Below are 121,896 nucleotides of genomic sequence, written 5' to 3' on the forward strand. Positions count from 1 at the left end.
TGTTGATAAATGGCTTTTGCTTTGCATAGTAGAGCTTCAAGTTGCACTTACGGATGTAGCACTGAAGTATATTTACTGACATTGTCATGGCCCTGTGTTTCAAGTTCTTTTTCTTTGTGTAGCAGTGTCTGGGTGGGCGTGGACATCGGTGACGCACCTGTCATGCATTGTAATCATCAGCCTTTTTAGGGGGCACCATGACAGTGTGTGGGCGTCGTAATATTCACTCGTTTTTGCTCCGTGTTTGCCGCCGTTCTGACCACTGTCCAAATTTCGGCTCAATACGATTATACCACACGGACCGTTTGTCGTGTCTCCCTGCGTTATCTGTTTTTGATTCTCTCTGGTTGTGAGTTCCTTAAATTTCGTATGTCTCGCCATCACATGCTCTGCCATTTAAATAAAATTGTTCGGACCTCTGACCTGGAGTCTATTTTCTGGGATCTGCCCTCACGGCATTGCCGATCGTGACAGAATATTCCGACCAGAAATGGATCCCACAAACTCAGACTTTTTTCGCCACGCGTTGGCAAGTCTGGGACATTTGGTAGGAAGACACGAGACATCGTTACACAAGCTCAGGGAGGCAATTACGTCGTTAACGACCCATCTCAGTACACTGAGTTCTCGGGTTGATCAGGTGTGTGCACTTGGATTACCTCCGGTTCTGGCAAAAGCACCCGCCACCAACACGGTGGCCGCGGTGCCACCCGCCAGGTAAGCTTGTCTCCCAAATCCACCTCGTTATGCTGGGGAGCTCGGCGGCTGCGGTCAATTTATTTTTCAATGTACCCTAGTATTTGACCAACAACCGCTCACGTATGCCCAGGATAAGACGAAGGTGGCTTTTATAATGAGTCTACTTACGGGTCAGGCGGCATCGTGGGCGATGGCGGTCAGCAGCGCCAACCCAGCGTTACGTTCCTCCTTCCCGGCATTGGAATCTGAACTGAGGAGAGTTTTTGATCACCCCGTCAAGGGCAAGGAAGCCGGTAGCCGGTTGTTGGACCATTCCCAGGGGGACTTGTCAGTAGCCGAATACTCCATTTCGTTCCGCATCCTGGCAGCCGATGCAACTCGGCGGGGGGCGACTGGCGGAGACGGAACGTCGGAGACGCATGAGAGCGGGGGCGTGTCTGTGCTGCGGCTGACCAGGACACAAGGTATCCACCTGCATGGCGAGACCTTCACGGGGAAGTGACGCTACGCGTTCCAAGCAGAGCGGCCAGGTGGTGGTGACAGCACCTTCTGCCTCCGAAAGGAACGTCTCATCGTGTGAGTATTTTGATGAAGACTTGGTACCCGGTGAATTGAGAAATGGATCGAACAAGAGACTACAATTACCGGGCGAAGTATCGGGATTTGGCGGGAGTGTGAAGGTTTCCGCGTTAATTGACTCCGGAGCTGATGAGTGTTTTGTGGACTCCTGTGTGATAGAGACTCTAAATTATCCACCGTACAGACTTAGCAAACCGAGAAAAGTTCTTGATTTGGATGGGCGTCTCCTGGCGGTTACAACACACATTATGGCTCCACTGTGTTTCAAGCTCTCGGGTAACCACATCGAATCGCGGCCATTTATTGTAATGCCCTGTAAATCTGCTCCAGTTGTGCTGGGATTAACGTGGTTAAAACTTCATAATCCAGATATTAATTGGGATCAACTACAGATTGTGAATTGGAGCCTATTTTGTCATTCTTATTGTCTGCAGTCTGCCATGTTGACTACCACCCCCCGTGTTCAAGACAAGCACATCGATTTGGCTAAAGTACCGGCTGAGTACCATGATTTGCAACTCGTGTTCAGTAAGGATCGCGCCCAGTCTTTGCCTCCGCATCGTCCATACGACTGTTCCGTAGAGTTGATTCCCGAGGCTCCACTACCATGTGCGAGGCTGTATCAGATTTCCAAGCCTGAGCAAGAGGCATTAAAGAATTATATTTCCACTTCGCTAGCTGCTGGGTTGATTCGTCCCTCATCGTCGCCAGTGGGTGCCGGATTTTTTTTATTGATAAAAAGGACGGACCCTGCGACCCTGTGTCAATTTCCGGGGTCTTAACGACATCACAATAAAAAAATAAGTATTCTCTCCCGCTGTTGGACTCAGCGTTTGCCCTTTTGCAGTCTGCAAAGGTGTTCACAAAATGAGATCTGCGAAATGCCTATTACCTGGTGAGGATGAAGGAGGGAGATGAGTGGAAGACTGCGTTCAATACTCCATTAGGTCATTTTGAGTACTTAGTCATGCCTTTTGGACTCACGAATGCACCCGCTGTGTTTCAGTGTCTTATTAATTATGTGCTCCGGGACATGATAAATGTATTCTGTTTTGTGTACTTGGACGACATCTTAATCTTTTCCCGTGATCTACGTGAACATCGCCAACATGTCCGCATGGTGTTGCAAGCGCTTGATGGAAAACCGTCTTTACGTCAAGGCTGAGAAGTGTGAGTTCCATGCGGAGTCGGTACAGTTTCTGGGGTTCATTGTGGAGAAGGGCCAGCTTCGGGCCGATCTAGCCAAGATCCAGGCTGTGGTTGATTGGCCAACTCCAACTTCTAGGAAGCAGTTGCAGAGGTTTTTGGGTTTTTTATAGGTGATTTATACGAGATTACAGCCTTAAAGTGGGACCTCTGACTAGACTGACTTCCAATAAAATACCATTTGTATGGACCCCTCAGGCAGAAGTGACTTTTGATCATATTAAACAATTGTTTGTGAAGGCTCCGGTGTTACATCATCGTCCAGAGGTGTTGAAGTGGGGACACACTTCGAGAGTCGCTTGCCATCCTGGGGTCAGTCGGACACTTTTCCTCATTTCCCAATGGTTCTGGTGGCAGGGACTACGCAGGGACGTTAAAGAATATGTTGCGGCATGCTCAGTGTGTGCCCGTAGCAAGATGTCCCATCGTCCTCCAGCTGGTCTTCTTCGTCCAGTGCCCATTCCTTCCCGCCCCTGGTCCAACGTCGCCTTGGACTTCTTCACGGGCCTTCCGCTGTCTGGAGGGAACTCAGTCATTCTGAGTGTTGTCGACAGATTTTCCAAGATGGCCCATTTCGTTGCTCTGCCGAAGCTGCCGTCCTCCTTTGAGACTGCTAATCTCCTTGTCGACCATGTCTTCCGAGTTCATGGTATTCCTGCTGATCTGGTGTCTGACAGGGGGCCGCAGTTCGTCTCTCGGGTCTGGAGGTTGTTCTGCAAAGCGCTGGGGGCGTCCTCCAGTCGTTCATCCGGTTTCCACCCGCAGACCAACGGCCAGGCTGAGAGGGCGAATCAAGATGTGGAGGCTGCTCTTCGCTGTGTTTGCCATCAGCACCCCTCCTCGTGGTCTTCTCACCTGCCTTGGGTGGAATATGCGCATAACACCCTCGTTTGCTCTGCAACTGGACGGTCGCCTTTCATGACTGCATACGGTTACCAGCCGCCGTTGTTCCCTTCTCAGGAGAGGGAGGTGGTCATCCCATCTGTACAGGTCCATCTCCGAAGGGCTCATCGGGTGTGGCGGGATGCAAGGGCGGCCTTGTCCCGTACTGAGGCTCGCAACAGGCAGTTAGCTGATCGTCATCGGATGTCAGCTCCTCCCTACCGTCCTGGTGAGAAGGTCTGGTTGTCCACATGAGATTTGCATTTGGCCAGGGGTTCTAAAAAACTGGGTCCTCGGTATATTGGTCCTTTCGAAATTGACTCTGTTGTCAACCCGGTGGCAGTTAAACTTCGGCTCCCTCCCACCATGAAAGTTCACCCGGTATTCCATGTCTCCTTGCTCAAACCGGTTTCCTCCAGCCTCCTGTGTCCTCCAGTGGTGCTTCCTCCTCCTCCTCCGCGGATGGTTGATGGTGAGCCAGTGTACACGGTGGGTGAACTATTGGATTCCAGAAGAAGGGGCAGGGGTGTGCAGTATTTGGTCGACTGGGAGGGTTACGGCCCTGAGGAGCGTTCCTGGGTTCCCCGCTCTTGGATCCTAGATCCGTCCCTTCTCCGGGCCTTCCACTCTCTCCACCCGCAGAAGCCGGGTGGTCCGCCAGGAGGCATCCTTTGAGGGGGGGATACTGTCATGGCCCTGTGTTTCAAGTTGTATTTCTTTGTGTTGCAGTGTCTGGGTGGGCGTGGACATCGGTGACGCACCTGTCATGCATTGTAACCATCAGCCTTTTTTAGGGGGCACCGCGTCAGAATATTCACTCGTTTTTGCCCCGTGTTTGCCACCGTTCTGACCGCTGTCCAAATTTAGGCTGATACGATTATACCACACGGACCGTTTGTCGTGTCTCCCTGCATTATCTGTTTTTGATTCTCTCTGGTTGGGAGTTCCTTAAGTTTCGTATGTCTCGCCATCACATGCTCTGCCATTTAAGTAAAATTGTTTGGACCTCTGACCTGGAGTCTATTTTTTGGGATCTGCCCTTACGGCATTGCCGATCGTGACAGACATTGGTTTTCTGAAGTCTTCCTGAGCCCTTGTGGTGATCTCCTTTACACATTGATGTCAGTTTTTGATGCAGTGCCGCCTGAGGGATCGAAGGTCACGGGCATTCAATGTTGGTTTTCGGCCTTGCCGCTTACATGCAGTGATTTCTCCATAGTCTCTGAACCTTTTGATGATATTATGGAGCGTAGATGATGAAATCCCCAAATTCCTTGCAATTGTACGTTGAGGAACACTGTCCTTAAACTGTTGGACTATTTTCTCACATACTTGTCCACAAAGAGGTGAACCTTGCCCCAGCTTTGCTTATGAATGACTGAGCAATTCAGGGAAGCTCATTCTATACCCAATCATGGCACCCACCTGTTCCCAATTAGCCTGTTCACCTGTGGGATGTTCCAAACAGGTGTTTGATGAGCATTCCTCAACTTTCTCAGTGTTTTTTGCCACCTGTCCCAGCTTTTTTGGAATGTGTTGCAGCCATAAAATTCTAAGTCAATGATTATTTGCTAAAAACAATAATGTTTGAACATAAAATATCTTGTTTTTGTAGTGTATTCATTTAAATATAGGTTGTACATGATTTGCAAATCATTGTATTCTGTTTTTATTTATGTTTGACACAACGTCCCAACTACATTGGAATTGGGATTGTACAAATGACGGTCCTACATTTCAGGTGATTCCTCGAGCACCTTCCCTTCGGCCCCAAGCCAAGTTACATCATCCCCGACCCACTGTAGATTTTTTTCAAGCAGTTCCAAACTGCTACACTTTAGTTCCCAGGCCAAACATCTACGCGGGGAATAGATCCTCATACGATTACAAGTAATGACTCTACATTTCAGGTAGTTCAACATTCTTATCTGCATTTGTCATGGTTGTCGTGATGGGAGGACATCTTTCTAATTCAAAGGGATCTATCAATTATACTTCATGGTTGCATACATGAACTCCATAAGTGTGTAAATGAATGTCTGGTGGTGACTGTAAATTAAATAACCAGCCTAAGCAAAGCAGTGTTATCAGTGCCAAGCGCGTCTTCATTTCAGAAAAATAACAAAAAGAAACAGCAATATTGAATGTAGCCCGTGTCTGTATTATCACCAGTTGAGCATTGGTCTGTTTTTGGGGCCCCGGGAGTCAGCCAGAGGCCGGACAAACTGGGTTCCCCACTATCGATCACCACCGTGAGTGGAAAAGTCTTGTCCTTTTTTCCTACTTCTTCTGACAGTCTTTGATCCAGTGTCCATCCAATGTCACTTCTTTCCACATTGGAAGCATCTTCACCCCCTCTGCGTATCCGCCCTCAACCTCCTCAAATCTGGTGCAGCGATGCTTGCTGTCGTCGAGAGCATTCCGCAAGGCCAGGCGGTGAGGGAGGGAGGCAGCTGCTCTTGTGAGTTGCGGCAGCAGGAGAGGAGGGGACGACAGAAGCGCTGTGTGTGAAGGGCCGTGCTGTGGGTCACAGGAGATGGTTGTGTTGTTGGTCTTCTTCCAGATTGCACTCTTCTAGATCTTTTTGTTGGATCTCTCTCGCCCAACACCTATAAGAATAGACACAAAGGAATGAACACGCTTGTTTCTTTTTGCTCATGAGGAGAACATGTGGGAGATTGTTCAGTTACATTCTCCTATCACGCTCTAAACAATCTCCCCCGTTGCTCCTGTATTTATTTCAAATATGTATTTGAAATAAATACCAATGGGTATCTAAGTTACAAGACATCATACTAAGGGGAGGGAGTCAAGGTGAAGATATGAGATGAACACCTGGCTATGTGTCCTTGGTCAAGGTGCCCTTTCCTGTTGATTCCTGCTGAGTCATTTTCTTGAGGGCGAGACATCTTCCTCTCCCCCATGGTCAGCAAGCAACCATCAAAATCGTCCACAATACCAATGCAAGCCAGCAAATAAATGATAACTTTGTCAAATTTATTTAACACTTTTCTAAAAGAGTGATTGATTTCTGGAGGCCACTGTGGAACCCACCCAGCTCATGACCATAACCTGACATCCTCCCCTTGGCCAACTCGGACAGATTAGACCACAGGCAATACACAGTTATCAGTAACTTGCTTACAGGTAGTTTTTGATAGAAAGCTTTACTTTAACCTGGACATTAACATTTAACTTTAAGGATTTGAACCTTACCAATGGAATCTGGGGAGCACAGTTACCAATACCACTTAATACAAAGACAAGAGTGTTTAAAATGCAGTACACCAAATGAAATGGTCCAGTTTTCAAGGAATTAAAATTGTCTTTACCGTAATTCTTTGTTTGGAGGACAATGGGACCGTTTGGATGCTGAAGTGATAGCCAACATCCAGAGCCCCTTAACGCCCCCCATCCTTAATTATTTGGGTGGAGGCAGGACCCGTGCGTTGGTCCTGGATGATCCATCACTCCCGGGGTCCCCTGGATCGGCAATCAATCTTAGGATCCCACTTCTGACACAAGGTTTTTTGGAGGGAAATTAAATCAGGAAACAATCTTGTCTTTTGTAATTTGAATAATATCTTTGCAAGCGAGCGATAGTCCAGAGAGGTTACAGTTGCTTTGCGTCTCTGCCCGTCCATCTCTGAAGAGCACGGAAGAGCAACACAGTTAAACTAAAATTGGAGGGAGATGAGGGAACAAGAAAGAAAGACCTATTCACATTTTATCTTGTCCTTGAGAGAAAAGGGAGGTTCGTACAACCACCGAGACAGGATGACACAAGGGAAGAAACATTGAAATTACTAGGTACATTTGAAAAGGTCACACAAGAACAAAGAACTGTTGAAGTAAGAAGAAACAAAATCAGTAAAACTATGGAGAGGATTGACTATATTTTGTCATAACAGGACAACACCCCACCCAGCCGAGAGGCGACACAAGCCAGCACAGAGAATGAGTGTGTCGTGTGAGTTAACTTGTTTTGTGAATGGCCTGGCTGTGCTGTTCTCCTACTACAACTTTAACCTCAGTATCAGCTCGGTGCAACTTGCATGCTGGAATTCAGCCATAGGTAAGAATTATTCCATATACACTGTAATTTCTCGAGTGACCATCGCCATGCACATGTGCACAATAGTCACATTGCAGGTCCTGCAATGTACCGGGGGTATATCACCTTCAAAATGTCTTTTTAGTACTGCTTTTTTTTTTATCCCTGAGTGGCTGTGACTGATAACGAACAATTCTCCAAATGAGAGGCAAAACGTGCTTGCTTTGTTTGACCTCCCAGTTGTAGTTTACTGTAAAACTTGACACATGAACAAAGATTTAAACAACAAATGTCAGATACCTTAATACTAACATACAGTAATCCAAATCTAACGGAAATTAACACGAATTTTACGGAACTAATTATAAACCCAAACAGAGCAGCGCAGAGTGTGATATACTTATCTTCCTGTATGATAATTGATAACAATTCATGAGGACCCAGGAAACACTTGCACGTGTGCAAATAATGTATTGCTCTTCAGAATGGAACAAATGCATCTCCCAACAGATTACATTAGTGGTGGAAGGGGTTAGGCTACGGCTATTTTGACGTGAGCTGGACACAACAACGTGTGTCGCGTTAACTAATGCATATTATGTTAAAACATCAGAATCAGAATCAGAATCATCTTTATTTGCCAAGTATGTCCAAAACACACAAGGAATTTGTCTCCGGTAGTTGGAGCCGCTCTAGTACAACAGACAGTCAATTTACAGAACACTTTGGAGACATAAAGACATTGACAAAAAACAATTGTGCAAAAAGATGCAGAGTCCTCTAGCACTTAGAATGACTAATATTGCAATAGTCCGGTGCAATGACCATTGTGCAAAGGGCGCTGAGACTTCAAGGAGTGTATGTGTTTTAAAGTGACGAGTCGTGCGATCATCTGGGACAATGTTGGTTGTGCAAATGTTACAGATACTCCTCAATCAGTGTGCAAATGGAGCAGATGCTACTCTGGCATGAGTGGCCAGTATATGCAAATAGTGCAGCATGGCGAGACAACTACAGTGAGTGCACGAGTAATACATAATTGGCCCCACAGAAATGTGACAACGAACTCAAGTCAAAAAATTTCCAGCTTGTTGGAATGGAATTATAGGTTAGGTGTTTAAGAAGTTGATCGCAAGAGGGAAGAAGCTGTTGGAATGTCTACTAGTTCTAGTTTGCGTTGATCGGTAGCGCCTACCTGAGGGAAGGAGCTGGAAGAGCCGGTGACCGGGGTGCAGACGGTCCGAGAGGATTTTGCACGCCCTTGTCTTAGTTCTGGCAGCGTGCAAGTCCTCACTGGTGGGTAGGGGGGTACCGACAATCCTTTCAGCAGTTTTGATTGTCCGTTGCAGTCGGGGTTTGTCCTTTTTTGTAGCAGCACCAAACCAGACTGTGATGGAAGAACACAGGACCGATTCGATGACCGCTGTGTAGAACTGTCTCAGCAGCTCCGGTGGCAGGCCGTGCTTTCTCAGAAGCCGCAGGAAGTACATCCTCTGCTGGGCCTTTTTGAGGACGGAGTTGATGTTGTTCGCCCACTTCAGGTCCTGAGAGATTGTAATTCCCAGGAACTTGAAGGTCTCGACGGTTGACACAAGGCAGCTGGACAACGTGAGGGGCAGCTGTGGCGAAGGATGCCTCCTGAAGTCCACGATCATCTCTACCGTCTTGAGCGTGTTCAGCTCCAGGTTGTGTCGCCCGCACCACAGCTCCAGCCGCTCCGCTTCCTGTCGATATGCAGACTCGTCACTGTCCTTGATGAGGCCGATGACAGTGGTGTCATCTGCAAACCTCAGGAGCTTGACAGTCGGGTTCACTGAGGTGCAGTCGTTCGTGTAGAGAGAGAAGAGCAGCGGAGAGAGGACACAACCTTGGCCACACAATATGTAAATGTATACTAACCAATTGCAAAAAGATAATTCAGAAGTGTTAGGAATGTGCTAATCACTTTACAGTACGTATTACTGTATAACTGGGCCGGTAAAAAAAATATATATTTCGTAATCTTTATACAGATTGATTGAAAACAGATTCTCATTTGCAATACCAACCTAGCTGCACACAGCAGAGTAAAACAAAGCAAAATAAAAGAAGAAAAGTAAGATTAAAAATGTATTTTTAACTTTAATCTGGCAGGATGATTAACCTGCTCAATACCACAGTACATTTAAACACAGTTACACTTTTGTATACCTCTGTGCTTAAGTGAGCAGTTTATTTTCTACTGAAGCAATTACAAAATGCCAAAACAATAAATATGAGGGGAAAAGAGAAATTTGTTCTGGTTTTCACATGTATATTTTCTTTTTTCCCGTATTTTTTTCAAAATACAGTGGGAGCAAAAAGTAAATGAACCCTGAGGAAAATGTGGTCTGATCTTGATCTAAATCCCAAGAATAATAAAGAAGCTTGGTGATTTCAAGTGGGACTTTGTGTGATTTTACGCACAGAGACAAACACATACGTTGTGGTTCTTGTTTTTTTTTTCCAGTTTCCAGTTGTTAAAGTCACTAGTGTTAAGCTTGTCTAACAATGTTAGACTTTCAATGAAAAAAAGGTTGAAAAGGAACCTTCTTTCTTTTGTGTTTATTATTGATGATGATGATGATGGTGGTGGTTACCATAACAATAATAATATGTTATAAAAATACAATTATTATCAGCAATGATAATAACAATGTGATAAAAATAACCACAACACATTCACAACTACGGGCAATTTAGAGTCTTCAATTAAACTACCCTGCATGTATTTGGGAGGAAACCGGAGTGCCCGGAGAAAACCCACCCAGGCACGGGGAGAACATGCAAACTCCACACAGGCGGGGCCGGGGATTGAACCCGGGACCTCAGAACTGTGAGGCAGCTGTGCTAATCAGTCGTCCACCGTAACGCCTATTCATTCATTATTGTAAAAAAAAATGACAGTATATTAATGGCAGCCGTGATCATGTAAAGTAGTCTAAATTTCTCCACTATGTTGCTGTAATCAGTAATCTTACAAAATACAGTATTTTACTGGAGATTGATTTACAGTGTTATGATGGATTAATTTACAATATTTTGCAGGCTCACTGCTGCCAGTACAATGTAATTTTTACAATAAGAAGTTTTACAGTGCAGACGTGTGCCCTTTATAGTTCATAGTGATTGTTTCTTGGTTCTAATTGCTTTGTGACAGATTGATGGTAAATTTGTGCTGGGATTTTCAACAAAGTGCACGAAAGATCCCACTCAAATATAGAATTGAGGCACACAGTAGTTCTGCCTCGTGCATCGGTGCGATATCACAATTTTAACATTTACAGTACTTACTGTAGCGCCGTGAGAAGTGGACGCAGACTTCATGGCTTGCTTAGCAACATGTTGTACATGCGATAATTACGTGTCAATCGTAATGTTAAACTTTTTGTGGTGTTTCCCCGTAATTATAGTTGTCAGGGTTTTACTCACGTTTTTCATTTTTGTTGTGTTGTTGTACTTAATGTAGTGTGTAATTCGTGCGCATGAGTTGCTGATGCTGCTGTCTAACAACAGCACTGTGTAGTAACTGTATGGAGGGGGGCTACGGAGTTAAGGGGACACTGCCCCCGACCCCAGCCCCAGAACCGCCACTGCTCTAGGCTCATGGCAAGACTCCCGGGGCCGGGCCCTCTTTTGGCCGGCTTGCTGCGGAGGTGGTCGCGGGGGGGCTTGTGTGGGGTCGGTTTGCCATGGCCCCCATCTTTGTTCCTCCTGTAAGTCGTCTCCACCTGTCTTCTTCTCTACCAGGTGTGGGTCATCAACTCACAGGTTGCAGGGAGTTGCTCTCTGGCAGGGATGCTGGCTGGATCCTGTGGTTAGTCCCGTTGGTGGGTGAAGGCCTCTTGCGTGGCTGGGATGGTGGCAGCGGTGGGGTCCCTGCGTCCTACTCCTGGGCGATGCTTCATTGGGGCCGGCATGGGTGTTCTCCTGTCTGCTCACCCTTCTGTGGAGAATGGATGAGGTTGAATCCACCCTTCTTTGTTGTGCCAGCCCAGCACCTCCAGCACAATTCTGATGACTCACATGCATGTGAGACAGTGTTGATTCACTCGCATGTCTTCGTAAACACACACCCAGGGGATTTGTTTGCTTGGTGTGCGGCCACTCCCGAATCACAATAAACTACCATTATGACTTTGTGAACTTCCTGCATGGACTGTCCTCTCACTTGCACTCAATTTGTACAGCTGTTTAGGAACTGTAAAGCCACTCCCACCACTAATAGCACTGCCTGACTCACGACCCCTGCCCTTTCCTGTCCCATCCTGTCCAATTTCCTTCTCGTTGCATCGCTTCCTCAGTGGGTGTAACACCACTTTAGAACACGATTCCCATGCAACATTTTGGTAGTCATGTACGGTTTCATTCAGTTCTCTCTTTTCTCTCTGTCTGTCCCCTTTCAAACCTTATTCCGTCAGACAGCATTTTGCAATAAATATTCATCAAGAGAAAAATAACCACAGATGGAGTATATCAAACTCCCCTGTTGCACAGAAAAATTGTACAGGTATAAAAAGGTATACAGATCCTTCATTCAGGTTTAAAAAAAATAATAATAAATAAATAAATAAAAAGAGCGAGAGAGAGAGAGAGAGAGAAATACAGGAGTAACCTTTACTACTGTGATTGAAAGGCAAAAAGCTTTGATTAAGAACTGATTTGCTAATGAGCTCAAACATACAAGCTCCACTTTGAAATTCAGAGGAGGTAATGTCATGATTTGGGCTTTCATGACTTCTTCGATGAAGTAACAATTCCTGCTTTCACTGCACCCTATTTCATTCAGTTGTTGTTTTTCGAGGGGGCTTACTCCATTCAGTCGCTTTGACAGGTAAAATGAATGCTCTATAGTAGTTCTCAAACTTGTTATACTAAGTACCACCGACATAAATAGTCAGCTCTTCAAGTACTACCATAGTGACCAACAGTAAAATACAATAGTAGTAGGACCACAGTCAGTGTTCATCAAATACAAGGCACAACTTTTATTCCTCAACAGTAGATTTAATATTCTGGTTAGCCACTGTAACATTATGCACAGTTTGAACATTTACACGGTGCTTAAATATAGGAAAATGATAACTGTACCTAAATAATGATTCAATAAAAATGCATTCAACATAAAATTTAAATAACATTTGAACTGTAATACATGTTTAAAAACAAACTTTGTAATTGGAAAGTTAAATACAACTGAACTGTGCATAGCAAAGGTATTTGTGAAGGGACAAACTTCAGGTGTACACAAAAAAAAAAAACGTGTGTTGCTTAAACCATCCATCCATTTTCTGAGCCGCTTCTCCTCACTAGGGTCGCGGGCGTGCTGGAGCCTATCCCAGCTGTCATTGGGTAGGAGGCAGGGTACACCCTGAACAGGTTGCCAGCCAATCGCAGGGCACACAAAAACAAACATTGCTTAAACCAATGCAATAAAATATAGAAATACTCATACTTCTTCTTTTCCTTTTGGCTTGTCCCTTTAGGGGTCGCCACAGCGCATCATCCTTTTCCATGTAAGCCTATCTCCTGCATCCTCCTCTCGAAACACCAACTGCCCTCATGTCTTCTCTCACGACATCCATCAACCTTCTCTTTGGTCTTCCTGTCGCTCTCTTGCCGGGCAGCTCCATCCTCATCATCCTTCTTCAGATATACTCACTATTTCTCCTCTGGACGTGTCCAAACCATCGAAGTCTGCTCTCTCTAACTGTCTCCAAAACATCGAACCTTGGCTGTCCCTCTGATGAGCTCATTTCTAATTTTATCCAACCTGGTCACTCCGAGAGCAAACCTCAACATTTTCATTTCCGCCACCTCCAACTCTGCTTCCTGTTGTCTCTTCAGTGCCACTGTCTCTAATCCGTACATCATGGCTGGCCTCACCACTGTTTTATAAACTTTGCTCTTCATCCGAGCAGAGACTCTTCTGTCACATAACACACCTGACACCTTCCTCCACCCGTTCCAACCTGCTTGAACCCGTTTCTTCACTTCCTGACCACACTCACCATTCCTCTGGACGGCTGACCCCAAGTATTTAAAGTCCTCCACCCTTGCTATCTCTTCTCCCTGCAGCCTCACTCTTACCCCATCACCCCTCTCATTCATGCACATATATTCTGTCTTACTTCGGCTAACCTTCATTTCCTCTGTACTTTTCCATCAACATCCTCAAGGCAAATAATGCATCTGTGGTACTCTTTCTAGGCATGAAACCATACTGTTGCTCGCAAATACTCACTTCTGTCCTGAGTCTAGCCTCCACTACTCTTTCCCATAACTTCCTTGTGTGGCTCATCAACTTTATTCCTCTATAGTTGCCACAGCTATGCACATCCCCTTCTTCTTAAAAATGCGCACTAGTACACTTTTCCTCCATTCCTCAGGCATGTTCTTACGCGCTAGAATTCTATTGAACAAGCTGGTCAAAAGCTCCACAGCCACCGCTCCTAGATGCTTCCATATCTCCACAGGAATGTCATCTTACACACCACCATCATATGCTGTCTAGCCACACTCTCCCCTACCACTACGTTACAGTCTGTAACCTACTTCAGATTACATCGTCTGCACAAGATGTAATCATCATGTCAACCAACTCCCGAGATTTTCCTGTCATAGTCCCAACATTCAAAGTCCCCACATTCAGTTCTAGGCTCTTTGCTTTCATCTTGTCTTGCTGCCGAAAAACCCGCTTTCCACCTCTTCTTCTTCTTCGACTTCGCCCCACAGTAGCTGAATTTCCACCGGCCCCCTGCAGGATGACGGCGCCGGTGGCGGACGTTGTTAACCCGGGCCACGACCGATCCGGTACGTAATTCTTTGGATGAACGCTTATACGCTTGTTTGGCAAAGTTTTAAGCCTTTGTATTGTTTCAGTAGAAAAGAACTGTGCCCAGTAGAGCACCAAAGTATACTGAGTCATTTGGTATCAAGTCTACGTGTATTTAAATGCATTGTCGTACTGAGCAGGTAATAATCTAGCCAGACATGAAGTTAAAATAAAATTTAAAAAAAGCCGTGATACTGTAAAGTTATTAGTACATTCGAAACACCATTCATTTGTTTTTAATCAATCTGTTAATTTACATATATGTTTAAGATAATATGTATGAGTATTTCGAATGCAGCCCTATGGGGGGCAGAAGCCAGTGCCTTAGGGGCAGGGTTTAAATTATTTTACCATGGTGTAAATGGGAAGAGAAATGAAGTCGGGGTTATTTTAAAAGAAGAGTTGGCTAAGAATGTCTTGGAGGTGAAAAGATTATCAGATCGAGTGATGAGGCTGAAACTTGAAATTGAGGGTGTTATGTATAATGTGATTAGTGGCTACGCCCCACAGGTAGGATGTGACCTAGAGGTGAAAGAGAAATTCTGGAAGGAGCTAGATTAAGTAGTTCTGAGCATCACAGACAGAGAGAGAGTCGTGATTGGTGCAGATTGTAATGGATGGTGAAGGAAATGGGGGTGATGAAGAAATGATGGGTAAGGATGGCATCCAGGAAAGGAACTTGGAGGGACAGATGGTGGTAGACTTTGGAAAAAGGAGGGAAATGGCTGTAGTGAACACTTTTTTCCAGTAGAGGCAGGAACATACGGTGACCTACAAGAGCGAAGGTAGAAGCATGCAGGTGGATTACATCTTGTGCAGATGATGCAATCTGAAAGAGGTTACCGACTGTAAGGTAGTGGTAGGGGAGAGTGTGGTTAGACAGCATAGGATGGTGGTGTGTAAGATGACTCTGGTGGTGGGGTGGAATATTAAGAAGACAGAGGCAGAGCAGAGAACTGTGTGGTGGAAGTTGAGACAGAACGAGTGTTGTGCAGCTTTTCGGGAAGAGGTGAGATAGGCTCTCGGTGGACAGGAGGAGCTTCCAGAAGACTGGACCACTACAGCCAAGGTGATCAGAGAGGCAGGCAAGAGAGTACTTGGTGTATCTTCTGGCAGGAAAGGAGTGAAGGAGACTTGGTGGTGGAACCTCACAATACAGGTAATCATACAATGAAAAAGGTTAGCTAAGAAGAAGTGGGACACTGAGAGGACCGAGGAGAGGCGAAAGGAATACATTGAGATGCGACATAGGGAAAAGGTTGATGTGGCAAAGGCCAAACAAGAGGCATATGATGACATGTATGGCAGGTTGGACAGAAAGAATACTTTGAGGAGTTGGTGAATGAGGGAAATGAGAGAGAAAGAAGAGTAGAAGAGGCAAGTGTGGTGGACCAGGAAGTGGCAATGAATAGTAAGGGAGAATTTAGAAAGGTATTAAAGAGGATGAAAAATGGAAAGGCAGTTGGTCCTGATGACATTCCTGTGGAGATATGGAAGCATCTAGGAGAGGTGGCTGTGGAGTTTTGGACCAGCTTGTTCAACAGAATTGTAGATGCCTGAGGAATGGAGGAAAAGTGTACTGGTGCGCATTTTTAAGAAGAAGGGTGATGTGCAGAGCTGTGGGAACTATAGAGGAATAAAGTTGATGAGCCACACAATGACGTTATGGGAAAGAGTAGTGGAGGCTACACTCAGGACACAAGTGAGTATTTGCGAGCAACAGTATGGTTTCATGCCTAGAAAGAGTACCACAGATGCATTATTTGCCTTGAGGATGTTGATGGAAAAGTACAGAGAAGGTCAGAAGGAGCTACATTGTGTCTTTGTAGATCTAGAGAAAGCCTATGACAGAGTACCAAGAGACGAACTGTGGTACTGCATGCGGAAGTCTGGAGGGGCAGAGAAATATGTTAGAATAATACAGGACATGTACGAGGGCAGCAGAACAGTGGTGAGGTATCTTGAAGGTGTGACAGAGGAATTTAAGGTGGAGGTGGGACTGCATCAGGGATCAGCCCTGAGCCCCTTCCTGTTTGCAATGGTGATGGATAGGCTGACAGATGAGGTTAGACTGGAATCCCCATGGACCATGATGTTTGCAGATGACATTGTGATCTGCAGTGAAAGCAGGGAGCAGGTGGAGGAACAGTTAGAAAGATGGAGGCATGCACTGGAAAGCAGAGGAATGAAGATTAGCCAAAGTAAGAAAGAATATATGTGCATGAATGAGAGGGGTGGTGGGGGAAGAGTGAGGCAAGAGGGAAAAGAGATAGCAAGGGTGGAGCACTTTAAATACTTGGGGTCAACCGTCCAAGGGCAATGGTAAGTGTGGTCAGGAAATGGAGAAACGGGTCCAAGCAGGTTGGAACGGGTGGAGGAAGGTGTCAGGTGTGTTATGTGACAGAAGAGTCTCTGCTAGGATGAAGGGCAAAGTTTATCAGACAGTGGTGAGGCCAGCTATGATGTACGGATTAGAGACAGTGGCACTGAAGAGACAACAGAAAGCAGAGCTGGAGGTGGCGGAAATTAAGATGTTGAGGTAGTGAGCAGGTTGGATAGGATTAGAAATGAGCTCATCAGAGGGACAGCCAAGGAAGGTCAGATGTTTTGGAGACAAAGTTAGAGAGAGTAGACTTCGATGGTTTGGACACGTCCAGAGGAGAAATGGTGAGTATATTGGTAGAAGGATGATGAGGATGGAGCTGCCAGGCAAGAGAGCTAGAGGAAGACCAAAGAGAAGGTTGATGGATGTCGTGACGGAAGACATGAGGGCAGTTGGTGTTCGAGAGGAGGATGCAGGAGATAGGCTTACACGGAAAAGCATGACGCGCTGTGGCGACCCCTAAAGGGACAAGCCGAAAGAAATAGAAGAAGACATTGAGCGCAACTGTAGTTGCATGTAAAAGTGTGGAAATGTCGAAACTGCGCAATTTTAAAAAAAGATATACTTGACCACATATCACACATTGTTTGCCATTTTTAGTCTCCATGTGTAAAAATCTAAATTTTAAATATTACAAAAACTATTTTTACGCTTTGGCGTCATGTGTCGGCATTGCAGTTCGCTGCATGTACTTCCGGGTTAGACTGCCATGGCTGCGCCCTTCGACTGCTAGCTAAACGTCTCGTCCTCCCTCAACAGTTTTGAGCGCAGAAATGACGTTGAAAGATTTTACCAAGTGGAACAGAATTGTGTCTACGGTGTACGCAATGGGTGTGTGGACTATGATCGGCTCCTTTGCGTACTTTCATTACACTGGTCGTTTCAAAAACAGCACAGGTAAGAAGAGGTTGCTGCTTTTCCTGAAAGAATCAGAGATTACGAGTGTCATATGGTGTAAAATCAGTCAAATGTGGTAGCAAAATGGGATCGAGAAGGAATAGGAAGGCATTTGTGTAAGACTGAAGAATATTAAAAAGTCTAAAGGGTAGGTAGTGGGCTGGGGAGAGAAGAAGCAATGTCAACAAGGTTAAAGGTTGGGACTGTGGGAGAGATTAGGGAAAATAGGGGTTAGGGATGTTAGTTTAGAAGGGCTACTGGGAATGGGAGGTACAGTTAAGATATTAATAGGATTTTTAAGAGACTCAGGGCTTTCTGAAATGATTTAGGAATATAATTTAAAAAATGTAGTATGGATTAAAAGGTCCATCTGATCTAAACATTGGAACAGAAGGGGTTATGCACCAGTAAAATGGCTGCCAACCGCAGTTTAAAGAAAAGAACAGGAACGCTCTCAATGTCTGCTGGTGTAATTTTACGATGTATTCGTTTTGACGAATTGTTAAATTTAGTGGCAAAATCGACATTATTTTGGGGGGGAGTGTTATCTAAAACAAATGTCTGAGGTTCATTTAAGTAGTGACTGTAGTTCTGTCAGCCTCATTTCCACCTGCTAAAGTTCTCTCCTTTGCCCCATCAGACTCAACTCAAAATGAAGAAGAAAAAACAGAAAAGCCGAAGGATCGAAATGAAGTTCTCCACCAGACTGCTCACACAAAAACGATGATCCTCTACAAAAAAGACTTTGTTCCGTACACAACAAGGATCTACAATTTCTTTCAGTCATTCACTGGTGGTCCTGGGACTGGAGACAGTTGAAATTCAAATGGACACTGTAGACTTGTATGGAAGACATGCTTATAATGCCGTGTGAATTAATACATTTGTGTGAGGATGAAATGAAATCAACTGTGGTACATCCTCTAAAAGTACAAGAAGGATACCATCTGCTATTGTACTGAAAATTACATTTGTACTGATGATAAAAGTTCAGTTCTACGGTCAGTACGTGGTGTACAATGTTCTCAGTCATATTCTTCTCCCACACAGACATCAGTCGTTGATCCCCTCATGTCATTTAATGTTACCTTTGAAAACACACATTTTCCTTGACTTCCCTGCACCGTCCTGCGCCCTACCCCGCGTTGGGTGCTGTGTAAACCAAGTGCAGTTTGTGTACATTAACTGCCACATGTGCCTGTGTGGGTTTTCTCCCACATCCCAAAAACATGCATGAATTGGAGACTCTAAATTGCCCGTAGGCATGACTGTGAGTGCGAATGGTTGTTAGTGTCTATGTGCCCTGCGATTGGCTGGCAACCAGTTCAGGGTGTACCCCGCCTCCTGCCCGATGACAGCTGGGATAGGCTCCAGCACGCCCGCGACCCTAGTGAGGACAAGCGGCTCAGAAAATGGATGGATGGATGCTCCAGCCACACACTCAGTCCAGCGGCCAGTGGATGTCATGGAAAATGAAGTGCAATTATGTTGCGGTGCTTCCGGGGCCACTGGGAGCAATTTCGAGTTCTGTGTGTTGCCCAAGGACACTTAGATGACTGATAGTCGTCAGAGCTGGGATTCGAGCTGGCGACATTGCGGTTTCCTTTTAAATTTAGATGTCTTCCTGTTCACACAAAAGATAAGCAGGCTTTTTATGCATTTTGTTCCCTTACTGTGCCAAATGTGAACCGAACTAGGTACGTACGTACGGAACTGCAACGAACTGTTACACTCCTAGCAATTATACATTCACTATGTTTTCAGTTTCACTGTTATAACAGGCCATACGGAAAGTGTTTGAACATTTATTCGATATCCAGTGTGCACTAGTAGAATGACTTGTCTTACTAGTAATGTTTTTTCCCCCACGTCAGTACCAATACAGTACTTTGCTGTGCTGTAATGTGAGTGAAACTCCAGAAGAGGCCACTTGAGGGGGACAAGGGTTCTTACAGTTTATGCCATAGATATGAACCATAGGTAGATCCGACACGCTCTTCGTTGCGTGTCGACGCAAAAGCTACTGGGGGCAAAGTGTCGGCGTGTTCCATGTCTGTGGACTGCACGAAAACCAAAATGACCAAGGATGTCTGCACACTCATGTACTACATAGATGCACACAACGCCGTACAATCACAAGTGGAAAACTGTGAGGCTCACCCCCCCCCCCCCCCCCCGCTTCCAAATGTTATATTTTGATAACACACACTTTGAGGTTGACCAAAAATGTAAACCTCATGAAAATTTGTTGAGAAATTAGCAAGTTATGACTTACTTTTAATACTATGACTTACTTTTAATACACATGCATTGCCTTTGATGGGAACATTGCCCCAACCAATGTGGCCCCCACGGAGGCACGTCGCTGAGCCTGACGTCGACAGCGTGCTCGTGAATCTAGTCTTCTCTATATCTGTGCTTCACGACACTGTGTGGGTACGTGCGTGGTACACGAGTATAGGTGTCATTGTACAGAGAAACATTGCAAAAAGAATGAAGGTGATCATTCAAAGAGTGACGAGGGCGTCTGTCGCAGGTAAACAGTTATTTTGATTTGAAAAACTGTGCTATGTGTTTGGGATCTGTCGACCAATTCATTGGCGTCTTGATTAAACTAGCTAGCTTAGCATTAGCACGACTTCACAGGAGGCTACTTTACTAAAAAAACAAAGACAATGTTAACAAATTAAAGTTAGGTTAGTTAGGTTTTAGGACACAACAATTATAATACCACTAGTGCAGAGCTATTATATCGTTTGGAAACGGCTGCCTCCACTTTATGCTTACTCATCCTCACACGTGCGCAGCCGCTGCACTTGAGCGACTCACAACTTTTTTTCTCTCATTCCCCCCCCCCTGCAGTGGGAGACGATCAGATATGTTCAATTGGACGGGGATTGTGTGTGCTGCTTGGTATGTCTGTGGACGACACCCACACAGATGCCGATTACATGTAAGTTCATGAGGGACCCCGAATAAAGACGGATCTTACAATGAAATACCTTTTTTTTTTTTTTTTGCATTTTTTTTTTTAGACATTTTATTTTTAAGAACAATCCTTTCCCATCAAGTGAGCAAATTTGTTTTCTGATTGCAATTAAACGCTGTAACATTGAGGGCAAACCCAGTGATGATTACATCATATTGTAATAGCTGAGCTCCTTTGAGTGTGGGCCTGTTGGTTGGCAGTTGTGACATCAGCTTCAACGTTGGCTCGAGACAGGATGCCTGGGCGTGTCATTCATTCACACACACACACACACACACATACATATATATATATATATATAAATATAAAGGACTTCAATGACACATGTAATAAAAGCGACCAGTTTAATTAAAGAAAATCTGAAACTTTAAAATTCAAAAAATTCAAACACAAATCCTTTTATTAGGGAAAACAAATTTAAAATTAATGTTCTGTACGTGTGCATATTTGGCAATGTTCAGACCTAAATCACATTCAAACTCATGTTTTACTACTGCTGCTAATACTATGACTACTACTATTACCACTTGACTGCATCAAAGGTATTTAACTCTTGAAATCAGATGGTAACATATTTTCCATGGATGACTCCACTGGTCCAGTGGTCTCCTTTCAAGCTAGGTAGATATATTATTTTCTTGATCAGATTCGGTTGTGGCGCAAAAAGAATTTTCTACGTTTTTCTTCTTGCCTGCAGAGTACGCAAAGTCTTGAACCTGCGGTTGTTTGAGGATGAAAATGGTCGGCCATGGAGCAAAAGTGTCATGGATCGGGACTATGAAGTGCTGTGTGTGAGCCAGTTCACACTACAGTGTATACTGAAGGGTAACAAGCCGGACTACCACTTGGCTATGCCTGCGGAATTGGCCCAACCTTTTTATGGCAGCATCCTGGAGAACATGAGGAGTGCCTACAAGCCTGAGCTTGTTAAAGGTGGGTCAACTAATGACACCTTCATATGGTATGTTCTGCTGCAGTTTGACATTACATAATATTTGGTAAAAGATGATTTGTGCCTGAAAATTTACAAGTGCACTCAGTGGGCAAAAAATTTGGTACTAATTATTATTACTAATTAGCTTGTTAGGTAAGCCTCACAAGGCTCTGACGTCCAATGTATTATTTGTGAAGCTTTTTAAAAAAAAATTTTTTTTTATTTTTTTTTTAAGTTGGCCCTCAGCGTTTTGGCTGCATGTTACCATAATGCATACAATGAACAATCGTTGTGGCGGCGAGCTTGATTTCATCTTTTTGACTGGAGGCTGGCCTGACTGCAGGAAAAAACGCCAGGAGTAAATAAAGAGGCAAATCACAACTGTGTAGTTCTTTGCAGTTTGCAACCATGACTGACCTATGGTGAACCAGAAAAATGGAGCCTTGTTCTTGAAAATTCACTGTATTGACGGGGATTTTTTAATGAAACGTCAATGCTTGCAGCCTGATGTTTTTGTATCCGCTTCCATTGAGTTGCACTTCATTACAGCACGTTTTAATAGCATATTTATTCAGTTAGCCTTTGGTAAATATGAAATTCTTAGGTAAAATGTTTTTTTAATTATGAATAATTTATTCTCATTTTAAATTACATTTTTCACTGAAAGCTGTTCACCCTATCGGTTCAAAAGCAGTGCAATATAAATACAGATGTTTCCCTAATGAGGAATAATCACGATTAATAAGCGTGTTACAATATTGATAAAAATAACCGACTTATCATTTTGTCATCATCGTTGAGAAACAGTCCTCAACGGTAGGGAGGGTGGGGATTCTCAGCAAACATTTTCCGATCGAAATATGATACTCAATGGGGGGGATCATAACTTTTATGAACAGAATTTCTAGGCGCAGCCGAGGTGTAGAGGGGGTCCGGTTTGGTGGCCTCAGTATTGTATCTCTGCTTTTTGGAGATGATGTGGTTTTGTTGGCTTAATCAAGCCGTGATCTCCAACTCTCACTGGAGCGGTTCGTAGCCGAGTGTGAACCGGCTGGGATGAGAATCAGCACCTCCAAATCTGAGACCATGGTCCTCAGTCGGAAAAGGGTGGCGTACCCTCTCCTGGTCGGGGATGATATCCTGCCCCAAGTGGAAGAGTTCAAGTTTCTTGGGGTCTTGTTCACAAGTGAGGGAAGAATGCAACGAGAGATCAACAGGCGGATCGGTGCAGCATCTGCAGTGATGCAGACTTTGTATCGATCCGTTGTGGTAAAGAAGGAGCTACGCCTAAAGGCGAAGCTCTCAATTTATCATTCGATCTACGTTCCTACCCTCACCTATGGTCACGAGCTGTGGGCCGACATCGAGAGGAGCCACATAAGGTGGCTGGGGCGTCTGATTCGGATGCCTCCCAGGCGAGGTGTTCCGGGCACGACCCAGGACACGCTGGAGAGACTACGTCTCTCGGCTGGCCTGTGAACGCCACGGGATCCCCCCGGAAGAGCTGGATGAAGTGGCTGGGGAGAGGGAAGTCTTGGCGTCCCTGCTAAAGCTACTGCCCCCACGACCCGACCTTGTATAAGCGGTAGAAAATGAATGGAAGGATACACACACACAGAGCGCTGTTGCTTGAAGGTGCGTTAAACTTGCTTTGCCCTTAATCTGGAGAACATTGATTCTTAGTGTGGCACAGTGCGCCACAGTGCTATTAATCAACAACCTCGTTTAGAATTTGCGTAAAACAAGCTGCGGGGAAAAAAACTCAACTTAGATCAATACTGGGTTGTCCTGCAACTTAAAGCAGTTTTGGGTGCTGCAAAGTGGTTTGCTAAGCGCTGTTATGGTGACACTGAACTGGGTCTGAACACCAGGGAGCAGAACACCTCGGCCTAGCTGGGTAGGAGTGAGCACTTCTAATTAGCCTCAGAGAGGAAATATGATTATGCAGCATTCTCCTAGCATGGACCAAATCCTTAGTGTGCACATAGGGTCATTAATCTCGCTGACCCAGTGGAAGAACATGTAGGCTATTGTCACACTCTGAAGATCACTTTATCCTTATTTGTCCCAAAATGCCTGTGGGCTCCACCTAATCATACAGTAGATTTTGTAACACGCTATCTTTCTGGTATCTCGAAGTTTGAACTCCCTGAAAGCTGTCCAATTTGGACCTCAACCAAAATGTTACTGAAAAAGGAGTTTTCTTTTAATAGTTGACGAAATAAAATTTTGACCGGCGTCATGGAAGGGATTGTGGTCAAACAATAGCATTGTACTTCCATGGAGTGTCATTTCTGCCATATTATCATTATTTGTAAGATTTAAAATTGGTAGTTGTGATCTTAAATATGCAAAGTATTAACAACATTTTAGAGGACACCAACATGCATTGCTTACATATTTGCCTTGTGTTTTAGATGGAAAGTTTGGGGCCTTTATGCAGGTACACATTCAAAATGATGGTCCTGTTACCATTGAGCTGACATCACCTTCTGTTCCTTCGGATCCCCGACAGGTACTGAATGTTTTAATATACATATTTACCTTTTTTTTTTTTTTTTTTTTTTTTTTTTTTTTTTTTTTGGGGGGGGGGGGGGGGCGGCGGGCTGACAAAACACCTGACAAAGGTGCAGTTATCTGCTCGACTAATAAGTCAGTTGTCGTGCTCATCATCATCTTCATACCTCAGTATGAACCACTAGATGGTGCTAGATACGTGTTTTTTGTTGTTGTTTTTTTTTTTTTTTTTTTGGTGCAGCCAAAGTTCCTGCTCATGTTAATACGCAAAATTGCCGCCAAAGCCCTGCGCAACAATTGCAGCAGTGGTCTGAAATTGCACTTGGCCATGCTTCACCCATTTCATGCATCTTTTAATGCCTAAATTTGTAACTCCCAGCAGCAGACGAAGTGACATGGAAAACAATGAAGTGGAAATAAATTTCCATTTCCTTGTGTTCTTTAAATCTGTCCCTCAATATCACATTACACCTGAGATTATGCCGTTCTTCATATATTCTGGTCACTACTAAAGAATCCACCCAGTGTCCTTGTTGCTTTACACAGCGGACTTTGGCTGCCTTCCCCGTAGTGGGTTCAGCTTGCTGGCCCAAAAGAAGGGATGTTAAAAAGTCCTCAGAATTTTAAGCTTGTCTGTTGGGATGTTTAGCTATGGGCAATGAGGAACTGAAGCCAAGGCTCAACATTCGGGATAAAGGGCCAACCAATAGGGCAAGTTTGGCAGAGAGTGCCCAATGACCAACATAGTTTGTGCCGTTCTTTCCATGAGTCTGGGATTTTGTATCTCAAGAAGCCATCCAACAAGTAAAAATGCCTTTTTTTATGATACTGAGCAGTGGGACGAGAGGAGAGAAATATTTGTTTTGACTGTAATGTTGTTTGGCGTGTGTGTGTATGTTATGGTAGAATATTGAGCACAATTATTATCATGTATGATGGTGGCAGAGTTGATTAAAAATGATGAAAAAACAAACAGATTTTATCACATTTAATTGATTTATTTTCACATTTGTTTAAATTCAAATGAATTGCCTTATATCTAAATGTGTATTAAAACACATTTTAAAATAGACTTCCGGTTATTCCAGTCGTTCACATACCAGTAGAAATTAATAATACAAGCAAAACATCGTGATGATGAAAATATCCTCCTCACAGACATTGTCAATACTGGGTGGGGTATGTTATTTTGAACTGGCAACTACTATGAATAGGAAATACCATATTGGGGGGGGGGGGGGGGGGATATTTAAATATGCCTGAGAATATTCTCATTCATTCAGGTCATTTATAGATTTAAATAAGATTTTCCTGAATTGGAATTAGGGATTAAGTAATTTTTTGGCTTGATTTAAATAATGATTTGGGGGGGGGGGGGTTGTCAGGTAGTGATTTAGATTGTGATTTAAATGAAACAGCCTTGAATGGTGGTACCACATAATATTCCTGTTTTCTGACAGTAAGTTTGCTTTCATGTGGAATGTTAATGGAGTCAAACCTACAAATAACTGTCTCTTTCAATAACCTAACATTTTATGCAATAGCTTACCAGCCTTTTTCACTTCACGGATAGCATACTTTTGTCTTTACTGTTTTGAGGAGAGCAAATGGCACAGCTTTCCTTAGGAGTGTGTGTGTGTGTCTAAACTGCAAGGTGTCCCAGTCACAACAATGCTCTCTGCCACACCAATGCGCACTCCATTGTTGTGATCTTTCGACAATCAAGAATAGCTCAAGAGGAGAAAGAAATAGAAGCTGTCCTGTACTCTCAAAATAACTGATGAATACCGTTTTCTGCAGTTTATAAATATCCACATGCACTCTATGGTTCATTTTCATATAATTTGACCAATAACGGAAAATATATTTTAAAAAAAATATATATAATTCAGCTATTTTTTTAATGCCACCTTGATTTTTATATGAATATCTCCCATGCTGAAACAGCCGCACTGAAATATTTTCAAAATGTTATTGATGATTTCAATTCTTAGGCATTCATAGTAAAGGCACTCCTTATTGAGAGAGAAAACGGTGGTAGCCGATTGAGATTCTTCTTTTTATAACAGTAAAGACAAAAGTGGATAACAGTAAAGACACAAACTTACAAAAAATCGTTTGAGTTGCACAATTTACATGCATTGCCCTTAAAACTATGTGGATAAGAAGTGCTTAAATAATCCTAACTACTCCTTAACCCATTACACTCTTGTCTTTATGCACACGTAATAACCGTAAAGACATGCAATACTTTAGACAGTTTAAATTCATACATATTCATGCATATCTCATAAATAACACCATAACTTGCGATCTGCTATTGCATGAATGCAAAATGGCTGTCTCATTCTGGCACTTAAGCTCACAGATTCCTCTGGTGTATTGGAACAACATAATGAGGATCTGGGTGGCCCCACACCCAGCAACAAATAACTTACGACTATGCGAATTTCTTGAGTATCCCCTCACTCACACTCTGGTCCTATGGACGTTATAATTTACATAGCCACTCCCACCACACTACAGTCGTACAGGCGGGTTCACGACCCTTGTCCTGCATGCGTCCCCTCCTGTCCTTGTCCTGTTTTATCTTGTCCTTTTCTTCCCTCACATGGTGTAGCAACACTGCCCCATAAAACACTCATATCTAATGTGTCATTGTTCTAGGTATATAATGATTTACTTTCCGCAACTTGTTTATAGCTAGTGCTTTGTCTTTTTTTTCCTCACTCCCCTTTAGAAACCTTGTTCTGTTTGACTGATCGACTTCGATTCTCAATAAATATCCATCAAAATACTAAGAAACCACAGCAGCAGCTTAAAAAGTCCACTGTGACACAGTAAAACTGTTCTGGCATGAAATGGTACAGGTCCTCCTTTCTGCTTCACCTCACAGCCGAACAGGACAAAAAAAAAAAAATGATTCGCATCTTCAGAAAACATGTTGCAACTCATGAAACTTCATTTCGGACACCTAATGGTGAAGAAATTTTTGGATTGAAAGTTTGAAAAATATTGCTTTAGAATACCTTTTTCTTCTTAGAAACAATTATGACCTTATGATGGTTAACTGCCAGTAATTCAATACTCATATCGGTGAAATTAATAGATTTTTCATGAGGAAATTCAGTGGCCCATGTCTTTACCGTTATTGATCAAATTATATGAATTTGACCAACCTACACAATTGCAGGTGTCATTAGCTCATTTAGAATAATAATTGATTAAAGATGCTTTACACAAGTAGACTTGACTATTGTAATGGTCTTCTGACTGGACTCCCCCAAAAGAGCATTAAATAGCTGCAGCTCATTCATATTACTCCAATTCTAAAGTCTTTACACTGGCTTCCAGTCATCTTTAGAATAGATTTGATAGTTCTGCTACTGGTCTATAAATCACTAAACAGTTTGGGTCCTGAATACATGAAATACATGCTAATGGGATATAAACCCAGTAGAGCTCTGAGATCGACAGACTCAGGTCAAATAGTGGAGCACAGAGTCCAAAGCAAACACGGTCAAGCAGCATTTAGCTATTATGCTGCACACAAATGCAATAAGTTGCCAACACAAGACGTCAGCCCCAAGTGTGCATGTTTTTAAGTCGAGGTTAAAAACCCTTCTTTTTTCCCATGCATTTCCACTTTTAAACATGTCTTGCACTGTATGCTGTTTTAGTTCTATTATAATACTTTTTTATCTTTTTAAAAATGTTTATAAGCTCTATTTTTCTTTGTTTTTTAAAATGCTTTTAATCATGGAAAGCACATTGTTACCTTGTGTAGGAAATGCGCTACATAAATAAATTCGCTTTGCTTTGAATGTAGCCTCACGTCACGCCTCCCTCCCCCATCGCGTCTCTGACTAAAGCCACGCTCCACACTAACAGAAATGTGCACAAGACATGCGTTGTTTTGTCTCGAGAACTGTCCACTCAGCAAGTAATTGTTTAATATCTTGAAAACACATTTTGATACAACTAATACATTTTTAATGGCTGGCCTGCTCTTCATTTTAGTAGTACTCTATTGAAAACAACGAGATGCATCACTTCTTCTTCCTCTTTGTGAGAAAAATTTGTGTAATGTACTGTGTTTTGTAGCACTTACCAGACACACTCTTTAGTTTAAAGTATAAAAAACATATTTCATGGTAATTGTTTACACATGCGAGAGACTTGAATCATAAAAGCAATAGAATTCTGTGTTATTTGTTTCTGTATGTTCGGTAGTGCTCTTTGGATAGTCCTGTTGCATGAGGTCATGCCCAAGCTCTTTCTAAACATCTTAGATTTTTAACTGTTGGTATTATTTTGACAGATATTGCAATTAGTTTCCTTTACAATCCCACACGGTAGTGGGATTGAGAAAACCTTGCTTTTGAAAAACTGCTTGAAAATACTCTGGATGATTGTTTTATTTCATTACACTGTAGGTTTTAAAAAAGCGTGGATTATAACCTGAATGATTAATCAACTAAGCGTGCCTATTTTTACTATTTTTTTCCTCAGTCGTCTAAGCAAGAGAAGCAGCAGCCAAGGAAAGAAAAGGGACGATCCAAGGGCCCCTCCGAGTCAAGCAAGGAGAAGAGTGCCCTACGTTCCCGACAGGACACTAATCCGAGTAGTGGGGCAGAGGGTGACGTGTCTTCAGAAAGAGAGCCCTAGATCTCCAGACTGAGCGAGTATACATGTCAATGTATAGTTAAGTCCCAAAGAAGGAAAATGACAAGGTCTTTAAATTATTCTTGCCTTTATCAATTATGTGTTTAATTGAAAGTTCTGGCAGCTAATAGTGTTAGTTATTATACGCATGGCAGTGTGAAACACGTTTTCTTTAGTTGTTTGCTTCTGAGTCTCAAATTCAAAAGCATAGTATAGTGGAGTGCAGTTTCCATCAGACGGCAACAATCTCGTCGTCATGCTATACTCTTAAAATTGACATCCACTTATTATTTTACGAAAAAGAACACAACAGACATTAATTATTACAGTAGACGCGAGTCAAAAAGTCTTTTGCCTAAAAAAATGCAACTGCTTGACAATTAGTCAATTGGCGCACAGCATTCACACTGTATATTTACATTTGGCAACCCAATTAAATGGGATCTTGCTTTAAGTGTTTTTCAATCTGTCGCACTATATGCAAATGTATGTTTCAAACAGTGCATAACAATTTACCCGGAACTTTGTGCATTTTGTCCAACATTTATGTACATCTATGCTTAGTAACCACAGAGATGTATGACCTGATTAAAATTTAAGATTGTTTAATGGCCAGCTCTACATATAGACAGGTATGTTTTGCTGCGGTCACATTTGTTGTTCCTATTTTAAGCTTTTGCTGCTGTGAGATAAAATAAATAAATAAATTATCTCTTTGAAAAAACTCTATCATCAGACCATCACGCTCATCAGGTTTTCAGTGTGTATCCATGCACACTCATTAAAAACATGGCCACAGGATCTACCAAAATATTAAGTTGGAATGACATGAAACTATGAGTGAAAATTAATATCTTGTCTTGGTTGATTCTTATTAGACACACGTCTTAGAACTAACAGAAGTTAAATAATCAGCTGAGTCATTAAAACAATGACAATTTATATTTGATGTCCAGTGGTACCTTGACTTACGAACTGAATTTGTTCCAAGCTTGTATATCAAATTACTATTCCTACTAAAATGAATTGAAAGGACAGATCCAGCCCCCAAACAAATTTTTTTGTTGCTTAAGGAAAAACAACGATCGATGAAAAATAAAGGAATATAAAGAAATAAACTGGCTTTATTTGTAATTACTGTACATTGGCACAAGCCGAGTCACAACAGTAACCGTAGCGTAGTGTGTTTGTGTGTGCCTTTAAGAAGTAGGGGCTTAATATTTGATGTTATGAACATGACCAGTTCATCTTCATGTTGTTGTGTAAATGTGAGTTGTGGCTAACTGGAGCTCTGAATATTATCATTTTGTTTTTGTGTTTCTGGTTCAATTTGGTGGCGCGAATGAAAAAAAATGACAGAGGCAGAAAACCACCACGTCTTAAGTGCTGGGTTTTCACAAATGATAGTTGTTTATTCAAGCTGTAATTTATTAAACCCGTTTGTGCGGTGAATATTTGGTCATACATGAACTAGAAAAAAAAAGAGACCACACATTACCTAGCTTTACGAGTTGAGTTGAGCGAGAATGTTGTGAAAAAGTATTGGGCTCCTTCTCAAATACTTTTTTTTGCATAGTTTTCTCACTTTAAGATCATCAAACAAATGTAAGTATCAGCCAAAGAAAAAATGCTATTTTTAAATGGTAATTTTATTTATTAAGGAAAACTATTCACTATAACGATTTAAAGTTACCTGGACCTGTGTGGAAAAAGTAATGGCCCTTTAAACCTAATTAACTGGTTGTGCTGCCCTCAGCAGCAACTGAAATCAAGTGTTTCTATAACTTGCAAAACCAAAAGCACCAATGGAGGGTTTTGCTTTTAAGATCATGCCACAGCATTTCAAGCGGATTCAAGTCCGGACTTTGACTAGGCTACTACAAACCCCCCCCCCACAGGGCAAGTAGTGTTGAATATTTTTTTTCCCCCCTTAATAAGTAGCATCACAATTTAAAAACTTTGTTTACTTGGCTTATCTGATATTTACATTTGTTTGATGATTGTAAACAAAGGGGGTAAACTATGCAAAAAGTAAGAATTTGAGAAGAGGGCTGGTACTTTTTCACGGCACTGTATATGAAGGTTGTCCATCTACAGCTGTGCACATCAAGTGGTGACAGGCTACAATCGGGTCTATAAATATTGGGACATAGACACATTTCTCATCTTTTTGGCTCTCACCACCACAATGTGTTTGAAATTAAATGAACAAGATGTGCTTTAACTGCAGAATTTCTGCTTTATGTTTTATCTTATCGTTTGAGGGTATTTAAACCCAAATCGGGTGAACAGTATAGGAATTACAACGGTATGTATTTATGCCTCCCATTTTTTTAAGGGAACAAAAGTAAACGGGACAAATTAACACTCAGGAATGAAAACTTTCACTTTTCAATACTTTGATGGAAATCTATTGCAGTCAATTACAGCCTGATGTCTGAACCGCATAGACATCACCAGATGCTGAAATTCATTCCTGGTGATTCTGCCAGGCCTCTACTGGAACTGTTTTCTGTTCCTGCTTGTTCTTGGCATTTTCCCTTCAGTTTTGTCTTCAGCAAGTGAAAGGCATGCTCGGTCGGATTCAGGTCAGGTGATTGACTTGGCCATTATGTGCCATTCCACTTCTTTGCGTTTTAAAAACAAAAAAACAAAAAAAAACTGAAGCGCCATCCAATGAGTTCTGAAGTTTTTGGCTGAATATGGTCAGGTAATATTGTTGGGAACACTTGAATTCATCCGGTGGCTTTTGTCAGCAGTCATATCATCAAGAAATACAAGTGAACCAGTTCCACTGGCAGCCATACATGCCCACATCATGTTTCACTGATGAGGTGGTATGTTTTGGATCATGAACAGTTCTTTGCCTTCTCCATACTCTGGTACAAGTTGATATTTGTCTCCTCTGTTCATAGGATATTGTTCCAGAACTGTAAAGGCTTTTTTAGATATTGTTTGGCAAGCCCTAATCTGGCCTACCTGTTTTTGAGGCTCACCAATTGTACCCTCTGTATTCACTCAGATGATTTCTTTTCTTGATTGTCTTTGACACACATATACCTACCTCCTGGAGAGTGTTCTTGAACTTTCCAACTATTGCGAAGGGGGTTTCCTTCATCAGGTAACAAATATGGTATAGCGTGTCACAGTGCAGATGGACAATGACCTGAAGCATACTTGAAAGCAGACAGTTTGTTAAGGCAAAGAAGTGGAATGGTATGCAATGGCTTAAGTCAATCACCTGACTTGAATCTGATTGATCGTGCATTTCACTTGAAGACCAAATTAAAGGGAAAATGCCACAAGAATAAGCAGCAAATGAAGACAGGTGAGGAAGAGGCCGAGCAGAGCATCACCAGGGATGAAATCCAGCATCTGGTGATGGCTATGCGTTCCAGACTTTAGGCTGTAATTGACTGCGAAGGATTTGTAACCCAGTATTAAAAAGTGGAGGAAGTTTTATTTATGATAACTCTCTCTGTCCTTTTAAAACGTGGGAGGCACACGTGCAAACTGTTGTCATTCTGACACTGCTCATCTGATTTGGATGTTTAAAAAAAAAAAATTAAAATCTTAATTGCATTGACCCCAGACAAATTACAAATTGACAAATTGTTTTTTTTTGCCTATGACCACAGTGTTATTTACCTTTTATCGTTTATGTGCATGCACACACACAGCTGAATTTTAGCTAGTGGTCTCTCTCTAGCTCTATCCCTTACTGTCACTTAACCTTAAATTGTCCACACACACTGCTATATACGTCAGTAACAATTATTCAAATTTAAATCTGGTGTTTTAACCATTTATGGAAAAAGGGTGGATAGATGAAATGTTATCACAGTTGACCAGTAAACGGTACAGAATTTAATCCCAATTAGGTGATTAGTATGTATATGTCTATTCCTACTTATTTGCTGGATAACATCTTAATTTATTCCCCTTGTTCATATTCTGTGGGTGAGAGGTGAGGAAGGAGTGGTAATTGTAAGTAGTATTTTATTTTTTTTGTTCACAAACAGACAAGTTGGAGGAGAAGAGTCTGGTCGGTATTGAGTCATCTCCCTCTGTGTCCCTTCTGCCACTGCTGGCACGAGTGGTGCAGCCCTTCTCCCTGTGTGAACTCTGTGGCAGGCACGCACATAAAGCGATACGCCATCAAACTGGCACTGTAGCCTCACTCAAACAGCAGCCTCCTTCCTGCCCCCGTGCACGTCCCAAACGTTCACCACCCGCTGTCTGTTCTATTATTTGTCTCAACTGCTTTGTACCGTATTTAGCTCCTTGTAGATACTGACACATACTGCTATGTGGAAGAACCTTTGATCGTCAGACTTTAAAAGCAGGGCGCCCTGTAATTTTCAAGTGCATCTTCAGTTTATATGTGCCCCAAGACATGGAGCATTCACTTACATAAGGCCTTTTTGTCTGACAGCAGGCAAGAGAGAGTTGGGGGGGGGGGTAAAGAAGACAACGAAATCTCTTGGTGTGCAAGCAGGCGAGTGCACATGAAGCACTTGTTTAAATGCCTGCCCTGTGGAAGGAGTGTTAACATTCAGAATTTTACAGAATTCAGACTTTGGAACTTTTTATCCTTAACTACAAAGGAAGACTGTCTTTCTGAGGTTTGCGTTTCAGAACTTAATCATGAGCATTGTGAGCTTTCGTTGGCAGTTGTCTAATTATTTTCTTGAATCTGCATTACTGTATGCAATGTTTTAATTTGGATAAATCAGATGCAGCTTTCCTTCCCGTACAATTCTTATGTTCCATGTTGATTTTCCCGACTCATTGGAATTTACTGTTGATTTTTTTAGGGAACACCAACACTTGTTAGTTATGATAACAATGGGGATTTTATTAAACAACAAAATATTTTTGTTTAAAACAAAAACCAAATACGTTGTATAGAACGACTAAAGAAAAGCTAGAAAAACATTGATATTATTTAAAATGTTATGTTATTTCAACCAAAAAAAAAACATATTTACTGTTATTTATTTATTTATATATTTTATTTTAACCTCTCCTGTTCAGGTGCTTAGCCTTGCAGAATGGTGGATCTGTATGCATTTTGTGCTGGAACAGTTTTGCTGTTTGAAATACTCCCTCTGCTTATTTTTTATTTTTAATGTTTTAATAATTCTGATGTTTAGTGAAAATGCAGCCGGACAGAAAAGGATTGTAGGGGACGGACAGAGCGAACAAGGGGAATAGGGTGCGAACCACAGCAGAACAATAGTTAAACAGTCTAGATATTTGAGGCCCCCCACACACACACACCGCCCCCGGAGAGCATGGGGGCCCCAGCCACCAACAGGGTCCAACGCAGGAGCCAGCCCCCACCCGAAAACGGTCATAGCCCGCCAAAAGCGAGTTCTTGTTAAGTGGCTGTCGTGATAAAGGACGGGGTGAGGGCACCAAGAGAGGGTGGAGGAAGACAGACCCACAAGAGGGGTGAGGGTGGCAGAACCACATCTCGCCGGCCCGACAACCGAAGTGGGGGGGTTGGGTGCATGCCCCGAGAGGCAAGCCAAGAGAAATGTGAATACCCACCACCCACCCTATTGCTGTGATTACCAGGTCCCCGACTGGCAACCCTTATCCCTGTATCGTGATCGCGTGTGGTGGGGTGTAGTGCATTAAAATTGGGGAGACTAGTGAGGCGAGACGGTCACAGGGCAATGATGACCCGTAAGCATCACCCCCACCCAGGCCAACCAGCTCCCCAAAGGATGTGCGAATGTATGTGGTGCATTAAAAATCTGCGGGGGAAAGGCATGGTGGGCCAGAGAGCAGGCCAACGCGCTGGAGCACCTGACGGAGTGTCGTCTCCAGCCCGACACTGCCCTCCCCCCACAGACGGGTGTATGATGCATTAAAACTGGAGGACCGGTAGGGCAGAGAAGAGGGGGCCACCAGACCGGAAACCAGCAAAGATGTGCCAGTACCTGGCCGGCGCCCGCCCCATTATGCCTCGTACCAGTCCCCCAGGGGATCCTGACCGTATGAGTACTAAAAATGTGTGTGAAGTAAGAGGCTAGACTCCTGCGGGTCCAGCCCCCCCACCGGCTGGAAGACCACAGAGAAAAGGGGGGCCAGAAGCAAATCAACAACAGCATGGCTTCAAAAGAAATAAATGTGTTCTGGAGTGGCTTAGTCAAAGTCCTGACCAAGAGCGAGTCTTGGTTGAGTACTTTGGGTGGGCTGAGCGCAATTACCTAATTTTGGACAGTACCCTTCTAAAATTTGATCGAACCTTTTGACCTTGAAAGACCATTTGGTGGCTGACCTAAAACTGGGTTAGCCTTGCCACTTATAGATAATAATTTATAGTAGTAGCAGCAGCAGCAGTAGCAGTATCATCACTGGTGGTGTAGTGGTACAATTGCCTGACTTCAGTGCAGGCAGAGTGGGTTCAGCTCCCAGTCAGTGACGGTGTGAATGCGAGTGCAAATGGTTGTCCGTGTCTGTGTGTACCCTATGACTGACTGGTGACCAGTTCAGGGTGTTGTCCATCTTTTGCCTGAAGTCGGCTGAGATAGGCTACAGCACCCCGCGATCCTGAACAGGATAAGCAGTATTGAGGATGGAGGGAGGGAGGGATTATTATTACTATTTATCTATTTATTCAATACATTATAAAAGTCTTGTTTATTGTCAGAAAAGCACAGACCTTTTGTCACAGTATGAAAACAATATGAGTATCTCAGAGGAAAGGAATATTAAAAACATCTTGGCTGGTCTCTAGCTCTATTAAAGAAAGAAAGAAGTTGTTTATAAGGTCACCTTTTGATTTGAGTAACAGATAACACTATTGGAAATGTAGTGCTGTGAAAAGGTATTGGCCCCCTTGTCAAATTCTTATTTTATTCTTCTATTTTTGGATAGTTTCCCCACTTTAATGTTTTAAGATCAGCGAACAAATTTAAATATCAGACAAATATAATCATGTGAACTTAAAGTCCTGTTTTTAAATGTTGATTTCATTCATTAAGGAAAAACAACTATTCAAAGTTACCTGGCCCTGTGTGGAAAAAAAATGATGACCTCCCTTTTGTTAAATCAAAAATTAATTGTGGTTTATCACAATTTTCGGTAAATTTCCACTGATCACACCCAGGCCTGATTACTTCCAGACCTGTTCAATCAACAAATAACTTAAAACATAATCTGTCCAGAGAAAATCAAGTCGGATAAACTGTCTAAAAAAGCTGCTACAAAATTACACGATCCAAAGAAATTCCGGAACACTTGAGAAATAATGTAAATCTATCAGTCTGGAAAGGGTTACAAAAGCCATTTCTAAAGCTTTAGGATTCCAGCGAACCATAGGGAGAGCCATTATCATCACATGAAGAAAACCTTTGAGCAGTGGTGAACCTTCACAGGAATGGCCGGCCTACAAAGATTACCCGAGGAGAACAGCAATGACTCATCTAGGAGGCCACCAAGGAGCTCAAGACAACTTCTAAAGAAGCGCAGGCCTCGCTTGCCTCAGTTAAGGTAATTTCCAGCCATCCATCCATTTTCCGTACGTGACCCTCATGACACAACAATCAGGAAGAGACTGGGCAAAAATGGCACCCATGGCAGAGTTCCAAGGCAAAAACCACTGCTGACCAAAAAGAACAAAGGCTTGTCTTTTGCAATAAAAACATCTGAATGATTCCCAAGACTATTGGAAGAATATTATATGGACTGACGAGATGAAAGATGAGCTTTTTGGAAGGTGTGTGTCTCGTTACATCTGGCGTAAATGTAGCACAGCATTTCAGAAAAAGAGACATCAACATAACAAACACGTGTTCGTCTCGCAAGATGGTCTTCGACACGGAGGCAAGCAATCGGGAAAAGAGGCAAAAGCGACCGAGGTATTTTACAAATCTGAGGATGAATACAGCCACTTCGCGCTTCCCGTTTTGTGGCTTCGGTGCTTTGCGGGTTTTATTCGGCCGAATCCTACTTCGCGGTTTTTCACCTTTCGCGGGGGGTTCTGGTCCCCATTAACCGTGAAAAACGAGGGAACACTGTACCATTATTTTTAAACCAAGAAACAGTTACCTTTATCTTCCAAGACATCCTCTCCAAATAACTCCAAACCTCTATAGAGGTTTTTGTGTATACGCTACAACGTAGCAGTTGTTATGGCAAAAGCAAACATTTAAATGGCAACACAGAGAAGCTCAAATCTGATGGGACAAAATAAAAAATGACATCTGTACATGACTGGAAGCAGCCAAGACATACGCTATAAAATAAAGACAAAAGACTGTTGGAAATTAATGGTTATAACATATTATCATTGTTTTATTATATTTTGTTATAATAATCAATAATAATAATTGAACTTGTAATTGTAGGACAGTACTTTTGGTCATGTTTTTGCCATCAAAGAGAGTTCTGAAGGTCCTCACTCCACACCACTGCACAACATGGATCATTGTCCTTACAGCATCATCACCTCGATCATCTGCATTGTCCCCATTTTACCTATTGAACCTTTTTTTTTTTTTTTTATGTCAGCGTGCTATTTCGACATGCCCAACTCCACCATAGATACTCCTCCCCCATTTTCATTTTCAAATGATGCTCAGCTGAGCTTTCCTTGTGCTGTGGTGGAGCAGAGGAGTTGCTCTTGCCGGGACGTGAGAACTGTCGGAATGCGAAGACGTGACCTAAATATATTTGGTCGGGATCTATGCTTTGTGTACCACTTTGCATTTAGTTGGAAATTGATATTTTCCACTGTGGTCACTGTGCTGTGATGTTAATGCCATGCATGCCTATGTGAGGCAAAACAAAAAAAATGACATTGTGGCCAGGGGCGTTGCTTCGTTTGATCGCTGGAGGGGGCTTAGCTCCTACCAACAATTGGTGTAGACAGGGTGGGGGATTGGAGGGTTGCTGATCGAAGTCGCACATGGTGGGGAGAAGGGGGGGGGGGGGGGGGGATTGGTTGGGGTTTCTGATGAAAAAATTTCCAACCATCCATCCAATTTCCGTGCTGCTTATCCTCACTAGGGTCACAGGAGTGCCGGAGCCCATCCCGGATAACTCTGGCCGAAAGGCGGGGTGCACCCTTAACTGGTTGCCAGCCAATCGCAGGGCACACCTAGATAAACAACCACTCACATTCACACATTCACACCAATGGACAATTCAGAGTCTTCTGGTAACCCTACCATGCATGTTTTTAGAATGTGGGAGGAAACCGGAGTATCTGGAGAAAACCCAGGCAGGCACGGGGAGAACATGCATGCCTCCACACAGGGGAAGCCGGATTTGAACCCGGGTCCTCAGAACTGTTAGGCATAAGAGCTAACCAGTCAGTCAGCGTGCCGCGCTGGAAATGTTTTGTCCCTGAAAAAGGGTATTGTGCGGGAGATACATTTAGTTGTACAATATATTGTATGGTTGGTATGTTTCGTTGACGGGGGTGGAATTTTTGGGAGATACTAAATCATTTCGGGGGCTTTGACACAAAGGGACAATCCCAATTCTATTACCCCCTTAGCCCTTCAAACGAAGGGGTAAATGGACCGAGGAATTGGGACGACACATCGTCACACCTCACCCCCTGCTGGCTGTGTCACAGGCATATGCGACAATTGTTTACATTTGTAAGATGCCGTCTTGTTACTATTGATGTTACTATGATTATAAATGGCTTGTTTTTTTTATTATTTAAATGTCTGTTTGTGGAGTTTCTAAAGGTGACTGGTCTTTTAAAATTGTTTGTTTACAGGGTGCATTCATTTCTGTATTTCATCTTTATCTACTTTAAAAAAAATAAAAATTAAAAAAAATTTCTAGAAGGAACATATTTTAACAAACTATCTTTATGGCCTAACATCACCCGGTAAATAACACCAACAACAACAACCATCACAAACCACATAACCAAACATTTGTAAACACACACACACACACACACACATACACACCCACCCACACACACACACAAAAGAAAATATCTTAAATAGAATAGAATACAAAAGAACCTTATTGTCACTGTCACAGGAACAATGAATATCAGTCAGGCATCTCACAATTTGCAGCGTTGAGGTAAAACAGAACCACGCAATTGTCAAAGACACACACTTATTTACAGAACTTTTAGTTAGACATTTGGGAAAAAGTCCTTATTATGATATTGTAGTAGTGTGATTATTTACACGTAGGTATTGCAGATTTTTTGTTTGAACATTTTTTAAATGCGTATCCAACCATTTTCAATACCGCTTATCCTGTTCAGGGTGGCTGAAGCCTATCCCAGCTGACTTTGGGCGAAAGGCGGACTACACCCTGAACTGGTCACCAGTCAGTCGCAGGGCATATATAGACACAGACAACCATTCGCACTCACATTCACACTGAACCCACACTGCCTGCACCAAAGTCAGACGAATGTACCACTACACCATCAGTGACTTTAAAATATGTACAGTCCCATCCAGTCCTTTGTTTTTGTTGTATTTGGGTTTCAGATCAAAAGATGAATTTGAGACAAACAAAGTTCAGAATTCCAGCTTTTATTTCGTGGAATTTGCATCTAGATGTGTTAACTCAGGACAGAGCACCTTTTGTTTGAGGCCACCCACTTTTCAAGTGAGTAAAAGTATTGGGGCGGCACGGTGGCCGACTGGTTAGAGCGTCAGCCTCACAGTTCTGAGGTGCGGGGTTCAATCCCCGTCCCCGCCTGTGTGGAGTTTGCATGTTCTCCCCGTGCCTGCGTGGGTTTTCTCCGGGCACTGCGGTTTCCTCCCACATCCCAAAAACATGCATAAATTGGAGACTCTAAATTGCCCGTAGGCATGACTGTGAGTGCGAATGGTTGTTTGTTTCTATGTGCCCTGCGATTGGCTGGCAACCAGTTCAGGGTGTACCCCGCCTCCTGCCCGATGACAGCTGGGGTCGGCTCCAGTACGCCCGCGACCCTAGTGAGGAGAAGCGGATCAGAAAATAGATGGATGGATGGATAAAAGTATTGGAATATGTGACTGTTTCTAGTTGATCAGGTGTTGCCTTTGAGATTGATTGCCTAAACATTAGATAGTGCTTGTTTTTGGCTTTGGGTGCCACCTGTGAAAACTGCATTCGCTGTTAAGCAAACATGAAGACCAGAGAACTGTCTATGGGAGAAAAGCAAACCATTTTGAAGCTGAGAGAAGAGGGGAAAATCGATCAGAGCTATTGCACAAACATTGGGCATAGCCAATACAACAATTTGGAATGTCCTGAAAAAGAAAGAAACTACTGGTGGACACAGCAACAGACATCGAACAGGTCGGCCACGGGTATCAACAGGAGTTGATGACAGAAACATTGTGAGAGCTGTGAAGAAACATCCAAAGACAACAGTCAATGACATCACTGCCGGCCTCCACAGGGCACGGATGAAGGTATCACAATCCAAGGTATCACAAAACCTCGAGAAAGAATATACAGGCCAAACCGCAAGATGAAAACAGCTCATCAGCAAAAGGAATCAGAAGGTCCGATTGGATTTTGCAAAGAAGGACTGAGATGAGCCACAAAGGTTTTGGAAGAAAGTTTTAAAAACTGATGAGACCAAGATTAACCTCTACCAAAGTGATGGAAAGGCCAAAGTATTAAGAAAGAAAGGATCTGCTTATGATCCAAAACACACAAGCTCATCTGTGAAGCACAGTCAAAGCAATGTCATGGCTTGGCCTTGCATGGCTGCTTCTGGAACAGGCTCGCTTGTCTTTACTGATGATGCAACTCAAGGTGGTACCAGCAGAATGAATTCTGAAATATGAAAAGAGAACGTCACAGTATACTCAGAAGTGACATTATTAACGACGCTACATTAGCTATGTAGCTTCTTAATGTGACTTAGCTGTCTAATAATTCTTCTACTCGTTCATAAAATTCAGTACATTGTAGTGAAGTGCATTTGCTGTGAATTTGTTTCCGTAGTCTTATGGTAGACTAGCGATACGTGAGCTTGTCATGAGCCTTTAAACCAACATGGATTATATTTACATTGCTAAAAACATGAGTGACATTAGTATGAATATCAATAATTATCCTCACATATTTATGTACTTCCTTTTCCATTCCGCCATCTTATAAGCAAGCTCTTCGCCGGTCAGCGGGGGTGGAGTCCCATACCCTTCGCTTTCTAGTGAGCTCCCTGACCATACTTGGTTTCAAGGTTTAATCAGTAATCAGGCCTTCGTCTTAGCCCTTCCCTTAAGAAATGGGATACACCAATGTTGTCGTGCACACGCAAAACCAAGGGCTAAAACAAAGGGGAAGGGCTAAGGGATAGAATTGGGATTGGCCCTAAAACTTCGCCCAAACCACATACAACCAAATCATTTCAGGGGAGTGGGGGCGTAACAACGTTTTAGGGTGGCTTCAGGCCCCCGAAAATAGCCCTTGCTACACCACTGGTGTGGCCTTGGCTTTATTGAAGCACAATAATGAACATTTAGTCACAGGTAACAGTGGCTGCAAAGTTATGTTGTAAAAGGTCAACCCTCCTTTGCAATGCTGTGGGTTCCAAACCATAACAGCATCGACGTTCTAAGCTGCAGGAAAAGTGAAAGGGCATATGAGACTGTATAAGGGACGGTTGAGCAAGTTCCAAGCCTTCTCCTTCACCTGGAGCTACACTTCTTTCTGGTTTGTCTTCTCTTTTACTTATCTTACATCTTGTGAGAGAGAGACTCATTTTCCAAGCCCACTGGCTGTGGAAAAACAATTTAACTGGATTTAATTTGTTGCCACTCCCTCCTCCTCTCTCCATCCCCTACATTGTTGTCTTTATCTGTGCCTCAGAGTTTTCATCCAAGAGAATTCCTCTTGTTTCAGTACTTCCGTGATCAGTTTGAGTTAACTGGGGTTCAGCCTGGGGTTCATGGCAGCTTTAAGGCCTCCAGTCATGTTTAGATTATCACTGGGGTTCATTTGTTGTCTGTGTTTCTTTTTAAGTTGCTTTTGTGACACAGTTGATATTTTTGCTATGTGAAAATCTCACATGTCTTACTTTCGTGACCCATCTTCTTTGTCACATATTGCTCCTGATCTGCACACCGTTGTGGTTTAGGAGTTAAAAAATGCTACAGAAAGCAGTTGCCTGGAGCCCTGATCACTTTTTCCACTTGCTGGGAAGTTTCCATTGCTATTTATATGAAACCTCAAACTTAACAATCAAGAAGCCCACTTGGCTAGAGAATATAAATTTTCCCAAGGATCACTGAACTCAAAACACTGCAAAACAGTAATGGCATAGCAGAATAATCTGTGGGCCATCTCTCTTTTGTATGCAGACCAAAGCAATTATGTAAAACCCCAATTCCAATGAAATTGGGACCTTGTGTTAAACATAAATAAAAACAGAAAGACAGAGAGGTTTTGGAGAAACATATGCTGCCATCCAAGCAATGTCTTTTTCATGGACGCTCTTGCTTATTTCAGCAAGACAATGCCAAATCACATTCTGCGAGTGTTACAACAGCGTGGCTTCATAGTTAAAGAGTGCGGGTACTAGACTGGCCTGCCTGCAGTCCAGACCTGTCTCCCATTGAAAATGTATGGCGCATTCTGAAGCGTAAAATACGACAACAGAGACCCCAGACTGTTGAACAGCTGAAGCTGTACATCAAGCAAGAATGGGAAAGAATTCCACCTACAAAGCTTCAACAATTGGTGTCCTCAGTTCCCAAATGTTTATTGAATGTATTTAAAAGAAAAGTTGATGTAACACAGTGGTAAACATGAACCTGTCCCAGCTTTTTTGGAACATGTTGCAGCAATAAATTCTAAGTTAATGATTATTTGAGGCGGTCACGGTGGGCGACTGGTTAGAGCGTCAGCCTCACAGTTCTGAGGACCCGCGTTCAATACCCGGCCCCGCCTGTGTGGAGTTTGCATGTTCTCCCCGTGCCTGCGTGGGTTTTCTCCGGGCACTCCGGTTTCCTCCCACATCCCAAAAACATGCATTAATTGGAGACTCTAAATTGCCCGTAGGTGTGAATGTGAGTGCGAATGGTTGTTTGTTTATATGTGCCCTGCGATTGGCTGGTAACCAGTTCAAGGTGTACCCCACCTCCTGCCCGATGGCAGCTGGGATAGGCTCCAGCACGCCCGCGACCCTAGTGAGGAGAAGCTGCTCAGAACATGGATGGATGGATGATTATTTGCTAAAAACAATAAAGTTTATCAGTTTGAACGTTAAATATCTTGTCTTTGTAACACAATGCCCCAACTTCATTGGAATTGGGGTTGTATACAAAGGAAATCAATCCGCATGACCCAACTATTATTGTGTGGAAAATACTGCCTGGAGCTTGAGTGTTTCATGGCAGTAAACATTCTACCCTATTTGTGGTCAAAAATGTCCATAAACACACTCCTAAACCTTGTGGACAGCCTTCACAGAAGAGTTGAAGCAGTTACAACTGCAAAGAGTGGACTGATGTCATATTAATATATAATATAATATATAATACAACCCTACGGATTAAGAATGGGATGTCACTTTAATTGATATGCGAGTCAAGGCATGTGAGGAAATATTTTTGACCAAAACGTGATGATTTTACTGCGTATGACACCATCCATCTGCGATTTACATAGGTTGTAAATAATAGAATGTCATCCGATTTAAAATATGAAATAAAATTTGAATTCATTTTTGTATAATTAAAAAAAAAAATATATATATATATATAACTAATAGATACATGTCTACTATCAATGTATAAATATACAATGTATTGTTTTTCCCGATATGCATATTAGATTCGATACAACTTTATTGACATTACTGTGAACTGTTGATTAACAGACGGCTGGTCTGTGGTAAATCCCCGTCAAGCATGTCGTTGTGGCGGTTGGTGACATACAAACCTCTGCCAAATGCCTCCAATGTTAAAGTGTTTGTGTTGTTGTTGACGAAGTGAGCACGGCTTAAAATGAAGCGTGTTTGCTCGCGTGCGCGTCCGGTGCACGCGCAACATTCGCGCGCTCAATCGTCCCGCCGTTCGTGCTACCTGACTCCAACCGCATTGGATGGAACGTTACGCCAAGAAGTAGTCCGACCGCTCGTGTCTTTGGTTGTTTTGCCGCTGAGCAGCCCTCACAACACAACGTTCACTTTCCCCCAAATTATCCCCTTCGCCCCACTATCAGTTCCATCGGGAAAGTGGATGGGGGAGCTCGCTGTTTTTCTCCAAGTGGGGCCACGCATGGATGTCGCAACCGAAGATGTAACGTCTCTGTCGGGTATCCGACTCCGGAATCGTCCGGCGCAAGTGATGCCCAAGCGGAAGAAGGCGAAAGCGAGGCGGAAAAGGCGCAAAGAGTTGGTTGTAATACAGATATGCTTGTTCGGCGCTTTGCTTCTCATCGTCAAGGGATTGTCCTCCTTAGCTGACGGCTCAGGTGAGGATGCATGGAAATATTTTTTTTCATTTTTTTATTTATTTATTTTAAATTTTTTTTTTTTTTTTTTTTTTTTTTTTTTTATTAGTAGTGTGAGAGAACTGACTTAGCGTCATGGCGTGTTAAAGTAGGTTTGGACCCTTCGAACAACAGTAATTAACAAATTGTACTCGTTACAGATGGTTTGTAAAGCGGTTAAGAAAATAGATGGATGCATAATAATAATAATCCATTTAAACTGGCTTGTACTGTATATCACGTCATATGTGGATTTTATTATGAAAAGCACTATGTACAACAATCGTTTTGTATGAGATTTAAATAAAGCTCGAGAGGTTGATTAAACTTGAGTGGGCTTAGGCCCTTATTATTATTATTAGTATTTTTTTTTTTTTTACTAAAAATACATGGGCAAAATCCGTTCCTAGTAGTCTTTCAACAAATACAGGTTGAGATGCTCATGGCTGTATTACTATTTAATACGTAGGCCACTGCAGTGTTTCTCTCAGGGAACACCACCAAGCGAAAAAACATAAAAACATCACAAATAGTATGAACACTGAAATCGTGATTTTGTCTCCATTTACTCACGAATTGACTTACAAAGTGTGAAATCTGGGCCTGTTTAATTGAACACAAAGATGAAATACTTGCAGGTGTTAAGTTGTTGCAGCTGAACGTTGCATTTGAATAACAGTATATATGGCGAAGCGTGGCAAATTGAAAAGCCATTGCCCACATCAGCCTCACGGAGACATCAAGCTATCAAAGAATAAAACAGCAAAGAACTCTACTGACACACAGGAAGGAAGCAACCCTAAAAGGCATGATGACTTAGGCATGCGTCCTATTGCATGTGACCAAGCGCCTTATTGTGGCACAAGCATAATACTGCACATCAAATGAGGACATATATACAGTGTCTCTCAACAGCTGGAAGCCATGACTTATTCTGTTGTATGAATAGCAACAGGTGGGTACACAGGTTTTTCTTGGTACCTTCTTCCATCTAATGGAAGCACCTTTCATTGCTCTGCCTGCCACTATACATCGCTGGCATAGATAAGCAAAGATATACAGTATTTGTATGTAGTAAAAAAAAATGTAGTCAGCGCATTCCATGTGTGTGCACAGCAAGAAAACCAAAATACCAACAATGCCGGTACACTGTGCTGCATACTGTTGCATAAAACGGCGTATAATTACGACAAGGGAACAGGGAGTCCCTTTCACATGGAAAAATATTTTAAATATATATATATATATATATATATATATTATTAATGCAGCCCTATGGGGGGCACAAGTCAGTGCAAACTGTAGGCCGGTCCCAAGCCCATATAAATGCAGAGGGTTGCGTCAGGAAGGGCATCCGGCTTAAAACCTTGCCAAACAAATATGAGCGTTCATCCAAAGAATTCCATACCGGATCGGTCGTGGCCCGGGTTAACAATGTCCGCCACCGGCGCCGTCAACCTGCGGGGCGCCGTTGGAAATTCAGCTACTGTGGGTCGAAGTCAAAGAAGAAGAAGAGGTGGAAAGCGGGTTCTTTGGCAGAAAGAGAAGAGGAAAACACAGAGCCAAGAACTGAATGTGGGGACTTTGAATGTTGGGACTATGACAGGAAAATCTCGGGAGTTGGTTGACATGATGATTAGGAGAAAGGTTGATATATTGTGTGTCCAGGAGACCAGGTGGAAAGGCAGTAAGGCTAGAAGTTTAGGGGCAGGGTTTAAATTATTTTACTATGGTGTAGATGGGAAGAGAAATGTAGTCGGGGTTACTTTAAAAGAAGAGTTGGCTAAGAATGTCTTGGAGGTGAAAAGCGTATCAGATCGAGTGATGAGGCTGAAATTTGAAATTAAGGGTGTTATGTGTAATGTGATTAGTGGCTATGCCCCACAGGTAGGATGTGACCTAGAGGTGAAAGAGAAATTCTGGAAGGAGCTAGACGAAGTAGCTCTGAGCGTCCCAGACAGAGAGAGAGTCTTAATTGGTGCAGATTGTAATGGACATGTTGGTGAAGGTAATAGGGGTGATGAAGAAGTGATGGGTAAGTACGGCATCCAGGAAAGGAACTTGGAGGGACAGATGGTGGTAGACTTTGCAACAAGGATGCAAATGGCTGTAGTGAACACTTTTTTCCAGAAGAGGCACGAACATAGGGTGACCTACAAGAGCGGAGGTAGAAGCACACAGGTGGATTACATCTTGTGCAGACGATGTAATCTGAAGGAGGTTATCAACTGTAAGTAGTGGTAGGGGAGAGTGTGGCTAGACAGCATAGGATGGTGGTGTGTAAGATGACTCTGGTGGTGGGGAGGAAAATTAGGAAGAGAAAGGCAGAGAAGAGAACCATGTGGTGGAAGCTGAGACAGGATGAGTGTTGTGCAGCTTTTCTGTAAGAGGTGATACAGGCTCTCGGTGGACGGGAGGAGCTTCCAGAAGACTGGACCACTGCAGCCAAGGTGATCTGCAGCCAAGGTGATCTTCTGGCAGGAAAGGAGAGAAGGAGACTTGGTGATGGAACCTCACAGTACAGGAAATCATACAAGGAAAAAGGTTAGCTAAGAAGAAGTGGGACACTGAGAGGACCGAGGAGAGGCGAAAGGAATACATTGAGATGCGACACAGGGCAAAGGTATAGGTGGCAACGGCAAAACAAGAGGCATATGATGACATGTATGGCAGGTTCGACACTAAAGAAGGAGAAAATGATCTATACAGGCTGGCCAGACAGAGGGATAGAGATGGGAAGGATGTGCAGCAGGTTAGGGTGATTCAGGATAGAGATGGAAATATGTTGACTGGTGCCAGCAGTGTGCTAGCTAGATGGAAAGAATACTTCGAGGAGTTGATGAATGAGGAAAATGATAGCGAAGGGAGAGTAGAAGAGGCAAGTGTGGTGGACCAGGAAGTGGCAATGATTAGTAAGGGGGAAGTTAGAAAGGCATTAAAGAGAATGAAAAATAGAAAGACAGTTGGTCCTGATGACATTCCTGTGGAGGTATGGAAGAATCTAGGAGAGGTGGCTGTGGAGTTTTTGACCAGATTGTTCAATAGAATTTTAGCGGGTGAGAAGATGCCTGAGGAATGGAGGAAAAGCGTAATGGTGCCCATTTTTAAGAACAAAGGTGATGTGCAGAGCTGTGGCAACTATCGAGGAATAAAGTTGATGAGCCACACAATGAAGTTATGGGAAAGCGTAGTGGAGGCTAGACTCAGGACAGAAGTGAGTATTTGCGAGCAACAGTATGGTTTCATGCCTAGAAAGAGTACCACAGATGCATTATTTACCTTGAGGATGTTGATGGAAAAGTACAGAGAAGGTCAGAAGGAGCTACATTGTGTCTTTGTAGATCTAGAGAAAGCCTATGACAGAGTACCCAGAGAGGAACTGTGGTACTGCATGTGGAAGTCTGGAGTGGCAGAGAAGTATGTTAGAATAATACAGGACATGTACGAGGGCGGCAGAACAGCGGTGAGGTGTTCTGTAGGTGTGACAGACGAATTTAAGGTGGAGGTGGGACTGCATCAGGGATCAGCCCTGAGCCCCTTCATGTTTGCAGTGGTGATGGGTAGGCTGACAAATGAGGTTAGACTCAAATCCCCGTGGACCATGATGTTTGCAGATGACATTGTGATCTGCAGTGAAAGAAGGGAGCAGCTGGAGGAACAGTTAGAAAGATGGAGGCATGCATTGGAAAGAAGAGGAATGAAGATTAGCCGAAGTAAAACAGAATATATGTGCATGAATGAGAGGGGTGGTGGGGGAAGAATGAGGCTACAGGGAGAAGAGATAGCAAGGGTGGAGGACTTTAAATACTTGGGGTCAACCGTCCAGAGCAATGGTGAGTGTGGTCAGGAAGTGAAGAAACGGGTCCAAGCAGGTTGGAACGGGTGGAGGAAGGTGTCAGGTGTGTTATGTGACAGAAGAGTCTCTGCTTGGATGAATGGAAAACTTTATAAAACGGTGGTGAGGCCAGCCATGATGTATGGATTAGAGACAGTGGCACTGAAGAGACAACAGAAAGCAGAGCTGGAGGTGGCGGAAATTAAGATGTTGAGGTTCGCTCTTGGAGTGACCAGGTTGGATAAAATTAGAAATGAGCTCATCATCATTTTGTTTTTTGATAGTGTACGCTTTGGCGTTGACAAAACAGTAACCCTCATGAAAATCGATTAAGGAATAAGGACGTTGCGTCTTAATTTCAGTGTTCTTGCGTTTGCCTTCTATGGGAATGTCGACCTTCCCAACATAGCCGCTATATTGGCATGTTGGTTAGCTGGGCAGCTTTATTGTGCTAGCGTATCTACCCATTCATATCTATGCCTCACCAGACCAAGCGCAAGTTTTGCAGCAAAGCTAACTTTTACGTCCAAGCAGATTTTTTGTTGCTACGTGTTGCTGACGGAAATGGGTAAGACCGTGGCTAAGACAGTTACCGACGAGCTAGCACCTTCACGGAAACTGCACATCGGTTATTTGTCTTTTGGGGAAAACTCAGAGAAACGGAAAACTGCAGAAAGTCTCAAAAGTCCGCTGTTTCCTGCCACGAAAGGCAGACGGGAAAGCAGACAATGAGTTTGTCTCGCTGACACGGCAGGTGATTGAACTACTGCAACAACAGGACGTTTTTACAACACGACTTCAGCAACAGCAGGAAAACTTGAAAAGCTTTGTCACAATAATCATTGACACAACAACAACAACAGCAGCAATGCAACAGACTGGATGCACTTTCACCGGAGTTACAAGAGGTAAATGGAAGCTTTCTATATGTCTGTCTATCTAACAGTCACAAATCTGAAAGTCCACTTGAGCTGTTTGCCATTTACCCACAAGGGAAGGAAAACGTGCAAAAATATATATATTGTTTTGTAAGTTAAACGTATAAACATGTGTCTCATGAATGGGTTTACTGTATGTTGTGATGCATCTAATCTAACCTTAGAACCAGTATTATACACTGCACTTATTGGTCTTCAAATTCTGTGGACTGTTATATAGTAACTGTATTTCATGTGTGGATGGTTGTTTATCTGTTAGTAAGTTAATAATTCTGAAATGTAATGTAATGTAAATTAAGACATCTTTTAGTTTTTATGACACAAAACTTATCGCAAACTTTTTTTTTATCTCACACTTTACAAACACCCCAAAAAAAAAAAAAAATTTAAACTAATACTGAAATTAATACAAACTAAACAAAATGAAGCTTTTTTTGAAAATAATAAAAAACATTGAAAATTAACAAACCTGCTCTAAAAACTATTTAAAAATAACCGAATGTGAAAAATAAAAATGTCAGACTGTAATGGAAAATCCAAAACTATTACAACCCTGTTCCTGTGTGGAGTTTACCTGTTCTATACAATGTGTGCTCATAATAATGAGTTTAAATCCGCAGTACTGTACTGTGGTTGAATCGATAGGCGCATTGTTACTTTAGCAGTACAGTCGATGGATTTTCTTTCTATTATGACTTCATAGCTCATCTTTTCAGAGTATCAACCTAGACTATATGTTTTGGGCTTCTGCATTATGTTTTAGCATCAAATACGTGGAATCTAGGCAGGAGACATTTGCTGAAAGCCTCAAACTTATGTAACTGCTACTGGTCAATGTTTCTCTCCCTTTCTCGACATTGATTTTATTTCAATGCTGCATTGATGTTTATGTCATACCATTAATCTAACTAAAGCAACTACAGTATATGCAATCAAATGAGCCAGTGATGATAAATAATTGAAGACGTGTGCACCACTTGACGTGCTCATTTGCCTCCCTTTCATTTGTTTATATGGCACAATACCATAGGGCTATTGAGTCAGTGTAAGCAAGAATAATAATTTATCACTTGAATTAAAAAAGTTGAGAAGGGCTAATGTTTTTGGTATCAGCGGTAGTAGCAATTTTGGGTGTGTGCCTCAGACCTGGTTTATTTTAGCTTATTTAAGATGTCATTTACTTGTCTCAAGAATGGAATATTAGCTTTTGCATTTGAAAAATTAAACTTGCAATTTATGTCTTATCCTTGTAATCATGCGTCTCAGGGCAGAAGATTCACCTTCAATTTTAGTAGTTAACCACTGTCAATTTGTGATTCTACACACACATGCACGCATATGTGCACACATGCACAAAGTTCAGATTGGATGGGAATTACAAAGTAATTTATGATATGATATTGGGATGCTGCGATTGGCTGGCAACCAGTTCAGGGTGTACCCCGCCTCTTGTCCGCTGGGATAGGCTCCAGCCCACCCGCGGCCCGAGTGAGGATAAGCGGAATGGAAGAGGAATGAATGAATAATATTTAGAATATTTATTTTAGCATGTTTTTGGGATGTGGGAGGAAACCGGAGTGCCCGGAGAAAACCCACGCAGGCACGGGGAGAACATGCAAACTCCACATAGTCGGGGCTGGGGATTGAACCCGGGTCCTCAGAACTGTGAGGCTGACACTCTTACCAGTCGGCCACCGAGCCTATTGTGTTCTTGTTAACTCTTAATTAGTTAGCTGGAAGATCAATTCAAATTGATTATTTATGATGTGCTTAATAAAGCTCTGCCTAATTGAGTTTGATGTTGCGGAACATGAAGGAGGGCACTCAACGCCTCCTCACAGGGGTCCATTAATCATTTCTACACTCATTTATCCATGTGCAGGTTAGCAAAATAGGGCGGGAGGCAGTGGAGGGGCAAACAGTTCAGCACTGGCACACACAATTCTCTTCCACTGCTGCTGTGTGATTTAGTGATCGCTAGGCCAGGTAAGATGCTGTAGCGGCATGTCAACCAGAACAGCCCCCTAACATCCAGACCCCTCAAGAACTCCGGGTAGATCTCCCTGCCACTGAGGAGCTTTTTAGCAAACTCAGTAACCTCAACCCCAGAGATAGGACAGCCCTCCTCGTGATCTCTAGACTCTGTTTCCTCATGGGAAGGGGTGTCAGTGGAATTGAGGAGGTCTTCGAAATATTCTGCCCATCGACTCACAACGTCCTGAGTTGAGGTCAGCGACGCCCCATCCACACTATAATACAGTGTTGATGGTGCACTAATTCCCCTTCCTGAGACGCGGGATGGTGGACCAGAATTTCGTCAAAGCCGTTCCACAAGTCATTCTCCATGGTCTCACCAAACTCCTCCCACACCCAAGTTTTTGCCGCAGCAATCACCAAAGCTGCGTTCAGCTTGGCTCGCCGGTACCCATCAGCTGCCTCCAGAGTCCCATAAGCCAAAAAGGTCCGATAGGACTCTTTCATCTTGACTGCATCCCTTACTGCTGGTGTCCACCAACGGGTTTGGGGATTGCTGCCACAACAGCACTGATTTCCGACTTGAACTGACGGCTACAGTTCCAGTCGGCCGCCTCAACAATGGAGGTGCGGAATATGGCTGCACGATATTTTGTTTGAGCATCGTCATCGCAATGTACATTTGTGCAAAAGTCACATCACAGGGTCTGCTGCGATGTTGGTGTACTGTAATATACAGTGAATCAACTTTAATACTAAGTCACCAGCAGAGGGACCTGTTTGGACATGCTCAAAAGATTAAAATATTTTACATCTGATGGATTTCCTATTTTACGCTTCAGAATTAACGAGGCAGGCAAGTGACAGCTGCTTGAGTGCGTGAGATGCGTTCAGGGACACTTGAAAAATTGATTACTAGGAAAATTATTATTTGTATCAGAATGCTGTAGTTAAAACACTGCATGATCACACTGTGATAATATGGATTTATCACAATTGTTACACAGTGTGTAATTCAATTATCAACACAATTATTACACAGTGTGTAATTCCATCGAGAAATTATTTTGTTTATATAGTCAGCCAGAGCTACGAGGAATGCAAAGTTATCAATGTCCTTTCCCCATCGTTCATGTCATACTGTGTTGCATGTTTTTGCACATTAAGGACAAAAGTCCTGTTTTTGTTTAAATTCCTCTTTTTAAAAAACACGATTCAAAGCAACAAGTTTTTCCTCATGTTTTTTAAATTGTAGGGTGAAAGCTGCAGCTGGCTACTCGTGTGGACTAAATGGGTGGCAACAATGGGCAAATGAAATACCAGTATTTTGTGTGCAACATACTGTACTGAAAAAAAAAAATAGAACTATCAACTAGTTTGTTTTTAGACCGGTGAACTTAGTTTTGAAATATGAACGATGAATTGAACTGGTTAATTTTTGGAATGATGAATTGAACTTTGAACTAATTTGTGTAGAAAATGAACTTTCCAAACACTGATCCTGTATTATTTCACACCACAATTATTATCGCAAGTTTAAAAAATTCACAATGTCATTTTATTCCAATATCGTGCAGCCCTAGTGCAGAACACGGTCAACTCAGACTCAATGTCCCCTGCCTCACCAGAGACATGGGAGAAGTTCTGCCAGAGGTGATAGTTGAAGCTCCTTCTGACAGGAGACTGCCAGACGTTCCCAGCCAGGTCGGACCAGCATCTTCCACCACCATTGGATCCAACACACCACCAGGTGGTGATAGGTTGATCGCTCCGCCCCTCTCTTGACCGGAGTGTCTAAGACATGTGGCAGAAAGTCCGATGACACAACCACAAAGCCGATCATCGAACTGCGGCCAAGGGTGTCCTGATGCCAAGTGCACATGTGGCACCCTAATGTCTGAACATGATGTTTGTTATGGACAATCCATGACAAGCACAGAAGTGCAATAAGAGAACACCACTCGGGTTCTGGTCGGGGAGGCTGTTCATCCCAAACACACCTTTCCAGGTCTCACTGTCATTGCCCACGTGAGTGTTAAAAGTCCCCCAGCAGAACGAGGGAGTCCCCAGCGGGAGCACTATCCAGCACCCCCTCCAAGAACTCCAAAAAGGGGGGTTTGTTGCCAAGGCACAAACAACAGTCAGGACCCGCCCCCACCCAACAGAAGGTGGAGGGAGGCTACACTCCTCTCTACCAGGGTGAACACCAACGTACAAGGCACCAAGCCGAGGGGGCAATAATTATGGCCACACCTGTTCGCCACTGTCTCAACGTTTTTCATCACATCCAATCCACCAATTTTCCATCCCGCTTATCTTCACTAGGGTCGCGGGTGTGCTGGAGCCTATCCCAGCTAACTCTGGGCGAGAGGCAGGGTACAGCCTGAACTGGAAATGGAGAGGTTATTATATACATATTCAGAGGTTGAAATTGTCCAGTTTCCCTGCCCTTCCCTCTCCTCTCTCCTTTACACACTGGCTAATTTAACTGCTTATAACTTTATTGATTCCTTAGTTATATCGTGATCCATTTTTTTCAGCTGAGTTACATTACATTTTATTGTTGAAAGGCCACACAACGCAAAAACACACAAAGCACATGCAAACAAAGAAAAGGGCACTGTGGGCATCAAGTGAGAAGGGGCAGGGGCTCAGGCATCCCCCCACTACCCCCCCATCGCGGACCCCCCACCCCCACCCCACCCCATTCCCCTGCATGTCCCTGAAGTCCAGCAGCACAGCCAATTGTGTATAAGAAAAAGGAAAGTTTGAATCCATCTCTGTCCCCAATGGAAAGTTATAGTGTCCCACAGGGCAGCAACTGATTGATGTACAGCAGTCAGCCTTGACTTTTGCTTTGCTCGGAAAACTGCTATCCATCCATCCATCCATTTTCTACCGCTTATCCGGGTCGGGTCGCGGGGGCAGTAGCTTTAGCAGGGGCGCCCAGACTTCCCTCTCCCCAGCCACTTCATCCAGCTCTTCCGGAGGGATCCCGAGGCGTTCCCAGGCCAGCCGAAGGACGTAGTCCCTCCAGCGTGTCCTGGGCGTGTCCTGCTATCATATTGTAATATTTAATTGTATGTATTGAATATGTATTTATAATATTCCAGTTATTATGAAAGGATATAATTCAGCCAACTATCATTTTTTATTCATAAACACAATGTTGAAGATTCTAAAATGAGTCTACTGCTGAAGAGAGGGACTAGATGTTTTACTGTAATCCATATTGTCCAGGTTCCAACTACAGTACCAATCACCAAGGGAGATGGGAGGGAAGGAGGCTACTGCAGACAGTGGACAACAGCAGCACAGTGGAAATGGAGATAGAAAAGAATTGCACTTCTCCAGGTAAGAGGGTTAAAAGACTACAAGATAGAAGTCTTCCTCACATCTCGAAGAGGGAGGAGATGGAGGCAAGCAAATGCTCATCATACATACTCTAAACCTCAACCTCATCTGCTCCTACTGTAGTTACCATTGTGAAGTTACCCGCATTGGGGTGTTATTTGATCTTTCATGAGCACAGTCAGTATGTATGCAGTGACATTGCGGCTTCCACAACAGTTTTTCTGCTTCGTCTTTTTGATCGTAATTGTTAACTTTCTCTCGCTCTCTTGCTCTCTCGCATGCCACCTTTTCTCTCTCTCTCTCTCTCTGTCTCTTGCAAACCTTTGCACTGACCTTCCTCTGTCGCCTCGTGTTTTCCCTCATTTTGCCCAAATCTCGGAAAATATAATTTGGTGGCCCTTTTATCTTCAACAGCTAACTTTGGTTTCAGGCAAGTGTGGGAATTTAGGGCCATATCCTCGCATGTGCTTAAGACAGTAACGGCGCGCAGCTACACACTTTTCTTGCGACGCAGATTGTCTCATCCACTTGCTGTAAATCTGTCATTTTAAGTACCTTTGTGCCAGATATGCAATCTGGGTGGAACAACTTGAAAATGTGCTAATTTCCTGTGAAATCTGGCAATCCATTGATTTAAGCAGTTCCTCCTTTGCACTCCAGAGGCTGTAATAAAGCCAGTGCCCCTTGAAGGTGAAACGTCATATTGCACTTGAGGTGCGTCGCCACGTTGTAAGCGACTTCCAGAAAGCTATCAAATGTATGTAGAGCATATAGGTGCAACCATTAATAGATGAGTCAACAACTAATTGATAAATAAAATAATCTACAACTACTTTGATAATCGATGAATCATTTACTGTCTGTCCAACTGTCCGAATCCTCTGATTTCAGCCTCTCAGCAGTAAATGTTCTCTGATTTCTGTAGTTCTCTGTGAAGGCAGATTGATTATCAGTGTTCAATGTTTTTGCTTGGTTTCTGACATGCCACAAACCAAACCAGTAACTGAATCATTTCAATTTATGGAAAAAAAAAGAATAGTCTGTTTTCATCTATTGGGAAAATAAGCATTATTTGCAGCCGTAGTATGAATAACCTGTAATTGACGTAGTTGAACCTGAAGCCCAGAAATGTACCTGTGTATGAAACCAGTAGCCCTTCACATTAATCAGGATTGCTTCCTGATTAAATTTTTAATCGTTAAACAATACCAAATAAAAAGCAACAATCACTAGTAGAGAGACTGACCCCGTAAAGTATTTAGCTGATCAACAAGATGCTGTGAGTCAGCTATTTTAGCTGTAATATTTATTGGCAAAGAATATCGGCGCCTGGTGACTTTTTATCACCTACAAGTGCGAAGAGTGATTCTGCTTTAACCCTTGTGTTGTCTTTCGGGCCAAAAGTGACCCTCTGCCATGTTTAGCTGTAGAAATAATAACTGAAACTATCTTTTTCCAACTTGAAATTGTATGACTTTTCCTAAAGGGACTCCATCATTAGAAAAAGTGATACTTTGTTTTTGTTTATGTTTCCATGTGGGCTGTACACCACTAGGGTACAAAGGTTGTCTTATGGGTCATTTTTGACCCATGAATTTCAAAAGCATTTAAACACCAGACAAAAAAGTTCAAAGGCCAAACACAAAACCTCCCTCTAATACACACACACACACACACACGAGCACACATCAAAAGAAACTGGATTGATGTATGAATTGACTGAATCTGCAACTAACCCTCACATCACACAAGCTCCCAAACAAACAAACAAACAAAAAAAAATCTCAAACATAATAAAAACAAATTCAGTATAGAGGATATAAAGGTATCCTGAATCAAAGGACCCCTAGTTGGGTCCTTGTTGAAGCCATGAGTAGACGTTTCACTGTCTGGATGAGATATTTTCAGGAGGTTAGGAGGAACAAGAGAATGAAGATGGATCTGAAGAGGAATATGGGGAGGAATACAACCCAGAGGATGATGCATCTTCAGATGAAGAAGAAGAGGAAATCCCTCAAGCTGACGGAGAGACAGTTTTGTCAAAGAACAGCAAAATTGCACGGTCCTCATCAAATTCAGACAGCAACCAGGGAAGAACAGCAGCAGCAAACATCATAAGGATGACTCCAGGGCCAACAAGGTATTCAGTTGCCCATGTCCAGGACGTTTCATCCACCTTTCTCCTGTTCATCACACCAGCCATTGAAAAAAATAATCCTGGAGAATACAAATTTGGAGGGTTTCCGGAAATATGGAGAAAACTGGAAAAATATGGATGAGATTGACCTGCGTGGCTACATAGGGCTTTTGATATTAGCAGGTGTATATAGGTCCCACGGCAAGGCTTTCTCTCTGGAATGCAGAGAGTGGAAGGGCAATTTTCCGTGCCACAATGCCGCTGAAAATCTTTCACACTTTGACAACCCTGAGTCAAGACCAGCGAGGTGTGTGACGGACAAACTGGCAGCCATCAGAGAGGTCTGGGACAAGTGGGTTGAGCGTCTCCCATACCTCTACAAAATCTGGGCCTGAAGTCACAGTAGACGAGCAGTTGGTTCAATTCAAAGGTATTTTTTATTTTCATACATGCAATGTTACTTACCTGAAATATTTTTTATTTTATTGTGAGGTAACATCCTTGATTCATGCAGTTTTCCGTGACACTCGCACTCAGTGAGTTTATTTATTTATTTATTTATTTTTTAAATCAACAGGTCGCTGTCCTTTCCAGCAGTATATGCCAAGCAAACCAGCAATATATTATTTTGAGGCTTTGAGGGGAGTAAACAGAATGTTAAGATCACACAAGGGTTAAAGATGGTGTCACTGGTTGCCATTAAAAGACAAGCCTTTTGGAGTTTTTTGAAAGTGCAGAGCACCCACTGATACAGCAACTACATTTATTGTGGTGCAGTGGTCAATTAGAATTTTTTTTTTGGGCTTCAGTGCCGGTCGACAAATACTGTATGTCTATGTTAATGTTACACGCCTGGTCCCTGGCGTAAGTTTGGACTTACTTTAGATATTTCTTTAAAAAAATCTCAGACCATTCTTTAACAGGCGGCACGGTGGACGACTGGTTAGAGCGTCAGTCTCACAGTTCTGAGGACCCGGGTTCAATCCCCGCCCCCGCCTGTGTGGAGTTTGCATGTTCTCCCCGTGCCTGCGTGGGTTTTCTCCGGGCACTCCGGTTTCCTCCCACATCCCAAAAACATGCATTAATTGGAGACTCTAAATTGCCCGTAGGTGTGACTGTGAGTGCGAATGGTTGTTTGTTTGTATGTGCCCTGCGATTGGCTGGCAACCACTTCAGGGTGTACACCCCGCCTCCTGCCCGATGACAGCTGGGATAGGCTCCAGCACGTCTGCGACCCTAGTGAGGAGAAGCGGCTCAGAAAATGGATGGATGGATATTCTTTAACAATTACTGTAGTTCCAATTAGAAGCACTATTTTGCCTTTAAAAATGTGATAGCGTGTGACACAGCAAGTGGCCACCCTCTTTGTGGAAATTTCAAAAAGGCATGGAATGAACACTTCAAATGCCTCTAGAATCCTTCATAAGAAATAAATACAGGAAAAAAATCTAGATGACTAAATGTTGGATTTATCTTGCCCAACATTATAAAAAATAGACACAAAAGGAATGAAGACACTGGTTTCTTTTTCTCATGAGGAGGGCGCATGGGAGATTGTTCAGATTACAGCCTCTCAACACGCTCTAAACAATCGCTCCCGTCGCTCCTGCATTTATTTGAAAATAGGGAGGTTTCTAAGTTTACAAGACACAACACACGAAGGGGAGGGTTTCAAAGTGAAAACATGGCACCAACACCTGCCACGTCCCGGCCACGTCCTTCTCTCAGGTGATTCCTGCTGAGTCATCTTCTTGAAGGCGAGACATCTTTCTTTCTAAAAATTGTCCATAATACTAATGCAAGCTAAGCAAATAAATGATAACCTCTACAATATATCCAACACTAAAGTACATGACTTATTCTACTGCCCATGCTGCTATTCTCATGGATAATGATCCATTTGCGCCATTTATTTTTAGGGCAAGTGAAGCTATTTGAAACGTCACAGTAATTTTGATGTACTGACTTGGAGAATCCCTCGGAATTTCGGTCGACTGGTGGATATTTTTCAGTGAATTTGTCAGCCAATCGAAGAAGAGGTTCCCTGAGTAGCAAACGAAACAAAAGGGTTTCGGAGATATGTTGAGAAAAAATTAAGTTGTACTATTTCCTGTACTGTTTTACTCTAACTTGAAGTCATTTTTTAAACCAGATTTTCTATAGGCAATATAAAAAAAAAAAAGTTCCCCAAAAAGGCTTTTTTTTTTCGGAAACAAAAAACTCACAAACCATCATCCGATTGTCAAAATTCCTGGTGAGTTGTACTCAGGTTGAAGTGGCCATTGTAACCAGACTCAGCATTTTGAGGGACTGTCAGTTTTAGGAAATTTTGTCACGTTGCTACATCTACTGAACATGCATTCTGAACATCACCAATGTCTGTTGCTATTTTTAGAGGTGGATGGAATGAATTGCAGTTGAGGCATAATTTATGTGTACAAGGCATGATGGAGAGAGATAACTGTGACGCTGACATTTGTATATTTTACCTTCAGCAGAGGATGAAAAAATAGCCACCATCAACCTCCTCCAGACTCCCAAGGTCATCTTTAAAAGAAAGAGGGGCCAAAGTTCAACTTAATTCCTCCTCTTACATCTCTGCTAAATTTAAAGCACATGCAGCAGCTCTGGTGACTTCCTGCCCTTAACTACCTACCCTCTTGAGAAATTCAGGATATTTTTATTTCTACCCTGTTGCTTTTGTTCTTGTCAAATAAAATGTGCCAATGCAGTGTATTTCTGAGTCATGCTTCACCTTCCATTTCCCCCCCCCCTAAATTAGGGATGTCTAAACGTAATCCAATGTAATTGCTGTAAAGGCCTTTTTACACCACACTTAGCGGAGCGCAGTGCGCCGTCGACGAAGACATTCATTGTGAATGTGATGCGACGGCACGGCTCGAATTGAAAAATGTTCAATTTGGGAGCAGCATCGAATGTGATATCAGACGGCACATCCAATAGGAGAGGGGTTGGCAGAGTGATTTCACAGTTCTCTCAGCAGAAGATTCTGGTGGACGTGGACAGGAAATAGCAAGGAAAAAATCGAGGAAGTAAGAATAAATGCAGTGTATATATATACATACATATATATATATATATATATATATATATATATATATATATATATTAGCATATCTGCCTCACAGTTCTGAGGACCGGGGTTCAAATCCCGGCCCGCCTCCCACATCCCCAAAAAACATGCATGGTAGGTTGATTGAAGACTCTAAATTGCCCGTAGGTGTGAATGTGAGTGCGAATGGTTGTTTGTTTCTATCTGCCCTGTGATTGGCTGGCGACCAGTTCAGGGTGTACCCTGCCTCCCGCCCAGTGTCAGCTGGGATAGGCTCCAGCACGCCTGCGACCCCAGTACCTAGTATATAGACAGAGCTGCCAACCTATAGAAATTGACTTCCAGAAAAATCTGTTCAAATTTGTCTGAATTTCCGTATTTTCAAAATTTGGTCAAGAACATTACTGTTGGACAGTTATTGTGGTATATTTGGTAAAAGGATAAAAATAATTCTGCATACTGTTCAATTCCACAACATAATCATTACTGTATAATCATAATCATTAATAAATTATATAAATTATACATATATATATATATATATATATATATATGTATAGGGAGCGGGTGGGAATGGAAAGTGTGTGGGTATGGAAAGTGAAAGTGTTCAGACCGCCTTAAATTTTTCACTTTTTTATGTTGCAGCCATTTGCTAAAATCAATTAAGTAAATTTTTTTCCACATTAATGTAGACACAGCACCCCATATTGACAGAAGAAAAAACGGAATTTCTGAAATTTCTGCAGATTTATTAAAAACGAGAAACGGAAATATCACACAGCCTTGACCAATGGATATGCTTATTTTCCTTACCGGTGAAATATGAAATAAATAGCTATGTAAAAAGTGTTCCTATTTTTGAATCTTCCCAGTGAAATGATTAATGAAAAAAAAAATGGGATCAAATGAGGAATTTGAGCATGTTCCCTCAAGGGGAACCGTCTTTCCCTTTTATCTTAACCCAACAGAGCATCATCCTCTTCCGTCTCTCCCGCTCCTCTGCATGTTCTACTCTTAACTCCAGCGCTATCTGCAGGTCTTTCCTCTGCACCCATGAATCTCCTCTTTGGTCTTCCTTTGTGCCTCCTACTCGGCGGCTCCATTTCCAGCAACCTACCAATATATCCACTTTCCCTCCTCTGCACAAATCCATACCACCTCAATTTGGTCTCTAGCATATGTCTCCCAACCTTCCAGTCTGTGCTATTCCTCTGATGAGCTCATTCCTGATCCTGTCCATTCTCGTCACACCCAAAGACAAGCTCAGCATCTTCACCGCTACCACTTCCAACTCTGTCTCCTATTTTCTGGTCACTGCTCTCGTCTCCTAACCGTACAACATAGCTTGGTCTCACTACTTTCCGATAAACCTTTCCTTTCCCTTTAACTGGTGTTCTTCTATTATAGATCACTCCTGACAGTTTTCTGCACCCGCTGCATCCTGCCTAATCTCTTCTTCATCTCTCCTCCACACACCCCATTCCTCTGATCAGTTGATCCCAAGTAGCCCTACTTGAACTGCACTTTCTCCACCTCTCCTCCGTGTAACCTTACCATTCGGCTTCATTCACATACATACTCTGTCTTGCTGTAACTGACCTTCATTCCTTGTCCCTCTAGTGCATACGTCCACCTCTTCAGCTTCTCTTCCACCCGCTCCCTACCCGCAACATCATTGTCCAAGGGGACTGTTCTCAGCTGTCAATCTGTCCATCACCATCACCAAACAAGAAGGGGCTCAGAGCAGATCCTTGATGCAGTCCCACCTCTTACTTGATGTAATCTGTCACTCCAGCAGCATACTTCACCACTGTGAACTCCTCGACGAGTCTAATGTACATCTGCTACTCATACAATGCAACAGCTCCTCCTTTGGCACCCACTCAAAGGCTTTTTCTCAATCCACGAAGACAAAATAGAGCTCCTTCTGACACTCCCTGTACTTCTCCAGCAGCATTCTCAGGGCAAATATGGTATCTGTGATTCTTGTTCTAGGCATGAAACCATACTGTTACTCACAGTTACTTACTTCTTGTCTCAACCTGGCTTTCACTACTCTTTACCAAGTTGTCATTGTATGGCTCATCAACTTAATTCCTCTGTAGTTGCTGCAACTCTGCACACCACCCTTGTCATTGAAAAAAGAAAAATGGCACCAGCTCACTCTTTCGCCATTCCTCAGGCGCCTTCCCTAAGATGCTGTTGAACAATCTTGTCAAAAAATCCACTGCCATCCCCTGTGGCGCTGCCACATTTCCACCTGCCATCAGGACCAACAGCTTTTCCACAATTCATCCTCTAAATCATCCCTTTCCCCACTTCATCCTTTCTAATCTGGCCGACCACCTGTTTCACTGGTTCCACCTGCTTTTTCTTTCATTTTTTTAAATTCGCCAACTCTTCAAAATACTCCTTCCATCTACTCAACACCCTTTTCTCAATTATCTGTACACATAAATCTCAGCCTTTAATCACCCTAACCTTCTGCAAATCCTTTCCAGCTCAAATCCCTTGGCCATACCAATCTGTACAACTCCTTTTGTCCTTCCTTTGTGTACAACCTCGCGTACAACTCATCATACTATGGGTTTATTAGCTGGCTCACACTTGAGCAAGCATTCTACCTAATGCAATACACACAAATTAAAATTCCTCTCAGATGCTGTATTTCCTCTCCCTTTTTAAATCACGACTTGAAGTAAAATTTACATTTTCAGAAAAATACCTCAAAGAAGACATGAAGATCAGTAGCGGTCGAAAATAAGATTCTAACATTTGTTGGTTACAATATGCTAAAATAACACGCCAGGGGAAAAAATGACACTTTCAGATCATTGAGGGAACCCTTTTCATTTCAATTGGGAAATTAAGGTGTGTTTGGGGGAATTGTGTTACCATGGTTACACAAAATATTCACATCGTATCTTTTGATATGCCATTTGAGGGGGTTGTTTCAAAGCTGTGGTTTGGGTCAGTGCAATGAACAGCGACAGAATGATAAAGAATAAAATATATATTACGTATGAGGAGTAATATTTTGGCTGCTTTGGTAAACAAAGCACTACCTGTGCGTCTTAGCAGCAGTTAGAGGTAGGCTGCAGATGCAGATCCGGAGAAGTTTTAATATAGCCTTGTGGACTGGAATTCCACCATAGATGACAGTTGTCTTCTCCTTGATTTGCACACCTCCTGCTTCTTACAGGACTTGGAGGGTTCTACAACCCCAATTCCAATGAAGTTGGGACGTTGTGTTAAACATAAATATAAACAGAATACAATGATTTGCAAATCATGTTCAGCCTATATTTAATTGAAAACACTACAAAGATATTTAATGTTCAAACTGATAAACTTGATTGTTTTTAGCAAATAATCATTAACTTAGTATTTTATGGCTGCAACACGTTCCAAAAAAGCTGGGACAGGGTCATGTTTACCACTGTGTTACATCACCTTTTCTTTTAACAACATTCAATAAACATTAGGGAACTGAGGACACTAATTGTTAAAGCTTTGTAGGTGGGATTCTTTCCCGTTCTTGCTTGATGTACAGCTTCAGCTGTTCAACAGTCTAGGGTCTTCGTTGTCATATTTTACGCTTCATAATGCGCCACACATTTTCAATGGGAGACACGTCTGGACTGCAGGCAGGCCAGTCTAGACCTGCACTCTTTAACTATGAAGCCACGCTGTTGTAACACTCGCAGAATGTGGTTTGGCATTGTCTTGCTGAAATAAGCAGGGGCGTACATGAAAAAGACATTGCTTGAATGGCAGCATATGTTTCTCCAAAGCCTGTATGTACCTCCATCCATCCATCCATCCATCCATCCATCCATTTTCTGAGCCGCTTCTCCTCACTAGGGTCGCGGGCGTGCTGGAGCCTATCCCAGCTGTCATCGGGCAGGAGGCAGGGTACACCCTGAACTGGTTGCCAGCCAATCGCAAACAAACAACCATTCGCACTCACAGTCACACCTACGGGCAATTTAGAGTCTCCAATTTATGCATGTTTTTGGGATGTGGGAGGAAACTGGAGTGCCCGGAGAAAACCCACGCAGGCACGGGGAGAACATGCAAACTCCACACAGGCGGGGTCGGGGATTGACTGTGAGGCTGACGGTGTAACCAGTTGTCCACCGTGCCGCCCCTGTATGTACCTTTCAGCATTAATGGTGCCTTCGCAGATGTGTAAGTTTCCCATGACATTGGCACTAACACAGCCCCATACCATCACAGATGCTGGCTTTTGAACTTTGCGTCCATAACAGTCCGGATGGTTCTTTTCTTCTTTGGCCCGGAGGACACGACGTCCGCAATTTCCAAAAACAATTTGAAATGTGGACTCGTCGGACCACAGAACACTTTTCCACTTTGCATCGGTCCATCTTAGATGAGCTCGGGCCCAGAGAAGCCGGCGGCGTTTCTGGGTATTGTTGATAAATGGCTTTTGTTTTGCATAGTAGAGTTTCAAGTTGCACTTATGGATGTAGCGCCGAACTGTATTTACTGACATTGGTTTTCTGAAATGTTCCTGAGCCCGAGCATTGATGTCGGTTTTTGATGCAGTGCCACCTGAGGGATCGAAGGTCATGGGCATTCAATGTTGTTTTTCGGCCTTGCCGCTTACATGCAGTGATTTCTCTGGATTCTCTGAAACTATTGTTGATATAATGGACCGTAGATGATGAAATCCCTAAATTCCTTGCAATTGTACGTTGAGGAACACTGTCCTTAAACTGGTCGACTATTTTCTCACGCACTTGTTCACAAAGAGGTGAACCTCGCCCCATTTCTGCTTGTGAATGACTGAGCAATTCAGGGAAGCCTTTTATACCCAATCATGGCACACACCTGTTCCCAATTAGCCTGTTCACCTGTGGGATGTTCCAAACAGGTGTTTGATGAGCATTCCTCAACTTTCTGTCTTTTTTGCCACCTGTCCCAGCTTTTTTGGAACGTGTTACAGCCATAAAATTCTCAGTGAATGATTATTTGCTAAAACCAATCAAGTTCATCAGTTTGAACATTAAATATCTTGTCTTTGCAGTGTATTTCATTAAATATAGGTTGAACATGATTTGCAAATCATTGTATTCTGTTTTTATTTATGTTTAACACAACGTCCCAACTTCATTGGAATTGGGGTTGTATATAACCTGGAACATACTAAGTACTTTTGATTGATATGCTTGACTTTGTCTACTCTTGGATATTAAATAAAACACAAGATTAGCTATACTTAATTAATAGGTGTCTGTTTCACCTAGTTATTAATTGTATTCACATCAAAAGTTCAACAAAGAAAAAAGTATAAATAGAAATTTAGGTAACCTTTCTGTTGAGTTGTGAAGGTCTACAGTATCAGAATGGCAAGGCAAGACTTTATGTGTGTGTGCATGTGAATCCATATTTTTAGGTCTATGTATACTATTTGTTTGGGTATGGTGTGTGCATGTAACGGACCGTGCAAAGGAAAAGCAGGAGTCCTTAAATGTCACATTACTCAGCACGGTAACTACAGTCGCGACATGCGATGTGTCAACCTGCATCATCATCGCCCACTGAGCATGTGCAGAACAGCCCCCCAGCCCTCCTCGTGCACTCAGATTATGCATGAGATGTACACGGGATGCGCTTGTTCAGATTCCCTTGGGTGGACAATGCAACTTTTTTGGTATACTGAGCACCAGCATCCCTTGAGTTGTTTCTGTTATTGTTCTCATTCTTTGCTATTATTGGCCTGAAATTATTAAAACATTGGCAGCTTCAGTCAATGGATAACCTTGACTTCTGGTTTTAGAACTGCCAAGTTCTATTACTTCCCCTCCGGTGTTAGTCTCATTACTGCGGCTAAAGTTATTTTTTAGGAACTTGAGGTTAAGAAACAGGGGAAAAAGAAAAATGTAACAAATACTTTAGTTCCTTGAGATAGAATTTTTGTCTGTTGTGTGTATTTTCATCACTTCCACCTGGATAGTTTCCAAATGATGGCAGTTTATAAAACAGCAGAGGGAGCTGCACAATGTTCGCTTGCTCTATTGTGGATTCAGTGCACTGCAGATTTTCTTCATAATCAAATTGCACGTAGTTCGCGATGTTGTGGGATTTTCAGTGTATGCTGTAATTCTTTTTTTCCCGGTAAAATAAAAGCTTCTTAGCCTAAAACATTAAAATATTAAAACTGTCACAAAAAAATAAAACACATATTATGGGGAATAAAATGTAAATCCATGTATGTTTAAGAATTCAAAAAAGGTGATTATATACAGGTAAAGTGTTTATTCGAGTATGATAGAGTTTAATAGGAGTGTGGGGAATAATAATAATCTGGGTAGGTTCATACATCTTTAAAATATGTATAAATACCGTAATTTTACCGACGCTACATGGGGATGTCGTCATCAAAACATGGCGGGTTGCTATCAGAGTATTTCCCAGCATGCCAACATCGTTGTAAAGATGTTAAAATGCTGTTTAATGTCAGTTAGTTCACTAATCCCCTAAATAGTTAATAATGTGAATGTTATTAGACCTATTTTATGTTTATCCCCCCTCTGCATCTTGTTGCATGTTAACACTTTTTTTATTATTATTCTGGAACCAGAAGTGAATGTATCATCCCGACAGATGACGAGTATTCATTATATTGTGCAAGTTGGCTCACATGTTAGTACTCACGTGGGAGAGGTAACCCCCCCCCCCCCCCCCCCAACTTAAAATCACGTCAAAACTAAACTCTAGAGTGTATCGCAGGTACAGTTTTTAAATACAGGGGAACCTCAATAGAACGGACTAATGGGGGACGTCAGACATAGCCGATTGTCTGTTACATTGAATCACTTTTTTTTTTTTGAGGCCATATGCACCCATATTACTGTACAGTACAAAATTATTGTTTTGTAGGTTTTGTTCATGGTCTAAAATGCACAGTACAGTACAACGTTATTATAAATAAATATAAAAAGAGCTTGAAAATGTTTGAAAGTTTCACACTTACCATGCCGGTGTGCTTGGTCATGGTAACATTGTTGACGTACAGTGATCCGCGAGGAATTAGTGTGCATCCTAGTTCCAAATCTGTTACCAAAGGTCAACGGCTTGACAAAAAAAAAATATATATATATTCCTGTACCAAAAATAGCATGTTCCAGACTCCAAAGGCTTGTGTTTTGTACTCCTCAGAGTTAACGCCGTAACCATGCCGCTCACACTCTGCTCTATGTACAATACTCATGTTTTGGCACATCTTTTTCTGACAGAATAAGTAAGGAAGCAATCTTGTCTTTGTGGGTTTTTATTACAAGGAAAAAAGAAAGGTCTTTGCAAAGAGAGGAAAAGGTACAAGTCTTACGAGTTGTCACCCCTTACTGAAGCCCAGACAAAAACACCTTTGTTATATTGAGGTGAGAGAGACAGAGAAGGAAAGTAAACAGTTATCTTTGTCCAGCTGCTACTCAACTTATCTTATCTTAATCGAAAAACAGCTAGTAGTCACAACATGGCTGGGAACAACTTGGACGCACAGCATGGCCGGAAAACAGCTAGTAGTCACAACATGGAACAATAAAGCATGTGAAGGTTGTATAAACTAATAGAAGTAATATTTGGTAGATATGAAACATACATTTTCCAACTCAGCTCCCCTCTTTTGATCATATCACACAATCTACTATTAATCACATAGAAAAGGAAAATTACTAAACATTATTACATCCTAAGTACATTAACACTAAGTAATCAAAACATTAAAAGTTAATCAAACTAAATATTGCTCAACACTAAGTAATTAAAAACATTAAAAGTTAATAAAACTAACATAACACCATAATATGTCTTAACAAAACAACTCTACTGTCATCCAGAAATTCACACCTCAGGTTGAAGAAAATCCTTCATAATCGGGTTGTAAATCAGTCATGCATCAAAGTTAGACTGAGGAATATGCATCATGGTCATCATTTAAGTCCTTGTTTTCATCCAAACATTCGGATTGAGGGAATCGGTCAGGAAAACATTCATCAGAGACTGAATAGTGAAATAGTAAATACTGGATATGACGCCTGTATCACCAGCATTTTCAGGAATGTATGTGCAACAGGTTTGGTTCAAGAGAGTACAAACACCACCCTGAGAAGCCTGTTTCCTGAAATTGATTAGTCGATAATGTGCAATACCTGAACGATTTGTATGCCCATCGGCAGATCTGGCTTTGGTAGACCTGGATGGATCCGGTCCAATGGAGTGCCTGCAAAGAAAATCTCAAAAAGGGATACATACCTCCTCATATATCCTTGACCTAATATAATTGACTTTCCAGGATTTATTTGCAGGTGGTAGCTATCATGTGTTCTGAAGTCAAATTGAAATCTGTCAGAAAGCTGTTGTCAGAGAAAAGCTTTCGAAGAATTGTAATAAAATTCTTAAAATAATTTTAGTCAATTGTGCTACCACCACTTACTTCAATTCTTACTTTAACGTCTACCATATCTACAGTATTTTGTAAGCGCATTGATCATTATTTAATTATATACATTATCAGTATAGCAGTGGCACGGTGGACGACTGGTTAGAGCGTCAGCCTCACAGTTCTGAGGACCCGGGTTCCATCCCCGGCCCCGACTGTGTGGAGTTTGCATGTTCTCCCCGTGCCTGCGTGGGTTTTCTCCGGGCACTCCGGTTTCCTCCCACATCCCAAAAACATGCATTAATTGGAGACTCTAAATTGCCCGCAGGTGTGAATGTGAGTGCGAATGGTTGTTCGTTTGTATGTGCCCTGCGATTGGCTGGCAACCAGTTCAGGGTGTACCCCGCCTCCTGCCCGATGATAGCTGGGATAGGCTCCAGCACACCCGTGACTCGAGTGAGGAGAAGCGGCTCAGAAAATGGATGGATGGATCAGTATAGCAACAATATGGCCGACCCATTATCTATTATCAGCATTATACTAATATAACATTTGTATATTAACATTATCTTTGAGACTGATAATCAAAACATTACTAAATGTAAATACTAACATAAAAAATGGACCACAGGTGTCAAACTGGTCATCCCATTTTTTTATGTGGCCCGCGAAAGCAAATCAAAATTGGTAATTGTGTTCTGGTGTAATACCATTGAGATATTTGCAAGCATTTTTTTGTTATCAATCCCCCTTTGAAAAGAAATGTAATAGTTGAAAAACATGTTTTTATATGGTCCTTATTTCAGAACTGGTTATAATGTGTTGTGTATACTGTATGCAATTACAGTCTATGAGGTAACCTTTCATTTATATGGGTTCACAGTCGTAGTGGCCCGTCGAGGCAAGTCATGGCTACAATGTGGCCCGTGACAAAAATGAGTTTGACACCCCTGCTCTAAACACTTTACAAAAATTTGGGTTGAATTAAAGCTCCAGCTAGATACTTTTCCTTTCCCCTGAAAGCCCGTGTCTGTGTCAACACGAGATCATGTAAATAACGAGTGAAGGGATTTGAGTAGTCTGGCAATCGAAGGACTTTCTTCCGTTGGATAAAATCTGCCAGCATTTTTTTGTCCAACGGATGCCAATGACACAGTCAGTTAAGCATAATTACTGATCCAGGACCTGCAATAATCTTTCATCCATCCATCCATTTTCTGAGCCGCTTCTCCTCACGAGAGTCGCGCTCATGCTGGAGCCTATCATCGGGCAGGAGGCGGGGTACACCCTGAGGCGGGGTACACCCTGAACTGGTTGCCAGCCAATCGCAGGGCACATACAAACAAACAACCATTCACACTCACATTCACACCTACGGGCAATTTAGAGTTGTCAATTAACCTACCACGCATGTTTTTGGGATGTGGGGAAACCGGAGTGCCCGGAGAAAACCCACGCAGGCATGGGGAGAACATGCAAACTCCACACAGTCTGGGCCGGGGATTGAACCCCAGTCCTCAGAACTGTGAGGCAGACGCTCTAACCAGTCGTGGCGCCCAGATAATCACCAATATACAAAATAATAATTAAAAGTAAATCAAAATCATAACGCACACACACACATACACAAACACAAAAAAATTCCCTTAAACAGCCTTCCACCAACCAGCCAATATTTTACGATATCCATGCACATTACTATATATATATATATATAAAATAATAATAATAATTTCTTGAAGGGGCTTAAATAATACAGTTTAAAGACGCTATATGCGAAATAATCACGAAAGCCTAACATATTATATCATGAATATGTGGGGCCAGGACCAGTTCTGATAGGGCCACCACAATTTGGGTCCACTCAAAAAGGACCCTGTACATGTATTAGATGTATTGCTTTGTGGGGGTGTTGCAATTGACGGATCAAAGATGAGTCAATAGTTTTTTTCTCCGCTTAAAGAACAGAAAATAAAAAACAACTTAGCATGAGCATTTTCATTCCGAACCTGCAGCCGGCTGTCATGCCCCATTCGAAGCACAGTCCCTTGATGAATGTTTCCTTGACTTTGACACCTGAGGGCTAAATTAAAGAGCTAGTCATTTATATATTTGTTACCCTCTCTCTCTCTCTCTCTCTGTCACTCACACACACACTCACACACATACAGGCACACACACACACGCACATAGGCCTCCGTCACAAATAATCACAAACAGTTAACCCCATAATCATTTCACAATGCCCGTATCAAATCCACCTTTCAACGCTTGCTCAATTTAACAACCACCCAAAAGTATTATATCATCAGTGAGAATGGAGCGGGGCATGAGTTTGCATGCATGCAGTGTCTCTCTCCTGCTCAGCCATATACTATACGAGTTTATTTTGACGCATCTTCTCCTCGGCCTCTCATCAAAACATACTCTATGAAGCCTTGCCTGGTGTTATGTAAGACGTCCAGGTCCCAACTTCAAAGAGATGAATTCATCACAGATGTTGAAAAAAGTGATGTTGAAAACAGTTAAGAGTAGGAGAACAAAATGTGGTGCTTCTGTTAATTCTCATTTTCATATTCATTGGACAAGCCACTGCAATACGCATAGCTTTTTTGTTTAAAGTACACAGCCAAAAGGACACCATATTATCGAGCAAAATAGCATCACTGACAGCAAGACCGCCAGCAAAAAGAAAGCAGCATTTCAAAGAAAATACCAACTGGCTGATTTACTAAACTTTTGTGCATGCAAAAACGAGTACAAACTCATGCCAGCTCATGCAAACAGACGTGGAAGCTGAGCTACAAACCGCACGACCCATGATTGTGTCTGCCAAAGAGGCAAATTTGCCACAATGTTCATTTTGCGCTTTCTGTGAGGAGAATATGCAAATAAATGTAGACAAGACCATCCCACAAATAAGAGGGGCCTTCCATTGGTCCATCTTCAATATACAGTGGTTACGCAAAGTATTCAGACCCCCTTACATTTTTCAGTCTTTGTTGTATTGCAGCCATTTGCTAAAATCATTTAAGTTCATTTCCCCCTCATTAATGAACACACAGCACCCCATATTGACAGAAATAAAATGGAATTGTTGAAATATTTGCATATTTACTAAAAAAGAAAAATGGAAATATCCCAGTGCCATAAGTATTCAGACCCTTTGCTCAGTATTTAGTAGAAGCACCCTTTTGAGCTAATACAGCCATGAGTCTTTTGGGGAATGATGCAACAAGTTTTTCACACCTGGATTTGGGGATCCTCTGCCATTCCTCCTTGCAGATCCTCTCCAGTTCTGTCAGGATGGATGGAGAACGTTGGTGGGCAGCCATTTTCAGGTCTCTCCAGAGATGCTCAATTGGGGTTAAGTCAGGGCTCTGGCTGGGCCATTCAAGAACAGTCATGGAATTGTTCTGAAGCCACTCCTTTGTTATTTTAGCTGTGTGCTTCGGGTCATTGTCTTGTTGGAAGGTGAACCTTCGGCCCAGTCTGAGGTCCTGAGCACTCTGGAGAAGGTTTTCGTCCAAGATATCCCTTTACTTGGCCGGATTCATCTTTCCTTCGATTGCAACCAGTCTTCCTGTCCCTGCAGCTAAAAAACACCCCCACAGCATGATGCTGCCACCACCATGCGTCACTGTTGGGACTATTGGACAGGTGATGAGCAGTGCCTGGTTTTCTCCACACATACCACTTAGGATTAAGGCTAAACAGTTCTACCTTGGTCTCATCAGACCAGAGAATCTTATTTCTCATAATCTTGGAGTCCTTTAGGTGTTTGTTTTTTTAGCAAACTCCATGCAGGCTTTTATGTGTCTTGTACTGAGGAGAGGCTTCAGTCGGCCCACTCTGCCATAAAGCCCCAACTGGTGGAGGGCTGCAGTGATGGTTGACTTTCTAGAACTTTCTCCCATCTCCCGACTGCATCGCTGGAGCTGAGCCATAGTGATCTTTGGGTTCTTCTTTACCTCTCTCACCAAGGCTCTTCTCCCCCGATTTCTCAGTTTGGCCTGTCGGCCAACTCCAAGAAGGGTTCTGGTCGTCCCAAACATCTTCCATTTAAGGATTATGGAGGCCACTGTGCTCTTAGGAACCTTAAGTGCAACTGAATTATTTTTTGTAACCTTGGCCAGATCTGTGCCTTGCCACAATTATGTCTCTGAGCTCTTCAGGCAGTTCCTTTGACCTCATGATTCTCATTTGTTCTTACATGCACTGTGAGCTGTAAGGTCTTATATAGACAGGTGTGTGGCTTTCCTAATAAATTCCAATCAGTATAATCAAACACAGCTGGACTCCAATGAAGATGTAAAACCATCCCTAGGATGATCACAAGAAATGGACAGCACCCGAGTTAAATATATGAGTGTCACAGCAAAGGGTCTGAATACTTATGGCTGTGTGATATTTCAATTTGTCTTTTTTAATTAATCTGCAAAAATTTCAACAATTATGTTTTTTTTCTGTCAATATGGTGTGCTGTGTGTACATTAATGAGGAGATGAACTTAAATGATTTTAGCAAATGGCTGCATTATAACAAAGAGTGACAATTTTAAGGGGGTCTGAATACTTTCTTTACTCACTGTAGCCAGTGGACTGAACTGATGAGAATATAGTCTGGAAGCGAGCCCACCCCTTGCCTGCGCTGTCCCCTGAAACTCCCACTAGTTTCACAGTGTTCAGTGTGTGTGTTGAAAGAGTGGCAACATGAAGTATCCAGTGAAAGTAAAGGGGTGCAGTGAAGTTGCTTCCGAAGAGATTGAATAATTTTACAGTATATGTGCTAAGATCACAGACATAATAGCTGAAGGGGATGCTGTAGCCTCCACATCCACTGAGACAGCAATACTCCAGAAACAGCAGGTTGAAGGTGAAGACAGCAGAAGCAGCAGCGAGAGAAGCAGCCAGGGTCGCAGGGTTTTGACAAGGAAGCTGCTTGACAGAGTGAGCGGGAAAGCGTAGTACAACCAGTAAGTTGGTAGTAACGTTAGGATAATACTAGGACTTTGAGGTGATGTAGATAATGTTATGCCTAGATCAGACTATAGGATTGTAGCCCTGATATTTATTTTCTATCGCGGGCAATTTCTCAGATCGGGCCCGATATAGTTTGTTGGGAACGACAAAACTTATTGTATTGTGACATAATACACGACCAACGATTTGGCCCTACGGCATCAAAATGAAAAGTCTAGTATGTTTGATTTTTTTTGTAATGTCTTCTGTGTAGTGTTACATATCAACGACAACTGTCCAACAGCGCACATTAAGGTCGACCTGCGCATCGCCTCCCGTGTCTCAACACACTTGGTAGCCGTTTTCAAAAAATTTCACGCGCACAAACCAGTTTACCGAAGCTTTAGAGCATGATACGACAGAGCGTTGGCATGTTTACATACAAACCTTAGTGCTAGTGCTGGCTTGCTAGGCTACATAACGTTTTGTTCCCTGCTTGAGAGTGTATGAAAAGTAGGTGAACATACCTCAATCCCTTCTTGAATGGACAGCCCACAACTCTCCCGAGCATGTTTGTTTTCCTTTTTGTTCTTTTTTCCCCCCAATATTCCCGCGACAATCAATTGTTTGACAATAACCTATTGTTGCCATGATAACGGTTGTATCTGGTTGCGGTGAAAGGTGACACGTTTTCTTGTCAGGCCTCCCAGCAGTGTTTGATTTGACAAGATAAAGCCCAGTGATCGTAAAAGACGGGATACGGCGGTATCGCAATACACGTCGTGTAGTGTTGCCACTGTCTGACCAAAATATGGCAAGATTTTATGGCATTACCCTGACATAGTGCAATCGTGAAAGACCAAATTTGAATAAACACTAAAAACCATCAGTGCAAAAGTGAAGGCAACCGTTTACCTTGTTACCTGTCTCAATGTTGGCATAGACGTGTTTTATTGTTTCCTCACCCAATTGACTGAGAGTTGACGTCACTGAAGCTCCGCACGGTGTTGGCTGAGGCTAGGAGCGCGTCAGACGTTACACATCGTGAAAGCCTCCTTTGCACAATGTAATCTTATTCCAAGTGTTGCAATGAGGCGACTGGTCATTAATTTTAACAAAGTTAAGACGCAAGCCCGTCATCGTTCGTGTTCTTCTTTGTTGTTTTATGCCACTTCTTCTTCGCGGCTGGAGGACTAGGCATCCAAACTGGGAACAGAATTTTTTAAGTTTGAACGGTTCCTGGAGAACCGGAATGTTAGTCTCGGTTCCAATCGGTTCTCGTTTCTCGATGCCCAACCGTACCGTCAAGGCTGAGAAGTGTTGGATGAGAAGCAAGTGTCTACTTTCACCTCCATCATATTCATTCATTCATTTTCCGAACCGCCTATCCTCACTAGTGAGTGAGCGGGAAAGGGTAGTACTAGGGTCACGGGCGTGCTGGAGCCTATCTCAGTTGACTCTGGGCAAGAGGCGGGGTACACCCTGAACTGGTCGCCAGCCAGTCGTAGGGCACATATAAACAAACAACCATTCACACCCACATTCACACCGACGGACAATTTAGAGTCTTCAATGAACCCACCATGCATGTTTTTGGGATGTGGGAGGAAACTGGAGTACCACGAGAAAACCCACGCAGGCATGGGGAGAAGATGCAAACTCCACACAGGCAAGGCCAGATTTGAACCCGGGTCCTTAGAACTGTGAGGTAGATGCTCTAACCAGTCGCCCAACGTGCCCCCCCCCCCATCATAGTATTTTAGAGGTCTATGTTAAAGTTGTGTTTAACTGCTTCTTAGTAGTTCGAATTTGTAGCAAACATCTGTGTGGTTAAACATGTTTTAAAAAGTCCTAAAGTTAAATAACATATTTTAAAACTATATATAAAAGTTTACCTATTTAAACATTACTAAAGTAAAAAGTATAAAAGTATTGTCAAAAGGTATAACCACATTGAATAAGCGGAATACTGTGTCAAATGTTTTTAGAAAATACTTGTTTTCCATGAGTTCAGAAAGCAGTCCTGTGTTTAGAGTAATACAAATGCATGTAATAGATTTTTAAAAGGTGTACCTTTTAACATTAAGAATTAGAATTATGCTGCAATGCCAGAAAAATTCAGTAAATACATGAGATAATAATTTAAAAAAAGGCTAAAAGAATCAATCGATCCATTTAGCTTGTAATACCATATTCTGAAGTCGGTAGGTATTTTCTTTCCACAGTGGTTATTTGATAGACTTCAAAAGGAATGCCATCAACTCGTGGGTAAGTTGGAGCCTATCCCATCTGACTTCGAGTGAGAGGTGGGGTACACCCAGGACTAGTCGCCAGCCAATTGCAGGACACATATAGACAAACAATTGCGTTTACATCTAAGGACAATTTAGAGACTTAACATTCATGTGTGTGAGGAACCCGGAGAAACGCCACAGAAGCACGGGGAGGAGAACATGCAAACACTAGACCGAAACTCAGTAGCATGGATTTGATACCCCAACCTCAGAACTGTGAGGCGGATGTGATAACTACACATCCACACATTCCAAAGTGATTATAACCTGTAAATTTCATATCATCCTGAAGGCAATTCTTTTCATGACTTGAGTCAGATTTGAGTCATGAATTTGATTACTTTAGACTCGACTTGACAATATGTTAAAAGACTTGCAACTCGACTTGGTCTTGAGCATCAATCATTCGTGACTTCACTTGGACTTGAACCCATTGACTTGAAGATACTTGCTACTTTGACCAAAGCACTGAGAAACCAACACTTTGTAGCTTTCTCTTTCTATAGCTATACGTGCAATTTACTGTTTTACTACAGAACAATATGATTAGTTGAAGGTCTTAATAATTATTAAGTGGAAGCATCACACACCTTTATTGCTAATGTGGAGATAGTTTTTATCATCAATTAACAGTTAACGCACTGTTGGGCACAGTCTGGTAGAGGAACTGACCAACAGGTCATTCTTTCACACACTACCTAAAGTAATGGTTTAATTGAAAAAACAAAACAAAACAAAAAAAAAAACAGTACAACATAAATCAACAATAAATGTGACAGCTACTGTAAATAAGGTATACATACACAGAAACGACAACATTTAAATTAACAATAAGGACGTTAATTATATATTAAAAAAAAACACATTACATTGTGGGAATTGTGTGGCTTTCTGTCATTTATGCTCGCTTTCGCATCTGCAGCTAGAAGGAAAAGAAACTATGTAGGAGTTCTATAATTATTTTTTTTATTGTTACTTGGCTGTTTCTAAACTCGTGTTGCCTTTAAGAGTATCCTTGCCTATTTGGACTCAAGCAAATAAATCACTATTAGTAGGCAGTAATTTGTAATGTTGGGTAGAACAGCAGCATTTTTTAAAGTTATAGCTAATATGCTACTAATAAAAATATGACACTAAATTCTGTTAAATTAGTGAACAGACAATTTCTCAATGGACAGTTTTGTTGTTGTGAGAATGGCATGATTATTGCTGCAGTAATAATAGCGTTTTGGAGGTACTGTACACGAATGTAAACATTGGATGGACAGGGATAGAAGGGCACGGTAATATCTGATGTGAAGATGTCTTTTTCACAAAATCCTATGGGGAAACGGACAGAAACTACTAAAACCTATTGAGAAGGACTGCGAACAAGAAAAAGAGAGCTTTTTTAGTATTCCTGCACCTCTTTGCCCCACCTGTACCGTTAACTTTCCTGCAAAATCGTGAGCTTTTCCACAATACCGTGAGTGTACCGTGAGATTAATACCGTGATATACTGAACATTTGAGTGCACTTGACCGAACAGGGCAAGCTCAAGTTTGCCACGGACAAGCAAAAAATATAAAAAGTTAACTTTGAGTCCTGCATAGCAGTATGACAGAAAATAAAAGGGACTACAGTACCTGTGGCACTGATAGTGTGTACAGTGATGTGCTTCAAGTTTGTGTCCTGAAGTCACCTTGTCAGTGAGCTACCTGGCAGTGTTGCTATCCTTGCACTGCAGTTATAATGCAGCAGTGAAGGCTTTGAGGAAGATCGGGTGAGGAAGCGGAGATAAGACCCAAATGGTAGAATACATCAGCTTGCCTGACGAGTTTTTATTTCTGAACATGTTCAGCAGAGCAGAAAGGCAAAGCAAATGTGCCACAGAGCACTAGGACTGGGAAAACAAGTCAAACTTAAGTCATGCTGCATTTCCAGTCAGAGCCCCTTGGTGCCAAGCAGTGGCTCCTTCAAAATTCCCTGGCAAATTAGACTGGCAAGAGATGATGCTGTCAGGCAAGCGACAGAGTCAAGCAGACTGAGGCAAAATGTATTCCACAGCAAGCTAAGTCCTCATTGTTGATTACTGCATGTACTGACTGTGATGTAGCGAGGAACAACAGAGACTAAGGCAATTGGAGATGGATTATTTTTTGGGGGGAAGTTGAGTTCAATTTCACTGATCACACCCAAGCCTAATTACTTCCAGACCCGTTCAATCAAGAAATCCTTTAATTTGAACCTGTCTGAAAATGTAAAGTCAGCCAAAAGATCTCAAAAAGTTGCAACAAAATGCCATGATCCAAAGAAAGTCAAGAACAGATGAGAAATGAAGTAATTGACATCCGTCAGTCTGGAAAGGGTAACAAAGCCATTTCTAAAGCTTTAGCACTGCAGTGAACTACAGTGAGAGCCATTATCCACAAACTGAGAAAACATGGAACAATGGTGAACCGTCCTGGAGTGGCCAGTCTACAAAAATTGCCCCAACAGCACAGCGATTACTTTTTCAGAAGGGCACAAAGGAACCCAGGACGACATCAAAACAACTGCTGGGCCCTCCTGCCTCAGTTAAGATCATTATTCGTGACTCAACAATAAGGAAGAGACTGGGAAAAATTACCCAGAGTTCCAAGGCAAAACCCACTGGTGACCTCAAAGAACATAAAGACTCGTCTTACTTTTGTAAAAAGAAAAAAAAACTAGGGTGAGACACATTAATTAATCGTGATTAATTAATTGCAAATTAATTTGTAAAAAAAAAAAAAATGCATTTCAATCTCTTATTGTGTTCCAAACAACACAGAACCTTTGTCAGTGCACGAATTCCCGGTACACCAATGACACTGACACACACGTCAAAGAGGCGGGGTACACCCTGAACTGGTTGCCAGCCAATCGCAAGGCACATACAAACAAACAACCATTCACACTCACATTCACACTTACGGGCAATTTAGAGTCTTCAATCAACCTACCACAGATGTTTTTGGGATGTGGGAGGAAACCACAGTACCCGGAGAAAACCCACGCAGGCACGGGGAGAACATGCAAACTCCACACAGGCGAGGCCAGATTTGAACTCAGGTCCTCAGAACGGTGAGGCAGATGAGGTAACCAGTCGGCCGCCGTATTTTCACTTCATTGAGTGAAATAAGTATTTAATCCCCTACCAAAACAATAAAGAATTCTCGCTCCCACACACTAGTCCTCTCACTTTAAGAAAGTACTCCTTATCTAAACTCGTTAGCTGTATGAAAGACACCTACAGCGGCTGAAATAAGTATTTAACATGTCACAATTTTTCTCACTAAATACATTTCCAAATGTGCTATTGACATGAAATGTTCACCTGATGTTGGGAACAACCCAAGTAATCCATGCATACAAACAAAGTAGAACAAATATGATCAGAAATTGTGTGTAGTAATGTGAAATGTATTGAACACATGAAGAAAGAGAGGTGCAAAAAGGCATGGAAAGCCAAGACAACACCTAAAATCTATCAATAATCAAACAGCAATTCAGCCACTTGTCAATGCAAATGAATATCAGCTGGATGAGTCCTAATTGATGGCCTACAAAAAGGTCTCATTTCCAAGGTATGAATCAAGACACATCTCATGATGGGTAAGAGCAGAGAGCTGTCTCAAGACCATCGCAAAATAATTGTTGCAAAACATAATGATAGCATTGGTTACATGTGCATATATCAGCTTCTGAATGCTCCAGTGAGCACGGTTGGGGCCAAAGCCAATCATACCATCATGGATTTGCCTCGATCAGGTTGTCCTTGCAAGATTTCTGACAGAGGAGTGCAAACAATAATCAGAAGAGTTGTCCAGGAGCCAAGGGCCACCCGTGGATAGCTTCAAAAAGACCTGGAATTAGCAGGTACTGTTATCACAGGGAAAATGGTGAGTAATGTACTCCGTCGCCATGTCCTTTATGCACGCTCACCACGCAAGACCCCATTGCTGAAAAAAAAGCATGTCAATGCTCATTTAACGTTTGCTGAAAAACATTTGGACAAGGCAGTTAAATATTGGGAGAATATCATCTGGTCTGATGAGAGCAAAATTGAACTGTTTGAATGCCATAATGCATACCACGTTTGATGGTGAAGTGGCACAGCACATCACCCTCAAAACACCACACCAACAATGAAGTTCGGAGGTGGGAACATGATGGCGTGGATCTGCTTTTCAACAAATGGTACTGGTCAACTTCACATTATTGAAGGAAGTATGAATGGGCAAATGTACCAAGGCATTCTTGAAAAAAATCTGCTACCATCTACGAGGATGATGAAATTGAAACGAGGGTGGACATTTCAGCAGGATAATGATCTTTGGAACTCTCAATTGGTTTCAAAGAAAAAAATATATATAAAGCTGCTAGAATGTCCAACCGAGTTACCTGACTTGAATCCAATCGAAAATCTATGGAAATAATTGAAACTCAAGGTCCATAAAAGTAGCCCATGGAACCTTCAAGATTTGAAGGCTGCTTGTGTGGAGGAATGGGCCAAAATCACACCAGAGCAGTGCATGCGACGTGTTTCTCCATAGAGGAGGCGTCTTGAAGCCGTCATTGCAAACAAAGGCTTTTGTACAAAGTATTAAAAAAATTCCAGTTGGCGTGTTCAACACTTTTTCCCTGTGTCGTTTCACATTATTACACACAACTTAATTTCTGATCTTATTTTTTCTACTTTCTTTGTATGTATGAGTTACTTGGGTTGTTCCCAACATCTGGAGAAATGTTCATGTCAATAGCACCTTTGTAAATATATTTAGTGAGAAAAATGCTGGCGTGTTATTTCAGCCGTTGTATCTCAATTTGTTATATTTATAAAGACACCTTTCCACAGAATCAATCAATTAGACGCCAACCTCTCCATCATGGGCAAGACCAAAGGACTTTCTAAGGACATCAGGGGCAAGATTGTAGACCTGCACAAGGGTGGAGTGGGCTACAAGACCACTGGCAAGAGGCTTGGTGAAAAGGAGACCACTGTTAGTGCAATAATTAGAAAATGGAATAAATGAATTGACACCATTTTACATGCACAAAGACTGACAGAAGTGTCCTGTAATTGCTGTGTCCACACCCCGGAAGCTGAGGACCCCACCCAATCAATCGAGGGGCGGAATCGGGGACAGGGGTCCATCCGAGAGCAGCCCGATGGACGGGACACGTCACACACCCAGGGACCCAGGGCGGTCGGCCGGCCCCACCGAGGTGCCCTGACAACTGTCCACCCGGTGGGTGCCGCAAGGACCCAATGCCACCCACCCAGCCAACCACCCCCGCCCCACCACACCGCCCCACAGGCCGCGCTTAAAAACTCCACTGTGACATAGTAAAACTGTTCCGGCATGAAGGGATACAGATCCTCCATTCTGCTTGACCTAACAGCCGAACAGGACAAAAAAAAAAAAAAAAAAAAAAAAGTGAGAAAATGGAATAAACATAAATGAAACGAATGAATGTCAATCTCCCTCAGTCTGGGGCTCCTCGCAAGATTTCGCCTTGTAGGTTATAAATGACCACGAGAAAGGTTAGGCATCAGCCCAGAACTACAGTGGAGGAGTTTGTTAATGATCTCAAGGCAGCTGGGACCACAGTCACCAAGAAAAACATTGATAACACACTATACCGTAATGGATTAAAATGCTGCAGGGCTGTCAGGTCATCCTGCTCAAGAAGCCACATGTACAGGCCCCTCCGAAGTTTGCCAATGAACAACTGAATGATTCAGAGAATGATTGGGAGAGATGTGAACAAAATCAAGCTGTTTGGAATCAATTTGTCTCGCCGTGTTTCAAGGAAGAGGAATTCCTCCAGAGATGTGTGCAAACATGGTGATCAAACATGGTGCCAAGTAATGTTTTGATCGGGGTCAAATATTTATTTCCCTCAATGAATTGCAAAATAATTAGAATCTTTTGTTTAATGTGATTTTCTTGATTTTCTTTTTAATATTCTGTCTCTCTCTGCTAAATATGGCTACCATTAAAATTATTCATGAACTGTTGAATTCAAACATATTTCTGTATCTACTGTACACAGCAATGTACTGTACATGGTGAACATGTGTTTCTTATTTAGAACTAGGTTTTGTGAAACGGGACCTTTTAGTTGTTGATGTGTAGAAAACACCTTGTTTATATGAAGGTTCAGCGGGTTTCTTGTGGGTGTGTTGTTATGTATTCCAGTTGCACGTGTAGCCTACTTACCTCTCATGGGTACATGGACTTGGAGCAGTAATTAGCAACATTTCTTTTCCCCCTGCAGACTCTTTGAAGAATTTAAGACACAGTCAGTGTCACTTGCCTTTCATGAGTCATCACTTTTTGTCAGTTCTTTCTAGGTTGTTGCCTTCACTGGAAGTCAGTGGTCCCATACCCTTATGTGAATATGTACCTTAAAACCTGCCATGAAAACACGTTTTCCCCATCATCCACTAGCCCAGCATTTTGGCTTCGTTGGGACTGAGCTAATCAATACCAGCTTGTGACTGTAACTATTAATTACACCCAGCTGTGACTCTGAGCAGCCCATCTGCTTTGTAACCTCTGTGGTCTTTTTACAGGGAGGGGGCATTGAATTAATTGCTTAAAATATTGTAGCAGTGGAAACAAGTGAAGAGGAGGGCTGTAGCCACTTGAACATAGTAAGATTCTTGTTAGCAAAAATAGCTCAGCAGTGTTTAAATAGGAAAGTGGAAGAATCAGTGAAAAAGTTGTCTACAATTGTAAGGATACGTATTTTCTCAAGGACGTTGTCATTACATTTTTATAGACTATACACTGTACGAAGCTAAAATCAAAAATACATTTCTAAAATTTCCTCCCAAAAGTTTCAAAAAATACCAAGAGGTCATGATGGATAAAAGAATGAAAATACTATCTGTCATGAACGGAACAGAGGCTAGGACCCAAAAATGCAAGACTCCAAAACAAATGGACAGTTTCCAAAAAGAGAGGTTTAATAGACGGGCATAGGTCGGTACACGGGCAGGCAATCCAAGAAGGGCAACAGTATCCAAGAACATGAGGCAAAGAGGCAAGGTCGATAATCGGAACAGGGTCAAAGTCTTACTGTGAGTCTGTGACAAGGAATGCTGGAACGTGACGACAAGGTACAACGAACTGGCAACGAGTGGGAATGAGACACGAGGTTAAATACAATTGGTAATTAGGTATGAACGAGGCACAGGTGGTGAAGATGCTCACAGGAGCAGGTGTGTGAGAAACGAGAGAGGAAGACAAAACCTGGCACACACGCACACACACACACACACACACACACACACACACATGACAGTACCCCCCCCTTAACGGCCGGCCCCAGACGGCCCTGGGGCCCCTGGATGCGCAACGTGGAAGTCCCGAATGAGCGAATCATCCATGATAAACGCAGACGGTACCCATGAACGTTCCTCAGGCCCATAGCCCTCCCAGTCCACCAGATATTGAAACCCCCTCCCCCTCCGACGAGACGACAACAGCCGCTTCACAGCGAAGACAGGGTCCCCATCCACAAACCGGGGGGGAGGAGGGGGCCTGGAAGGCGGGACCAGAGGGGACTCCCGGGCTGGTTTGAGTAGGCTGACATGAAAAGCAGGGTGGACCCGCATCGACCTTGGGAGCCTCAGCTTCACGGTGACAGGGTTGATGATCTTTGTGATGGGGAAGGGCCCAACGAACCTGGGAGCGAGCTTCTTGGACTCCACCCGGAGTGGAATATGTTTGGTCGAGAGCCAAACTCGCTGACCCACTTTGTAGTTCGGGGCCGGTGTCCTCCGACGGTCAGCAGCGGCTTTGTAGGACCGTCCCTGGCGCAGCAGCATCTGTCGGGCTCGCTCCCAGGTCCTCCTGCAGCGTCTCACCAAGGTTAATGCCGCTGGAACTGTGGACTCAGGGGCTATGGCAGGAAACAGAGATGGTTGGTAACCATGCACAACGTGAAAAGGCGATAGACCAGTGGATGCAGAGGGGAGGGAATTGTGGGAGAATTCGACCCAAACCAATTTCTGAGACCAGGATCGCGGATCCTGTGAAGAGAGACATCGGAGCCCCGTCTCCAGGTCCTGGTTCAGCCTCTCGGTTTGGCCGTTGGTTTCAGGATGAAACCCAGATCACAGACTGACGGTAGCACCTATGAGATTGCAAAACTCCTTCCAAAATTGCGAAATGAATTGGGGACCCCTATCAGACACCACATTCTTGGGGAAACCATGGAACTTAAAAACCTGATTAATCATCAGCTCGGCAGTGTCTTTAGCTGAGGGGAGTTTTGGAAGTGCAATGAAGTGTACCATTTTAGAGAACCTGTCAACAACTGTAAGAATGCGAAACTCAATCGCGTAATCTGACACCCTGCGCATACCTTGTCGTAAGGTGACAAGGGAGCGAGCTGCCTCACGATCAGGAGTGGAAAATTGAAAAATTTGCTCCATAGTCTTTACGAAAAAAGCCCATGAATGACACGTGGCGGAATTGCGGCTCCATTCAGCAGTAGCCCACGCCTCCGCACGACCAGTCAGGTGGGAAATGACGAAAGCGATCTTTGCCCGCTCGGTGGGGAAGGCAGCTGCCTGGAGCTCAAAGTGGAGTTCGCACTGCGTGATGAACGGCTTAATGTTCCCAGAATTTCCCGAGAACCTCTCCGGTCGAGAGAGCTGTGGGCAGACAGCAGCGGAGGTGGCAGGTGGCTGCATGTTGACTGTTTCACATGGAAATACCGTGGCGGTATTGGGTGTGGTGCCAACTGGTTCCTTTTCTTGGATAATTTTCATAAGAAGTTCAAACTGTGAGGCCACCTGTCTCATCATATTGTCCTGATGCCTTGACAGTCCCTCTAGATGAAGGTGGAGGGCAGCAAGCTGCTCATCCTGCTTCGAGAGGCGTTGACCCTGCGCTTGAAGGGCTTTGCGCACCGGGTCTGAGTCTGCTGGGTCCATGTTATGGCCAGTTCCTTCTGTCATGAACGGAACAGAGGCTAGGACCCAAAAATGCAAGACTCCAAAACAAATGGACAGTTTCCAAAAAGAGAGGTTTAATAGACGGGCATAGGTCGGTACACGGGCAGGCAATCCAAGAAGGGCAACAGTATCCAAGAACATGAGGCAAAGAGGCAAGGTCGATAATCGGAACAGGGTCAAAGTCTTACTGTGAGTCTGTGACAAGGAATGCTGGAACGTGACGACAAGGTACAACGAACTGGCAACGAGTGGACATGAGACACGAGGTTAAATACAATTGGTAATTAGGTATGAACAAGGCACAGGTGGTGAAGATGCTCACAGGAGCAGGTGTGTGAGAAACGAGAGAGGAAGACAAAACCTGGCACACACGCACACACACACACACACACACACATGACAACTATCTGTCAAAGTGTATCTGATTTGAGGAAATGTTGTGTATTCAAGGTAAAATATGAAAATGTAAATTTCATCCTTGTCGTGTGACGATTTTACTAGATTTTGTCCCTTCAGTCAAGAACAAATTCTGGATCGTGAATGGCAGTGCCGCTGTGTGAGAAAAAGCACAACTGAGCATTCCGCATGGATTCTGTGACTGTTCGTGAACTGAAGCGTAGTGCATGAAACAAAGCAATATTTGTCTGAAATATTTATTGGTAAACCGATTTGTTCGTTAACAGGGACGTTCGTGAACTGAGATTTAGCTTCACTTGGATTCAGGGATTATTATTTTGATGTGATTGGGAAAAAGAGGACGGCAATATGCAAGGTTTGACTATGACATCTAAGATCCATATTTCACTGGCCTGGAGATTTGTTAGCTGTCTAATGGTGATGGAGTCTCCGCTGGTTGCGGAGACGTCTCCCCAAAGGTAATGTTCCCTGGAGTTTCCCGGAGACTAGCTGAGTTGCCAGGCAGATGTGCAAATGTGGAGTCCTTTTGGAGACTCTTCCATGTACTCACTATAGAGGAAAACCTTAAAGGGAACCCCGACTATAATTACAACTATGTCTTAAAATACAACCACTGACCTCTACTTTTGAAATACAGTGTTACATATTTATAAATTATTCTTCATCCATCCATCCATTTTCTGAGCCGCTTCTCCTCACGGGGGTCGCGGGCGTGCTGGAGCCTATCCCAGCTATCATCGGGCAGGAGGCGGGGTACACCCTGAACTGGTTGCCAGCCAATCGCAGTAAATTATTCTTTTAAATTATAAAATTAGTTTTTGTTTACACTGTAATTTGATACATGGTAGCCACCATGTTTTTGCATGTGCAATATATTCTGGGATTGTGGTTGGGTTTGTATTTGCCACCGTATATTGTTGCCCTCTCTTATATTAGTTAAACGTTTAAAAATCAAAACAAGTGCTGCCCTCTGCCGAGCTGAAGTTGAACAGTTAGGTTAAAGTTTTGATGTTAGTTTTCCCTGCCATTTATCTTCCATACATGGCATTGTATGTTCCTCTCAAACAATTACATTTTAGTTTCATCTATCCACAGAATATTTTGTTAGTAGTACTGTGGAATATCCAAGTGCTTTTAGCTAACTTCAAACGTGCAGCAATGTTTTTTTTAGGCAGCAAGGGCTTCCTCCTTGGTGTTCTCCCATGAACCCCATTATTGTTTAATGTTTGACGTTTGGTAAATTTGTCAACAGAGATGTTGGCATGTGCTAGTGATTTCTGTAAGTCTTCAGCTGACACTCTAGTGGTTTTGTTTTGTGTTGTTTTTTTTTTTAACCTTTTTGAGCATTCTGCACTGTGCTCTTACAGTCATCTTTACTGCTTGGAAGAGAAGCAACAGTGCTGAACTTCCTCCGCTTATAGAAAATATGTCTAACCGTGGACTGATGAACATCCAAAACTTGATGAACGACAGTTTTATACAAGTAAATGTGTGCGATTGTAAGCGTCTTTCGAGTGTCTAGAAAAGCGCTATATAAGTGTAATGCATTATGATAATAATAATAATTATTATTATTATTAAACAATTCTTAGTCCTAGACCTGAGTGCTCTTTTGAGCAAGGAACGGTATACATCAGGCAATGCTTTTTGACAGGAGTCAATTCTAAACTGGTGTGTGATTGGACTCCAAGTTGGCACAGACCTGACTCTGATTCGCTCTTGGAGAATGCGTAGGTTCACTCAAATGTTCCTCGTTATTTTCAATAAAAATATGAAAGCAAATAATTGTTTGTGTGCTATTAGTTGAAGCAGACTGTTTATTCTTGTGATTATCATCAGAACACATTTTATGACCGATTTATGCAGAAATGTAAGACATTTCTCAGAATCTTAGTAGCAGTTGTGACTAGCTTTCACTATATCACAAAGTTCACAGTACATTTTGTTCAGTTAGTTTTTGAAATGTAACTTTAAATGATGCAGTGCAATCTTTTCAGTTGTTCTTTTAACTTTAATAAGGTGTAAATATAATTTTTTGGAGTGGAATGGTGGCGGACTGGTTAGCATGACCACCTCATAATTCAGAGGTCGTAGGTTTGTTTCTGGGCTCTGGCTTTCCTGTGTGAAGTTTTCATGTTCTCCCCTAGCTTGCGTGGGTTTTGTCTCCGTTTCCCTCCCACATTCTAAAAACATTCATGGTTGGTTAATTGAGGACTCTAAATTGTCTTCAACTGGGAATGTCAGCATAAATGCTTGTTTGTCTATATTTGACTAGACGTGCCCTGCAATTGGCTGGCGTCCAGTCCAGGGTGTAACTGCCTCGCTCCCAGTCAGCTGGGATAGGCTCTAGCACACCCGTGACTCTACAGGATAAGCAATATAGGGAATTGATGGATAAAAATACTTTTTTTGCGTTATGATCAGTGAAGAAAGTTTGCAACTGCAACATGTTGTGACCGAGCAAGATTGTATTACTTCACATGACTTGCTTAAGCCAACTAATGACTTGACATGACAGAAATTTGGTGAGGAGTCGACTTTAGTTGCTTGATTTTTGCCACGGTAACCTGGGACTTGCTTGAAACTTAAAACAACTTGAAAATTATAGGATGAGACTAATTACAAACCCCAATTCCAGTGAAGTTGGGATGTTGTGTAAAAGGTAAATAAAAACAGAATACAATGATTTGCAAATAATTTTCAACCTCTATCCAATTGAATACACTGCAAAGACAGCCTATTTCATGTTCAAACTGATACATACGTACGTAATTTATTTAACAAATAATTTTGTCGAAGGCGAACGCCTGTGTTCACTTCCAGTTTAGTTCGATATACTTTTGTTAGAATCAAACAAATTTTGTCTCGAAAGGGCACCACGTCTCTTTTTTATGTGTAAAATTTAGAAAAAGTGACAGAAATCCTCTTATCAGTCTCATAATCTGAAGGTTGCTACACTAAGGAAATCGAAATTCTAGATTATAGAGGTCTCATTGTTAAACTCAAAACAACACGGAGTGGAATATTATAGAATATTTCATGAAATCTACGATGGATCTACAGGGAGACACACAGAGGCGTCTAACTACAAAAAAGAAACACGAATAATGGGGAAAGAAAGAAAAATAGGCGAACGAAAAGGGAAATAGGACATCGTGTGTTGCTGGGCTAAAATTGAAAATGTGATCGTTTAATGCAAACAGAGCGAGAGACGGCGAAGGTTTTTTTTTTTTTGTGAAGCTAGTTTTCCCCCCAAATTATTAGGCACTAATTTTGTACATGGTGGCAATGATTGTTGTGTCCTACTCACAACCGTAGATCCGTGGGTCTTTGTGGTTGTCTGTCTCCTCGCAGCTAAGAAGAAAAACAAAGCAGGTTTGATTGAAGAAGAAGATGCACAAAAATAAAAGAAAAACAGACAAAAAAAAAGGAAAATTGTTGTCCCATCGGGGTGCGCTCGTAACTTTCCTATCGATTAAACTTGTGGTGGGCCCGTTCTTGCTCTCAACTGCGTGCATGACCGGTACGGAATGCTGGTCGTTGCTTGCTGAGGCTCCGCCAACAGATAACAGCTGGGAAAAAAAACGATCGAAGCCGCCATCAGGTTCCGGTGGTCACTTGCGCACGTGGTGGCGGGAGGACAAAGGAAAAGGAAAGGGGAGGGAGTTGGCCGAAGCCACACTGCAGCTGAAGAGCTGTGAGCAAGACACAAGAGAGCAAGACCCAAGAGAGAGAGAAGAGGCGGGAGTCAAAGGTTAAATACCCAGGAGGTGTATCTAAGAGACGGGGGAGACTGTAGAAGACCACGCCCATTGACTTGAATTTTAGTCTACAATTTAGCCATAAAAATGGTATAAAAAATCTTATATTAATATAAAATACTCCCAACTTTGTACTCTTACTCATAGATCAAGCACATAGAATGATTGTTGAAACTAAAGTTTTGGCAGATCAACTGCTTATTGTTCAATCCAACATTTTGTACTGTTTGGCTTAAAATCAAGACGAACAGTTCTCAAAATCTCGCAGCTGGACCTGCAAAGCCGACACAATCACACAGACATCAAGGCATACATTTGGAATATTTGTGCAGCGTTCGTGAACTATCAAAACAGACATTCATCTTCAGTTAAAGAAACCTCAAATGAGTCCCCACACAGTAACTCTCAAATGCCAGCAGATGTCGTCCGCATTCCAGCAATGTTCCCAGTGGTTGAGAGAGTCCAACCTTTTGGTCATTCTGTCACTTTAAAAGAAGGAAAAGTGTCTTTGATGTCTGGCATCCAGATTTCGAGGGGAACTGTTAATTAGCTTAAGAGCCGAGTGAGATACGCCAGTGAAGAGAGATACGCAATGAATGGGTGTTCTGCTCCTTCAAGAAAGTGCCGCCATTCCTCCAATGCCATCTTCACCGCTAAGAGTTCCTTGTCTCCGATTCCATAATTCCTCTCCACCTCAGACAGTCTGTGAGAAATGAAGGAATGTACCTTACCATCCTCTGGGTATCGCTGGGACAGCACCGCGCCAACTCCTCCCTCCGATGCATCAATCTCAATACATTTTCGATGTGGGTCTGGGTGGACCAGGACAGGAGCAGAGGAATACAGTCTCTTTAGTTGACAAAAAGATAGGTCAGCCCCGTCTGACCAACGGAAATGTGTCAAGGTAGATGTGAGAGCGGTGAGGGGGGCTGCAACTCGATTGTAGTTTCGAATGAAATTGGCAAAGCCGTTGCAGCTCCTTTCGTGTCGAAGGTTTTGGCCCTTCAGTGACCTACCTTGGCTGGGGCCATCTCGAGCTGCCCCTCAGCGATGACGTAGCCCAGGCAGGTGGTCCTTGGAACATGGAACTCACATTTTTCCACCTTCACAAAGAGCTTGTTCTCGAAGTCTCTGGAGAACCTGGTGAACATGTTGTTCGTGATCTGCGCTGGAACTGGAGAAGATCAAGATGTCGTCAATGTACACAAACACAAATTTGCCAATCATGTCACGCAAAACGTCATTGACCAGGACTTGGAAGATAACAGGAGCGTTGGTCAAGCCGAAAGGCATGACGAGGTATTCGTAGTGCCCTCTATGAGTGTTGAACGTCGTCTTCCACTCGTCCCCCTCTCGAATGCGGACAAGATCGTATGCCTGGCGCAGGTCAAGTTTGTAAAAGATTGTTGCTCCGTGAAGGGGGGAAGAGACTAAATCAATCAGGGGCGTGGGGTACCTGATCTTTTTGTTAAGACCACGATAATCAACACACTTTGTCCACGAAGAAAAAACCTGCTCCCACCGGTGAACAGTAAGTCCAAATTATACCTGCCGCCAGCGACTCGCTGATATAAGTTTCCTTGGCCTCCCCCTCAGGATGTGAGATGTTAACGAGCCAGCTGCTGGGAAGTGGTGCACCGCGCTGGAGCTCTACAGCACAATCGTATCGTCTGTGTGTGGGCAGAGCTGTGGCCTGGTGTTTACTGAATACTTGAGCTAAGTTTTGATAAATTACAGGGACACAAGACAAATCAGGCTCCTCACTTTGACTTTATCATTAGGAGGCCCCGCAGCAGTCAACAAGCAGTTCGCATGGCAAAAATTGCTCCAGGAGGTTATTTTAGGGACTGTCCAGTCGATGTTGGGATTGTGGGTCTTCAGCCAATGGAAGACAAGAACAATCTGAACTTGCAGTCAATCAAAAACAAAAACTAAACATTTCTTGATGGTTACCAAAGAGTTTAAGAGGAACAGGGACGGTCGTTTCTTTGACACGAGAAATCAGCTGCCCATTGAGAGCAGTGGCCTTCTTTGGAGCGGTTAGAGTTTACAGATTAATTCCCAATTGAGTCACCAGTCAGCGTTCAGATTCTCATCTGCTCCAGAATAAAAAAAATACACTCCCAGCATGCTCCCCTGAACATCAATGGTGCTGTGGCGGAGAGGGTGCGCAGCACCAAGGTCCTGGGAATGCACATCACTGAGGACCTCTCCTGGACCACCAACACCTCATCACTGGCCAAGAAAGCTCACCAGCGCCTCTACTTCCTGCGCAAGCTGAGAAGAGCCAGAGCCCGACCCCCATCGTGTCCTTGTTCTACAGAGGGACCATAGAGAGCATTTTGACCAACTGCATCACTGTGTGGTACGGAGCCTGCACCGCATCCTGCCGCAATACTCTCCATCGCATAGTGAGGGCAGCTGAGAAGATCATCGGAACCTCTCTTCCCTCCCTGCAGGACATTTACAGCACCGCCTCACCCGCAAAGCCGCCCTTATAGCGGTAGATGCCACCCATCCGTCACACAGCCTCTTCAGTCTGCTGCCATTAGGCAGGAGACTGCGGAGTCTGCGGGGCAGGACTACCTGACTCAAAGACAGTTTTATTCATCAGGCTGTCAGGAATCTGAACTCTCTGCTCGCTCTGCCCCCTCTCCCACTTCAGTCCTCTGCAAACCTGAACTCTGAACTCTGATGCCCCTGAAACATGTAGATGCACACACACTCACACACACACAATACACGCACACACTCACACCAGACTCAGGGTCACACCAGCCACTTTTGCAGCATTGAGGTTTTGTCATCTAATTTATAAATGTGTTATTTGCCTTGGTTCTCTGACCTTGACGATGTTACACACATCACCTGACCTTTGATATTTGCACATTCAATTGATACTTTTTATACTGCATATACAAGAGTTTATTTAGCTTTTATATTGATGTTATTATGTGTCTGTCTTTCGGACCCTTGAGTAACGTAATTTCAACCTCTGTATGTGTTACGCATATTGAAGAATTGACAATAAAAGTACCTTGTACTTTGTACCTTGTATCATCTGTGACATCTGTCAAATCCGGGCTGGTACCCAATTTAACTAGATTTATGTCACGCCACTGCTCTAGGGTCTTGCTAGTGGCTTATATAAGACTGAACTCCTGGTTAAAGTGGGAGGAGATAGCTATCGGGGTGGCTTGATGTTTGATGGGGACAGGTGAATCTTTTCCAACAATACGATTTAATCAAGGGCCTGGTACTGCATGGCCTTCAAAAGGGGAGCTGGGGAGGTAGTCAAAAAGGAATACAGAGGATCACACATCATGCAACCTTTTTAATCTAAAAGTCCTGTCAGTCACCTAGCTATGTTTTTCGTCACGCTCTGTCCTTCTGCCAAGTTTCCTCTAAATCTCTACATCTTTTACACACTGCTCTAGTTCTATTATTAGCTCGATGCATTTTTTTTCACTTTGCATATAATTTTGAACTCTATCCCTCTTTTGATCCCCAAAATATCTCACTCGATGTTAGAAAATACAATATGTTGGTGTCCTAATTATCTTGTGGCTTTTCAAGGAAGCATATCCATTCAGTGAGAAGGTTACCTTAAATTTTTGACCACTCTGCCTGGCATTACAAAATATGACCCACCCTTTTGTGACGTGTAGTACAAAAAGGTAAAAAAAAAAACACCACACATTCTCTTTAACTCTGCTGGTTTCTTTCTCTTGCAGCTCTGCACGAGTTCCCCACAGACCTGTTCACAAACAAAGAGAGAACTGAAGGAGCAGTGGCCTTGCATGTCTTGTGTGTAAGTTATCCATACAGCTGTATAATTCAAGAGTGTGCTTTTATTAATTTTAGAGCCCCAGTACGTTTACATTTCACAGAGTAAACCAGTTGATATTCTATCCATCCATCCATTTTCTGAGCCGCTTCTCCTCACTAGGGTCGCGGGCGTGCTGGAGCCTATCCCAGCTATCATCGGGCAGGAAGCGGGGTACACCCTGAACTGGTTGCCAGCCAATCACAGGGCACATACAAACAAACAACTAGTCACACTCACATTCACACCTACGGGCAATTTAGAGTCTCCAATTCATGCATGTTTTTGGGATGTGGGAGGAAACCGGAGTGCCCGGAGAACACCCACCCAGGCACGGGGAGAACACGCAAACTCCACACAGGCGGGGCCGGGGATTTAACCCCAGTCCTCAGAACAGTGAGGCTGACGCTCTAACCAGTCGTCCACCATGCCGCCAGTTGATATTCTAGACCTTTGGAATTTTGGACTTTTGGACTCCTTGGCGGAGTCCAACTCTCACGGGAAACAAATCGGACTTACTGCTGGCAATGCGGACCAAACACGCAGATTGGTCCCTGACACCTGTCGTACAGGGACCAATCAGCCCGTATCAAGGATTCCGGTACCCCATAGTCCCGGAGCACCCCCCGCAGCACTCCCAAAGCAGATGGTCGAACACCTGCTCCAAGTCCACAAAACACATATAGACTGTTTGGGCGAACCACCATGGACCCTCCAAAACCCTGCGGAGGGTGTAGAGCTGCTCCACTGTTCCACGGCCAGGACGAAAACCACTCTGCTCCTCCTGAGTCTGAGATTCAACTTCCTGACGGACCCTCCTCACCAGCACCCCTGAATGGACCTTACCAGGGAGGGTGAGGAGTGTGGTCCCCCTACAGTTGGAACACAACCTCTGGTCCCCCCTTCTTAAAAAGGGGGACCACCACCCCGGTCTGCCAATCCAGAGAGACTGATGTCCACACGATGTTGCAGAGACGTGTCAACCAGGACAGACCCACAACATCCAGAGCCTTTAGGAACTCAGGGCCAATCTCGTCCACCCATGAGGCCTTGCCACTGAGGAGCTTTTTAACCACCTCGGTGACCTCAACCCCAGAGATAGAAGAACCCACCTCAGAGTCCCCAGACTCTGCTTCCTCATCGGAAGGCATCGTTGGAATTAAGGAGGTCTTCGAAGTATTCCACTCACCGTCTCACAACATCCCAAGTTGAGGTCAGCAGCTCCCCATCCCCACTACACACAGTGTTGACGGAGCACTGCTTCCCCCTCCTGAGAGGCCGGATGGTGGACCAGAATTTCCTCAAAGTCGTTCTCCATGTCCTCACCGAACTCCTCCCACACCCGAGTTTTTGCCTTTGTTCTACTTGGCCAGCCGGTATCCTTCAGTCCCACAGAGCAAAAAGTCCCAATAGGACTATTTCAGCTTGACAGAATCCCTTACTGCTGGTGTCCACCAACCGGTTTGGGGATTTCCGCCACGACAGGCACCGACAACTTTACGGCCATAGCTCCGGTCAGCTGCCTCAACAATGGAGGCATGGATCATGGTCCACTCGGACTCAATGTCCCCCACTTCCACCGGGACGTGCGGGAAGTTCTGTCGGAGGTGAGAGTTGCATCTCCTTCTGACAGGGGACTCTGCCAGACGTTCCCAACAGACCCTCACAATATGTTTGGGTATTCCAGGTCGGGGCGGCATGGTGGATGACTGGTTAGGACATCTGCTTCACAGTTCTGAGAACCGGGATTCAAATCCCGGCCCCGCCTGTGTGGAGTTTGCATGTTCTCCCCGAGCCTGCGTGGGTTTTCTCCCGGTACTCCGGTTTGTTCCCACATCCCAAAAACATGCATGGTATGTTAATTGAAGACTCTAAATAGCCTGTAAGTGTGAATGTGAGTGGAAATGGTTGTTTGTTTATATGTGCCCTGCGATTGGCTGGCGACCGGTTCACGGTGTACCCCGCCTCTTGCCCGAAGAGAGCTGGGATAGGCTCCAGCATGCCTGCGACCCTAGTGAAGAATAAGCGGTACAGAAAATGGATAGGTGGATATTCCAGGTCGGACCGGCATCTTCCCCTACCATCGAAGCCAACTCACCGCCAGGAGTTGATCATTTGACAGCTCCGCCCCTCTCTTCACTTGAGCATTCAAGACATCCTATGACACCACCACAAAGTCAATCATTGAACTGCAGCCTCGGGTGTCCTGGTACCAAGTGCACATGTGGACACCCTTCTGTCTGAAGATGGTGTTCGTTATAGACACTCCATGATGAGCACAGAAGTCTCATAACAGACCACCACTCGAGTTCTGGTCGGGGGGGTTCTGGTCCTCCCGATCATGCCTCTCCAGGTCGCACTCTCACTCAAAAAGACTCAGAAAGGGTGGGTACTCTGAACTGCTGTTTGGTGCATATGCACAAACAACCGTCAGGACATGTCCCCCCACCCGAAGGTGGAGGGAGGCTACCCTGTAGTCCACAGGGGTAAACCTCTATGTACACTTTGGGTGCAATAAGTTGGGTGCAATAAGTATGCCCACACCTGCTCAGCACCTCTCACTGTGGGCAACTCCAGAGTGGAAAAGAGTCCAACCCCTTTCAAGAGGACTGGTACCGGAGCTCAAGCTATGTGTGGAGGTGAGCCCAACTTCAACCCCAATTCCAAAGAAGTTGGGACATTGTGTTAAACATAAATAAAAACAGAATACAATGATTTTCAAATCATGTTCAACCTATATTTAATTGAATACACTACAAAGACAATATATTTAATGTTCAAACTGATAAACCTTATTGTTTTTAGCAAATAATCATTAACTTAGAATTTAATGGCTGAAACAGGTTCCAAAAAAGCTGGGACAGGGTCATGTTTACCACTGTGTTACATCACCTTTTCTTTTAACAACATTCAATAAACGTTTGGGAACTGAGGACACTAATTGTCGAAGCTTTGTAGGTGGAATTCTTTCCTATTCTTGCTCGATGTACAGCTTTAGCTGTTCAACAGTCGCCGTTGTCGTATTTTACGTTTCATAATGCGCCACACATTTTCAATGGGAGACAGGTCTGGACTGCAGGCAGGCCAGTCTAGTACCCACACTCTTTTGCTACGAAGCCACGCTATTGTAACATGTGCAGAATGTGGTTTGGCACTGTCTTGCGGAAATAAGCAGGGGCGTCCATGAAAAAGACATTGCTTGGATGGCAGCGTAATGTTTCTCCAAAACCTGTATGTACCTTTCAGCATTAATGCTGCCCTCACAGATGTGTAAGTTACCCATGCCATTGGCACTAAAACAGCCTCATACCATCACAGATGCTGGCTTTTGAACTTTGCGTCCATAACAGTTCGGATGGTTCTTTTCCTCTTTGGTCCGGATTTCCAAAATTTCCAAAAACAATTTGAAATATGGACTCGTCGGACCACAGAACACTTTTCCACTTTGCATCAGTCCATCTTAGATGAGCTCGGGCCCAGAGAAGCCGGCGGCGTTTCTGGGTGTTGTTGATTAATGGCTTTTGCTTTGCATACTAGAGTTTCAAGTTGCACTTATGGATTCTGCGCCGAACTGCGTTCCTGAGCCCCTGTGGTGATATCCTTTACACATTGTTGTCGGTTTTTGATGCAGTGTCGCTTGAGGGATCGAAGGTCGCGGTCATTCAATGTTGGTTTTCGGCCTTGCCGCTTACATGCAGTGATTTCTCCAGATTCACTAAAACCTTTGATGATATTATGGACCGTAGATGATGAAATCCCTAAATTCCTTGCAATTGTACGTTGGGGAACATTGTCCTTAAACTGTTCGACTAATTTTCTCACGCACTCGTTCACAAAGAGGTGAAACTCGCCCCATCTTTGCTTGTGAATGACTGAGCAATTCAGGGAAGCTCCTTTTATACCCAATCATGGCACCCACCTGTTCCCAATTAGCCTGTTCACCTGTGGGATGTTCCAAACAGGTGTTTGATGAGCATTCCTCAACTTTCTCAGTCTTTTTTTGCCACCTGTCCCAGCCTCTTTGGAATGTGTTGCAGCCATAAAATTCTAAGTTAATGATTATTTGCTAAAAACAATAAGGTTTATCAGTTTGAACATTAAATATATTGTCTTTGTAGTGTATTCAATTAAATATAGGTTGAATATGATTTGCAAATCATTGTATTCTGTTTACATTTATGTTTAACACAACTTCCCAACTTCATTGGAATTGGGGTTGTATATCAAGCCGCAACTTCTCAATCTCGCTCACCAGCTCGGGTGTGAGGTAGACATAGAAGTGACATTCCACCTCCCTTGATTGGACCCCCAATGTGACCGCCTTCGGCCACAACCCAGCTCACTACGCACCTGACCCCATTGGTCCCTCCCACAGGTGGTGAGCTCATGGGAAGGAGGACCCACATTGCCTCTTCAAGCATTGCCTGGCCAGGCCCCATAGGTGAAGGCCCGGCCACCAGGCATGCCTTCGAGCCCCACCTACAGGCCTGGCTCCAGAGGGGGTCCCCGGTGACCCGCGTCCGGGGAAAGGAAACTGAGGTCCATGTATGTTCATCATCAATAGGGGTCATTTGAGCTGTGCTTTGTTTGGTCCCTCACCTACTGTAAGTCCTGTTTGCCATGGGTGACCCTACCAGGGGTGTAAAACCCCAGACAATTTAGCTCCTAGGATCATTGGGACAGACAAACCCATCCTCTAGGTGATGGCTCAGGGAGGGGTAGGCTGTGATGGTTATTGTTATTCAATGGTTACGTGGACCAAAGAAAAAACACGGGGTTGAAGAAAAATATCATGAAATGACTGCAAAAATTGTGATTGTGCCAAAATCTCTGGACTTAGACACTAAACACTAAAATCCCATTTCACAACCTAGAATAGTTACACTTACTGATGCTCTTGTAATTTTATACTTCTCTCTTCACAGACTATTTACCTGTTCTGTGCTCTAGCTCTGGTCTGTGATGACTACTTTGTCCCCTCCCTGGAGAAGATATGCAAGGTATGAATATGTGGATAAACAATACTGTCTGTTGAGTTAATTATTATTTATCTTGCTATTGTTGAAAATTGCATAACTTTGACTGTCGATGGATTGATATTACCACCTTCGACTGTGAATACAAATCATACACTACATTCTCCTCAGATTAAATCAGATTTGAGAGAGACTGGATTTAAAAATAATAATAATAATAAAAAACAAGACAATTTATAAAACGTCATAAGGATTCTTACCCACGTTTAATAGGAACATCTTTCTGAGAACCCTTACCATCATAAAAAAAAAAAGTCCACGATGTAAAACGGTTGAGGAGGTTGTTCACAAATAAACACACGGACAAATCCACTCTGATAAAAACATAACATCCTCAGAAGAGGGTCAGTATATATAATACAACTGTTTGCATCCATCCATTTTCTATACCGCTTATTCGCTTTAGGGTTACGGGTAAGATGGAGCCTAGCCCAGCTGACTTTGGGCAAGAGGCAGGATACACCTCATACAGGTGATGTTAGCATCCAGGTATTTATTTATTTATTTTTAATATAATGTATTCAAAGTTGACTCATATTTTAAATATATTGTGTTTTCTGCGCCAAGCTCACAAAGTTTATTTTTGCAGTTTTCTGTGATAGCAAAATAAGGTTGTTCAGTATAAGTTGGATGGGAAAAAACATTGGGGCTCTTCTATGTATAATTTTCTTCACGACTCTTCTCGATCCCGGGCTTTGCAGCATCTTCATCTCAGTGAGGACGTGGCAGGTGCAACCTTCATGGCTGCAGGCAGCTCGGCTCCCGAGCTCTTCACGTCCATCATTGGTATGAAGACATACGATTAGCTGAAACATGGTGTACATGACATGAGCATTTACATTTTATATATTTACATTTTTGTGAATATATATATATATTAATATATATATTTTATTTAATATATATATATATATATATATATTTTTTTTTAAAATATATATATCTTTATATATATACGGAATTATTTTTTTTTTAAACGCAATCATAATGGTGTCAGTTATCTGTCAATTGTATGGCCTGGTCCCTATCCCCCGTGAAAAGTGGGGGTCCACTGTGTCTGTCTGTCTGTCTGCATGCGTGTATGTTTGTGTGTGTGCGTGCATGCATACGTGTACGTATGGGTGTATGCTTTTGTGTGTAACTTGGCTCACTTTCTTCCCAGGAGTGTTTGTTACCAAAGGTGATGTAGGTGTGGGGACCATTGTTGGCTCAGCAGTCTTTAACATACTGTGCATCATCGGCGTGTGTGGCTTCTTTGCAGGACAGGTATGATGTAATTTCGGCGCTGATTCAATAGACAGAAATATTGCTGGGTGGGTGGCTTTGAAGATTGAGCAAAGTGAATGAATGAACTATTAATGTCATGCCAGTGTCAGATTTATTTTTTACAGTTGCCTCCTGCTCCCCGCTCCCATCTTTGTCAAAGTGTTATTGCTTAAAAGAGTTGTTATATAAAGAGAAAATATCAAAATTAATATGATTTGTACAAAGTCAGCCTCAGACAAAAGATTGTAAATTCATGTCAAGAAACACAGATAATATAGAGAGCATCTTTCACTGATCCCATCTGATGTGCAAGTGGAAGGGTGGGCCCTTGAATTAAAATGAACAGAGTCCAAGGATAAGCTCTTTGCTCTGAAAAACACACACACTTGACTTCAGTGATGTAATCCCAGATTGCATATTATGTAATCATAGTGAGATAATGAGGTAGAAACACAGGCGATATGACAGGGCTTGGAGAGATGTGGTGCAGTAAATTCATCATCCGGTCTATCAAATGCACTTTGCAGCACAATAGTTTGCATGTTTGCGTGAATACTCTGACTTTCTCCCATATGCTGTTTGGCAGCATGGTGTACTAGTGTTAAGCATGTCTGTATGACAGTTCCGAGGTTCTTGGCTCGATTCTCGGCTCAGGCCGTCCCATGTGGTGTTTGCACGTTCTCCCCGTGCTCTTGTGGTTTTTCTGCGGGTGCTTTCTCTCACATTCCAATGGTGCATGTAATTAATTAATTGAAGTGTATATGTGAGTTTAAATGGTTGTCTGTATGTGCCCTGCAGTTGACTGCCAACCAGTCCAGGGTTCACCCTGCCTCTCGCCCAAATTCAGCTGGGATAGGCTCCAATTCACCCACAACCTTAATGAGGACAAGTGCTATCGGAAATTCTTCTCTCTCGAGGACCGTTCATACTTCATTAAGATTAGTAACTGTCTGTGTCTTGTTTTTGATGGTTTATGGCTGCTGATTCGTTTAGCGAAGTTAAAGTTTAGTGAAGTTGCGTCTTGCCAGTCTCTATTGTCTACCTTGGCGGGGAGCGGCGGTAGTGCGAGGCTGGAGTGCCGGGTGGCATCTTTTGCATGGCATGTCCGCTACACTAGCCAATCGCAGGGCACATATAAACAAACAACCATTCACACTCACATTCACACCTACAAGCAATTTAGAGTCTTCAATCAACCTACCACGCATGTTTTTGGGATGTGGGAGGAAACCGGAGTCCCCGGAGAAAACCCACCCAGGCACGGGGAGAACATGCAAACTCCAAACAGGCGGGGCCGGGATTTGAACCCCGGTCCCCAGAACTGTAAGGCGGATGTGCTAAACAGTCGGTCACCGTGCCGGCTGGCTACATTTTCCTTTTTGTAATTTTATGAAGCTGTGAAGGACTTTGAATTGACTTGTGTATGATTTGTGCTCCACAAATAAACATGCCTTCTCTTGCCTTGCCGAAAGGTCTCTTGCCTTGCCTAAAGGTTTTGGTGAACAGGTGGTGTTTCAGGAGTTTTTTATTTTTCATTTGTTTTTTTATTTTTATTTTTTATTTATTTATTTATTTTTTTTACAAAATGGAAGGAAGCTAAAGGATGCAGCATCACAAATTTGAATAGGGGTGGGGTTTCTGGGGCGTTGAGACCGTCAGTAAGATGAAAGGCGGCCCTTTTAGTTGCAAAGCACAAAAGAAATCAAATATGAGTAAATATTTTCAAATGTACTTTTCCTTTACGCTTTACTCTGGTTCTCAGCAGCACATATAGCAATCATAGCTGGGAGTGGCACTTTCAAGGTGTGACTTTTGACTCCCAATCTCAGCATGAGAATTGTGTGGGAAACGAGAAGTCAAGACACTGTTTCCTCTTTTGAATTAGTTAAAAACTACACCAGCACCATTGTAAAATGGCATACAGTGTCTTTGGCATAGGCCCAATTTGGGGGTGAAGCACCCCTAAAATTTATCCCAGGACAGCTAAAATTTGAAAGACCCCTCTAGTTTTGTAGGGTGTTTTTAAGTGTAAAATCATAGTACTTGGTTATTACGTAATATTTTATCAACAAAAAACAGCAAGGCCGCACACATTGCCTCAAAAATGGTTTGCTCCACTAATAGGTGTTTCTAGCCCATTTTGGGAAGCACCCCTAAAATTAATCCCCGCACCCCTAAACCTTTCATCCTAGAATCGCCCCAAGTCGTTGACTTTCCGATACAAGAGGTCTGTTGAACAATTCTTCTGTTTACATCAGTATGCTAATGATATCTGTGTGTAACAATGTTGCAAAACACTAGCTGTTTTACTGTACAATTCTACCCTTTCTGTACCCCCTCAGGCTGTGAAGCTCTCTCACTGGGCTCTCCTTCGAGACAGTATTTACTATACCTTTTCAGTCACAGCCCTTATTGTGGTAAGAGACTCATTTTGGGACCTTGCGTCCTTCAAATTTCATTCATTGAGTTTCTAGACCTCATCATAATGATCATTATTTTCTCAAAAATTGGTTTTAAACACTATGTTTCATCTTGTCCATCTGTTTGATTATCTGGGCTTAAATGTCTGACAAAAATATGATGCAAAACAAGCATAATACACCACTCACAAAAAGTGTCAAATGCCAGAAAATCTTATATTTTATAAGATTATCCTATGAGATTGTCCATGGGTCTGATGTGTGTTAAGAGTGGAGTCGTCCCGATTTTAGGGTCCGAAACAGGAGGGGGCCGACAATCTTAAATAAAAATGTGTTCAATATTTACGACCAAAACTTCATGTGTTGGGAACGCCAACTTCTCCCAAATCAGGATGCCAAGAATGGTGACCTGGAACAGAATGTAGCCAATCAAAGAAGCACCCAAGACTGACACAAACAGAAAATACACAGAAATATCTTCCCCGATGCCGTTTTATGTATAGTTTAAAAGTGGGTTCCCCAGACACCAAGAAGTACTGTATTTTACAAAGCAAGTCTTTGTTGAGAACATCGCCATTTTACAAGGCTCGCAACTTCGGCAATCTTCGGGAACACTTGGGAAACAACGGTGCATATGCGGAAGTGTTTCTTCTTCTTCGGTTTTGTGAAATGACGTGTGATGACGCGAGATTTCTACATTGGCGATAGGACAGACTCTTTACGTGTGATGTGCTGTGTTGAGATTCTTGGCGCACACCACACACATGACGGCCAAAATTGTTGAGTGGCGGATTTTTTTAAAATCTTTGTGTGTGGGGTCTGTAGCAGATACAAAAAATAGTTATATTATATTTGAAAAAATCTTTGTGTGTACTAAGCTTTAGAGAACAGCAAAAATTGTGCAAAAATTGCTGAAACATTGAACAGTTGGATATGTACATTCGAATGTTTATTATAGGTCAAATTAAGTTCACTTTTGAAACTTGCACTTTTCACTTGAAAAATTTATATTTCTGACTATCCCGTAAATAATCGGACATAGTTTTGTCAATTACAATGAAAAAATTTAACACTGAAAATTTTCTGTGCCTCTCTAGTTCATCTACGATGAGAAGGTGTGCTGGTGAGAAAAAAAAACAACGTATTTTTGTATTTATTTTTAATCAAACTGTTCATCAGTCAAAATAACATGACTTGTCGTATATGCTTGTGTCAAGGTGGGAGTCTCTTGTCCTTGTTCTGATGTATGCAATCTACATCCTCATCATGAAGTGAGTCACCTTCGGATGACTTCAATCTGTCAAATAGACTGAGTTCTTTGCACTTAATTTCCTGAATTGCTGAGTTTCCGCTCAGTTGTTTCCGGTTTTGAAAAATTGCCTAATTCTACGTACGGTGTTTTAGGAACATTGTCTTTTTTAAGTTCTCCTCCAAAGCACCAAGCAGCAAATTAGAGCGCTCGAATATATGTATTTTCTTGCATCCGTGGATATGAAGGCATAGAAGTCAATATTCATCCTAACATTGTGGTTACGTTAGATTATTGATATGATAATCCCAGTTAGTAATAGAATATGCATGTGGTAATGTAATAATGTTAATATGAAAATTTTTAGTTATGTATTTAGGCAGAAAATATCCATCGTGTTGTATGTGTGTTTAAGTTATTTTATTTTTATCTGTTTTGCATTATTCGTGTCACATAAAGACAGATAAACAGACAGACAGAGGAAGTGGCCGGGCTTCTATGAATACGCATGAAAAACCTCACAGTGTAATTGTGGGGCTGCTGACGTTTTAGGTAACTTTTCTCCATCTAACCGAGTATACAATCAAATGTCGTCATCAGATCCACTGTTATTCTGAGTTATTTTTTAGTTCCTGGATCTCTTCCTTTAAGAAGTCTATTTCACCATTTGATGTTTTCATGTGCTGCAGTGAAAGCAGGTTCTGAGGCAGAGCGATATACATAATCAGGAGTGAGTTCAACATCGCTGGGAAATCTGCGTTAGCTTAAAATGGCGTTGAATTACGATGGCCATGTGCACATTGTAACATAGCAATGCTCATGGTATTGTTTGTGTTGCTTTTGAGGGAAAAACATCTTTAAGACACACACTTGATTTTTATTCAAGACTATGAATACATGGCTGTCATTTTGGGCAAAATCAGAAAAGGGTAAACCGTATTATCCGCAACAAATATTGTGGCACGGCGTTATGTACAAAGAGGCCATTGAGTCAAGTTCTGTACAATGCAACAGTGTTTTGTCCATCTGTCACGATCAGGTTTAACAACAAAGTCCGGAGTTACCTCAACAATCGTAAGAAGAGCTCAGTGAATCTGATCAATGGGTTGACAGTAAGCACTGATCTGGAAGATGTTAATTGCGATGCTACCGCAGTCCTGCTCAAGAAAGGTAATAATTTGTATCTATTTCACACAGTCTTTACTCTTCAACTGGTCTCTGTGGGTTTTAGCGGATGAAATAAATATTTAACACGTCACCATTTTCTCACTAAATATTTTTCCAAAGGTGCTATTGACATGAAATTTTCACCAGATGTTGGGTAATCCATACAAACAAAGAAAGTAGACCAAATAAGATCAGAAATTAAGTTGTATGTAATAATGTGAAATGACTCAGGGAAAAAGTATTGAACACATGAAGAAAGTGTGGTGCAAAAAGGCATGGAAAGCCAAGACAAAATCTAATATCTATCAATAATCAAACAGAAATCCAGCCCCTTGTCAGTGCAAATTTATATCAGATAGTTCAGTCCTAATTCATGGCCTACAAAAGGGTCTTATTGCCAAGGTGTGAGTAAAGATACATCTCATGATGGGTAAGAGCAAAGAGATGTCTCAAGACCATTGCAAACTAATTGTTTCAAAACATAACGATGGAAGTGGTTACAGGAGCATAACTAAGCTTCTGAAGTTTCCAGTGAGCATGGTTGGGGCTATGACAAGTAAGTGGAAAGCCAATCATACCACCATAGATTTGCCTGAATCAGCTGCTCCTTGCAAGATTTCTGACAGAGGAATCGGGTGCTCCTTGCAAGATTTCTGACAGAGGCGTGCAAAGAATAATCAGAAGAGTTGTCCAAGAGGTAAGGATCACCTGTGGAGACCTACAAAAATACCTGAAATTAGCAGGTACTGTTGTCACAAGGGTGGAACGGTGAACGACTGGTGAGCACATCCGCCTCACAGTTATGAGGACCGGGGTTCAAATCCTGGCCCCGCCTGTGTGGAGTTTGCATGTTCTCCCTGTGCTTTGGGTGGGCACTCCGGTTTCCTCCCACATCCCAAACACATGCGTGGTAGGTTGATTGAGGACTCTAAATTGTCTGTAGGTGTGAATGTGAGTGCGAATGGTTGTTTGTTTGTATGTGCCCTGCGATTGGCTGGTGACCGGTTCAGGGTTTACCCTGCCTCCCGCCCAAAGATAGCTGGGATAGGCTCCAGCAGCCTGCGACCCTAGTGAGGATAAGCGATAAAGAAAATGGATGGATGGATATTGGTGAAACAAACAGGGGTGATGAAGAATTGATGGGTAAGTTCGGCATCCAGATAAGGAACCTCGAGGGACAGATGGTGGTAGACTTGGCAAAAAGGATGGATAAGGCTGTAGTGAACACTTTTTTCCAGAAGAGGTAGGACCTACAAGAACGGAGGTAGAAGCACACAGGTGGATTGTGCAGATGATGTAATCTGAAGGAGGTTACTGACTGTAAGGTACTGGTAGGGGGGAGTTCGGCAAGACATCTTAGGATGGTGGTGTGTAAGATGCGGGTGGGGACGGGGTTTGAACCCAAGTCCCGAGAACTGTGAGGCAGATGTGCTAACCAGTCGTCCACCGTGCTGGCCTTCACTAACATGTCCATTAAAATCTACACCAATCACGACTCTCTCTGCCTGGGATGCTCAGAACTACTTGGTCCAGGCCGATCCGGTATGGAATTGTTTGGATGAAAGCTCATATTTGTTTGGCAAAGTTTTAAGCCTTCCTGACACAACCCTCTGCATTTATCCGGGCTTAGGACTGGCCTACAGTTTGCACTAGCTTGTGCCCCTCATAGGGCTGCATTACGCAAGACCCCATCCACCCATCCATTTTCCTCCGCTCGGCCGAGTTTGGGTCGCAGGGTCAGCAGCCTTGGCAGGGAAGCCCGGACTTCCCTCTCCCCAGCCACTTCCTCCATCTCTTCCAAGGGGATCCCGAGGCGTACCCAAGCCAGCCGAGAGACACAGTGGAGGGACGTGCCCGGAACACCTCACCAGGGAGGTGTCCGGGAGGCATCCTAATCAGATGCCCCAGCCACCTCATCTGGCTCCTCTCAATGCGGAGGAGCAGTCCGCTCCACTCTGAGCCCCTCCTGGATGACCGAGCTTCTTACCTTATCTCTAAGGGAGAGCATGGACACCCTGCTTAGGAACAAATTTCTTCGCTTGTATCCGGGATCTTGTTCTTTCGGCCCACACGACCCACAGGAAGCACAGACTGGTAAATTGAGAGCTTTGCCTTTTGGCTCAGCTCCTTCTTCAATACAGAGTCCACATCACTGGCAGATGCTGCACCGATCTGCCTGTCGATCTCCCGTTTCATTCATCCCTTACTCGTGAACAAAACCCCAAGATATTTTAACTCCTCCACTTGGGGCAGGATCTCATCCCCGACCCGGAGAGGGCACTCCACTCTTTTCCGACTGAGGACCAAGGTCTCAGATTTGGGCGTGCTGATTCTCATCACAGCCACTTCACAACAGAACCACATCCATCTGAAAAAAGCAGAGATGCAATACTGAGGCCACCAAACCGGACTATCTCTACGCCTCGGCTGCACCTAGAAATTCTGTCCATAAAAGTTATGAACAGAATCGGTGACAAAGGGCAGTGTTGGTGGAGTCCAACCCTCACCGGAAACGAGTCCGTCTTACTGCCGGCAATGCGGACCAAACTCTGTCACTGGTTGTACAGGGACCGAACAGCACATATCGAGGGTTCAGCACCCCATACTCCCGAAGCCCCCCTCCCTCACACACACACACAAGACTCCCCAAGGGACACAGTCGAACGCCTTCACCAAGTCCACAAAACATATGTAGACTGGTTGGGCGAATTCCCATGCACCCTCGAGGACCCTGGCGAGGGTGTAGAGCTGGTCCACTATTCCACGGCCAGGACGAAAACCACATTACTCCTCCTGAATCTGCCTCACCGAACTCCTCCCACACTCGAGTTTTTGCCTCGGCAACCACCAAAGCTGCAGTTCGCTTGGCCAGCCGGTACCCATCACCTGCCTCAGGAGTCCCACAGGCCAAAAAGGCCCGATAGGACTCCTTCTTTAGCTTGACGGCATCCCTCACCGCTGCTGTCCACGAAAGGGTTCGGGGATTACCACCACGACAGGCACCGACTACCTTACGGCCACACCTCCGGTCGGCCGCCTCTGCAATGGAGGCACGGAACATGGTCCACTCGGACTCAATGTCCCCCGCCTCCCCCGGGGCGGGGGTGAAGTTCTTCCGGAGGTGGGAGTTGAAACTCCTTCTGACAGTGGATTTTGAGAGATGTTCCCAGCAGACCCTCACAATACATTTGGGCCTGCCAGGTCGGACTGGCATCTTCCCCCACCATCTGAGCCAACTCACCACCAGATGGTGCTGCAAGTCCGATGACACGAACACAAACCCGATCATAGGAACTGCGACCTAGGGTGTCCTGGTGCCGGGCCCCATGGGTTTAGGCCCGGCCACCAGGTGCTCGCCTTCGAGCCCCACCTCCAGGCCTGGCTCCAGAGGGGGGCCCGGTGACCCGCGTCCGGGCAAGGGAAAACGCAATACAATAATGTTTCTCATCATAGGGGTCTTTGGAGCCGTGCTTTGTCTGGTCCCTCTCCTAGGACCTGTTTGACCCTGCCAGGGGCATAAACCCCCAGACAATTTAGCTCCTATGATCATTGGGACTACGCAAGAACCAATGGCTGAAAAACACACACGTCAAAGCTCGTTTAAAGTTTGCTGAACAACAGTTAGACAAGCCAGTTAATTACTGGATGTATATAGTTTGGTCAGATGAGAGCAAAATTTTACTTTTGGGATGCCATAATGTACACGACATTTGGAGGGAAAATGGCACTGCACATAACTCTAAAAACACCGTCCCAACAGTGAAGTTCGAAGGTGGGAACATGATGGTGTGGAGCTGCTCCTCAGCAAACGGTACTTGTAAACTTCATATAATTGAAGGAAGGATGAATGGGCAAATGTACCGAGACATTCTTGGCAAAAATCTGCTGCCATCCACGAGGATGATGAAAATGAAACGAGGGTGGATCAGCAGGATTATGATCCACAACATACTGCCAAGGATTTGGTTTCAAATAAAAAAAATTAAGATGCTAGAATGGTCCAGCCAATCACCTGACTTGAATCCAATCGAAAATATATGGAATGAACTGAAACTCAAGATCCATAAAAGAAGCCCACGGAACCTTCAAGATTTGAAGACTGCTTGTGTGGAGGAATGGGCCAAAATCACACCAGCGCTATGCAATCGACTAGTTTCTCCATACAGGAGGCGTCTTGAAGCTGTCATTGCAAACAAAGGCTTTTTGGGCAAAGTATTAAATAAGTACCAGTTGGTGTGTTCAATACTTTTCCCCTGTCATTTCACACACAGCTTAATTTCTGAGCTAATTGGTTCTAGTTTTTGTATGTATGGGTTACTTGGGTTGTTCCCAACATCTGGTGAAATGTTCATGTCAATAGCACCTTTGGAAATATGTGTAGGGAGGAAAATGCTGACGTGTTAAATGCTGATCAAAAAAGCAGCCTCACTTGTTTTTCTATTGATGCGGGCCGGCTCCATGTGTTCAGTCATGAACACAGTATTCTGATTTCTGATTAAATTACTTTTACTGGGTTTACACAGAATACATTTACAAAAACACATGCTCCTTTATAGTAACATGTTACATGAGCGGTGGGGACATCTCACTGGTGACGATTAACTTCCACCCGCTGCAGGAGTTAATTTCACATTTAAAGTATGACATATTCCCCAAATGGATTTTAATGGCATTCACATGTCTTAGTAAACGCCACATTCTCAGAATTCTACACACCTGCAGACTTCAATGAGTCACACCTCTCAAGCCATTACCCTCAAACTAACTGGGTACTCGCAGTGGGTGTGTCAGAAGTCATTACGGGAGAATCGAGGGCGAGGGAATTGAGGACGCGGAAGCCAGGCTTGTAAAATACTGACACCAACGGGAGAATATGGCCTTAAATGAAGTGCAATACAACAACATACTGAAGGTAACCAATCCATAGTACAAACACCACCAGAAAAAGCATGGTGCACTTCTTCAAACTCCTTCACGTTATTAATATACTGTTAAAACGATACTTTTCCAATAGTAAAATTGAGCAGTGCAGTGAAACCTCTAATGTTATTGTTTCATTATTTTGTTCAAATTTCACATTATGTTCCAATTATAGGGTAATACAGTCACTTGCTGCAATCGGCATTTGCGAAGTGTGTGATCGCACAGGTCGGCAGTGTGGGATGGTGCGGCATTCATTTTTGGGAGCTTTTCCCTGTTGATGAATGGGTTTACAATGTGAAATAGTTGCTCACGTCGTAATACGACCGGTTTTGAACTGTGAAGATTTTTGAACACCGACCACCACCACCCCCAACCCCCACTGACGATTGGATTTACAATGTAAATATGTACAACCCGTTGTTTTTGGGATCGGTTTAGATTGATGAGAAATTTGCGGCCCTGTGAGCACGGTTCGTCGAGACAAAGAGCCGGGAGCCTCCCACCAAGCGTCTCTTTCCGGTAGCTTTGAGCTTTACCTGCACTGCTGAGTACCTGATTTTGCTTCCAACAGTCTGGCTCGAGCTTGGTGTCCGCACTAGCGGCTCCATTTTAGGGCTATTTTCGAACTTTGCCCGCAGTTCTATTCACTCGGCTATGCTTCCAGCATGCTTGCTCCCGCTCGGTGCCCGAACCAGGGGCTCCATTTCAAGCCAGCGAGAGCTTCCTGCTGCTAGCGGAGGCCTCACGGCATTACCAAAGTCGCCAACCAGAACCTGCATTCGGCTGGAGTCACATTCTTATAATGTACACTGTTATTCTAGCCTAAACCCATTATAATAACTTGATAGAGGGCTTCGTTTTTTTAAAATCGCCTCAATTTCTTCCGCCACACCCTGTCTGACAGTTCTAAATGCTACACACGGGGAGCCAGAAGCACTTGGAAAGCACTTGTTCTCAAAATCTTTAACTTAATTTTGCATCTCCCTTTAATTTTTTGCCCGATGGTTTATTTCAATCACGGCACTGTTTTGAATGCATTTTATTTTATTTGTATAATGCGAAAGAATCAGTAATTGTTTTGCATTCTAAAAGAGGCAGCCTGTTTAGACTTGAAAATCACTGCTAGAGTATGTATTTCAAATGCACACTTAAATTAAATATTTGTACTAGTGTTCCTGATGAACACTCAAATGTCGAATGGACATTGTGTTTCATTTCTTCCCAGCTAATATAAGCCAATATAAGCCATCCGTACTTATGGTAGATGAGCTCCTGTCTGCATACCCACACCAAATGACTTTCTCTGAAGCTGGCATGAGGATCATGATCACCAGTCATTTCTCCCCAAGAACCCGCCTAACAATGGCCTCTCGGATGCTTATCAATGAGGTATTTGTATGTCTTACTATACTGGAACCAATGAATGGATATTAATATTTTAGATACCGTCATTTCTCATGAATAATGTCCATTTCCCCCCCAAAAAAATGTCAAAAGTCAATAGTGCACATTATACATAGGTATAGCGGCAAATGGAAAAAACTTTCACATTTTATAAATGTATACCGCCATCTTGTGGTTATGAAAAAACTGTGAACTTTCATTCCAAAATGCCACCGTCACCTAGAGGTTATGAGAAAGGTGTACCCTTTCATTCTAATATGCCACCGCCACTTAGTGGTTAAAAAAAAGTGTAGCCTACACTTTCATTCCAATATGACAGGGATACGTATGACTGCATATAATTACAGTTGTGCCTATAAGTTTACATACCCTGGCAGAATTTGTGAAATATTGTTGATGTTTTTTTTAAATGATTGAACAACAACCAGCATTAATTTCTTTATGTTTTGTTTAGGTGGCACGGTGGGCGACTGGTTAGAGCGTCTGCCTCACAGTTCTGAGGCCCGGGGTTCAATCCCCGGCCCCGCCTGTGTGACGTTTGCATGTTCTCCCCGTGCCTGCGTGGGTTTTCTCCAGGCACTCCGGTTTTCCTCCCTCATCCCAAAAACATGCATGGTAATTGACGACTCTAAATTGCCCGTAGGTGTGAATGTGAGTGTGAATGGTTGTTTGTTTGTATGTGCCCTGCGATTGGCTGGGAACCAGTTCAGGGTGTACCCCGCCTCCTGCCTGATGATAGCAGGCGACCCTTGTGAGGATAAGCGGCTCAGAAAATGGATGGATGGATGTTTTGTTCAATGATAATGCTTTTCTGAAATGCTTGACCGTTTAATATGAATCCCATTAAAATAAAATTAAATGTGTTTCACCTGGTCCTTCATGTTTTCTTTAAAGAATTCTGCCTGGGTAATCAAACATAGGAACACAACTGTGTGTTTTGTAATTTACTAAATAAAAGTAGGGCTGTGAATTTCAAAATAAGAGCAAGTTAATAAAAAAAAGTATTACGTGGTGCTTAACCTCAGAATAATTATTTGAAAAAAAACTAACAAAATACAGATAATACTTAGTTTTGATCATATGGGTAGAAGCAAAATCATGCATTGTAAAAATGCATTATACATAGGTAGAAGTGTTTTCCAGAATTTTGAAGTCAACTTTGGGGGTGCGTATTGTACATGGGTGAACAATATACATGAGAAATTACGGTAGTTGGAAAATACACTACACACTATAGGCGATTCTAGCGCATTTTCCCGGCACCCCTAAAATTTGAGAAACAAGTGAAGAAATGTGTAAACCACAGTACTTGGTTGTAGCATAATTTTTTAATACAGTGCCAACCGCCCAGCCAAGGTTCTACAGAATAGCTTATTGACTGACATAAGTAATAAGTAATTAATAAAGTTGTGTTTGTAAGTGGCTAAGTGATACAATTTTAACTCTAGCATGTCCAAATATTCCAGTAGTCGTCGCTCAAGGTGGTTTATTAAAATGTCTAATCACTGCCAGAGACAAAGACTGATCAACACCACAGAGACTCGAGTCAACCACATCACCAATGGCGACTCTGATTCAGCAGCTTGGGCCCTTGGAAGGCGGACCTTAGAGAAGGGTGCTGTTGAACAGGGCCTGAATGGGAGGAACATGCCTGACCGACTGGAGTCTGGGATGGAGAACGAGAATGAGGATAATGAGAATAACGAGAATGATGAAGAAGGAGAGCGAAAAGATGTCAATGAAGGCCCATTGGTGCCTTTCAAAGCTCCAGGTGATGTTTTGGAATGATATAGTAATAGTTAATTGAGTTTAATTGGTTACGCTAATCCTACTACTGACACTATCTCCTATCTTCCTATCATCTACCAGCGGGTGTGTGTAACAAGCTGAAGTGGTTAACCATGTGGCCGTTGTCTTTGCTTCTCTTCTTCACCGTACCCAACTGTGGCAAGCGGCGTTGGGAGAAATGGTTTATGGTCACCTTCGTCACTGCTACCATCTGGATAGCTGGCCTCTCCTACATCATGGTCTGGATGGTCAGTCAATTTACAACTTTTCACAGATTTGTATAGGCAGTATAAAACATTGCATTATTGTGTTTTAGTCTTTCAACGAAGGGCAGCATTTAGTGACTATCGCTACTGGTTTCAGGTGACTGTGATTGGCTTCACTCTTGGCATCCCTGATGTCATCATGGGCATCACCTTTCTGGCAGCAGGCACCAGTGTTCCAGACTGCATGGCCAGTGTTATAGTTGCTAGGCAGGGTATGTCCACACAAAAACACGAAAAAACAATACATGTAACGTACAAATACAATAACTACAATACTTTCACCATGCATTTGTATATTATAATATACAGTGGCTGTGCATGCAGTATAAGGAAAACAGTGCATGCAGTATAAGGAAAACAGATGTAGTACACAGGAGAAACCCGTTTCTGCAATCACTCAGCAGCAGTGTAATATTGTACAACCCCAATTCCAATGAAGTTGGGAAGTTGTGTTAAACATAAATAAAAACAGAATACAATGATTTGCAAATCATGTTCAACCTATATTTAATTGAATACACTACAAAGACAAGATATTTAATCTTCAAACTGATCAACTTTATTGTTTTTAGCAAATAATCAATAACTTAGAATTTCATGGCTGCAACATGTTCCAAAAAAGCTGGGACAGGGTCATGTTTTCCACTGTGTTACATCACCTTTTCTTTTAACAACATTCAATAGACGTTTGGGAACTGAGGACACTAATTGTTAAAGCTTTATAAGTGGAATTCTTTCCCATTTTTGCTTGATGTACAGCTTCAGCTGTTCAACAGTCCGGGGTCTCCGTTGTCGTATTTTACGCTTCATAATGCGCCATACATTTTCAATGGACTGCAGGCCGGCCAGTCTATTGATCGGTAGTACGTCTTTTACTACGAAGCCACGCTGTTGTAACAAGTGCAGAATGGCACTGTCTTGCTGAAATAAGCAGGGGCGTCCATGAAAAAGACGTTGCTTGTATGGCAGCATATGTTTGCAGCAGAAGCAAGGAATACTTCAAGACAATTCAAAATTTCCACTTGATTGAAATGTTCTCATGTATTTACATGTATATTCATCATTAACCATATTTAAACCATATACACAAATCAGTGTAGCATGTACCATCATTAGCTTTATCTTTTGCGTCCATAAACACTAAATTCACACAATTTGTATCAGAACATCATTGCAATTTGCATACTAATAAATTGTTACGTTGTGCAAAGCAGTAATAATCTGGGTTTGAGAGTCCTTGTATCCCAACCTCTTCTTTTTTATATACACATATATACACAGTCTTGTACACTCAATGAGTGTCCACGGCATGAGGGGAAAAATATTGAATCGATCCTACCATATTGTCCGATTGTCACAAATCAGACATGTTCGACTTTGGGTTGGTTCGCCACCACCACTGTACCCCTTGTTTCCACGAGTTGGAGTTCTGCGGCACAACAGTAGAGTTCACTCAAAAAACATTCAAATCCAGCGCTGTCCTCAACACAACGTCTCACAAAAGACCCGGCCTAAACAGGCCAAAACGACATGGGCGTAACTAATATGATATCTACATTCAATAACATCAGCTAAATTCACTATACATATGCACAGTGTTTTGCTCAGAAATGCACATATTATTTACATCAAGTAAAATAAAACACTCACCAGAAGAATTGTTGAATAGGGCGCTGCTAGCACTGTTAGCACAGCCTGCGTATCCCGGATGTATGGAAACTAACAGCTACGTTAGCCACGAATGCTCGGTGTCTAAAAGGGTAACTCAATTTTAGCAACAGGTAGTTGGAGTCAAAGGTTCGACACACACAGCATCTAACGTCTTATCACACTTACAGATGCACTTATTTCCTTCTTGAAGCACCTTTTTGACGGAACCGACAAGGTACTGTAAATCTGTTCTCGTTCAAGCCACGTCCGAAAGAGAACAAAGCGATCGCACGGTGCACACTTGCTGCTGCAAAATGAAGACGGTATCCCCTGATTTGCTAACGACCCACTAGTATATTGTGCCCAGATTTGCCAGGATAACCGACATCGTATTTCGTACTTTATTATTATTTTTTAAGATAATTATTTTAATATCTCACTTCCCATCAACATGGTTTAGTTTCATAACGTTGGGATGAAATATTTTTTCTCTTATATAAACATAATATATAAATATTTTATCAGTGTCATTGGCTCACGCCGTAACCTGGTTTACACTTTGACCATCCTAATAATCTTTTTTCCTAATTTATTTTGGTGAATCCATAGAACGAGTCGCAGAATGGCTCGCAGACATTGACTGTGTTGTTGTCCTTGCCACAGGTCTGGGAGATATGGCCATCTCCAACTCTATTGGCAGTAATGTGTTTGACATCCTGGTGGGCCTGGGCCTGCCGTGGGCATTGCAAACACTCTGCATAGACTACGGCTCCATTGTGAGTGCTTGTCAGACCCCCAGAGGAGGCTCTGCTGTACTTTGACCAGAATAGAACAGAGCTAAGTTTATAAAGGACATGAGCAATTGTCAGCAGTGAGGTTGATGCTTTACAAAAATACACTCACCTTTTTAAATGGGCTTTGGATGAGAATATTATCATTAGGTGTTAGACTGAAAGGATTGGAAAGCCTATTTAGGATAAGATAAGATGATGATTATGTAAAGAGACTACATCTAATAATAATATGAGGAACATAACTGGATAACGGCAACCTGTTTTGAATTGCACCCTTTGTCTCTTCAGGTCCATCTGAACAGCAGGGGACTCATATTCTCTGTTGGACTCTTACTGGCCTCAGTCTTCTTCACTGTGAGTGTGGCATATTTATTTTACATTAACAAGGCTAAGAGGGATTAATGGATGTATGGATGCAACCTCCATCTTCTAGTGGTCTTGAGTTGATTTAGCAAAGATCAACCAATCGGTCAAAAAAATAAATAAATCAAGAACTTATTTTTTTTTTTTTCACTGCTGTGCTGTGGATCATTGACAATGAATACTACTCTAGAGGAAGACAACAAAAATGGTACATTAAGTGCAGACAGAACATAGATGACTGAGAGCAAGAACATGCACGTCGTGTTTGACTGGCTTTGTTGCTATATCTTGTAATTGTAGACATCATACACACACACACATATTCAGCACTCTCACTAATCATCAGATAGATAGATGGATAGATATTGAAGTTTTCTGCGGTGTAAAACTGTGAGGTGTTACTAATATCTATTATATTTCTTGAAAAGTTTGATCTCCAAATCAATTGATTCCTTGATTTGATTTGCCTTGTCTCTCACTTTCTTTCCTACCTTCAGGTCGTGGGGGTGCATTTGAATAAATGGACTTTGGACTGGAAATTGGGCTTAGTCTGCCTCGTCATGTATGCCATCTTCCTCTGTTTCTCTGTCCTCATTGAGTTCAACGTCTTCATCTTCGTCAACCTCCCGATGTGCCGAGACATCCACTGACCTTGCTCTTCCTCTGCTCTTTCTTCCTCTGGCAAAAGGAAGGGGAGGCCTCACTTTGCTCTTGGCGCGAACGATTGTGCTTCCAATGATTTATCTTTGGTGCAATGCATTCCAGAGACGACAGTGGTGCGTTGTGTAAAAGTATCAGCAACAGCGATGGTTGCCAGATATTTTTTAATGCACCAAATGCTTGAATGAAGGGAACTTAATTTTATCAACACCAACAGTTAGCCTGCCATCAGTGAAGAAGCTGCTGCTGCCTCACTGAACGAGAAATTGAACATTGGGGTTTTAATTGGATTGTTTGTTACAGTTTGTGACGAGTTTTGGATAAAAACACATAATGAAGATACTACTTTGGTAAAACAGAACAAAACAAAACAAAAACATAATTCTCTGGATTTATGAAAACTGATAGTAGCTGGAATTCTCTTATGCACATATTGGTGATCCAAAGGCAGTGATCGTTCTTCACTTGAGCACAGTACAGTGGTTAAATATGCCACGACTGTAATTCACTCTGATTTTCTTTAACATTTCTCCTGTGTTTTTCTGATGATATGGCATGCTGTCATCTTCTGTTTTGCACTGACACAGGGACTTTAAATATTTACACTTATTTACAAATTCTCAAATTCTAATTCAAACAACAAATCCCCGTACATTTTTAGTGTTATTACCTTTCATGAAATACACATATAAAAGGAATTTTCCTGCAACGGGCATCTCGCACTGACACTTTATTAACTGGATATTTGTGATTCTTTCACTGGCAGGCACTGGACTGAAAAATGTTCTCTACACAGGGAAGCTTTTGGACAATATTGTGTAAAAATGTTGCACGCATTCTTTTTGTACGTGATAGTTTTGGATTTTAGAGTGTATGTGTGTGTGTATGTGTGCGTGCGTACACGGCAGTGTGCACGAAGAGAAGCCAACGGCATTACGTACTGCTACTGGGGAGACATAATCATAATTTATTTATGAATTAATTTATTCAAAGATCATGTCCACCACCAGTTTCAGTCCTAGGTCGGAGTAAAAGTGGTGATGATGATTATGGAGCTGATGCACTGTACCTAATATAGAATCTGGAAAATGACTTGATGTTTATACTTAAGAATAGAACTTTATATTGTCAATGTAACTTGAAAATATATTTCCACAGATGTGTCATAGTATTAAGATAGAACAGATTTTCTATGGCAATTTGTGATTAAGTACATATGCAGACTGTGTGACTGACATCACTGACATTTTATCTGTCACATACAGCGGCTGAAATAAGTGTTTAAAACGTCACCATTTTTCTCATTAAATGTATTTCCAAAGGGGCTATTGAAATTTCACGAGATGTTGGGAACAAGCCGAGTCATCCATATAAACAAAGAAAGAAGAAATAAGATCACAAATTAAGTTGTGTGTAATAATGTGAAATGACACAGGTAAAAAAGTATTAAACACGCCAACTGGTACTTATTTAATACTTTGTACAAAAGCCTTTGTGTGCAATGACAGCTTCAAGATGCCTCCTGTATGGAGAAACTAGTCCCATGCATTGCTCTGGTGTGATTTGGGCCCATTCCTCCACACAAGCAGTCTTCAAATCTTGAAGGGTCTATGGACCTTGAGTTTCAGTTCTTTCCATAGATTTTCGATTGGATTCAAGTCATGTGATTGGCTGGGCGATTCTAAAAGCATTTTTTTTTTTCTTTGAAACCAATTGAGAGCTTCCTAGACAGTATGTTTTGGATCATTATCCTGCTGAAATGTCCACCCTCGTTCAATTTTCATCATCCTCGTAGAAGGAAGCAGATTTTTGTCAGAATGTTTCGGTACATTTGCCCATTCATCCTTCCTTTAATAATGTGAAGTTTACCAGTACCATTTTCTGAAAAGCAGCCCCACACCATCACCTCCGAACTTCACTGTTGCTATGGTGTTTTTAGGCTGATGTGCAGTGCCAGTTCTCCAAACGTCGTGTACATTATGGCATCCCAAAAGTAAAATTTTGCTCTCATCCGACCAAACTATATTCACCCAGTAATTAACTGGCTTGTCTAACTGTTGTTCAGTAAACTTTAAACGAGCTTTGACGTGTGTGTTTTTCAGCCATGGGTTCTTGCGTAGTCCCAATGATTATAGGAGCTAAATTGTCTGGGGGTTTATGCCCGTGGCAGGGTCACCCATGACAAACAGGTCCTAGGAGAGGGACCAGACAAAGCACGGCTCCAAAGACCCCTATGATGAGAAAACTTATTGTATTGTGTTTTCCCTTGCCCGGGCGCGGGTCACCGGGGCCCCCCACTGGAGCCAGGCCTGGTGGTGGGGCTCGAAGGCGAGCGCCTGGTGGCCGGGCCTGCACCCATGGGGCCCGGCCGGGCACAGCCCGAAAGGGTAACATGGGTCCCACTTCCCATGGGCCCACCACCTGTGGGAGGGGCCATCGGGGTCGGGTGCATTGTGAGCCTGGGCGGTGACCGAAGGCAGGGACCTTGGCGATCCGATGCCCAGCTACAGAAGCTGGCTCTGCGGACATGCCACGTCTCTGGCAGGGAAGGAGCCCGTGCTGCTGTGCGTGGTTGGGAAGTTCCGAATAGATATAGTCGGACTCGCCTCCACACACAGCTTGGGCACTGGTACCAGTTCTCTCGAGAGGGGTTGGACTCTCTTCCACTCTGGAGTTGCCCACGGTGAGAGGCGCCGAGCAGGTATGGGTATCGGCGCCTGTACATTGGGGTTCACCCCGGTGGACGAGAGGGTAGCCTCCCTCCGCCTTCGGGTGGTAGGACGGGCCCTGACTGTTGTTTGTGCCTATACACCAAACAGCAGTTCAGAGTACCCACTCTTTTTGGAGTCCTTGGAGGGGGTCCTGGAGAGAGCTCCCGCTGGGGACTCCATCGTTCTGCTGCGGGACTTCAATGCTGACGTGGGCAATGACAGTGAGACCTGCAGGGGCTTGATTGGGAGGAACGGCCCACCTGATCAGAACCCGAGTGGTCTTCTGTTATTGGACTTCTGTGCTCACCACGGATTGTCCATAACGAACACCATGTTCAAGCATAAGGGTGTCCATACATGCACTTGGCACCAGGACTCCCTAGGTCGCAGTTCGATGATCGACTTTGTGTTCATGTCATCGGACTTGCAGCGCTTGTCTTAGACACTCAGGTGAATGGTCCAGCCAATCACCTGACTTTAATCCAATCGAAAATGTATGGAATGAACTGAAACTCAAGATCCATAAAAGAAGCCCATGGAACCTTCAAGATTTCAAGATTGCTTGTGTGGAGGAATGGGCCAAAATCACACCAGAGCAATGCATGCAACTAGTTTATCCATACAGGAGGCATTGCAAACAACGGCTTTTGTACAAAGTATTAAATACATACCAGCTGGCGTGTTCAATACTTTTTCCCTGTGCCATTTCACATTTTTACACTCAACTTAATTTCTGATCTTATTTGTTCTACTTTATTTGTGTATGTATTACTTGGGTTGTTCCCAACATATGGTGAAATTTTCAGGTCAATAGCACCTTTGAAAGTACAGTGATCCCTCGTTTTTCGGGGTTAATGGGGACCAGAACCCCCCGCGAAATGTGAAAAACCGCGAAGTAAGATTTGACAACCATACACCCCCCCCCCCCCCCCCCCCCCTTAGGAATTTTCGTGTATGTGTATGTGGGCACCTGAATGTTTAATATATGTAAACAGTATTTATACTTTACATATTTGAGACAAAGATTACAACAGCACACGTATATACTTAAATATTTAATTATAAAACCTTATACAGTAATTAACATTCATCAACATTGCCTTCTGAGAGAGGCAAAGAGGCTTGCGTTGGTGGCAGAGGAGAGGCTCTCACTTGACTCGTAGAGGCTTTAGGTTCACTCGGAGCCTCTTCTGCCGGAGGCCCTGATGGTGGAGCTTGGGTTTTCACCTTGGAGAAAAACATGGTGATGGGCAGTTGTTGTCTGTTTTTTCTTATGCTTCAAAATTCCCCTGTACAAGGACATAACCCGTCTCTTATTACGCGGAGTTACCACACGTTTCGGTTCCTTGTTGAAGCAGTTTTGCGGATGTTTGCTTCCTCTTTCTTGATGTACCGCACTGTAGATTCAGTCACGCCATAATGGCGTGCCACAGATGCATACCTTCTGCCCTCTTTGATCATATCTAAATGTTTCACCTTTTCGCTGATGGTCATCATCTTCTTCCTCTCGGACGCCCCGGAGGAAGCTTTCGCAGGGGCACAGTGCTTAGGCTCATTGTAAGACCTTAACTAATAAAAAAAAGTTATCGCTTAAACAAAAAAAGGTTATCGCGAACACAACAGCGTGGACGAGACTGGCGAGAAACAACAAGATGCTGGGTGAGGCTGCTATGATGCGCAGCCAATCAGCTCACGGGATAGATCCACTCGTGCTGTCATTGGTCGATGTCGCGCCGGGAACCAATCACACGCCTTGTATGAGTGCCCGTGGCATGTATAATACAGGCATGTACAAAGCCTCTGAGTCAACTCATCTCTTTGTTTGGCATGCAGGGAAACCTTCTCTCTCGTGCAGCAACATGAAACAACGCGTCTTTCCGCAATATGGCTGCTGATATGGCTGTATTTTTTTCATTTTTATTTTCTCATGATTTCAAATGTTTTTTTTTTGATGAATATTTTGGAAAAACCCGCGAAGCACTGAAGCCGCAAAACGTGAAGCGCGAAGTGGCAAGGGAACACTGTATATTTAGTGAGAAAAATGGTGACGTGTTAAATACTTATTTCAGCCGCTGTATATTGTCTCTTTAGGTCAGTGTCAGTGATCCAAATCCTGTATTATCATCCCTTATAATTTAAGATTTCAATATAGCAATGCTTGTGGTCATTTTCCTGCTTGTGTTTGAGCCTAACAGTAGATTTTTTTTGTCAAAAGTATTGCCAATTTCCGCATGTCTTTAAACAACATATGGAAGATGTAATTGATTTTTAGCCTTGAAGATTCTTAAAATTGAATTTCTTGGCAAAAGGTATGGGACATTTTTTTTACCGAGTTAAAAGCAAGCAGTAAGGTTTACCCTCCTTTTATTTCTTTGGTACACAAAAAATGTTTAAATTGACCGATGAGCATTTTTGTATATGTATATCGTAAAGAAGAACAAATATAAATTCTGCTCTGTATGCATGCCTCTTTTTGAATACAGAAAATTTTGTGACCTCATTTTAATGTATTTCCGGCAGTGTTGTTACTATACTGCGATATGATCCCAAAAAAAATGTTGGAATAATGCCTAACAATCAATTATATTAACAGTATTTCGAATGTAAGTTAATTTGTAGATAATTAGTTGGGCTGTAACGACACGATTCAATACGCATCACGATTTCTGACCCACGGTTTGATACACGATTTTTATTGGGAAGGGGATAAAAAAAAAAAAAAAAAAGTTTATAATTGCAAAAACTGGACTATTTATTTAGAACTCTTAATTATACATTATTGTAAAAAAAAAAAAAAAAAGAAGCCTTTGAAGTAACAGACTTCCAGTCTGTGCGGTAAACCGGAACTTGAATGACAAAATATGTAAGAACTAGGAAACTTTTCTGTAACAAAATAGCTACTGTTCAAAAAAATACTCAGAACTAAACTACACTGTGGAGATTAAGTTGAGGAAACAAACTTGCTGTCGGTGCCATAAACTGTAACAATGTAAACATTGAGGCAACAGACCTCCTATCTGTGCTGCAAACCAGAAATTAAATAACAAAATAAATAGAAACAAATCAACTTTATTCTTACTGTCTCACTCTGCCCAGGAGTCGTGACACCTGCTGCACACCCAATCTAGGCTTAAGTTTTATTACATTAACTTAAAAAAAAAATACTAATATGAATTATGTTAAGTGTTGTAGCACTGAGTGTGAGCGCATACACTATGGGTGTATTTAGAGAGGAGGCAGACAGCCTGGGAGTTGAAATGGTCGTGTTGCGGTTTTGCCCTTTCAAAGATGACACAGGATCGTGTATTTGGAAACCACGATTTTCGGCTTCGATACAGAATCCGTTACAGCCTTACTAATTAATGTTATCATATCTTCAATGCTCATTCTTTGTGTATCCTTATTTTTTGTTGTTGCAGGTTTCTGGGACAGAACCCATAGCCAGTAAGACACTATAAAAAAAAGTCTTCTTGCAATAAACTAATTTACATACATTTTGAACCACACAAAAATGCATTTTCGTTTATTTCTTTATGACGAAAAGGAACACCCACATCCACTGAAAAACAGTCAATAAGCAAATTTACATACATTTGTATCACAAAAATACATTTTCCTTTATTTCTTTATGATAAAACACCGACAATTCACTAAAAATCAATCAATTTTGACATGATCACAATTTTGCACTTCCAATGCAGGTCAGTTTGGAAGCATACAGTATGTACTATCAGGGCCAGCTTGCCCTTTAGGCAAAATAGGGAGCTGCTAAGGGGGCCGTGGACTCGAGGGGCCGCCATAAAAGTCGTTACAAATTCACCTTCAATATGCTGTAATTATATCAAAATGAATTATTACTATTGACTCACTGATGGTGTGGTGGTACAGTCGCCTGACAGCTTGGGTTCAGTTCTCACTCAGTGACGGTGTGAATTTTAGTCTGATTTGTTGTCCCTCTCTACTTGCGCCCTGCGACTGGCTGGCGACCAGTTCAGGTTGTAGTCTCCCTTCGGTCCGAAGTCAGCTGGGATAGGCTCCAGCACCCCGCGACCCTGAACAGGATGAGCAGTCGAGACAATGGATGGGTGGATATTATTACTGTTGACTCTTAATTTCAAGTCAAAATGCTTAAACGATTGGGAAATTCCA

At 42.8% G+C, this 121,896-nt stretch overlaps 3 protein-coding genes across 3 annotated transcripts; all 3 read left to right on the forward strand.

Annotated features, from left to right (window-relative positions):
• The first annotated feature begins 17,364 nt into the window (after window positions 1-17,364).
• LOC133404444 (small integral membrane protein 26-like) lies at window positions 17,365-18,561 on the forward strand. Its single transcript, XM_061680344.1, has 2 exons — window positions 17,365-17,553; window positions 18,194-18,561. Exons 1-2 carry the CDS (start codon window positions 17,430-17,432, stop codon window positions 18,370-18,372), a joined length of 303 nt encoding a protein of 100 aa, XP_061536328.1. The 5' UTR covers window positions 17,365-17,429; the 3' UTR covers window positions 18,373-18,561.
• Window positions 18,562-19,972: 1,411 nt separating this feature from the next.
• On the forward strand, window positions 19,973-29,776 carry dtd1 (D-aminoacyl-tRNA deacylase 1). Its single transcript, XM_061679454.1, has 5 exons — window positions 19,973-20,089; window positions 20,416-20,506; window positions 21,240-21,475; window positions 23,894-23,991; window positions 28,506-29,776. The coding sequence occupies exons 1-5, from the start codon at window positions 20,047-20,049 to the stop codon at window positions 28,659-28,661; spliced, it is 624 nt and encodes a 207-aa protein (XP_061535438.1). The 5' UTR covers window positions 19,973-20,046; the 3' UTR covers window positions 28,662-29,776.
• A 13,918-nt stretch (window positions 29,777-43,694) lies between these two features.
• Window positions 43,695-116,443, forward strand: LOC133403963 (sodium/potassium/calcium exchanger 3-like). The gene is made up of 17 exons (XM_061679453.1): window positions 43,695-44,078; window positions 54,084-54,197; window positions 91,959-92,035; window positions 96,976-97,050; window positions 97,788-97,872; window positions 98,249-98,352; window positions 100,695-100,769; window positions 101,870-101,895; window positions 101,990-102,043; window positions 103,061-103,191; window positions 109,337-109,500; window positions 111,028-111,286; window positions 111,385-111,551; window positions 111,667-111,781; window positions 113,883-113,995; window positions 114,302-114,367; window positions 114,874-116,443. Exons 1-17 carry the CDS (start codon window positions 43,844-43,846, stop codon window positions 115,024-115,026), a joined length of 2,013 nt encoding a protein of 670 aa, XP_061535437.1. The 5' UTR covers window positions 43,695-43,843; the 3' UTR covers window positions 115,027-116,443.
• The last annotated feature ends 5,453 nt before the right edge of the window (window positions 116,444-121,896 follow it).

This window comes from Phycodurus eques, chromosome 6 (genome assembly GCF_024500275.1).
Source record: "Phycodurus eques isolate BA_2022a chromosome 6, UOR_Pequ_1.1, whole genome shotgun sequence".
NCBI lineage: Eukaryota > Metazoa > Chordata > Actinopteri > Syngnathiformes > Syngnathidae > Phycodurus > Phycodurus eques.

Bases quoted from the DNA above. Each gene is read 5' to 3' on its own strand.
- LOC133403963 (XM_061679453.1), top strand. From the start codon at position 43,844: ATGGGGGAGCTCGCTGTTTTTCTCCAAGTGGGGCCACGCATGGATGTC. The intron at 97,873-98,248 runs GTATGAAGACAT...CTTTCTTCCCAG, and splicing joins GCTCTTCACGTCCATCATTG to GAGTGTTTGTTACCAAAGGT. The intron at 111,552-111,666 runs GTCAGTCAATTT...TACTGGTTTCAG, and splicing joins CCTACATCATGGTCTGGATG to GTGACTGTGATTGGCTTCAC.
- dtd1 (XM_061679454.1), top strand. From the start codon at position 20,047: ATGAAGGTGATCATTCAAAGAGTGACGAGGGCGTCTGTCGCAG. The intron at 20,507-21,239 runs GTAAGTTCATGA...TCTTGCCTGCAG, and splicing joins CACACAGATGCCGATTACAT to AGTACGCAAAGTCTTGAACC. The intron at 21,476-23,893 runs GTGGGTCAACTA...CTTGTGTTTTAG, and splicing joins CAAGCCTGAGCTTGTTAAAG to ATGGAAAGTTTGGGGCCTTT.
- LOC133404444 (XM_061680344.1), top strand. From the start codon at position 17,430: ATGACGTTGAAAGATTTTACCAAGTGGAACAGAATTGTGTCTACGGTG. The intron at 17,554-18,193 runs GTAAGAAGAGGT...TTGCCCCATCAG, and splicing joins TCGTTTCAAAAACAGCACAG to ACTCAACTCAAAATGAAGAA.